This window comes from Medicago sativa, chromosome 4 (genome assembly GCF_051527215.1).
Source record: "Medicago sativa cultivar Bolivia chromosome 4, Bolivia_mono, whole genome shotgun sequence".
Lineage (NCBI taxonomy): Eukaryota > Viridiplantae > Streptophyta > Magnoliopsida > Fabales > Fabaceae > Medicago > Medicago sativa.
This window is the reverse complement of record NC_140752.1, coordinates 14745148-14884274: the sequence shown is the minus strand read 5'-3', so window position 1 is coordinate 14884274 and position 139127 is coordinate 14745148. Positions and strand designations below refer to the sequence as shown.

At 35.0% G+C, this 139127-nt stretch overlaps 9 protein-coding genes, 3 long non-coding RNA genes and 6 pseudogenes across 13 annotated transcripts; 6 read left to right on the top strand and 12 right to left on the bottom strand.

Moving 5' to 3' along the window:
- Positions 1–19316: 19316 nt before the first annotated feature.
- LOC146926605 (uncharacterized) lies at positions 19317–20656 on the bottom strand. Its single transcript, XM_085706938.1, has 5 exons — positions 20318–20656; positions 20138–20221; positions 19947–20038; positions 19642–19832; positions 19317–19429 (listed from the first exon to the last, which is right to left on the bottom strand). The coding sequence occupies exons 1-5, from the start codon at positions 20654–20656 to the stop codon at positions 19317–19319; spliced, it is 819 nt and encodes a 272-aa protein (XP_085563064.1).
- Positions 20657–36139: 15483 nt separating this feature from the next.
- Positions 36140–38764, top strand: LOC146926604 (uncharacterized). The gene is made up of 2 exons (XR_015034170.1): positions 36140–36622; positions 38472–38764. It is a non-coding gene; the product is annotated as an uncharacterized LOC146926604 (long non-coding RNA).
- A 30-nt stretch (positions 38765–38794) lies between these two features.
- Positions 38795–39394, bottom strand: LOC146926603 (cytochrome b561 and DOMON domain-containing protein At5g48750-like; the record flags this gene model as incomplete). The annotated part of the gene is made up of 1 exon (XM_085708095.1): positions 38795–39394. A coding segment is annotated over exon 1 (600 nt), but the record flags the coding sequence as incomplete, so codon positions are not given.
- A 3340-nt stretch (positions 39395–42734) lies between these two features.
- On the top strand, positions 42735–45897 carry LOC146926602 (receptor-like protein 6; annotated as a pseudogene).
- A 743-nt stretch (positions 45898–46640) lies between these two features.
- LOC146926601 (receptor-like protein 6) lies at positions 46641–50002 on the bottom strand. Of its 2 annotated transcripts, XM_085758871.1 has the most exons (2): positions 49592–50001; positions 46641–49372 (listed from the first exon to the last, which is right to left on the bottom strand). In XM_085758871.1, exons 1-2 carry the CDS (start codon positions 49897–49899, stop codon positions 46792–46794), a joined length of 2889 nt encoding a protein of 962 aa, XP_085614997.1. In that variant the 5' UTR covers positions 49900–50001; the 3' UTR covers positions 46641–46791. The 2 variants fall into 2 exon arrangements, with proteins under 2 accessions (XP_085614997.1, XP_085614996.1); XM_085758870.1 differs by having other exon boundaries at positions 46641–50002.
- A 3261-nt stretch (positions 50003–53263) lies between these two features.
- Positions 53264–54999, top strand: LOC146926600 (uncharacterized). Its single transcript, XM_085706936.1, has 2 exons — positions 53264–53274; positions 54146–54999. Exons 1-2 carry the CDS (start codon positions 53264–53266, stop codon positions 54909–54911), a joined length of 777 nt encoding a protein of 258 aa, XP_085563062.1. The 3' UTR covers positions 54912–54999.
- Positions 55000–57498: 2499 nt separating this feature from the next.
- On the top strand, positions 57499–60681 carry LOC146926599 (receptor-like protein 6; annotated as a pseudogene).
- An 812-nt stretch (positions 60682–61493) lies between these two features.
- On the bottom strand, positions 61494–64694 carry LOC146926598 (receptor-like protein 7; annotated as a pseudogene).
- A 2677-nt stretch (positions 64695–67371) lies between these two features.
- On the bottom strand, positions 67372–69984 carry LOC146926597 (receptor like protein 27-like). The gene has a single exon (XM_085758872.1). The coding sequence runs from the start codon at positions 69968–69970 to the stop codon at positions 67532–67534; it is 2439 nt and encodes an 812-aa protein (XP_085614998.1). The 5' UTR covers positions 69971–69984; the 3' UTR covers positions 67372–67531.
- A 5855-nt stretch (positions 69985–75839) lies between these two features.
- On the bottom strand, positions 75840–78667 carry LOC146926596 (uncharacterized). The gene is made up of 3 exons (XR_015034169.1): positions 78257–78667; positions 77046–77132; positions 75840–76067 (listed from the first exon to the last, which is right to left on the bottom strand). It is a non-coding gene; the product is annotated as an uncharacterized LOC146926596 (long non-coding RNA).
- A 1017-nt stretch (positions 78668–79684) lies between these two features.
- On the bottom strand, positions 79685–88330 carry LOC146926595 (receptor like protein 27-like). The gene is made up of 3 exons (XM_085706935.1): positions 88118–88330; positions 81479–82109; positions 79685–81444 (listed from the first exon to the last, which is right to left on the bottom strand). The coding sequence occupies exons 1-3, from the start codon at positions 88314–88316 to the stop codon at positions 79848–79850; spliced, it is 2427 nt and encodes an 808-aa protein (XP_085563061.1). The 5' UTR covers positions 88317–88330; the 3' UTR covers positions 79685–79847.
- A 1199-nt stretch (positions 88331–89529) lies between these two features.
- LOC146926594 (receptor-like protein 6) lies at positions 89530–92910 on the bottom strand (annotated as a pseudogene).
- A 3287-nt stretch (positions 92911–96197) lies between these two features.
- Positions 96198–97899, top strand: LOC146926593 (uncharacterized). Its single transcript, XM_085706934.1, has 2 exons — positions 96198–96208; positions 97080–97899. Exons 1-2 carry the CDS (start codon positions 96198–96200, stop codon positions 97843–97845), a joined length of 777 nt encoding a protein of 258 aa, XP_085563060.1. The 3' UTR covers positions 97846–97899.
- Positions 97900–104429: 6530 nt separating this feature from the next.
- Positions 104430–107630, bottom strand: LOC146926592 (receptor-like protein 7; annotated as a pseudogene).
- A 2677-nt stretch (positions 107631–110307) lies between these two features.
- LOC146926591 (receptor-like protein 7) lies at positions 110308–112923 on the bottom strand. The gene has a single exon (XM_085758867.1). The coding sequence runs from the start codon at positions 112904–112906 to the stop codon at positions 110468–110470; it is 2439 nt and encodes an 812-aa protein (XP_085614993.1). The 5' UTR covers positions 112907–112923; the 3' UTR covers positions 110308–110467.
- A 5855-nt stretch (positions 112924–118778) lies between these two features.
- Positions 118779–121623, bottom strand: LOC146926590 (uncharacterized). The gene is made up of 2 exons (XR_015034163.1): positions 121196–121623; positions 118779–120071 (listed from the first exon to the last, which is right to left on the bottom strand). It is a non-coding gene; the product is annotated as an uncharacterized LOC146926590 (long non-coding RNA).
- Positions 121624–122622: 999 nt separating this feature from the next.
- Positions 122623–135263, bottom strand: LOC146926588 (receptor-like protein 7; annotated as a pseudogene).
- Positions 132732–134111, top strand: LOC146926589 (uncharacterized; the record flags this gene model as incomplete). Its single annotated transcript, XM_085700469.1, has 3 exons — positions 132732–133398; positions 133482–133541; positions 134025–134111. Coding segments are annotated over 3 exons (768 nt in total), but the record flags the coding sequence as incomplete, so codon positions are not given.
- Positions 135264–139127: the final 3864 nt, after the last annotated feature.

Genomic DNA, 139127 nt, shown 5'->3' with positions numbered 1-139127 from the left:
TCTGTTACACTTATAACAAGATAATAAAATATTTTTCACAAATAAAAATTAAAGTAAGATTTTTTGTAGTGTACAATATATTGTTTCTATTGTAATTGATTTTTTCTCATAAACATACACAATGAAATCAGATTTGCACAAAGAAAAACTAGAGATGTGCACATAAACATAACACTCACACTAAATCAGCAGGGAATATGCACAAAGAAAAAAACTGATAAACCCTAACAACTATATGCCAGAAAGTAACATAAAAACTCACAAGATATAGGACGTTCGATCAATTTGAGTAGCTCCACTATCAATCCGAAAATTCGGAATTGAATAACCCTTTGATTTGCTGATTTTGAGAAACCCTTGATATATATGGTTGATACGCTTAGACTTTCACACTATATTTTCTCTTTTATAAACTCTATTATAAATAAAAGAGACCCATTTTTTTTTTTACAGGAAAAAGACCCGATTGTTTTATATGATCCGTTAGTCATACCCCATTTTTGTTTAAACATCCCCTTATTATTATTTTTTGACAGAACCCCTTACTATTTGTATCTAAAGTCATACCCCACTTTTGTTTATAAGCATCCCCTTATTATTTTTTACTGAACCCCCTTATTATTTGTACTTAAATCTATTTTATAGTAAATATAACGTAAAATCCTAAAATAACTATCAAATTATGTCCACTTTTTTTATCAATGGTTAAGAGGTTGGTTGATGTCGAAGGGCGTGATAGGGTGGTTAGTGTTCCAAGGGAGGTGGCAAAGGTTAACCAATGATAGTGTCCTCTTTTAATAATAGAGGATTGGGGAGTATGGCGAAGAGAAGAAGGATCAAGGAGTTGGTGGCTCGTCAAAAAATTAATTTTTTTGCAATTTATGAAATAAAGAGGTAGGTTATTTCAGATGTGTTGTGTTATAGTCTTTGGGGTAATGATGATTGTGATTGGGGGTTTTTTCCATCAGTGGGGAATCATGGTGGTATTATTTCGTTGTGGCGAAAGTCTACTTCAAATCTTATTTTTACGGTGGTAGGTGAAGGTTTTGTAGGAGTTTGTTTGGAATGATGTAGCCTTAAAAAAGTTATTTTATTGATAATATATATTTGAAATGTAATATTTCGGATAAGAGGAGGTTGTGGGAGAGCTTATTGGTGCTTAAGGCTACGTTTGGCGAGGAAGCTTGGTGCTTTTTAGGATATTTTAATGTGGTTAGTGGTGTGGAGGAGAGAAGGGGGGTTAATGAGGAAAGCCCTCGGCTCATATTTTGGAAATGAATCTTTTTACTATTTTATTGAGACAATTGGAGCTTGAGGATGTTAGTCCGATTGGGAGGAGGTTCACTTGGTATCATTCAAATGGTCGTGAAATGAGTTGGATTGATAGAATTCTTTATTCAGAAGAATGAATTAATTATTAGGGGAATTAAGTGTTGTGGGTGCTTCCGCGAGATATATCGGATCTCCCTTTGGTGTTAAAGGTAAATAGTTGCTAAAGATGGAGACATGAACTCAAGGTATTTTCATAGATGTATTTGAATATCAGGAGGGCCTGAATCATATACAACAAAATTATCCAAAAACAAGACTTTGAAAAGGTTGTCCAGTCAAATCTCTAGCTAAAAGGGGTAACGTAACACTAGGTAGGGAATCCCACCACTATGAGGCAAAATGAGATGGGCTTTGTTCATGAGTAGCAAGAGCATTGGCAACTTGGTTGCCCTCCCGATAGTGAGGGAAAACTGAAATTCTCTAAAGGCGCTTAAGGTGGGGGGCGTTTGGGTGGAGTCTCCAACCGAGGTTAGGCGGGCGGTGATGGATTATTTTTCTAATCAAGTGGCGGACACACCGTGGTTGTGGCCCACTTTGGATAGGGTAACCTTTTCTACTTTTTCCGAGGATGAAAAGTTAGCCTTGGTGGATAATTTTGCTATGTTGGAAATTGAATTGGTGGTGAAAATAGTGATGGTAACTAGAGTCCGGTGCCAGATGGATTTAATTTTGCTTTCTTCAAAGAGTGTTGGTATCTTGTGAAACATGAATTTCGGATTATGTTTGATCAATTTCATGTAAATGAGAGACTTCCACAAAGTTTTCTATCCTACTTTGTCACCTTGATCCCAAAAATGCTAAAAAGAAAAAGACCAAAAAATAAAGATTTCATTGTGCATAAAATTCATTAACTTGATTCGATTTTGATACATCAAACTCATGTTGGATTTTAAAGAGATAGTGTCCTTCATCAATATGAGTATTTCATTAAGATGAATTAACCATACATTGTTAGATGTTCCACTAGTCCTTCATTTTTCAAAGGTTAAATCATCAATTACAAATAAGACCAAAAAAAAAAAATCATCAATTAAAGAAAAAGAAAATTGTAATATCCCGCCTGTCAGTATCGGAATATTACCAGTCGATCGTGCCAGAGGATTAAGTTTGAGGAAAGTAAGTTTATGGAAATAATTATTATGTGACGTCAGCTCATTACAGAATAAGTATCAGAGTCGGATTTGACACGACTGAGGTAAGGGCAATTTGGTAACTGCACGTTCAAAGGATATTTATTTTGGAAAGGGACCAAAATATCTCATTTTCTCTTCTTCTTTCTCTCTCTAGGTTGGAGAAAGGATTTTGCTCTCCCTTCTCTCTACTTCCATCGGCCTCTCTCTTCTCTCCCTACCTCATCATATCATCAAATCTTCTTCCCCATGGATCATACATCATGGTTTCCTTCTCCTCCTCCCTCAAAGAATAACTAGAAGCTTTGGATTGATTTCACTACTTTCCCTCCTCAAGAGAAAAATCATGAGATTAAGGTTTTATTGAAGAAAGCTTGGGGTGGAATAAAGATGGTCAAGCAAGGATCATGGTGTTTTAGATTGCAAGGAAACAACAAGTTTGAGATGGTATGAGCTAAGAATGCAAGAGGATCAAGCTAGGGTTTTGGTTGCTTGGAACTTGAAGATGGCTCAAGAAACATTCTATGTGAGTTCCATAGATAGATTATCCCACCTTTGGGTTGTGCAATTCTTGTGAGAGAATATGAATTTTTGCTAAGTTATGTTAGATTATAGAAATTAGGGTTTTAGTACCCCTTTGTACCATTTATGATCAAAACATGTTAATGATGCCATGTACTTCATTTATAACTGTTTTTATGTGTTCTGGTAGTGCCAGGTACCTTATGATGCTTGGATTTGAGGTTTTGAAGTAAAAATACGTTTTCTGCAGAATTCTGGACTGCTACAGTTCGCCAGGCGAAATAGAGCTCGCCATGGCGAGCTGGGGATCAGTGCTCTCTGGAGTAGCTCGCCATTTAGCTCGCCATGGCGGAAAATTTCGCCTGGCGAGGAATATTTGGCTAGGCGAAATTGACTGCACAGCATGTGTTGTCAATTCGTTTCGTGGCCAGCAAGGGCTATCCGAGGCACGATCTTGCAGTATCTTTTAAACTATGAAACCCCTCAATTCCAAGTGCCTAAAGTACAATTTCAAACAAGGTTTTAAACAAGAATAAGGCATGACAAAACACTAACAATGTTTGATAATAAATGATACACAAGAGATTTTAATCACAATTACTCGGTAGCAAGTTAATCACTAAAGAAGGGGAAGAAAGCAGAGCCTCGGCATAGTTGTCGAGAACTAGATAGTTATGCATAGAATGTATTTATGCTAAGATGTGAAAGGTTAGATATCTATTCACAAGTAAGATAGCAAGTATTAAGTTACCTCTAGTGGGATCGTTTAAGGATTCGAGGTAAAAGAGTTAGTATGAATAGGTTTAACCTTCATACATGCATAAGACTAAGTTTTTAATAAGAGTGCCATGTCTCTTGTAATCCTTCCAAGGTTGGATTCAAGGGGTTCCCCAAGGGGAATGGTTAAGCCGAAAGGGAGCCGCATTTCACTAAGTTAAGGTGCCGTGTCTTTTGTATTCCTTCCAAGGTTGGATATAAAAGGTTCTCCAATGGGAACGGGGTAAGCCGTAAGGGACCCGCACGTCACTAAGGGAGTCCGGTGCGCTCTTGCTAAGCATTTCACCGGTAGTAAGGGATTAACTTCCGGGGTTACTCCACCCAGGACTAATCCGTAAAATTGAACTTAGATAATTGTTTGTTCAACGCTAACTTAATCAATGAATCTGACTATGCATTGCATTAGACATGTTTATATGTTATGCTATAGAGCCTTGGTGTAGACCGTCAAGAACTAGAAAGAATATTGACGTAGAACGTCAAAGAACTAGCAAGCTAGAAAGAGTCACTTTTGTGGCAAGATGTGATAGGTTGTTAGATACAACGTATTAATTTAAGTAAGCAAGTAAAGAAAGATTTACCGATGATGATCTTAGGTTCCCCTAATCGTCCGGTTTAGAATCGTGTCATGACTTTAGTATGTGAAGTCCTTGATGCATAGAGCGTATCTTGGCATTGCGGTTTAGATTTCCCTTTGACCGCCATGACACGTATAAGAAGAGAAGCCTATAACAAGTAAGAGAAGAACCTATGACGGGTCTAGTATGCACGACCGTCTAGGAAAACATGTCCCCACACACGTATAATCAACCGGCAGGTTGTAATATAGACACGTGGTGACCGTAGGTTTCCCCCGAGGTTACCTATAGCCTAGGGTTTGTAATGTATCCAGTACTAAACTAACGCACATTCTAGACTTTCTTGATACGTCTAGTATGGGTGTTACATTTGGTATCAGAGCAGGTCGATTCAGATCGTGCCTTGGGTCATTAAATTACAACTAAGGTAGTGGGACCATTGGGTTCCGGGTAAATGTTTTAATTGTCATTGTTAGTTGAGCCTGATCAACTCAATTTAGCATTCGACGATTATAATAGATGCCTGAGAGCTGAATAGGACCCAGGAGGACTGAAGTATTTGATGAAGATGCACTGGGAAGTGTGAACTCAGAAGTAAGAGGTTGATCGTGCCAGTAGTTGGCCGGTGAACTAAGTAAGTAGAAGTGTGAATCCTCCGGGAATGTAAGGCAATGTGTAGAAAGGAATTGAATCCTAAGACGTAAGCGCAAGGCTTTAAGATAAGGAGAAGTTGACGTATGTAGACAGGATCAGGAGACTCTCAGGAATAGCATTATGTGTTCGAAGTTAAGGACTTGTATGTTCAAAGTGGACAAGATTTTAGTGTTCGGAGTTGTGTTAAGCGACAACGTATGAGGTAAGCTACTCGTAGTGGAAGAAGTTAAGAATTTAAGTGAAAGTTTTATGTCATCAGGGCTAAGGCATTAATTTCTGACGTGCTAAGAATTGTATCGAATTAGGTTGATGCTTGCCATGCGTAGATGATAGAATACTTTATGATGTTAAGAGTGACTGATGTGTATTTGATTACTTGAGAAATAATATTGTATGCAAAGTATTTTTCTGGAGAATTGAACTGAAGAAATTCGCCAATAGCAAACCTGGAATGAGATTTTCCATTTTCCAAAAACCGTCAGTTTATCTCTCGGGTTTCATTGACTATATTGGGGGGTTGTTTTCATAATCTTTTATGCAACAAAAATCTTTTTATGGCATCAAGTAACGAATGCATATCACATCCTAAGATTTCCAAAAGAAAAGGCATGAGCAACCATTAACAAAATCAATACGGTTTAAGGTAACTTTGGGAGTTAATGTGTCAAGAATTGAGAATCAGCTTAGACCAAGAGTATAAAGCTTCCGGAATTAGATTGGACGTCACGAATGTGAAGACATGAAGTAAAAAGTTATAGTGGTGAAGAGTTACGTGAAATCACAAGGTTCTCGATTTTGTGGAACTAAGAGTCTCCTCCGAATCTATGTTTTGTTTAATTAACTTGCTAAAGCTCGTTAGGATGTTGAATTATAAAGCTTACATGATTTTAGAAAGATACATGCTTATGGGTGATTGAAGATGACATTCTCGAAATTAAAATAAAATTTTATAGGTACCGACTTGTTACGACTCGCGTTGAGTGGGCTAAACTCACTAGGACCAAGGTTTGGTGACACATAAGTGTTATCAACTAGTTCTGTGATTTTAGAGTAACAACCGGGGCCTAGGTTCAGTATATGTTTATATAGTGAGGAATCGTCAACGTCCATGACCCATGAGCTAGTTTATAAAGTTTTCTTTAAAGGAAGGACTAACGAGCAAGCATAAGAATGATTAAACAAAATGTCGAATACGAAGATACAAGGTTAGATGGTTAAGGAAGATATGCCCGAGAGCAAGAGGAGTCTACCAGGGGAAGTCGTGAGAACAACTCATGGGAATAGCAAGTATGTAGTAAAAAGGATGTGCACCATGGATCAAGATGTGCTCTTTGAGTCAAGATTGCTCGGAACCAAGTTTCAGAATGATAAGTATATGTCAAAGGATACGATAAGTTTATCGTGAGTTCTGATCTTACCAAGGCAGTGGTAGAGTTAGAGAAAGGGTGTGATGTTGGTTTCAACATGGAAGATCTTGAGAATAGTTTAAGAATATAGAAATTATGTGGAAACAGGAATGTGAAGCTTCACTTGTCTCAACGGAATAGAGTATTGGTTTAAGCCAGCCGGTGGGAATCAGAGTAGCGCAACGGAAGTTAATCAATCGATAAAGTTGTTAATAGTAACCATGGAGCATGGATTTTGGTAATAAGAATCTTCGTGAAAAAAATGTTCGAGATAGTAATGTAGTTCTAGTGAGAAGCATTTAGAGACGAGCGAGGAGTTCTCGAGATGTTAAGTGAGTATGGATGCTTATACAGATAGTGGTTGTTAAGATAAAAGTATGAGGATGTATCTTCACCCAGGTAAGATGAGAAAGACTAAAGTCACCACAAATGAAGTAAACGGATTGCCTTTGTGGTGATGTCGAATGTGTTCAGGAGTTGTTGGTTGTATGTACTACGTTAAGAGAAATATGTTTGTTGAGGATTCAGTTCCCGTGTATTTGGAGCAAGGAAATAAGTTATGGTCATGTAGGTTAAAGATCCTATATAATTTATGTATACAAGAAGTGTATCTGAGATATACATATAAGATAAGAGGGGATTTGAAAGCATTTGCTTCTTAGGTTCAAGAGTTCTATCCCGAAAGGGAATACGGTTTATGAATTAAGTATGATGAAGTACATACCCTCTTATACCATACTTATTAAGTGATAACGATACTTACTAGAATAATGGCAAGCCATGATTTTATATCTTTTAAAGATAAAATAGGTATAAAGGAACTTGGGAACGACATTCATTCTAAAAACATGACATTTTATATTGTTGAACTGATGAAATACGTCGTAAGTGAGTAAGTTCACTTAAGACGTACATACTTCAGGACCAACTTGCTATAGGTAAGTTAAGGGCGAGATGTAAAACCTTTTTCAAAATATAGAGACTCATCCTATGGTTCTGCAGTACTATTTTAGAATCGGTTTTAAAATGATTTCGTTTTAGTCATGTAACTATTCGTTCTAAGAACCTATGTACCAATGTTTAGAATTTCTAGAAGCAAAGTATTAGAACAAGTATCGTTATTAACTAACAAGGAGTGGTACTAGGAAGTGTGCAAATACTAAGGAGATAAGGTTTTAAGAGGATACAACAGTGTTCGTGTGTTACCAATAGTGTACAGAATGCACAGATTTTTGCTAAGAGTGTTCAAGTGCAAGTGCAAATGGACTTAGTAGAAAGTTTTAAGAGCAAGTGAACCACCAAGTTGGTTATTAGATTTTCAGATGTATCGGCGTAATTAATTTTGCTTCTCCAAGACAAGTTATTTGAGTTACCCATGAATTCGAGTGCAGGGAGATTGTGAAGATATAGAAAAGTTCTTTAAGACTCTCAAGAAAGATAAGAGATTTTTGGAATCATCAAGATAAGTAACACAAGTAAGAAGCATGTGTTTCAAGGTATGATAAGTAAGATGATGCATGAACTATGTGTACACGATAAGATGGTTATGACGTAAGTGAGCACTGCAGGTCAAACCTGGACTTTAGTGAAACTCCAGTTGAAAGGCAAATCCTGTGTGTTATGGTTATGAAAGGTTACTTGTATGAATGGTTAATGTTGAGCGGATAGGTTATTAATCCCAGACAACCAATCCACATGTAGTAAGGATGTGTTTCAAGCACGATGTTCTAAGACAGTTCTAGGATTCTAAGAAAGAAAAAGGAATTACGTGTGTTGATAAGAAGTATGTTTCGAACTCTTTGGAGTGAGCATGATAAGATATTATACAACTGAACCAAGGAGGCAGATATTAATTATGATGATTTCTAAATTTCGAGGACGAAATTTCTTTAAGGGGGTAGAATGTAATATCCCGCCTGTCAGTATCGGAATATTACCAGTCGATCGTGCCAGAGGATTAAGTTTGAGGAAAGTAAGTTTATGGAAATAATTATTATGTGACGTCAGCTCATTACAGAATAAGTATCAGAGTCGGATTTAACACGACTGAGGTAAGGGCAATTTGGTAACTGCACGTTCAAAGGATATTTATTTTGGAAAAGGACCAAAATATCTCATTTTCTCTTCTTCTTTCTCTCTCTAGGTTGGAGAAAGGATTTTGCTCTCCCTTCTCTCTACTTCCATCGGCCTCTCTCTTCTCTCCCTACCTCATCATATCATCAAATCTTCTTCCCCATGGATCATACATCATGGTTTCCTTCTCCTCCTCCCTCAAAGAATAACTAAAAGCTTTGGATTGATTTCACTACTTTCCCTCCTCAAGAGAAAAATCATGAGATTAAGGTTTTATTGAAGAAAGCTTGGGGTGGAATAAAGATGGTCAAGCAAGGATCATGGTGTTTTAGATTGCAAGGAAACAACAAGTTTGAGATGGTATGAGCTAAGAATGCAAGAGGATCAAGCTAGGGTTTTGGTTGCTTGGAACTTGAAGATGGCTCAAGAAACTTGCTATGTGAGTTCCATAGATAGATTATCCCACCTTTGGGTTGTGCAATTCTTGTGAGAGAATATGAATTTTTGCTAAGTTATGTTAGATTATAGAAATTAGGGTTTTAGTACCCCTTTGTACCATTTATGATCAAAACATGTTAATGATGCCATGTACTTCATTTATAACTGTTTTTATGTGTTCTGGTAGTGCCAGGTACCTTATGATGCTTGGATTTGAGGTTTTGAAGTAAAAATACGTTTTCTGCAGAATTCTAGACTGCTACAGTTCGCCAGGCGAAATAGAGCTCGCCATGGCGAGCTGGGGATCAGTGCTCTCTGGAGTAGCTCGCCATGGCGGAAAATTTCGTCTGGCGAGGAAATATTTGGCCAGACGAAATTGACTGCACAGCATGTGTTGTCAATTCGTTTCGTGGCCAGCAAGGGCTATCCGAGGCACGATCTTGCAGTATCTTTTAAACTATGAAACCCCTCAATTCCAAGTGCCTAAAGTACAATTTCAAACAAGGTTTTAAACAAGAATAAGGCATGACAAAACACTAACAATGTTTGATAATAAATGATACACAAGAGAGTTTAATCACAATTACTCGGTATCAAGTTAATCACTAAGGAAGGGGAAGAAAGCAGAGCCTCGACATAGTTGTCGAGAACTAGATAGTTATGCATAGAATGTATTTATGCTAAGATGTGAAAGGTTAGATATCTATTCACAAGTAAGATAGCAAGTATTAAGTTACCTCTAGTGGGATCGTTTAAGGATCCGAGGTAAAAGAGTTAGTATGAATAGGTTTAACCTTCATACATGCATAAGACTAAGTTTTTAATAAGAGTGCCATGTCTCTTGTAATCCTTCCAAGGTTGGATTCAAGGGGTTCCCCAAGGGGAATGGTTAAGCCGAAAGGGAGCCGCGTTTCACTAAGTTAAGGTGCCGTGTCTTTTGTATTCCTTCCAAGGTTGGATATAAAAGGTTCTCCAAGGGGAACGGGGTAAGCCGTAAGGGACCCGCACGTCACTAAGGGAGTCCGGTGCGCTCTTGCTAAGCATTTCACCGGTAGTAAGGGATTAACTTCCGGGGTTACTCCACCCGGGACTAATCCGTAAAATTGAACTTAGATAATTGTTTGTTCAACGCTAACTTAATCAATGAATCTGACTATGCATTGCATTAGACATGTTTATACGTTATGCTATAGAGCCTTGGTGTAGACCGTCAAGAACTAGAAAGAATATTGACGTAGAACGTCAAAGAACTAGCAAGCTAGAAAGAGTCACTTTTGTGGCAAGATGTGATAGGTTGTTAGATACAACGTATTAATTTAAGTAAGCAGGTAAAGAAAGATTTACCGATGATGATCTTAGGTTCCCCTAATCGTCCGGTTTAGAATCGTGTCATGACTTTAGTATTGTCATACCCCAATTTTTGACCTAAGGATCCTGCATTCATCCATTAACACGTGTCCTTTGGCCCCGATCAGTCTTTGACTTTTCAGTGGAAAATTCGGCAGAGAGGTATTTTAAAATACCTCATTTTTAGTTCCGAGTCGGGTCCTCTTCTCTTTTATTTTCATTTTTCATTTTTAATTAAAATTTCCATCTTTTATTCTTTCTTTTTTTTTTAAAAAAAAAAAACATTTAATTATAATTTTTGTTTAGTCTTTATTTGTTTAATTATTTCATTTTTAGGTAAGTCTTTTTTTTTTATTATTCTATTTTAGTCTTATTTGTTTAATTATTGCATATCATTTTTAGATAAGTGTTTGCATAACTTTAGCGTTATTTTTTTTTTCTTTCCTCTTTTATTTTTTTTAGTATTATTTGATTAGTCCAAAAAAAGAGTTCCAATCCACAAAAATTCTTTCACACGCCTGCCTCATGGAATTCTAGTCCAAATCCATACAGCCTGTTCGCACCTCCAACGCGCTCTTCCTCTATCCGATCCCGAAACCCAGGAACAAATTCACTTTCCTTCTGCACAAGCCAGGGATTCGGTTTCATCTAAACCCAGCACTATAAAAGGACCAATCTGCAGCACAGTTAGGGGGCCGAAATTCACCAATTTTCCACGCACAATTTTCATTGAAAACCTGCAAAATCACAACAGCAATTCAAACGCAGCAAACAACCTTAAATCCAACACCTAAATTCAAACCCAGTCACGTTACAAACATCAACCCAGCAGCACTCAAACCAAGCATCATGTTCGACCTAAACTCACGCCACTCCAAACCACAAAAAGCCATCGCACCAATCAACAACAGACCAACAATTTTCAAGCGGCGACATTCACAATCCCCACAACCAGTCACGAACCCATAACTAAAACAATAACATCTACACCCGACATTAACCTAACCGGCGAATCAGAACCACCTCAATTCGTCACCGACGAGCAGCAAAGCGAAGAAGGAACCAAACAGACCGTTTCACGACGTAACGGAACCGCAAAAGCCAAAAATCAAACCGTGTCACAGCAGCCGATCAAACCCATCACCGAACGAACGAACCGACGCCGTCGTTGACAGCGTACAACAACTAGACACGACACAACAGCAAGCTGTTGCAAGCCACAGTACACCTCTTTCACAAGTCGACGAAAACGAATCGCGGCAAAAAGGTAGTTGCTTGCATACATCTAGTTTTTTTTACATGTGTATTTGTGTTTTGTTTCCAGATCGAAGAAGAAAGGAATTGAGGGAGGAAAAGAATGTCTGAGAAAATGGAGAGAGAAAGACGAATTGAAAAAATGTGGGAAGAGAGAAAGAAAAACGTTTTATAACCCTGGATCATATGCGCGCAGGCACACACACTAACAGTACACCCTCGTATTTATGGCCATTTGATCTCAATCTAATGATCCTGATTGAATCCCCATAGGCCCACGCCCTTAACCTAAGCCCATTAACTCTTTTACTTACTGCATGCCTCTGAATATTGCCGCACCCCCCTACATGCATTTTCATATTTATTTCGTTTCTAGTTTGTGAATTGTTCATGCATTTTATTTTCATTGTATATATTCCACTTGCATCTCATTTTAATTCATGGTACATTCCCTTTTTTAGCATCTTTAATTATCATCATTTATCTTATTAGTTGTTTAGAATGTAATTAGGCTTCAATGTAATTTATTTATTTTTATCGTAGACCTTAGAATGTATTAATATGTTTTTTTGTAATAGTTTAGATGCATGTGTGCGTGTGTGGGTGTATGATTTACTTGTTATACTTTGTAGTTTAGGACAATGGTCTTTGTGGTGATCCAACGTCACCACAAAGTGCCCACGCTTTTATTTTCTTGCTCCGTTAGTGGTAGTTCTAGTTTAATCATTATTCAAAAAACAACAAAAACATGCAAATAGTTCAAAAACACAAAAAATATTTTTTTTTTAAATAAACCTTGATCTTAAATCGAGTGACGTCTTTTTATTTTCTTTTCTTAATCAAATATCAATCAATCTAATTTATTTTGAGTCCATTTTCTTCAATATTAAAAAACACTTTCCATTTTAAAACCATTTTCAAACTAATAAAAAACACACAACCAATCAAACGTCAGTTTTTTAACCCCCGAACTACGAGGTTTTGATCCCTCACGGGTACGTAGGCAGAGGACACTCGTCCTTCCAAATCAATAAAATGTAGATAATTAGGTCTTTCTATTTAATCATTTAAATTCCATTTTTTTTCAAAAAAGTAAGCAAGTTATAGCACACTAATTAAATAAAACCAAGAGGTTCCCGTAGAGTACTACGGACATAAATGGTGCTAATACCTTCCCTTTATGTAACTAACCCCCGAACCCTAAATCTTTTCAAATGTGGGGTGTTTGAACTTTTTTCCCCTTTTCTTTAAAAATTAAATGTTCAGTCGTGAAATAAATTAGTGAGTCAAAAAGCTAATCAAATAGCCTTGATCTCCGAAAAATGACGCGAAAGAAATGGCGACTTCACTGGGGATGCTACGCGGGTTAAGCCCACCTTTCTTTCTTTATTTCTTATGCTTTATCATTTGTATATACTTTGTAAATATTTTTTCGTGAGTGGTGAGATAAGCTCTGTACCCGGGCTTGAGTGAACTTAAGATAGGATCAGGTATAATCATAGTATCCATGCCAAGAGTACTCTTCGGTATGGGTACATGTGATAACCCACTCAATGGAGGGATCTTGGAGGTATACGTTTGTCGACGTGAGTACTCGCGTATGGCATGTTACTTTCAAGTGACCGTCGAAGTTGAGAACCTTTAGTCACCTTTAACCCATCTTGGCCTTTTTAGGACGTAGTGCGGTGGCTAGTCGAGAGTACTCTCGTATTGGTCGTCACGCGATACTACACCCAAACGAGACTAACCTACGAATATTGTTGGAACGAGAGTACTCTCGTTGTAACGCCCTAAACCCCGAAAGCAATAATCATGCGTTTTTAAATAATAAATATCCAAAAAGGTCTAGACGTCACGTCGTCATTCGTTTCAAGACATACAAATATTCAGTTTCAAAAAAAATAAAAAAACTACGCAGCGGAAAATTTTAACAATCAACATAAAAATCTCAGAGACATACAGTCATCCTCAAATACATCTAGTAACCGTCTCAAAGGCCATAACAAGGCTCAAAACACAAGAATATCTCAACAGTCATATAAAAATCTCAACATAAAGCAACGACAAAAGTAAGACTCGATATCCTAATCAGAGCCCGACACTACTAAACTCCAAAGCAGATAAAGGAGGAAGCTTCCGCTATCCTCAAGCAACTCACCAAGCAAGCTAAGCAACTAATCCTGCACACCGTCTACCCATTCAGAAGAATAGGGCAGGCGGTCAACCAAACGACCACTGGGGGTTAGACATCATTCAAATCAATTAAAGCATAATCAAATGTAAATAAACGACATAACCAGTTTCAGATGATCAACGACGTCTAATTACATTGTTCACATCATTTATTTAACATTAATCATACAAGTGTGCTATCATAACAAGTGTACTTTCACATCTTCATATATCACCAAATTTCACTAAGTATGCAATCACCAAAATTTCATGAATGTACACAATTCACCAAGGTTCACCAAACACATATCAAACATAACACATTTAAACATTAATGAATGTATGTAATGCGCCTAGACACGACTTTATATGCATGTGGTACCGAATCATCGTCAAGGTCGTCACCTCAAAACATCGCCTCTTGATACGAAATTGTATCATAAACATCGCCTCTAAACATCACCTCTGGACACTTATGAATGCATGAATATATGACACCACAATGCATACGTTCATACAATGGTTCACCAACATGAACACCGACACCTTTCATACATGCAACCACCATCAATATCATCACCAAATTGCATGTAAGAATTCACATTTTATTACAAATCACCAACACCAAAATCGTCATCAATAACATTCATCTCAAAGAAGCAACAAGGTTCCAAATTCACATTTCATATAACGGACATCACGGTACATCATGATATTCATCGCATTAAACACCCAAACAAAATTAATTCATTCTTATTCTATCACATCATCATGAATACAAAGCCATTTACAATTATGGGATCATAAACTCAATTTTAGCAAAATTCGCCTATTTTTCGAAAATTGTCCATTTTCACATAACCATTTCAATTCATCGTCCAAAACTTATTATTTCAAACATATTTAAACTAGTAGAATAATTTTCAACATAATACTATCTTGCCTATAAAAATCACATTGAAGCTAGAAGGCATTATTTAACTAAAATAGTACCTTCACATAATAGCATGCATGTACAGAGTAGACAAGTAGTAATTAGATGGGTACTTAGAACAAGTAGCATCACGTCACCATGATTCATTTACATGATTAATGGGCTATAATTAAAATCATTTAATAACTATTTGCATCTAGAAATAAGGATTTGACATTATAAAGCCATAGGTGTATATATAAATATATGCGAAAGTCTCAGTACCGAAACAGTGTTGACAGTGATGTTCATATAACTAGGCATACCCTTATCATAAAATAGCTCCATTAGTTATTATAATCTGAAAAGGGCATAGACAACTAGTTGCATCAACAAAAGCTTTCTACAGGCGTAAACAAATTGACCAAAATCTCTTCCACATTACGCGAGAATGCAAGTAATTTAACACCATGAAAAATCAAAACAGAGGACTGATTATACCAATGAAACCAATGTGTATGCAATTCATTTCTAATGAGTACCACCGAACTACAGGGAAAACAAGATAGACGTAACAGTTTCTTAAAACAACAATTCCATGGTGCCCATCTATATCATAAAAGGAATTGGCATGAAGTTTCAAAACACTAATGAATTAGAATGTATCTTTATGTGACCAGTGGGTATAAAACGTGTACAAATAAACTTTCTTTTAAGAAAAAAATGTATGCCTACAGAGTGTCAATAAATTTCTAGCTTGTAACAATGGCTCACAAACAATTCATATGTAGCCTCACTTTTGCTTATTTAATCAAAATCCATTTTTCTCAAAAATCATCAACAACAACTTCATTTTGAACATTTTAAGCTAAAATCACAAAAACAACTTATCATAAACCAAAAGCATGGGTATGAACATGTTAATTCACCAATTCAACAAAAATTAGTATACACATAATTACCCACTAATTAGGAGTACGAATTTCACAAAACAAAATCATCAATTCATCAATTCAACAATTAATCATAAGCTAAGAAAAGTGATTATGAGAATAAGTATCTAACCCCCTTACCTCAAAGCTTTACCAACACTAGCTATGGCTTCACTCTCCCCTTAGCTCTTGAATTTCACCTCTCCTAAGCTCTTGGTCTTCTTTCCTCTAAGCTCTTCTCTTGCTCCCACTTTCTCTCTCTACCTCTCTCTATGTTTGTGACAATTTGTGATAATGAGAAATGACCTAATTTTTCTCTTAAGGGATATCCTTATATACACCACATGTTGGGCTAAATTAGGTTAGAGATTAATGGGCCTCTAAAACTCATGTCACTAAATTCTCAAAAAGTTACTACACTTACTTAAACCGTTAAAACACCGGATAATTAATATCCCTAAATTATTACAACTAGTTATTTCTATCTTAGTAAAAATAACTATTCTCACACAAAAAAAAATAGCCTTCTTAAAAAAAAAAAAAAAAAACTAATTTACCCTCGCTCACCAAATGACCAAAATACCCCTAAGTCTAAAATGACTAAAATACCCTTCTTAAGCTAGAATCCAATAATCCCGAATAAAATACACACAAATACAAGTAATCACACACAAACACACATAAAAACAAATAAAATAAATCTGACGAAAATCGGGCTGTTACAACTCTCCCCCTCTAAAAAGAATTTTCGCCCTCGAAAATTACCTGAAGGAAACAACTCCGGATACGAAACCTTCATCCTACTCTCCGATTCCCATGTAGCACTCTCACCAGTTGGTCCAACCCAAACCACCTTCACCAAAACAATCTCTTTTCCTCTTAAGCGCTTCACTTCCCGATCTTCAATTCTAACTGGCCAAGTCTCAACAGTCAAATTCTCTTTTACTTCCAAATCATCCACTTGAATCACATGAGACGCATCATACACATACTTCCTCAACTGTGACACATGAAACACATCATGAAGATTCGACAACGATGGCGGTAACGCAATCCGATACGCTACAACTCCAATCTTCTCTATAATCTCAAACGGTCCAACAAAACGAGGTGTCAACTTCCGACACTTCAAAGCACGTCCAACACCGGTTACAGGATTCACCCTTAGAAACACATGATCACCAACCTGAAACTCAATATCCTTTCTCCTCTTGTCATGATAGCTCTTCTGCCTACTCTGAGACGCTTTCATCTTCTCTTGGATCATCTTCACCTTCTCTGTAGTCTCTTGCACCACTTCCGGTCCTAACAAAACACTTTCTCCTGACTCATACCAACACAACGGCGTCCTACATCTCCGTCCATACAAAGCCTCAAAAGGTGCCATCCCGATACTAGAGTGAAAACTGTTGTTGTAAGTAAACTCAATCAACGGTAAACATTCAACCCAACTGACACCTTGCTCCAAAACACAAGCTCTCAACAAATCCTCTAAACTCTGAATCGTCCTCTCCGTCTGCCCATCAGTCTGGGGATGATAAGCAGAACTCAACCTCAACTTGGTTCCCAAAGCTGCTTGCAAACTCTCCCAAAACTTAGAAGTAAACCTCGGATCTCTATCTGACACGATGCTAGAAGGAATACCATGCAACCTGACAATCTGCTCAATGTAGACCTCAGCCAACTTCGCCAGGGACATACCGGTCTTGATAGGAACGAAATGTGCCGACTTCGTCAAACGATCAACAATCACCCAAATCGAATCAAAACCCTTCACAGTCTTCGGCAACGCTCCGACAAAGTCCATAGAGATACTATCCCATTTCCATTCTGGCACAAACAACGGTTGCATCAAACCCGACGGCTTCCGATGTTCAATCTTTGACTTCTGACAAATCAAACAAGCATAAACAAACTCTGCAATTTCCTTTTTCATTCCAGGCCACCAAAACAACTTCTTCAAATCCTGATACATCTTCGTCGCTCCTGGATGAATACTCAGACTACTCCTGTGACCTTCTTCCAAAATCCGTTTCTTAAGCTCAAGTATATCTGGCACACAAACTCGGTCACAAAACATCAAAACACCGTTCTCATTCAACCTAAAGTCCCCACCTTTACCTTGATTAATCAACACCACTCGATCCACAAGTTCCAAATCTTCCTTCTGACCATTCTTGATCTCTTCCAAAATATTACTCGTCAGCTTCAACATTCCCAATCTCACACCATTCGGCGTCAACTCACTAACCAAACTCAAATCTCGAAACTGTTCAATCAACTCCAACTCTTTAACCATCAAAGAAGACATATGTAAAGACTTCCTACTCAAGGCATCTGCCACAACATTCGCCTTCCCGGGATGATAACTCAACTGAAAATCAAAATCCTTAAGATATTCCAACCATCTTCTCTGCCTCATATTCAACTCTTTCTGATCAAACAAGTATTTCAAACTCTTGTGGTCACTGAACACTTCAAACTTAGAACCATACAAATAGTGCCTCCAAATCTTCAACACAAACACAACTGCCGCCAATTCCAAATCATGAGTCGGATAATTCTTCTCATGCACTTTCAACTGCCTTGATGCATAAGCCACAACCTGACGATTCTGCATTAACACACCACCAAGACCCATCTTAGAAGCATCACAATACACAATAAATGATTCCTTTGGATTTGGCAAAATCAGCACTGGCGCTGAAGTCAACCTCTTCTTCAACTCCTGGAAACTCTTCTCACACTTAGCATCCCAAACATACGCTTGCCCCTTCCGAGTCAACTGTGTCAATGGCAACGCCAACTTAGAGAATCCTTCAATAAACCTCCGATAGTAACCTGCCAATCCAAGAAAGCTTCTAATCTCAAAAACTGACTTTGGAGTTTCCCACTGCAATACTGCATCAACCTTTGATGGATCCACCGCTATACCACCCTTCGAAATCACATGACCAAGAAAACTCACTTCCCGCAGCCAAAACTCACACTTTGACAACTTAGCAAACAACTTATTCTCCTTCAAGACACTCAACACGATCCTTAGATGCTCAGCATGTTCTTCTTCTGACTTCGAATACACCAAAATATCGTCTATAAACACCACCACAAATTTGTCCAAATAAGGATGGAAGATCCTATTCATATATTCCATAAAGACACCCGGTGCATTGCTCACACCAAATGGCATCACAGAATACTCATAGTGTCCATACCTTGTTCGGAACGCAGTTTTGGATATATCTTCCGCCTTCACTCTAATCTGATGATATCCAGACCTCAAATCAATCTTGCTAAACACTTCCGCACCAACCAGCTGATCCATCAAATCATCAATCCTCGGAAGCGGATACCGATTCTTGATTGTTACTTTGTTCAACTGCCGATAATCCACACACAACCTCATGCTCCCATCCTTCTTCTTAACCAATAACACTGGAGCACCCCACGGAGAGACACTCGGCCTGATAAACTGCTTCTCGAGCAACTCTTCCAACTGCTTCTTCAATTCACCCAACTCTGATGCAGACATCCGATACGGCGCAATCGAAATAGGACTCGTTCCTGGTACCAAATCAATTGCAAACTCCACTTCCCTCTCTGGTGGCAAATCAATAATGTCGTCCGGGAAAACGTCTGGAAACTCTTGCACTACCGGTAAATCGCTAACTCCTTTCTCACTACTTTCCTTCAAAGAAGCAAACATCATGAACACACTAGCTTCATCGTCCAAAGACTTGTTCACTTGCTCCGCGGTTAAAAACTTCCCACCTACCTCAGCTACTGGCTTAGAGAATGTTATACTCTTGGTTAAACAGTTGATGTTCACACCAAAAGATAACATCCAGTCCATACCGAAAATTACATCCATGTGCTTCAACGGAAGACACACAAGATCCAACTCAAAATCAACATTACCAAAATTAACAGGACATTTAGCACACATCAAGGAAGTAGACACCGAGCCACTAGCCGGGGTGTCGATGACCATCCCTCGCAACAACGAAGTTACAACCAAATTCAAACGCTCAACACAACTAACCGCGATAAAAGAATGAGTGGCACCAGTATCAATAATTGCAATCAAAGGAGTACTATTGATAAAACACATACCTCGGATAAGATTATCCGGCTGCTCCACTTCCTCCGCATTCAAAGCAAACACCCTACCCGCCGCCTTCTTCGGCTTGGTACACTTAGTACTGATATGACCTGCATCTCCACAGTTGTAACAAGTAATATCCTGCTTGCACTCAAACGACTTGTGACCAGCTTTCCCACACTTGAAGCAACTATCACCCCTCCTACAATCATTAGCAAAATGGCCCAAAGTTCCACACTTGTAGCACCTCACCTCAGCAACATTCGGCTTAGAGCCTCCACCCACCTCTTTCTTCTTCCCTTTGTCCTTGTTGTACGGCTTCCCAAATCCATGACCCTTTCCTTTCTTATCATGCAATGCTTTGTAATGGTTCACCTTGACCTTTCCGGCATCATCAAACATACGACACTTGTGCACCAAAGTATCAAAATCTCTAATCTCCTGAATACACATGTACTGATAGATATCCGGCCTGAGTCCACTTTCAAACTTCACACACTTAGAAACCATCGCATCCTCGACATTGATATACGGGCAAAACCTCGAAAGCTCTTCAAACTTTGCAGCATACTCTGCCACTGACCGATTCTCCTGCTTCAAGTTCAAGAATTCCACTTCCTTCCTGGTCCTCAAATCCTCAGGAAAGTACTTCCTCAAAAACTCAGTCTTGAACCTAGCCCAAGTCACAGCCTCTCCACTAGCCTCAAGTCTCCCTTTAGCATTCGTCCACCAGTACTCAGCCTCCTCAGCAAGCATGTGTGTAGCCAACCTGACCTTCTGGTCTTCACTGGTCACCATCGCACGAAAGATCCTCTCCATGCCTTGCACCCATGTCTGAGCTCCCTCTGGGTCAAACCTTCCCTTGAACGTTGGCGGCTTGTTTCGCAAGAAACGATCGAGCCTCCGCTCCTCCGCTTCTCCATGATCCTGATGACCATTCACAACCTGCTGGTTGGTTTGAGCCAACACCTGCGCTAATGCAGCCAAGGCCGCTGCAATAGCCGCATCATCTCTACCACCAGCCATCTCTCACTACACACAAACCACAACCAACATATAAGAACAACAGAACAATTATCGAAGATATTCCTATACCATTCACATACAAACATAAATAATCACCCAATTCTGGTCCGGACAAGACCAACCAGGCTCTGATACCAACTTGTAACGCCCTAAACCCCGAAAGCAATAATCATGCGTTTTTAAATAATAAATATCCAAAAAGGTCTAGACGTCACGTCGTCATTCGTTTCAAGACATACAAATATTCAGTTTCAAAAAAAATAAAAAAACTACGCAGCGGAAAATTTTAACAATCAACATAAAAATCTCAGAGACATACAGTCATCCTCAAATACATCTAGTAACCGTCTCAAAGGCCATAACAAGGCTCAAAACACAAGAATATCTCAACAGTCATATAAAAATCTCAACATAAAGCAACGACAAAAGTAAGACTCGATATCCTAATCAGAGCCCGACACTACTAAACTCCAAAGCAGATAAAGGAGGAAGCTTCCGCTATCCTCAAGCAACTCACCAAGCAAGCTAAGCAACTAATCCTGCACACCGTCTACCCATTCAGAAGAATAGGGCAGGCGGTCAACCTAACGACCACTGGGGGTTAGACATCATTCAAATCAATTAAAGCATAATCAAATGTAAATAAACGACATAACCAGTTTCAGATGATCAACGACGTCTAATTACATTGTTCACATCATTTATTTAACATTAATCATACAAGTGTGCTATCATAACAAGTGTACTTTCACATCTTCATATATCACCAAATTTCACTAAGTATGCAATCACCAAAATTTCATGAATGTACACAATTCACCAAGGTTCACCAAACACATATCAAACATAACACATTTAAACATTAATGAATGTATGTAATGCGCCTAGACACGACTTTATATGCATGTGGTACCGAATCATCGTCAAGGTCGTCACCTCAAAACATCGCCTCTTGATACGAAATTGTATCATAAACATCGCCTCTAAACATCACCTCTGGACACTTATGAATGCATGAATATATGACACCACAATGCATACGTTCATACAATGGTTCACCAACATGAACACCGACACCTTTCATACATGCAACCACCATCAATATCATCACCAAATTGCATGTAAGAATTCACATTTTATTACAAATCACCAACACCAAAATCGTCATCAATAACATTCATCTCAAAGAAGCAACAAGGTTCCAAATTCACATTTCATATAACGGACATCACGGTACATCATGATATTCATCGCATTAAACACCCAAACAAAATTAATTCATTCTTATTCTATCACATCATCATGAATACAAAGCCATTTACAATTATGGGATCATAAACTCAATTTTAGCAAAATTCGCCTATTTTTCGAAAATTGTCCATTTTCACATAACCATTTCAATTCATCGTCCAAAACTTATTATTTCAAACATATTTAAACTAGTAGAATAATTTTCAACATAATACTATCTTGCCTATAAAAATCACATTGAAGCTAGAAGGCATTATTTAACTAAAATAGTACCTTCACATAATAGCATGCATGTACAGAGTAGACAAGTAGTAATTAGATGGGTACTTAGAACAAGTAGCATCACGTCACCATGATTCATTTACATGATTAATGGGCTATAATTAAAATCATTTAATAACTATTTGCATCTAGAAATAAGGATTTGACATTATAAAGCCATAGGTGTATATATAAATATATGCGAAAGTCTCAGTACCGAAACAGTGTTGACAGTGATGTTCATATAACTAGGCATACACTTATCATAAAATAGCTCCATTAGTTATTATAATCTGAAAAGGGCATAGACAACTAGTTGCATCAACAAAAGCTTTCTACAGGCGTAAACAAATTGACCAAAATCTCTTCCACATTACGCGAGAATGCAAGTAATTTAACACCATGAAAAATCAAAACAGAGGACTGATTATACCAATGAAACCAATGTGTATGCAATTCATTTCTAATGAGTACCACCGAACTACAGGGAAAACAAGATAGACGTAACAGTTTCTTAAAACAACAATTCCATGGTGCCCATCTATATCATAAAAGGAATTGGCATGAAGTTTCAAAACACTAATGAATTAGAATGTATCTTTATGTGACCAGTGGGTATAAAACGTGTACAAATAAACTTTCTTTTAAGAAAAAAATGTATGCCTACAGAGTGTCAATAAATTTCTAGCTTGTAACAATGGCTCACAAACAATTCATATGTAGCCTCACTTTTGCTTATTTAATCAAAATCCATTTTTCTCAAAAATCATCAACAACAACTTCATTTTGAACATTTTAAGCTAAAATCACAAAAACAACTTATCATAAACCAAAAGCATGGGTATGAACATGTTAATTCACCAATTCAACAAAAATTAGTATACACATAATTACCCACTAATTAGGAGTACGAATTTCACAAAACAAAATCATCAATTCATCAATTCAACAATTAATCATAAGCTAAGAAAAGTGATTATGAGAATAAGTATCTAACCCCCTTACCTCAAAGCTTTACCAACACTAGCTATGGCTTCACTCTCCCCTTAGCTCTTGAATTTCACCTCTCCTAAGCTCTTGGTCTTCTTTCCTCTAAGCTCTTCTCTTGCTCCCACTTTCTCTCTCTACCTCTCTCTATGTTTGTGACAATTTGTGATAATGAGAAATGACCTAATTTTTCTCTTAAGGGATATCCTTATATACACCACATGTTGGGCTAAATTAGGTTAGAGATTAATGGGCCTCTAAAACTCATGTCACTAAATTCTCAAAAAGTTACTACACTTACTTAAACCGTTAAAACACCGGATAATTAATATCCCTAAATTATTACAACTAGTTATTTCTATCTTAGTAAAAATAACTATTCTCACACAAAAAAAAATAGCCTTCTTAAAAAAAAAAAAAAAAACTAATTTACCCTCGCTCACCAAATGACCAAAATACCCCTAAGTCTAAAATGACTAAAATACCCTTCTTAAGCTAGAATCCAATAATCCCGAATAAAATACACACAAATACAAGTAATCACACACAAACACACATAAAAACAAATAAAATAAATCTGACGAAAATCGGGCTGTTACAACTCTCCCCCTCTAAAAAGAATTTTCGCCCTCGAAAATTACCTGAAGGAAACAACTCCGGATACGAAACCTTCATCCTACTCTCCGATTCCCATGTAGCACTCTCACCAGTTGGTCCAACCCAAACCACCTTCACCAAAACAATCTCTTTTCCTCTTAAGCGCTTCACTTCCCGATCTTCAATTCTAACTGGCCAAGTCTCAACAGTCAAATTCTCTTTTACTTCCAAATCATCCACTTGAATCACATGAGACGCATCATACACATACTTCCTCAACTGTGACACATGAAACACATCATGAAGATTCGACAACGATGGCGGTAACGCAATCCGATACGCTACAACTCCAATCTTCTCTATAATCTCAAACGGTCCAACAAAACGAGGTGTCAACTTCCGACACTTCAAAGCACGTCCAACACCGGTTACAGGATTCACCCTTAGAAACACATGATCACCAACCTGAAACTCAATATCCTTTCTCCTCTTGTCATGATAGCTCTTCTGCCTACTCTGAGACGCTTTCATCTTCTCTTGGATCATCTTCACCTTCTCTGTAGTCTCTTGCACCACTTCCGGTCCTAACAAAACACTTTCTCCTGACTCATACCAACACAACGGCGTCCTACATCTCCGTCCATACAAAGCCTCAAAAGGTGCCATCCCGATACTAGAGTGAAAACTGTTGTTGTAAGTAAACTCAATCAACGGTAAACATTCAACCCAACTGACACCTTGCTCCAAAACACAAGCTCTCAACAAATCCTCTAAACTCTGAATCGTCCTCTCCGTCTGCCCATCAGTCTGGGGATGATAAGCAGAACTCAACCTCAACTTGGTTCCCAAAGCTGCTTGCAAACTCTCCCAAAACTTAGAAGTAAACCTCGGATCTCTATCTGACACGATGCTAGAAGGAATACCATGCAACCTGACAATCTGCTCAATGTAGACCTCAGCCAACTTCGCCAGGGACATACCGGTCTTGATAGGAACGAAATGTGCCGACTTCGTCAAACGATCAACAATCACCCAAATCGAATCAAAACCCTTCACAGTCTTCGGCAACGCTCCGACAAAGTCCATAGAGATACTATCCCATTTCCATTCTGGCACAAACAACGGTTGCATCAAACCCGACGGCTTCCGATGTTCAATCTTTGACTTCTGACAAATCAAACAAGCATAAACAAACTCTGCAATTTCCTTTTTCATTCCAGGCCACCAAAACAACTTCTTCAAATCCTGATACATCTTCGTCGCTCCTGGATGAATACTCAGACTACTCCTGTGACCTTCTTCCAAAATCCGTTTCTTAAGCTCAAGTATATCTGGCACACAAACTCGGTCACAAAACATCAAAACACCGTTCTCATTCAACCTAAAGTCCCCACCTTTACCTTGATTAATCAACACCACTCGATCCACAAGTTCCAAATCTTCCTTCTGACCATTCTTGATCTCTTCCAAAATATTACTCGTCAGCTTCAACATTCCCAATCTCACACCATTCGGCGTCAACTCACTAACCAAACTCAAATCTCGAAACTGTTCAATCAACTCCAACTCTTTAACCATCAAAGAAGACATATGTAAAGACTTCCTACTCAAGGCATCTGCCACAACATTCGCCTTCCCGGGATGATAACTCAACTGAAAATCAAAATCCTTAAGATATTCCAACCATCTTCTCTGCCTCATATTCAACTCTTTCTGATCAAACAAGTATTTCAAACTCTTGTGGTCACTGAACACTTCAAACTTAGAACCATACAAATAGTGCCTCCAAATCTTCAACACAAACACAACTGCCGCCAATTCCAAATCATGAGTCGGATAATTCTTCTCATGCACTTTCAACTGCCTTGATGCATAAGCCACAACCTGACGATTCTGCATTAACACACCACCAAGACCCATCTTAGAAGCATCACAATACACAATAAATGATTCCTTTGGATTTGGCAAAATCAGCACTGGCGCTGAAGTCAACCTCTTCTTCAACTCCTGGAAACTCTTCTCACACTTAGCATCCCAAACATACGCTTGCCCCTTCCGAGTCAACTGTGTCAATGGCAACGCCAACTTAGAGAATCCTTCAATAAACCTCCGATAGTAACCTGCCAATCCAAGAAAGCTTCTAATCTCAAAAACTGACTTTGGAGTTTCCCACTGCAATACTGCATCAACCTTTGATGGATCCACCGCTATACCACCCTTCGAAATCACATGACCAAGAAAACTCACTTCCCGCAGCCAAAACTCACACTTTGACAACTTAGCAAACAACTTATTCTCCTTCAAGACACTCAACACGATCCTTAGATGCTCAGCATGTTCTTCTTCTGACTTCGAATACACCAAAATATCGTCTATAAACACCACCACAAATTTGTCCAAATAAGGATGGAAGATCCTATTCATATATTCCATAAAGACACCCGGTGCATTGCTCACACCAAATGGCATCACAGAATACTCATAGTGTCCATACCTTGTTCGGAACGCAGTTTTGGATATATCTTCCGCCTTCACTCTAATCTGATGATATCCAGACCTCAAATCAATCTTGCTAAACACTTCCGCACCAACCAGCTGATCCATCAAATCATCAATCCTCGGAAGCGGATACCGATTCTTGATTGTTACTTTGTTCAACTGCCGATAATCCACACACAACCTCATGCTCCCATCCTTCTTCTTAACCAATAACACTGGAGCACCCCACGGAGAGACACTCGGCCTGATAAACTGCTTCTCGAGCAACTCTTCCAACTGCTTCTTCAATTCACCCAACTCTGATGCAGACATCCGATACGGCGCAATCGAAATAGGACTCGTTCCTGGTACCAAATCAATTGCAAACTCCACTTCCCTCTCTGGTGGCAAATCAATAATGTCGTCCGGGAAAACGTCTGGAAACTCTTGCACTACCGGTAAATCGCTAACTCCTTTCTCACTACTTTCCTTCAAAGAAGCAAACATCATGAACACACTAGCTTCATCGTCCAAAGACTTCTTCACTTGCTCCGCGGTTAAAAACTTCCCACCTACCTCAGCTACTGGCTTAGAGAATGTTATACTCTTGGTTAAACAGTTGATGTTCACACCAAAAGATAACATCCAGTCCATACCGAAAATTACATCCATGTGCTTCAACGGAAGACACACAAGATCCAACTCAAAATCAACATTACCAAAATTAACAGGACATTTAGCACACATCAAGGAAGTAGACACCGAGCCACTAGCCGGGGTGTCGATGACCATCCCTCGCAACAACGAAGTTACAACCAAATTCAAACGCTCAACACAACTAACCGCGATAAAAGAATGAGTGGCACCAGTATCAATAATTGCAATCAAAGGAGTACTATTGATAAAACACATACCTCGGATAAGATTATCCGGCTGCTCCACTTCCTCCGCATTCAAAGCAAACACCCTACCCGCCGCCTTCTTCGGCTTGGTACACTTAGTACTGATATGACCTGCATCTCCACAGTTGTAACAAGTAATATCCTGCTTGCACTCAAACGACTTGTGACCAGCTTTCCCACACTTGAAGCAACTATCACCCCTCCTACAATCATTAGCAAAATGGCCCAAAGTTCCACACTTGTAGCACCTCACCTCAGCAACATTCGGCTTAGAGCCTCCACCCACCTCTTTCTTCTTCCCTTTGTCCTTGTTGTACGGCTTCCCAAATCCATGACCCTTTCCTTTCTTATCATGCAATGCTTTGTAATGGTTCACCTTGACCTTTCCGGCATCATCAAACATACGACACTTGTGCACCAAAGTATCAAAATCTCTAATCTCCTGAATACACATGTACTGATAGATATCCGGCCTGAGTCCACTTTCAAACTTCACACACTTAGAAACCATCGCATCCTCGGCATTGATATACGGGCAAAACCTCGAAAGCTCTTCAAACTTTGCAGCATACTCTGCCACTGACCGATTCTCCTGCTTCAAGTTCAAGAATTCCACTTCCTTCCTGGTCCTCAAATCCTCAGGAAAGTACTTCCTCAAAAACTCAGTCTTGAACCTAGCCCAAGTCACAGCCTCTCCACTAGCCTCAAGTCTCCCTTTAGCATTCGTCCACCAGTACTCAGCCTCCTCAGCAAGCATGTGTGTAGCCAACCTGACCTTCTGGTCTTCACTGGTCACCATCGCACGAAAGATCCTCTCCATGCCTTGCACCCATGTCTGAGCTCCCTCTGGGTCAAACCTTCCCTTGAACGTTGGCGGCTTGTTTCGCAAGAAACGATCGAGCCTCCGCTCCTCCGCTTCTCCATGATCCTGATGACCATTCACAACCTGCTGGTTGGTTTGAGCCAACACCTGCGCTAATGCAGCCAAGGCCGCTGCAATAGCCGCATCATCTCTACCACCAGCCATCTCTCACTACACACAAACCACAACCAACATATAAGAACAACAGAACAATTATCGAAGATATTCCTATACCATTCACATACAAACATAAATAATCACCCAATTCTGGTCCGGACAAGACCAACCAGGCTCTGATACCAACTTGTAACGCCCTAAACCCCGAAAGCAATAATCATGCGTTTTTAAATAATAAATATCCAAAAAGGTCTAGACGTCACGTCGTCATTCGTTTCAAGACATACAAATATTCAGTTTCAAAAAAAATAAAAAAACTACGCAGCGGAAAATTTTAACAATCAACATAAAAATCTCAGAGACATACAGTCATCCTCAAATACATCTAGTAACCGTCTCAAAGGCCATAACAAGGCTCAAAACACAAGAATATCTCAACAGTCATATAAAAATCTCAACATAAAGCAACGACAAAAGTAAGACTCGATATCCTAATCAGAGCCCGACACTACTAAACTCCAAAGCAGATAAAGGAGGAAGCTTCCGCTATCCTCAAGCAACTCACCAAGCAAGCTAAGCAACTAATCCTGCACACCGTCTACCCATTCAGAAGAATAGGGCAGGCGGTCAACCAAACGACCACTGGGGGTTAGACATCATTCAAATCAATTAAAGCATAATCAAATGTAAATAAACGACATAACCAGTTTCAGATGATCAACGACGTCTAATTACATTGTTCACATCATTTATTTAACATTAATCATACAAGTGTGCTATCATAACAAGTGTACTTTCACATCTTCATATATCACCAAATTTCACTAAGTATGCAATCACCAAAATTTCATGAATGTACACAATTCACCAAGGTTCACCAAACACATATCAAACATAACACATTTAAACATTAATGAATGTATGTAATGCGCCTAGACACGACTTTATATGCATGTGGTACCGAATCATCGTCAAGGTCGTCACCTCAAAACATCGCCTCTTGATACGAAATTGTATCATAAACATCGCCTCTAAACATCACCTCTGGACACTTATGAATGCATGAATATATGACACCACAATGCATACGTTCATACAATGGTTCACCAACATGAACACCGACACCTTTCATACATGCAACCACCATCAATATCATCACCAAATTGCATGTAAGAATTCACATTTTATTACAAATCACCAACACCAAAATCGTCATCAATAACATTCATCTCAAAGAAGCAACAAGGTTCCAAATTCACATTTCATATAACGGACATCACGGTACATCATGATATTCATCGCATTAAACACCCAAACAAAATTAATTCATTCTTATTCTATCACATCATCATGAATACAAAGCCATTTACAATTATGGGATCATAAACTCAATTTTAGCAAAATTCGCCTATTTTTCGAAAATTGTCCATTTTCACATAACCATTTCAATTCATCGTCCAAAACTTATTATTTCAAACATATTTAAACTAGTAGAATAATTTTCAACATAATACTATCTTGCCTATAAAAATCACATTGAAGCTAGAAGGCATTATTTAACTAAAATAGTACCTTCACATAATAGCATGCATGTACAGAGTAGACAAGTAGTAATTAGATGGGTACTTAGAACAAGTAGCATCACGTCACCATGATTCATTTACATGATTAATGGGCTATAATTAAAATCATTTAATAACTATTTGCATCTAGAAATAAGGATTTGACATTATAAAGCCATAGGTGTATATATAAATATATGCGAAAGTCTCAGTACCGAAACAGTGTTGACAGTGATGTTCATATAACTAGGCATACACTTATCATAAAATAGCTCCATTAGTTATTATAATCTGAAAAGGGCATAGACAACTAGTTGCATCAACAAAAGCTTTCTACAGGCGTAAACAAATTGACCAAAATCTCTTCCACATTACGCGAGAATGCAAGTAATTTAACACCATGAAAAATCAAAACAGAGGACTGATTATACCAATGAAACCAATGTGTATGCAATTCATTTCTAATGAGTACCACCGAACTACAGGGAAAACAAGATAGACGTAACAGTTTCTTAAAACAACAATTCCATGGTGCCCATCTATTGGTAGTGGGAATGCATTGAAGTAGTACTTATCCCCAGGTACTAGGTTCGATTCCCACGGGAGGCAAAAACACTACTAGAGAGGGGGGTAGTGATTAAGCTTGTGAGTAATAGTGAGACCGGGTGGGCCCCGGGCTGTTACACTCGTCACCTAACAAATATTCGGAAGTGGTTGAAAACTTTGGGGAACCTGGTAGAACCCGTGATACAGGTACATTTGAAACCACAGTCCTTACCAAATGGCGTTGTTACCCTTAACTCCAACATATGACTTAAACCACATCATGTTTTCACCGTTTGTGTTAGCATAATCATGCATACATGCATTCATTCATAAGAACTTCTTTCTCATTAATATCAAAGGGACTTAGATATGTTCTTGTAAACATCAGAGGGACACCAAGAAATACAATTTCAAAAGTCTTAAACTAGACCTTAGCTTTGTCGGGGACTTTGTCTTTGGCTTTGCTTTTGTTCTCGAGGTAACTGGCTGTAATATTTTCAATCATCAAATGAAATAATGTTCCTTATGACGTTTACAATTACTTTGACAAGTACTTCCATAAAAACAATATGTGTCTATTTTTGCATAAGCATCATGCATCATTTGCATTTCATAGTCCCAAAAGTTTCACAAAATTTTCTTTTCCAATAAAGGTTAACCCATCTCAAAAGAGTCATGGCATCCTCGTCCAACTCGCATTTACAACACTCGAGCAATCATAAAGAGAAGATGGATTTTCTCGAGCAAGAAAATCAAGTGCTCCGTGAAGAAGTGGCAGCCATGCAAACCAAGATGGACGAAATGACTGAATTGATGAGCACACTGACGGCTGCTCAAGCACAAGCACCTCCACCTCCTCCTCCCCCTATCAGGACTCAAGTCGAAACTGTTTTTACTGGCCCCGAATGGACGTTTTGTGCCGATGCTTCGAAGTACTCTGCTCCACGACGTTCCGTGCCCTGGTCCCCGCCTCTTGCTGCTGGCGAAATACTCCGTCCCGTCGCTTGTGAAGCTCAGATGCCTACTTATCAACATGCAGCTCATGTTCCTTCGCCTCCTGTGAGAGCTCCTCCAGTCGCTATGGCCTACTCAGCACCTGTGATGCATACTATCCCACAAGAAGAGGAACCCATCTTCCATTCTGGGAGTGTGGGGGCCTATGATAGAGTGAATGACTTACAGCAAAAATATGATGAAATTCAGGGAGATATGAGAGCCCTCCATGGGAAGAAAGCGTTTGGGAAGACTGCTTACGATCTCTGTTTGGTGCCGAACATCCAGATACCCCACAAGTTCAAGGTCCCAGATTTCGAGAAGTATAAAGGGAACTCCTGTCCTAAGGAACATCTAACAATGTATGTGAGAAGAATGTCTGTCTATGCCAACGATGATCCGGTCCTTATCTATTTCTTTCAAGAGAGTTTGGCTAGTCCAGCTTCAAAGTGGTATATGAATCTAGACAAAACAAGGATTCAAACTTTCCGTGATCTGTGTGATGCATTTGTAGAACAATACAGCTACAATGTGGATATGGCCCCAGACCCCAGACCGAAGCTATCTTCAGGCTATGACTCAGGGAGACAAAGAAACTTTCAAGGAGTATGCTCAGCGGTGGAGAAATATCGCTGCCCAAGTCAGCCCACGTGTAGAAGGGAAAGAGATGACCAAACTTTTCTTAAAGACTCTCAATCAGTTCTATTACGTGAATATGGTCGGAAGTACGCCCAAGGACTTTGCTGAGATGGTTGCTATAGGTGTACAGTTGGAAGAAGGAGTCCGAGAAGGACGTTTGATCAATGAAAGTGTCCCTGCTGGCAGTTCAAAGGAGAAAGACCAGGGAGTGAATATGGTGAAAGGTCAGCAAGTCGATCCACATCGCCAGGCTCAAAAAAAGCCGCAGTATGACCCGATTCCTATAAAATATGCGGTTTTGCTTCCACAGTTGCTCGAAAGGAATCTAGTCCAGACCAAGGCGCCTCCTCCGGTACCAACAAGATTGCCAGCATGGTATAGACCTGACCTTTTCTGTACCTTCCATCAAGGGGCACCTGGCCATGATATTGAACATTGTAATGCAATGAAGAAGGCAGTTCAAAATTTGATCCGGACCAACCGCCTGACCTTCTAAGACCTAACGCATGGAGTGGTTAGCTGTAATTGGGTCACTGTTGACGTTTCTTCCACTGTTCCTTGTTCAATAATGTTTGTTTGTTGCTTTCCGCTTTTCAAAAAATATCCTTTCGTCTTGCCCGAGACGAAAGTGAACTTGTGTAGGGCTTTTGCTTCATATATTTTCCATCATTAATAAAGAGGTCGTTTTGATCCCGACTTTCATTTTATCTTGTGCTTTTTTCTGGAAAAATGGTAATACAAAAAAAACCAAAAAATATAATCATTCTCAAATATCTGCATAATCATAACTTACACTTGTCAAAATCAATAATCAAATCATGCATTAATAAACCCGTTGAACACATTAACCATGTAATCTCTTCCAACTTTGAGTTCCCTGTGTCCGAAGCTGAAGAAGGGAATGAAGAGACTCCCGATGAGATCTCTCACATACTGGGGCATCTTAGCCGTCGAAGCTGCAAACAAAATATCAAGAAGATTGTCCAGAAGATGACATTCATTGACGAAAACTGGCTTGAGGTGCTACCATTCGCTTTGCTCAGATATCGTACTTCAGTGCACATTTCAACAGGGGCAAACCCCCTCCTTCCACAATATACAACATGGAGGTCGTGCTTCCCGTGGAGGCCAAAGTCCCATCAATAGGAGTTCTGCTAAAGTCCAAGCTTGATCAAATTTAAACATATGACGACCTTGTACAAATATATCAAAAGAGGTTTGAAACAAGCTTCTAACAAAAAGGTTCGTCCCCATGAATTTCAAGAATGGAACCTTGTACTACCTTCCAATTAGACTCCAAGGGGCAAGTGGACGACTATGAAGGCTCATGTGCAATGACTCTTGTGACTACAGATGTTGACAAGCTAGCACGTCCTGTGAACGCCGATGCAGTCAAGAAATACTTTGTCAAAAATACAAAAAAGAAAAGCTCGATAGGCCGCAAACCTGAAAAGGCGGCTTAGGCAAAAATGAGCGTCTCGGTAGACTGAAAACCCGAAAGGGCGGTCCAGGCAAAAATTAGAGACACAAAAAAATAAAATACAATTATCCTGATAGGTTGAAACCCGAAAAGGGTGATCTATGCAAAAGTTAAGGATCAAATGACAAAGTAACTGCATCCGGTCAGGCACAATCCGCTTGGGGCAACCAGCTATCAGAGGACCTCTAATTTGAAGCATCTACAAATCAAAGACTCGGAACAGGGGCATTCAAAGTTGTCAGGGAGAATAACGGTTATTGTGTTCAATGTACCTTCCAATATATTTACCATTTTCCAAGTTTTTTAAAGATCTGTGGAGCCATGCCTTTGGTAGGCCACCACTCAATTCATCAAATTCGAGCCTGTGCCCATTTATTTGGAACTCTCATTTATTCTATTTGCAAAATTTCTTCTATTTTTGATGGCAATACTTGAAGCAAAAATTTTATAATACAAAACTTTTTTACATCTTCTGAAAAGTGTGAACAACAGACACAATCTCTTTGAACTCGTGAGTAGTCGAAGCGTACATCAGCATCCGCCTCGAGAACGGCTACATTCCGGAAGAGAAACATGTCTAAACACAATGGAGGGGACCTCTGCTTCAAGCAAGATGCTTTCACAGTCAAAAAATATATACAAAAAAGATGATACAAAAAAAATCAATGCTCGCTAAGTCGAAAAACCTGAAAAGGCGGCTTAGGCAATAGAGAGCGTCCTGGTGGACTGAAAACCCGAAAGGGCGGTCCAGGCAAAAATTAGGGGCACAAAAAAGGAATATACCCCCGGTGGACTGAAAACCCGAAAGGGCGGTCCAGGCAAAAGTTAGGGATTTTCAAAGAAAAATACAAAAATGACTGTCGAAGCATTACAAGCGAAAAGCATTCCGCGCTGATTTACAAATGGCGACTTCTTCCAGACTGTTGGTTAAACAATGGGCTTTCTCCCTAAGATTCATCAGTGGCTATTCATCAATTGCAACCTTGTGCCGGGTTTTACACCGTCAACGGCTTGATTTGTTCACAATAACATCATCTCCAAGGAAGTTTGCCGAGTGTTTGTACTGCGATGTCAGTCCGACTCCCATCTTACCTGTCTTGTCTTGTTTCATCAAGTCATCTGTCATATACAGTTCATACAATCATACAAGTTACATTCATACATCCATACAATCATACATTCATACAATCATACATAAATACTTTCACTTATTCATACATTCATACATATCATATACGCGATATCAATTCATACATGATTGCATTAGTCGCCAAAATCTTGTTTCAGTCATGTCTTTTCAATTTGGTCTCTACCTATCATTGTGTCAAGCCGCAAGTTTCTACACATGAACATCTAGCGTTTACCTTCTTATCATCAAAAGTGTCATCCCCAGTGTGTCTGGTCCAGAGATGTCACTCATTATAAGCCCGATGGATTCCGGCGATCCCTTACAAAAGCCGAGTGGATTCTCGCAAAAGCCGAGTGGATTCTCGCAAAAGCCCAGTGGATTCTGGCAAACTTTTATCAAAAGCCGAGTGGATTCTCGCAAAAGCCGAGTGGATTCTCGCAGAAGCTTAGTGGATTATGGCAAACTTTTATCAAAAGCCGAGTGGATTCTCGCAAAAGCCGAGTGGATTCTCGCAAATGTTTATCTTGTTTCAAGCTGCCAGTCCCAAACAACGGACCGCTTGAGTTTATCTTGTTTCAAGCTGCCAGTCCTAAACAACGGACAACTTGAGTTTACCTTTATCTTGTACAACGGACAACTTGAGTTTACCTTTATCTTGTTTCAAGTGGCAAGTCCTAAACAACGGACAACTTGAGTCTACCTTTCGTCATGTTTCAGTTTGGAATCACGTTTTATTTTCTTCAGTGTCATCCCCAGTTTAACTGTTCAAGTGATACCGCTAAAAAGTTTTGTCTTCATTAAGCTATCGTTCCAAACCGATACGGTATTAGACAATCTTCTCCCCAGTGAAACTACATTCCCCTAGCGGAGTCGGATCCCATTCTTCAACAAATTTGGGTATCCCGTCGTTGTTTCTCGTCTCAGTCGAGTCAACTTTGTCGTCCTGCATTCATACAAGCATTTCACAATCATTCATAGCATCTTAGGTCCAAAATTGGTGTACTTTGTATTTAAGTCTCTTCGGTCCGATCGAATTAAAGATTTCATCTTCAAATCTCCGGACGAAGAAACTTAAATAGGGGCATCTGTCATACCCCAATTTTTGACCTAAGGTCCCACTGACACGCGTCACGTGACCCTGATCAGTCCCAGACATTTCGGTGAAAAATTCGACAGAGAGGTATTTTAAAATACCTCATATTTTGTCCGAGTGGGCCCTCTTCTCTCTTTATTTTTTTTATTTCTAATTTCCATCTTTTATTAAGTTTCTAATTAATTATAAATTCGTCTTAAAAATCTTTTTATCCTTAATTTTAATTTTTAATTTTCTTAATTCCTTTTAGTCTTTATCTTATTTTCCTTTTATTATTATTGTTAATATCCTAAGTCCAAGTCTGCACAGTTGTTTTTTATTCATTTTTATTATTTTTTTATTATTATTATTTTTTGTCCAATGATAATGTCCCAAAAATGGTCCTGATCCAAACATCCAGCCTGTACGTTCACAATCCAGCCAGCCTCATCTGCAGACACATTTACAGGAACAGAAACGCTTTCCTTTGATCCCAATCCATATCGCCAATTTTCTGCTCATCCATAACAAACCCTAAACCTGTACGCACACAAGTGCGGGGGGGGGGGGGGGGGGGGGGGGGGGGGGCAATTTGAACGCACAAAAAACCAATTTCCGAACCTACAAGAAACCAATCAACAACATCACAGTTACGAATCCACAAACCTACAAATCACAAATCATCAATTCATAAACCACCATTTCCGAATTCAATCCAAATCCAAACCCACAATATAGGGTCATAACGCAAGCACACCACACTACTTTAATTCGAAATCCAATCGGCCAGCACACAAACCGACGCAACACGCATCACACCAGCTGCAAATCCATCAACACCATACCATAAACCGAACCCAATTACACGCACAAACAGCCTTAAACCCACGCGACGAAACCAACCGCAAGACACACCGTCACCCACAAATCTCAAACAACAAGGAACTGAGGTGAAACCGTCGCGGAGGCGAACAGTGGTGGTGGAGTTCTCCGTCGGTGAAGAGAAGAAGGCGAAACCGTACGGAGCAATCAAAGGAGGAGAAGACGAAACCAAATCAACAGTCACGTCTCAGAATCTGAATCAAAAGAGGTAAAAAGGTAGTTCTTTTATTGGTTTCTGTTTAAGATTAGTTTGATCCATAAGGGTTTGAGTTTTGTTTGATCAAAAAACAGAAACATAGATAGAAGGGATTTAGGAGAATGGAGGAAGGAAAGAACAGAGAGAAAGACGAGAGGAAATTGAGGGAGAGAGGAGAGAACGGTGATGAAGAGAGAGGAAATGAGTGTGAAAATGATTTTCTCTTACAACAAAACCCTTATATAGCAACTCATGACCCACTAATAGATCCAGAACCCGACCCACAACCCAATTTTCGACCCAGTTGACAGCCCATCAAGCCCCAATTTCGAACCTGCAGCCCAACCACATTGTTTTCTTTGTTGTTTTATTCAGTTTCACGTCTGCACACACCCCCACTACACTGCAGCACCCCCTTGCATTCATTATTTCCTATGTTCTCCATGCATCGTTAATTTTAATTACATATTACTTTTTTTGCATCTTACATTATTTTAATTCATTTTTGCATTTTTATTTTTAAGCATCTTTGAATCATTAGATTGTATATTAGGCCATTGTAAAAATCATTCACGCATTTTTTAGTCAAGGATTATCTTCATGCATATTTACACAGTCATTTTTTTATGTCATTTATTTTTTATTGCGCTACTTAGAATGTAAAATATTAGGCTTAATGTAAATACGCATGTTTATTTTTCCGCATAAATTAGAATGTAAAATAGGCTTAATGTAATTTATTTATTTTTATCGCAGACCTTAGAATGTAATAGGTTTTTTTGTAATAGTTTAGATGCATGTGTGCGTGTGTGGGTGTATGATTTACTTGTTATACTTTGTAGTTTAGGACAATGGTCTTTGTGGTGATCCAACGTCACCACAAAGTGCCCACGCTTTTATTTTCTTGCTCCGTTAGTGGTAGTTCTAGTTTAATCATTATTCAAAAAACAACAAAAACATGCAAATAGTTCAAAAACACAAAAAATATTTTTTTTAAATAAACTTTGATCTTAAATCGAGTGACGTCTTTTTATTTTCTTTTCTTAATCAAATATCAATCAATCTAATTTATTTTGAGTCCATTTTCTTCAATATTAAAAAACACAAACAAATTCATTTTGCCATTTGGCTTTTCCATTTTAAAACCTTTTTCAAACTAATAAAAAACACACAACCAATCAAACGTCAGTTTTTTAACCCCGAACTACGAGGTTTTGATCCCTCACGGGTACGTAGGCAGAGGACACTCGTCCTTCCAAATCAATAAAATGTAGATAATTAGGTCTTTCTATTTAATCATTTAAATTCCATTTTTTTTTCAAAAAAGTAAGCAAGTTATAGCACACTAATTAAATAAAACCAAGAGGTTCCCGTAGAGTACTACGGACATAAAGGGTGCTAATACCTTCCCTTTATGTAACTAACCCCCGAACCCTAAATCTTTTCAAATGTGGGGTGTTTGAACTTTTTTCCCCTTTTCTTTAAAAATTAAATGTTCAGTCGTGAAATAAATTAGTGAGTCAAAAAGCTAATCAAATAGCCTTGATCTCCGAAAAATGACGCGACAAGTATGTGAAGTCCTTGATGCATAGAGCGTATCTTGGCATTGCGGTTTAGATTTCCCTTTGACCGCCATGACACGTATAAGAAGAGAAGCCTATAACAAGTAAGAGAAGAACCTATGACGGGTCTAGTATGCACGACCGTCTAGGAAAGCATGTCCCCACACACGTATAATCAACCGGCAGGTTGTAATATAGACACGTGGTGACCGTAGGTTTCCCCCGAGGTTACCTATAGCCTAGGGTTAGGTGGAACTCACTGAGACATTATGTCTCATCCCAATCCTTATTTGTTTCAGATATCAGGATGGTTTTGCAAGCTAGTAGCCGTTTGGATGTTGCGACAAGTGTTCGTTCGTACCAGCTGCATGATGTTATGGATATTCAAGAATGCATTTATTATACTTTAGAAAAGTTGAGTTGTAATCTCTTTGTACAAACGCCTTTGTTGTATAAGTTTTTCACTTGGAGTTTTAATGTTGTAAATTTGTAATGTATCCAGTACTAAACTAACGCACATTCTAGACTTTCTAGATACGTCTAGTATGGGTGTTACAAAAATCACCTAAATTATAAAGTTAAAAAAATAAAATAAGAATAATGTATATAGCGTGATTCTTGACCTCAATTTTTCACCAACATTTTGAGCAACAATATTCCGTAATTTAAAATCCAAAGTTCCAAAACTTTGAATATTAGGTCCACTCGTAGCATGTTCCAATCTTCCACCATCAGAAACCAACCCTTCTTGCCAAACATGATTAACCAAACTCATGTTTTGAGGAAGTTTCAATATTGCAAAGATCATCATGCTACTATTTACATGCATCCCCGAAATATTGTAAACCGGATAACTAATATTACCCTCACGTAATATAGCATATGCTTCTATTGAAGCAGTATATGCTCTTAAACTTCCATTAAAAGAATCCGGATAACCGATTAGGGCTTGCGTTCCTACCATACCCTTTGAGGTAGGGTTTATGCCCCAAGCAATCCAACTAGAATAATTTACATTATTTTTCTTAAATGCAATATCTAAAATACTAGTTGTTGGATTATAGTTCCAATGCAATGAGGATTCCAAAACATGTAAGTCTCTGCATGACGCATATTTAAGGTTGTTTGGGAAAATGTATGAGTTGCATGGTTGTGGGGTTGTAGGGTTAATAAATGATGTGAAAATTGTGAGAAAAGATAAAATATTTTGAAAGGAATCCATGGTTTAAGAAGTTATCGAATTCTTTTTGAATATTATGTTTGATTACATTTACCATATTTATAGTTTTATGTAGGTTGTTGTGACCTATTTATGTTTTCAAACGTAAGGCTAAAATTAAGTTAAAAACAAATTGTACTGTCATTATTGTTTTTATTATTGATCTAAACACAAGGAATATCCATACATTTTCCATATTCATAGGAATATATATAGGTTGTTGTGACATGTTTATCTTTTAAGAAGTAATGCTAAATATGGAGTTAAAAACAAATTGTTTTGTCATTATTATTATTGTTATTGATGTAAATACGAGCTGTAGCATCCCACAATTTTCTTTTGAATAACTTTATTAGTCTTTTTGTTTTTGTTGTTGCTTTCTATATTAATGACAACTACATATAGTTTTTTCATAGACTTGAGAATTTAGTTGCATTGGAGTGTCATGAGGTGTATGTTGAGAAACAAGAATAATCAGTAATAGAAATTAGGAGTATGACCCAGTTGCTTTATGATCCAATTATAGAATCGAGTAGGACCCAAGAGGAATACCACACTATAGTGGGGGAAATGGAGTAAACAAACAAAAATAATTTCCATTAAAACTAACATTAGTGCATTATCCCTCTATTTGTAAATTCATAAAGAAAGAACTATTAGTGGTGATTTCAATATAGACACATCCAAACCTTGACTAAGTCCCTTTGTATGGGATCAACGCTGCATGCTTTGAAGAAAGAAATAAAATATAGTTGCTTAAACAAAATGGAAAAGAAAAAAGAAATAAAAGGCTTCTAGCCATTCTTCAATAACAAAATAAATAAAAATACTTATGCCAAATGTAAAGTGGATGGTATTTGACATGAATCTCAAAATGCTTGCATTTTGAGGCGTAAATAATTTTAAAGCCATGAAGAAGTCTAATTAATCCAGAACATGAATGCATCTTGGCCTTGACATTAAAAATCAGTAGCAAGTAGCAACCAATTCATTAAACACTGAAGGTGAGAAAAACGCAAGAAGGTGAGAAAATTAGTATACACGTCACATATTTGCTCAGATGTCTTGCATGGACTTGGGAGCAGATAAAGATGAAGACATGTGGAAAACGGCAAGCTATGTGACTTGGCTTATTTGTGACGATAGCGACGCAGGATTTTTGTTTAGGAATATGGTTGAAGATAATATATTATATCTTTGTGTTCGTTTCATCTGAATGTGCGTAATATGTCAATAGAGATTTTATGTAATGATATGTCATGTGTTGTTTAATTTCAAACACTCTTTAATGTGTTGATGAATTTCAAATATTCGTGTAATTTTAATGAAATGTCGGATTGATTTAATTTTGGTTAATTGTAAAAGATCATGTGTTGTTCTTGTTTATGACTGATTATAAATTGTGTATGAGTTGTATCGCCTCTGAAATTGATGTGGTTGAATTACAGGTAATAAATAGCCGGAAAATGGCTTGAAAACCATTATGCAGAACCTGCTGTCTACATAATTGAATGCATCGGCAGTTAACTGCCGATGGATCCTGCAGCATCAAACTGCCGAGGAAACGCGACATCAAATTGCTGAGGAATATAACGCCGACGGCAGTTAACTGTCGAGGGACATTTCAGTCTTTTACTGGTGTTTTTGAGCCATCTTCTAAGTGTGAAGAACAATTTGCCACTATTTTTATATAAGGAGGCCCAATTGTTTTGCTTGTGATATTTTAGTCATAGAGCACAATTTTTTTAAAGACACCCCCACTTATTATTTGTACTATAGATCTATTTTTATTCCTCTAAAAAATGTATTTTTATTTTATGTTTTAGAAATTATAAAGAACTCCTAAAATAATCCTTTGCTCTTAGGAGAAAACTTCATCTGTTTATTTTATGTTTTAGAAAGTATAAAGAGAACTCCTAAAATCCTTCGCTCTTAGGAGAGAACTTCATTTGTGTATCTCATAGGTTTTTCAAAGAATATTAGTCACTATTAAACTGGCCGTGCAAATTTCATACCTATAACATGATATATATATATATATATATATATAGCTACAATATCCTATCAATTTTGATCGTCTATAACGAGAAATATTTTTACAAGAGATATAGAGGGGAACACGATTCCAACAAGAGTCCAACACTGAATGGATTTAATTTTGCATTTTAAAGCTTGTAGGGGAGTGCTTAATCCGGATGTCAAGGTTAAGTTTGAAGAGTTTCTCGCATACTTTAAGCTTCCAAGGTGTTTTTTTGTGTCTTATTTTGTTGCTTTGATCCCAAAGGTCATTAGTCCACATTTTGTCAGAGAATTTCGGCATATAATTTTGGTGGGGAGTCTTTGTAAGTTGTTCGCCAATGTTCTTGCAAAAAGGCTTCAAGAAGTAGTTTATTCAATTGTATCAAATAATAAGTCGGCGTTCATTATGGGAAGATACTTGGTGGAGAGGGTGATAGTGGTAAATGAGGTTGTGGATCTCGCAAAGAGAACAAAACAAAGGAGTGTTTAATATTCATAGTAAACTTTGAAAAGGCTTATAATTCGCTAAGTTGGAATTTCTTTGATTATGTGCTAAGGTGTGTTTTGGTTTTGATGGGAAGTGGAGGGGGTGGATTTGAGCATGTGTTCTTTTAGGATCATTATTAGTTTTGGTAAATGGCTGTCTAACGAAGGAAGCGGTTATACGTAACTGTCCTAAGAAAGGGGGTCGATAGGGGCTTTAATGTCAGAAGGTGGTAGAGCTCAGTTTTTTTAAAGGGTATAAAACTCTTGATTCTCATGTGAATGATACTCTTTTAATAGGAGAGGCTTGTGTGGAGAACTTGTGGTCAATGAACACGGTTCTTGGTGGCTTCATTCTTGAATGGAAATTGGGAAAATTGCCCTTTGTTTATTTGGGTCTTCTGATAGGACTAATCCTAGGAAGGCTTCGACTTGGAAACCATTGATTGAGTTAGTAGAAAAAATGATTTAGATTATATTGAAACTAGTTCCATTTAACCAATTAAATCAATTTAGATTATATTCAGCTCAATTTTCTCTATACTTATGCAGCATAGTTAACCGAAAGGAAGAATTGTTGTCAGAGTTAATATCAAACATTTATTTGATAAGACATTGTAGGGTCATTGTTTTTGACTTTCAGCAATCCAAAATTGAACGAGCACCAAAGTACTTTTAGTTTGAAATAATGCAAGGCATAGTTGACTTTGCAACATCTTCATGGATCATGTTCAACGAAATTTCCCTTAAAACTTTGGACTTGTTCCACTCAGTGAAGGTTGTTTCTACAACTTTATAAGACAACCATTTGTGGTGTGGTTATCAGCAAGAGTAAACAACAATGAGAATTACATTACTATCATTGTTTTCCTTCCTTCTCTTCTGCTACTGCATATATATCACTTTCCAAATCTCTATAGCCTCTGCCAAATGTCTTGCTGATCAAGAATCATTGCTACTCCACCAAACTAATTTTGTGGAATAAAAGCACTGTTTGCTGCAATTGGAGTGGTGTAACTTGTGACAGTGAAGGACATGTTATTGGCCTTGACCTGAGTGCAGAATATATCTATGGTGGACTTGACAATACAAGCAGTCTGTTTGGTCTTCAACATCTCCAAAAACTGAACTTGGCTTTTAACAATTTCAATTCTTCCATTCCATCAGCATTCAACAAGCTGGAGAAGTTGACATATCTGAATCTTACAGATGCTAGATTTCATGGGAAGATTCCAATAGAAATTTCACAGCTTATAAGGTTGGTTACTCTTGATATCACTTCTCCTGACTATTTTTTATTGCAAGGGCTGACAATTAGCCACCATAATCTACAAAAGCTTTTCCAAAATCTGACAAATCTAAGGCAATTGTATCTCGATCGTGTAAGTATATCAGCTAAGGGACATGAATGGATCAATGCTTTGTTGCCGTTGCGAGACCTACAAGAATTGAGCATGTCTTACTGTGGTCTATTAGGTCCCCTTGATTCTTCCCTAACAAAACTAGAGAACCTATCAGTTATTATTCTTGATGGGAACTATTTTTCATCCCCAGTCCTGAAACATTTGCAAATTTTAAGAACTTGACTACCCTCAGTCTTGCATTTTGTGCATTATCCGGTACATTTCCAGATAAGATCTTTCAGATTGGAACATTGTCTGTTATTGACTTATTTTCCAACGAAAATCTCCGTGGTTCATTTCCCAACTACTCACTAAGTGAATCTCTTCATAGAATTAGAGTCAGTGTCACAAACTTCTCTGGAGCATTACCTAGCTCTATTGGCAACTTGAGGCACTTATCTGAATTGGATCTTTCTGTTTGTCAATTTAATGGAACCCTTCCAAATTCATTGTCAAACCTCCCACACCTCAGTCACTTGGATCTGTCATCTAACAAATTCACTGGTCCTATTCCCTTCTTTGACATTAAAAGATTGCGGAATCTTGTCACCATTAACTTAAGTAACAATTCTATCAACGGTATCATCCCTTCCTTCCTATTTAGACTCCCATTATTACAAGAGCTTTGGCTTTCATTCAACCAATTTAGTATATTAGAAGAATTCACAATCATATCTTCCTCATTGAACATTCTTGATTTAAGCAGCAATGATCTATCAGGGCCTTTTCCAATATCCATCATTCAGCTCGGTTCACTTTATTCACTCGACCTTTCCTCTAACAAGTTTAATGAATCCCTGCAACTAGATAAACTTTTTGAGCTCAAAAACTTAACTAGTTTATATCTTTCATACAACAACCTATCAATCAATGGAAAAGGTTCAAATGTTGATCTGTCTTCGATTCCCAACTTTGAAGTTCTAAGATTGGCATCCTGCAACTTGCAAACTTTCCCTAGATTCTTGAGAAATCAATCATCTTTAGCCATTCTAGACCTTTCAGATAACCAGATTCATGGAATAGTACCAAATTGGATGTGGAAACTACCATATCTTCAAGTCCTTAATATTTCTCACAATTCTTTTATCGACTTGGAAGGACCTATGCACAATCTTACTTCCATTTGGATATTAGATCTTCATAAAAACCAACTTCAGGGGTCAATACCAGTTTTTCTAAAGCTTCTGATTATTTGGATTACTCAACAAACCAATTTTCAGTTATCCCACAAGATATTGGTAATTACCTGTCTTCCACAAAGTTTCTATCTCTTTCAAATAATAATTTACAAGGAAACATCCCTCATTCCCTCTGCAAAGCTTCAAATCTTCAAGTGCTTGATATTTCCTTCAACAACATTTCTGGAACAATTCCTCCATGTTTAATGACAATGACTCGTATTCTTGAGGCATTAAATTTAAGAAAGAACAATCTCACCGGCCCCATACCAGATATGTTTCCGCCTTCTTGTACCTTAAGGACTTTGAACTTCCATGAAAATCTCTTACATGGGCCAATTCCCAAGTCTCTCTCCCATTGCTCATCATTAAAGGTATTGGATATTGGATCAAATCAAATTGTTGGTGGCTATCCATGCATCTTGAAGAACATACCAACACTTAGTGTATTGGTTTTGCGGAACAACAAACTTCATGGTTCCTTAGAATGTTCAACTTCACTAGAAAATAAGCCATGGAAAATGATTCAAATTGTGGACATTGCTTTCAACAATTTCAATGGAAAACTACTTGAAAAGTATTTCACATGGGAACGATTTATGCATGATGAGAATAATGTTCGATCAGACTTTATCCACTCTCAGGATAACCAGGAATCATATTATCAGGATAGTGTGACAATTTCCAATAAAGGTCAACAAATGGAGTTGGTTAAAATTCTAACAATCTTCACGGCCATTGATTTATCATCCAATCATTTTGAAGGTCAAATACCAGAAGTGATGATGAACTTCAAAGCACTTCATGTTCTCAACTTTTCAAACAATTATCTCTCAGGTGAAATCCCATCTTCTATAGGAAACCTGAAACAGTTGGAGTCATTAGACCTGTCAAACAACTCTTTGGTTGGTGAAATTCCGGTGCAACTTGCAAGTTTGTCATTCCTTTCTTACTTGAACCTCTCCTTCAATCATTTCGCGGGGAAGATCCCAACAGGCACTCAACTCCAGTCATTTGACGATTCTTCCTTTAAAGCAAACGAAGGACTATATGGACCTCCGTTAACTAGAAAATCTCATGATAAAAAGAAGGAATTGCATTCACATCCAACATGTAGAAGTGGAAAGTTATCTTGTTTAATTGATTGGAATTTTTTAAGTGTGGAACTAGGATTTATTTTTGGGCTTGGAAGTGTTATTGGTCCCATCATGTTTTGGAAACAATGGAGAGTAGGTTATTGGAAACTCATGGACAAAATTCTTTGCTGGATATTCCCTTGGATGCACTTTGAATATGTAAAACAAGGAAGACAAACTTACACTATTTTAAGATGGTAGTGTAGTAGCATTTGTTACTAATGAGTGTATTAGAATAAATTCAGAAGTATCTTGCAATTTATTATACTAATGTTTACTCAGAGCCACATTCAGATCCTTGATACAAGTAAATAGAATAATTCCAATTGCAAGTTATTTATAACCAGAAGGAGGTGGCAACTCCCTCATAGCAGTGACTGGCAGAACATTATAGTTTAATGAAAGTAATGATCAAGCGTAACATTTTGTATGAAAATCAAAACTTTTTTAGAATTAATGTAAAAAAATTTATGCAAACTATATAGCAGAAATGTCATTCCATGGAAATAAGGTTTTCCATAAACAATAAAATGCAGTGTCAAGGTGACATCATATATATGATTCATTGGCTTTCGTATATTCCATTTCATGGTAAATAAAATATTCTTTATCACCATGACCTTGAACAGAATGTATGTCAACTCTCATACACTATTATGCTGGATAAACTTCTACTTCTAAAGCTTGCATTATTAGTGTAATTATGTTCACCACCTTTCAAACATAGGAACCGAGTTAGACCTTTAAAATTTAGAACATAATAATTCGATATCTTAATTTAAAAATATGTGAATAAAACAGTTGAGAACAAGTTAACAAGCTGTTAGGCAGAGAATGGTATCCATGTGTATGTCAAATGATGTCATTATCTAGCTGACAATCAGAAAATCAAATTAAGCAATTGTTTTACCAAAATGAAGTAATTGGGTTGATATATAAAGTTTTAAAGGCTCTATATCTTGATTTTGGAGTTGTATCCTCTTTGTGTTTCCAGTTTGATTATGATGTTATAGTTATAAATTAACATATATTTCTATTTTGAATGAAACACTATCACCACAATTCTCAATGAAAGTTAATACATACCATCACACACAAAGGACTAACACAAAGTACAACTTAAATGTAAATGCAAAACATTATTTTAATAATTATCACAATCCCTCTTAACATTAATGTTATCACCACCTTAAAATTCTGTATGTCTGTCCTCTATCAGTTGCATATTCAAAATACATCCTCCGGAAGATCCAACAGAGAACTTTGTCTACGAGTTTCCAATAACATACTCTCCATTTCTTCCAAAACAAGAGGGGACCGATGATGATTCCGAGCCCAAAAACAAATCCCAACTCCACACTTAAAAAATTCCAGTCAGTTGAACAATCTAACCTTTCGCATGTTGGCTGTGAGTGCAGCTTATCCGACCCTTTACCATATAGTGTTCCATTCAGTGGAGGACCATATAGTCCATCATTACCTTCAAACGAAGATGCTTCAAATGACTGAAGTTGAGTACCTGTTGGGATCTTCCCAACCAAATGATTGAAGGAGAGATTCAAATAAGAAAGGAATGACATGCTTGCAAGTTGCACAGGAATTTCACCAACCAAAGAGTTGTTTGACAGGTCCAAGGATTCTAATTGTGTCAAGTTCCCTATAGAATATGGGATATCACCAGAGAAAGCATTGTTTGAAAAGTTGAGAACATGGATTGCTTTAAATTTCATTAGCACCTCCGGTATTGGTCCTTCAAAATGATTTGATGAGAAATCAATGGCTGTAAAGATTGTTAGAATTTTATCATACTTAATTTCTTGACCTTTATTGGAAACTGTCACACTATCTTGGTAATATGAGTAGATGTCCTTTCCCATGCGGATGAAGTCTGATTTAGAATCATTTTCATCATGCGTCATTTTTTCCCATGCTGTGAAATATTTTTCAGGTATTTTTCCATTGAAATTGTTCAAAGCAATGTCCACAATTTGAATCATTTTCCAAGGCTTATTTTCTAGAGAATCTGAACATTCTATGGAACCATGAAATTTGTTGTTCCGCAAAACCAAGACACCAAGTGTTGGTATGTTTTTCAAAAAGCATGGAAAACCACCAACAATTTGATTTGATCCAATGTCCAATACCTTTAATGATGAGCAGTGGGAGAGAGATTTGGGAATCGGCCCATGTAAGAGATTTCCATGGAAGTTCAAAGAGCTTACAACACAAGAAGTTGGAAACATATCTAGTATAGATCCATTTAGATTGTTATTCCTCAAATTTAATGCCTCAAGGGTACTAGTGAATGTCATTAAACATGGAGAAATTTTTCCAGAAATGTTGTTGAAGGAAATATCAAGAACTTCAAGATTTGAAGCTTTGCAGAGGGAATGAGGGATGCTTCCTTGTAAACTATTATTTGAAAGAGATAGAAACTTTGTGGAAGACAGGTAATTACCAATATCATGTGGGATAATAGAAAATTTGTTTGTTGAGTAATCCAAATAATTAACATATTTAGGAAAAAGAGGTATTGATCCTTGAAGTTGGTTGTTATGAAGGTCAAGCATATCAAGGTTGGAAGTAATATTTTGCAAAGAACCTTCCAACTCTGTGAGAAAATTGTGTGAAATATCAAACCTTTGAAGACTTTGTAGTTTCCAAATCCAATTGGGCGCAACTCCTTGAATTTGGTTAGCTGAAAGGTCTAGAGATGTCAATGTTGATTGATTTCTCAAGAATCTAGGGAAAGTTTGCAAGTTGCACGATGCCAAATATATAGTTTCAAGTTTGGGAAAGGCAGTCTGATTAGCATTTGCATCATTCTCATTGATTGATATGTTGTTGTATGAAAGGTCTAAATCAGTTAAATTTCTAAGCTTCAAAAGCTCATCTAGTTGTAGTGACCCATTCAACCTATTAGAGGAAAGATAGAGGGAAGAAAGTGAACGGAGCTGGAAGATAGATGTTGGAAATGACCCTGATAGATTATTGCTACTTATGTCAAGGTATTGTAATACAGAGGAAGACATATTTATGAATTCGTCAAATTTACTAAACTGGTTGGATGCAAGCCAAATCTCCTCCAATGATGGGAGTGTAAAAAGGTATGAAGGAATTGAACCACTTAAATAATTATCAGAAAGGTCTAGGAAGGTAAGGTGTGTGAGGTTTGATATTGAATTGGGAATTGCACCACTCAAATCATTATCAGAAAGGTATAGGTAGTTAAGGTGTGTGAGGTTTGACATTGAATTGGGAAGTGTTCCATATAGTTGACAGGAAGAAAGATCCAAAAGGAATAAGTTTGTCATGTTACAAATAGCGTGAGGAAATGCTCCAGAGATGCTTGTGTTTCTCAATTTAATCCCATGAAGAGATTTACTATGTGAGTCGTTTGGAAAAAAAACATGGAGATTGGGGTTGTGAGATAGGTTAATAAGTGACAGTGTTCTAATTTGAAAGATCTTTTGTGGAAATGTATCATTCAATCCACAATCATAAAGATCGAGGGTGGTTAGGTTTTTAAAATGGGCAAATGTTTGTGGCACTGGGGATGAAAAATTGTTCTCAGCAAGAATAATGACGGATAAATTCTTTAGTTTTGAAAGGGAAGAATCAAGGGGTCCTGATAGACTACAGTTATACATGCTCAACTCTTGCAATTCACGCAGCGGCAACAAAGCATTGCTCCATTCATGTCCCCAAGATGTTATACTTATACCATCTAGATACATTTGCCTAATATTGGTGAGATTTTGGGTAAGCTTTTGTAGATTTGGGATTTTAGGTTTTGTGTCGGCATCAGAAGAGAGATCAAGAGTAACCAACCTCGTGAGCTGGGAAATCTCTATTGGACTCTGCCCCACAAATTCATTATATGACAAATCAAGATAAGTTAACTTCACCAACTTGTTGAATGATGATGGAATGGAAGAATTTAAATAATTATCAGCCAAGTTCAGTTTCTTGAGATGTAGGAGATTGAAAAGACTACTTGATTCGTCAATTCCACCAGAAATAGATTCTTCACTCAGGTCAAGGCCAATAATATATCCCTCATTGTCACAAGTAACACCACTCCAGTTGCAGCATGCAATGCTTTTATTCCACAATATTAGTTTGGTGGAATTTTCAGGATGAAATGTGAGATTGTTTTTTAATTGAAGCAACAATGATTGTTGATCCTCAAGACATTTGGTAGAGGCAAGAGAGGTTTGGAAACTGAAAAAAATGAAGTAGTAATAGATAAGGAAGGAAAACAATGAAAGTAATGTAATTGATCTCATTGTTGATTAATACTCTGAGTGACAACAACAACACAAATGGTTTGTTTTATAGAGTTTCAGAAATATGCATACACAATCTGTATGTGTTTTGTATTGTGGAACAGGCTAAAAGTCATGAGAGAAATTTCGTGGAACATGACCACATTTTTCTATCAGGTGATATTAATGATGACTTCCAAGTCTTCCATTATAGTTGTCCACTTTCCATATTAAACATTATCTTTTTGGGTCGTCCATTGTGGATGAGAAAAATGTTACCTTAAAAAGGGCAAGATAACATTGAGTGTCTTTGTAGGAGAACACTATTTCTCAATTAGCACTCAAGTGGAAAATGTAACGCCCTCCTTTTTATTTAATTATTTTAATTAGTTTTAGAATATATTTATATGATGTATATGAGGGATATATGATTTGTTGAGATTAAATGTCTTTTTATAATTTAGTTAATATATTTTGTTGAGTGATATTTTGTTATGTTATATGTTGGTATTTACTAGCATAATATATATGTTATTTGGTGTAGAAATATATTTGTTATTTTGTGTAGAAATATATTTGTTATTTGGTGTATTATTATATATTTAGTAGAGAAATATTATTTATTAGAATATGAGGATTATTAGTGTGAGTGGATTTGGGGGTTAGAATAGAAAGAATAATAAGTTGTTGGGCCTAAATAGATTTGGGAAGAATATTTTAGTATTATAAATATAGAAGCTTAGGTTAGAAAGAGTTTACCGGAAACCGCTTTTTGGAAAAGAGGAGAACAAGAAAGAAGAGAAGAGGAGAGAAAAGTCAAGAGAAGAGGAGAAGACCTTAGGAAAGAAGAACGCTGTCGCTGATTCATGAATTAATCTAAGGTGAGGATGAGACTATCTTGCATTAATATTAAGTTGTTAAATCATTAGATTGCATCTAACAAGTTGGGGAGAGTTTGTGAGAATTTGAGAATTAGGGTTTTGAGAGAGTTTTGATGATTAGATGATGAAAACTTGTTGAATTGATGTAGAAATTGTGTACAGACCTTAGATAATCCATAAGATGATTATTGGAAGTAGTTTTGAGGTTAGAACCATGAGATTAGGTGAAACTTGGAGAAAATCTGCATTCTGCTCGAATTTTGATATTAAAACATGTATTGATCGGTGCGGAATTGGTCTTAGGTGTAAACACGAAAGTTGTAGGTATGGATGTTAGATTTCTAATGCCATTGGTCTCACGTCAAAAAGATGTATAGAACTTGAGTTATGGTCAAATTACTGCACATAGGTCATAGTGAATTTTTATGGACTTTCAGCACAACTTTTCCGAATTTAAAATGAAAACTGGTATTGATCGGTACAGAACTGGTCTTAGGCGTAAACATGAAAGTTTTAGATAATTTTGTTAGCTTTCTAGTGGCTTTGGTTTGACATGAAAATGATGTTTGGTCTTTGAGTTGTGATGAAAATACTACAGAAAGATCTTAGCAAAATTGTACGGTGACAACATTCTCTGTTTCATGTTTTTGCGTTTTGTTCATATGTTTCTGTTTTGAATTGATCTTTGTTGTAAACATGAAAGTTGTTGATATTTGTGATACCTTTCCAGTAGCTTTGGTTTGACATGAAAATATGTTGTGGATAATTTATTATGTTTTTACAAAGATACATAGTGAATTATTGTTGATGTTTAAATATGATGTTATATGATGATGTTTATGATTGATGAATATGATGTTTTAAGATGTTGTTTATTATCATTTGATATTGTTATATTATGATATGACATGAATTATTTATGTGATCCATATGTTGTCATGATGCTAAGATGTTAAGATGTTAAGACGTTAAGATGATATGAAGTTGTTAAGTCGTCGAGTCGTTATGAAGTCGTCAAGTTGTTAAGATGTCATAGATGTTCATGAAGTTTCTAAGACGTAAGATGTTGAGTCCATGCATACTCATTTAAAGATGAGGGCTCATGCCCTGGAGCTTTTGCTCAACCACGACGATGGAGCTTATGCTCAACCAGAGACGAGGGCTCATGCCCTAGGAGCTTTTGCTCAAATAGCGACGAGGGCTTATGCCCTAGGAGTATATTTATGCTCAATAGCGACGAGGGCTTATGCCGTAGGAGTATATTTATGCTCACAAGCGACGAGGGCTTATGCCCTAGATTGGTACCACATGCATTTGCATTTTCATGATGACTCAAGATGATTTAAGATGATAAGAGTTGCATAGTCGAGTTGAGTCGCATTGTCAAGTCAAGAGTCGAGTCGATCATGAAGTTGTTTATGACTAACTATGATTATGAAGTTGATTATGAGTTTGATTAAGAATCTGTTATGATGATTATAAGATGCTAAATGATTATTGTTGTTGATGTTCATGATTGTTTTGATGATGATGTTTGTTTATGAGTTGATGATTATGATTTGATGATTATGGTTATGATTAGTACTTGTTATATGATGATGTTTATGTCTATGATTAAGATGCTATGATTAAAAGGATATATGATAATGCTTATGACTAATATTTGTAGATATGTGATGATATTTATATGATGATATAATATGAAGTATATGACTAATGTAGGAAGAATAATGATACTAGTTAAGGAAGTTTAAGTTGCTAGATATGATTAATGAATTATAGGATGTTTAAGTTGTTGAATGTACTTTACATGATTTATATGCTTTATATTATTGTTTGAGAAATCTCACCCCTCTGCTTGGAAATGTTGCTCTTCGTATGGGTAACTTGCAGGTAATCAAGATTAGAGGCGTCGTGAGTGGACTCCTCACATGTGTGTCTAGGTGCTCTGATACGTAACGGGATGAGACTTGACTTTACTTCTATTCCTTACGTATTGTTTTTATGAGAATTATAAAGAAGTTGTCGGATTGAACAAATTATGATGGTTAGACTATTTATGAGACTTTTATGATGAAGCCTTGGTGCCAAAGACTATTTTTATGATGTTGAAATATTTCCGCTGCGAGATTTAAAAGATTATGTTGTTATATTTTTGAAGGATAAATTATTATTTATTCCATTTACGATTTTTAAGAAATGTGACATTCCGTTTTATGATGAAAAACTCTGATTTTATTTAAGAAATTTTTACGTTGGGAAAACGGGGTGTTACAGAAAACTTAAAAATCCTTATTGTGTTACTTTCTGTGTTGTTGCTCTTCCTCTTTTGTAGTGTCGCTGTCAACCTTTAATGCACCCACATCGCAGATAGACAGTTTTCTTGCAAGCCTATAGTTGAGTCCACATCAATGACAGTAATCATAGTCATTTCTATAGATTTTGATTTTTGTTGTTGAATTGAATTGTATAATCATTTTTGTCATAAATAATAGAATTAATATATGGTGACACTGTACTCACTTCTTGTAATTTCTGTTGCAGCATTTAAAATTGGAAGCTGATCATGAATTAAATAATGTAATACAAAGAAATTCTCCAATTCTTTTCCCAAACAATTGTATTCTTTTGCAAAATCCCTGGTTGATAACTTTTACTACTCTTAGATTCATTGAAATTCCTAGTAGATTTCTTACAATGCATTCTCCCTGAAAAAGTAATACCTTTACTCCACAAAGATTCATGGTGCATCAGCCCTCCCTTGTACAATGACATAGCCACCAAGAACTTGCTAATATACATATCAAGATAGTCATGACAATCTATAGGAATAATAGCAGAATGAGTAGTCAAATTACAAATTTAGTCCATGTAATTAACAAAGAAGTGTTTATTTTTATGTGTTTCAAATTTGATTTGATTCTTCAAAGGGAAGGCCAACATTGTTTCTTCCTTTTTTACCTCTACTTTGGTGTGGCTATTGAGTGTGTTTGTTTCGGCTTAAAAAAAATAAATAGATTTTGTGTTAAATGAATCTAGAGATTTTTTTTAGTGATTTTAAAAAAAATCTGAAGTTATTTTTGTTTGCCTACTACCCATAAAAATCCATTTAAAAAAAAGTTTTAACTTGTACACGTGTTACCTCCTTATTTTTGAAAAAAATAGATTTTGAGAATAGCTAATCCTAATGACTTTTCATTTTAGGGTCAAAATAGATTTTTTTGATAAAATGGTTTATAAAAAAAAAAAAAAATCCTAAACAAACAATTGAAAATAAAAAAAGTGATTTTTTTAACAACAAAAATAGATTTTTTTTGAAAAAATTCTTAAACGAACGGGCCTAATTCTTGCAATATTGTAGTTTTTATAGATGCAATCAATTAAAGATACAAAATATTTGTTCTGTCCTCACTCTCAGGTCAAGACACACTGCCAAAATCCAACAAAGCAATCAATCATCAAGTAGTTTATCACCCTTCTTCTGCAACTCAATCATCGGCTGCGAACTGTGTCCCAAGTGGAACACAGGTTCAAGGATCCAGTGTTGTGAAATGCTTATTCAATCCGGCTCGAACTTCTATCCCAACCAATTCAAAAGTTCCAAAGACGCCTCCGAGAACAAATTCCAGTCACAGCAATACAAATATATCACCTCCCGAGCTTTCTCAGGCTGCACCTAGCAACGTAGAGGGTACGTCTACTTGTTACACTGTAATTTCAACCAAGAGAGTTATGGTTAGCCCTGCAAAACAAATGGCTTATATAGAGAGTAGTCATTGCATTTCACCCGTTAAAATGAATTCAGACAAGGCAAGTAAGAGGGATCATGTAAGAAGCAGGTTGAATTTTGATTCTTCTGATATGCCTCAGAGCTTTGATTCAGACAAATCATTGCCTAATGAGATTTCTACATCAGAGTCTAACAGCGAAGTTCACTTATGTGACCTTGATTTCCCTAATTTTGATACGTTTAGCTCAGACTTCTCATTTGCTGAAATGTTAAGTGATCTGGATTTTTCTTGTGAGGGTGTTGATTTTTCAATTGTTTCAAATGATAATCAAGTTATCCCGGAACTACCATCAACTTCAGTAGAAGCTCTATGTGAGAAAAATAAGAACATACAAGGTAACGAAAATAATTGCTTATCTTAATTATCTTTATTTTGACCTTTCCCACAGTTTACTGAATTTTTCACTTTTCCAGGCTCTGATTGTTCAAATGTAGCAAATACCTTCACAAGAAGCATAACAATTTTAAGCCAAGGTAAATTTACTCAATTCTTTTAAGTATAAAATTTGGTATAGTTAGTTCATGACATGATATTACCCCTTTTAAGTATAATATTGTTGATGTGATTTCTACATCAATATGTTTAAATATTTGCTATCTATCAGAAATATTAACTGTTATATTTTGCTTTCAGAGAAGAAGAACCAGAGCTGCTTAGATCAGGAGAATTGTTAATGAGGGAGTTTGAAGAATGACACAGGCCGACTTGCTACAGTTGCTGCAACAGATTCTTATGGTCATAGCTCCAACGAATGTAGCTATCTTTGATCTAGGATGTTAACACCATTAATTTTTTCCTTAACCTTTGAACCTGTTTGGTCAATGGTCATCAAGGAAAAGCTAAAATGATTTTGAGATTGTAGATAACTACCTTTCTTATTCAATAGATTAACTTTTAGCTGGAATTATTAGATGCTAAACATGGTTAATTGTCTATGATTCAAGTCTAAAAATTCTTGGAGCAATATTTTTCTGGTTGAAGTGCTGTGAAACAACTAAACTTTGTAATAGAATGAGGTGAAGGAAAGACTAAACATGCAAGGAATCAACTTATGAATTTAGAATTTGCACTTGGCACTTGTCTTTGAATGTTAAACTTAGATTAGGAGATATACAATCTCATACATTTTATTGAAGATTTGCAATGAAATTAATGTACAATATACCAATTAGAGAATTTTGGACTTGAATTCACAGTAGATATGTCTTTTAAGTAACTTGGCTTTGTCTTTCTTTCTCGAGTCCAATGAGTTTAATTTTTTGTGAAGGATAAATTCATAAGATGAAGAAGATAATTCAGAAGTGAAGAAATGAACCATCAAGTTTTTTTTTTTTTTTTTTCAATTGTTGTTTGGTTTTGGTTTGAGATTTTCTTTCAATCTTGTTAACGAGTGCCCCGGGGCACTCTTTAAGCATACCAAAACAAGTAATTATTCTTTAAAAAAGTAAAATATTTTGATTTCCAATGCATTGATTACACGCATTTTTATAAATACTTGCTACTTATAGCCCTTAAAGAGTGCCCCGGGGGCACTCGTTAACATTTCCCTTCAATATAAACAAGTGTCTATCATATCACCTTCAAGAATATGTCAAAGTATCCAACCATCAAGAATGGTTTTCAAGCTCAGCTGCCCATCAATATTTCCAATAATATGTCAAAGTATTTGGGGCTTCCTACTCAATTTGGTAGATCAAAAGTTCAAGACTTTAACTATATTATGGACAAGATTATCAAGAAGCTTAAAGGCTAGAAAGAGCGCAAGTTATCCTTTGCGGGAAGAAGTGTTCTAATAAAGGCTGTAACGAAAATAATTGCCCATCTTAATCATCTTAATTTTGACCTGTCCCACAATTTACTGAGAAATTTTCACTTTTCCAGGCTCTGATTGTTCGAATGTAACAAATACCTTCACAAGAAGCATAACAATTTTAAGCCCAGGTAAATATACTCAATTCTTTTAAGTATAAAATTGTTGATGTGATTTAACAACTTAAGCTTTTGGTATATTTTGAGTCCATGACATGATATAATCCCGTTTACAATAGGGTAGGGTTGTGTTGTGATATTTTCTGTCGACTGTTTTTCAAAATCTTCAATTGGTTACTCTTTATTTGAAATAAAAAGATCCTACAGATGACAAGTCTGTGCATTATCACATTTCAAGTCCAAATGACACTTTTTTAACACTTGGAATACTTGGCTATCTATCAGAAATATTAACTGTGTTATATTTTACTTTCAGAGAAAAAGAACCAGAGCTGCTTAGATCAGGAGAATTGTTAATGAGGGAGTTTGAAGAATGACTCAGGCCGACTTGCTATAATTCCAACGAATGTAGCTATCCTTGATTTAGGATGTTAACACCATTAATTTTTTCCTTAACCCTTGAACCTGTTTGGTCAATGGTCATCAAGGAAAAGCTAAAAATGATTTATGTGATTGTAGATAAGTACCTTTCTTGTTCTGGTTTAATCAATAGATAACTTTTAGTTGGACTTATGAGATGCTAAACATGGTTAATTGTCTATGATTCAAGTCTAAAAATTCTTGGAGCATTATTTTTTTTGGTTGAAATGCTGTGAAACAGCTAAACTTTGTACTAGAATGAGGTGAAGGAAAGACTAAACATGCAAGGAATCAATTTATGAATTTAGAATTTGCACTTGGCATTTGTCTTTGAAGGTTAAAGTTAGATTAGGGGATGTACAATCTCATACAAGTTTATTGAAGATTTGCAACGAAATTAATGTACAATATACCAATTAGAGAATTTTGGAATTGAACTCAAGCCTTTATCTTTTAAGTCTAAATAATCTTAAAGAAATATATATTTTAAGTAACTTGGCATTTATCTTTCTTTCTTGAGTGCAATGAGTTTAAATTTTTAAATATAAGACTTTATGAAGGATAATTCATAATATGAAGAAGATACAAAGGGGAAGGAAATGAACAATCAAGTTTTTTTTTGTTGTTGTTGCAATTGCTGTTTGGTTTTGGTTTGAGATTTTCAATATAAACAAATTTGATATTTCAGAAGAAATAATAAATATCTCCAATTCCTCAACTTAAAGTAAAAAAAGAAAAGAAAGAAACAACACTTGTGAATGAGAAAATGAAATGTGTTAAGTTCTGCATCAATGACTATAACAACATACTTTCTCAATGGTCTGCATATACTTATTTCATTAGACATTGTAGGTTTATTTCTCCAAAAAACTGAACTTGGCTTATAACAATTTCAATTTTTCCATTCCATCAGCATTCAACAAGCTGGAGAAGTTGACATATCTGAATTTAACAGATGCCATATTTCTCAGGAAGATTCCAATAGAGATTTAATTTCACAGCTTATAAGGTTGGTTACTCTTGACATCTCTTCTCCTGACTATTTTTTATTGCAAGGGCTGACAATTAGCCACCAAAATCTACAAAAGCTTGTCCAAAATCTGACAAATCTAAGGCAATTGTATCTGGATGGTGTAAGTATATCAGCTAAGGGACATGAATGGATCAATGCTTTGTTGCAGTTGCGAGACCTACAAGAATTGAGCATGTCTTACTGTGGTCTATTAGGTCCCCTTGACTCTTCCCTAACAAAACTAGAGAACCTATCAGTCATTATTCTTCATGGGAACTATTTTTCACCCCCAGTTCTTGAAACATTTGCAAATTTTAAAAACTTGACTACCCTCAGTCTTGCATTTTGTGCATTATCCGATACATTTCCACAGAAGATCTTTCAGATTGGAACATTGTCTGTTATTGACTTATTTTCCAATGAAAATCTCCGTGGTTCATTTCCAAACTACTCACTAAGTGAATCTCTTCATAGAATTAGAGTCAGTGACACAAACTTCTCTGGAGCATTACCTAGCTCTGTTGGCAACTTGAGGCACTTATCTGAATTGGATCTTTCTGTTTGTCAATTTAATGGAATCCTTCCAAATTCATTGTCAAACCTCACACACCTCAGTCACTTGGATCTGTCAACTAGCAAATTCACTGGTTCTATTCCGTTCTTTGACATTAAAAGATTACAGAATCTTGTCACCATTGACTTAAGTAACAATTCTATCAATGGTATCATTCCTAACACGAAAGTTGGGGCCTAATTCATCCCTACAAAACCGGCTTGTAAGGTGACGGTGAGGAATGCCTCCTCTTTACAAACTCTTCTCAAGAATCCTATCTAACCATTGTGGGACTAAATCTCACCGAGTGTTGGCCGCTAATAATTCCTTCCTTCCTATTTAGACTCCCATTATTACAAGAGCTTCGACTTTCATTCATCCAATTTAGTATATTAGAAGAATTCACAATTATGTCTTCCTCCTCACTGGACATTCTTGATTTAAGCAGCAATTATCTATCAGGGCCTTTTCCAATGTCCATTGTTCAGCTCGGTTCACTTTATGCACTCGACCTTTCCTCTAACAAGTTTAATGAATCCCTCCAACTAGATAAACTTTTTGAGCTCAAAACCTTAACTAGTTTATACCTTTCATACAACAACTTATCAATCGATGGAAAAGGTCCAAATGTTGATTTGTCTTCTATTCCCAACTTTGACATTCTAAGATTGGCATCCTGCAACTTGAAAACTATCCCTAGTTTCTTGATAAACCAATCCAGATTGACCATTCTAGACCTTTCAGATAACCAGATTCGTGGAATAGTACCAAATTGGATGTGGAAACTACCATATCTTCAAGTCCTTAATATTTCTCACAATTCTTTTATCGACTTGGAAGGACCTATGCAAAATCTTACTTCCATTTGGATATTAGATCTTCATAACAACCAACTTCAAGTGCTTGACATTTCCTTCAACAACATTTCTGGAACAATTCCTCCATGTTTAATGACAATGACTCGTATCCTTGAGGCATTAAATTTAAGAAAGAACAATCTCACCGGCCCCATATCAGATATGTTTCCGCCTTCTTGTGCCTTAAGGACTTTGAACTTCCATGAAAATCTCTTACATGGGCCAATTCCCAAGTCTCTCTCCCATTGCTCATCATTAAAGGTATTGGATATTGGATCAAATCAAATTGTTGGTGGTTATCCATGCATCTTGAAGAACATACCAACACTTAGTGTATTGGTTTTGCGGAACAATAAACTTCATAGTTCCTTAGAATGTTCAACTTCACTAGAAAATAAGCCATGGAAAATGATTCAAATTGTGGACATTGCTTTCAACAATTTCAATGGAAAACTACTTGAAAAGTATTTCACATGGGAACGATTTATGCATGATGAGAATAATGTTCAATCAGACTTTATCCACTCTCAGGATAACCAGGAATCATATTATCAGGATAGTGTGACAATTTCCAATAAAGGTCAACAATTGGAGTTGGTTAAAATTCTAACAATATTCACAGCCATTGATTTATTATCCAATCATTTTGTAGGTCAAATACCAGAAGTGATGATGAACTTCAAAGCACTTCATGTTCTCAACTTTTCAAGCAATTACCTCTCCGGGGAAATCCCATCTTCTATAGGAAACCTGAAACAGTTGGAGTCATTAGACCTCTCAAACAACTCTTTGGTTGGTGAAATTCCGGTGCAACTTGCAAGTTTGTCATTCCTTTCTTACTTGAACCTCTCCTTCAATCATTTCGCAGGAAAGATCCCAACAGGCACTCAACTTCAGTCATTTGACGATTCTTCCTTTAAAGGAAACAACAGATTATATGGACCTCCGTTGACTAGAAAAGCATATGTAAAAAGCAGGAATTGCATCCACAGCCAGCATGCAGAAGTAGAAAGTTATCTTGTTTAATTGATTGGAATTTTTTAAGTGTGGAACTAGGACTTATTTTTGGGCTTGGAAGTGTTATTGGTCCCATCATGTTTTGGAAGCAATGGAGGGTAAGTTATTGGAAACTCATGGACACAATTCTTTGCTGGATATTCCCTTGGATGCATTTTGAATATGTAAAACAAGGAGGACAAACTTACAGAGTTTTAAGGTGGTAGTAGCATTAGTTACTAATGAGTGTACTAGAATAAATTCAGAAGTGTGTATCTTGCAATCTATTATACTAATGTTTACTCAAGAACCACAATCATGCACTATAAATGATTCATACATATGTAATCTACAATTAAATAATCAAGGAAATTCCACCTCTTCTAAGTTCTTCAGCATAATCCATGCCTAGTTAAATATAATCAACACTATAATTTGACAGAGAAATGAAATATGGTTTGAATTTCTTTTTTTAAATGATATAATTAAATGAAACATAGACAATGGTACTAGAGATTAATTTTTTTTTTTCAATGTTTTCAGAATGTTATCTGACCATTTATTATATTCTTTATCACCATGACACTGATGTCAACTGTCATATACTATTATGCTGGATAAACTTCTATTTCTAAAGCTTGCATTATTAGTGTAATTATGTTCACCACCTTTCAAAATTTGCAATTCACAGGAACTGAGTTAGACCTTCAAAATTTAGAACTAAAAAAAAAACACGTTAACAAGATGTTAGGCAGAGAATGGTATCAATGTGTAATGGTGTCAATATCTAGCCAACAATCAGATTCAAATTAAAAATATGTTCCACCAAAAAGGAACAAAATGAAGTAATTGGGTTGATATATAAAGTTTTGAAGGCTCTATATCTAGATTTTGGAGTTGTATGCTCTTGGTTTACTTTTTTCTCTTTTCAGAGTTATAAAGCTTTTCTTTGGGTTTTCGGTTTAATTATGATGTTTATAATTATAAATCAACTTATATATTTCTAATTTGAATGAAACAATATCACTATATAATTCTCAATGACACTGTTTTATTTAAACTTTATAGATTGTTTCTTGAAAGTTATAATACATATCATCACACACAAAGGAGTAAACACAAAGTACAACTTAAATGGAAATAGAAATCATTATTTTAATATTATCACAGTCCCTCTAACATTAATGTTATCACCACCTTAAAATTCTGCATGTCTGTCCTCTATCAGTTGCATATTCAAAATACATCCTCCGGAAGATCCAGCACATAATTTTGTCTACGAGTTTCCAATAACTTACTCTCCATCGCTTCCAAAACAAGATGGGACCAATGATGATTCCGAGCCCAAAAACAAATCCCAACACCACACTTAAAAAATTCCAGTCAATTGAACAAGCTAACCTTTCACAAGCTGGTTGTTGGGGGCAGCTCATCCTGATTTTTACCATTTGGGTTTTCAGGCAGTGGAGGTCCACATAGCCCATTGTTTCCTTCAAACGAAGTCGCTTGAAATGACTGAAGTGAGTACCTGTCGGGATCTTTCTAACCAAATGATTGAAGGAAAGGTTCAAATAAGAGAGGAACGACGAGCTTGCAAGTTGCATAGGTATTACACCAACCAAGGAGTTATTTGAGAGGTCTAATGACTCTAACTGTTTCAGGTTCCCAATAGTTGATGGGATTTCACCGGAGATACCGTTGTTTGAAAAGTTGAGAACATGAACTGCTTTGAATTTCATCTGACCCTCTGGTATTGGTCCTTCAAAATGATTGGATGAGAAATCAATGGCTGTGAAGATTGTTAGAATTTTAACCAACTTCATCTCCTGACCTTTATTGGAAACTGTCACCGTATCCTGATAATATGTGTAGTCTTTCTTTAGCGTGTGGATGAAGTCTGATATAACATCATCTTCATCTTGCATCATTCTATCCCATGTTGTGAAGTATTTTTCTTGTAGTTTTCTATTGAAATTGTTGAAAGCAATGTCCACAATCTGAATCATTTTCCAATGCTTATCTGCTTGTGAATGTGAACATTCTATGGATCCATGAAACTTGTTATTCCGCAAAACCAAGACACAAGAGTTGGTATGTTTTTTAAAAAGCATGGAAAGCCACCAAAAATTTGATTTGATCCAATGTCAAACACCTTTAATGATGAGCAGTGGGAAAGAGACTTCGGAAGCGGCCCATGTAAGTGATTCCCATTGATGTTCAAAGTCCTTACAACACAAGAAGCAGGAAACATATCTGGTATTGAGCCAGTGAGATTGTTTTTACTCAAATTTATGACCTCAATGGTACCAGCCATTGTCAATAAACACGCGGGTATTGTTCCAAAAAATTTATTAATGGAAAGATCAAGAACTTGAAGATTTGAAGCATTGCAGAGGGAATGAAGGAAACTTCCCTGTAAGTTATTATTTGAGAGAGATAGAAACAATGTGGAAGACAGGTAATGACCAATATCTTGTGGGATAACAGAAAAATTGTTGGATGAGTAATCCAAATAAATAGCAGATTGATGAAACATGCGTATTGGTCCTTGCAGCTGGTTGTTATGAAGGTCAAGAAGTATAAGGTTGGGAATATGATTCGGCATTGGTCTTTGAAAGTTAGTGAGAAAATTGTGAGAAATCTTTAGCGTATTAAGATACGGTAGTTTCCAAATCCAGTTTGGTACTATTCCATGAATCTGGTTATCTGAAAGGTCTAGATAGCCCAATTCGGATTGGTTAATCAAGAAACTAGGAAATATTTTAAAGTTGCAGGATGCCAAACCTAGAACATTAATGTTGGGAATAGAAAGTAAATCATAATTTGAAGCATTCCAACTGATTGATAAGTTGTTGAATGAAAGATGTAGTTCACTTAAACTTGTAAGGCCAAAAAGCTCATCTAATTGGACGGATCCAGTGAACTTGTTAGAGGAAAGATCAATGAGATAAAGTGATTCAAGCTGCAATATAGATACTGGAAAAGGCCCTGATAGATCATTGCTGCTTAAATCAAGGGATTCTAATATGGAGGAAGATATGATTGTGAATTCTTCTAGATTGCTAAAGTGGTTGGATGAAAGTCGGAGACTTTCCAGATATGGGAGTGTAAAAAGGAATGATGAAATGCTACCATTGATAGAATTAAAACTCAAGTCAAGGTTAACAAGATTCAACAGTTCTTCAATGTGAAAAGAGGATGAAACCTCACCACTTAAACTATTATAAGAAAGGTCTATGTGGTTAAGGTTTTTGGCCATACTAAATGATGGTATTGGACCAGTGAAACTGTTATATGACAAATCCAAGTAACTTAGTTCTGTTAGGTTTGAAAATGAATTGGGAAGTGTTCCATTAAATTGAGAATTAGAAAGATCCAATTCATATAAGTGCCTCATGTTTCCAATGATGTGTGGAATTGCTCCAGAGAAGTTTGTGAAACTTACCCTTAAGGTGTGGAGAGATCCACTCAGCTGAATTTCTGGAAATGAACCATGGAGATTGTTGTTGTATGTTATGTCAATAACAGACAGTGTTCCAATCTGAAATATCTTTTGTGGAAATGTACCAGTCAATCCACAATCTGAAAGACTAAGGGTGGTCAGGTTTTGAAAATTGGCAAATGTTTCTGGAACGGGGGAAGAAAAATTATTCCTATAAAAAATAATAACTGATAGGTTCCTTAGTTTTGATAGGGAAGAATCAAGTTGCCCTGCTAGATCACATTTATACAAGCTCAACACTTGTAGTTCACGCAGCGGCAACAAAGCATTGCTCCATTCATGAACGTCAGATGTTATATCTTCCATATATAATTGCCTAATCTTGGTCAGATTTTGGACAAACTTTTGTAGATTTTGGTTGTTGATTGTCAACGCATTCTTTATCGCATGTTTAGGTCCAGAGATATCAAGAGTAATCAAATTTGTAAGATTTGAAATCTCTATAGGAATACTCCCTGAAAACTTGCGTGTGAAAAATTCAGATAATTCAACATTGCCAACTTGTTGAATCCTGATGGAATGACAATTTCAAACAAGTTATAAGCCAAATTCAGTTTATGGAGATGTTTGAGACTGAAAAGACTACTTGAATTATCAAAACCATCAGAGATATATTCTTCACTCAAGTCAAGGCCAATCACTTGTCCTTCACTGTCACAAGTTACACCACTCCAATCGCAGCATGCAATGCTTTTATTCCAGAATTTTAGTTTGGTGGAAATTTCAGGGTCGAATGTGAGATTATTTTTTAGTTGGAGTAGCAATAGTTGTTGATCTTCAAGACATTTGGCTGAGGCAACGGTGATTTGGAAACTCACATAATTGCAGTAGTAGCAGAGAATGAAGGAAAACAATGGAAGTAATGTAATTCTCATTGTTGTTTAATTAATTACTTAGTGTGAATTACACAACACAAGACAAAACTAAGAAAACATAGGTGATAGATGATGGTCTTATAAAGTTGTAGGCACAAGAGAAGTTTTGTTGAACAAGACCTGTAAAGTTGCAAGTCATGCAATGGCAACTAAACATTCCATCGTTTCAAAGTAAACCATATCATGGGCCAAAGTTGCTTGACCCATAAACTTAATCTCTCTAGGCCAAATTTTCTTTGGAATACTTTGATCACTAAAAGTGAAAACAAAGACCATACAATGTGTTATGGAATACATTTTTGAAGTTCCATTAGGTTATATGAATGTTGACTTCCAAGTCTTCCATTAATTATGCATAAGAGTGTGTCAACCATTGAGAAAATATTCATTGGTGTATAGAATTGAACACATTTTGTTTTCACATTCTCGTTGGGGTAGTTAAATATTCACTTGGTTTCTGACAATCACTAAGAATCCATTAAATATTCCAGTATCTTGACCAATAAAGAATGAATGCAGCACATCATGTTTATAGTGGTTTATGAATTTCTATCCAACTATCTTTCATTGATATGCATTCTTCTCTGTAGGCTTGTTTTGGTACATGACTTGGTCCTTTTCCATAATTGATAATTTAAATTCCATTTCTCATAGTAAGCATAATCTTTTTTGGTACATGACGTAGTCCATTCCTCTATTGTGGCAGAGAAAAATGTCTCCTTGTAAGAGCTACACACCTTTGAATATTTTTTGTAGCCAAGCTGTAAGAAGATAAACGTAGGAAAGCTCAAATTCTTATAGAAAATTTTGCAACAAGTGTAGTCATACTCATTTAATGGCTCTTAATCCTTCTTCTTGTTTGAAAAAATAATAATAGTAAAACACTAGAATTTTATCAAGTTATTTAAAACCAGAAGGAGGTACAAACCACAAACAAACTGATACCATAAATTAAATTTTTTCTAATCCAACCAATTTTCCATATGAATATTAAACAATAAGCAAGAAAATAAATTGATTAACCAATCACAATCATCCATTCTCTTTGCAAAAAGGAGATGGCTACTCCCTCATAACAGTCATTGGCAGAACAGCATTTATTTGTCCTCATCAATTTATAGCCCTAAAATATGCAGCCGTAGTTCATAGAGATAACTTGCACAGCAAGACTTTCCAAAACACTACAAGGTTTAAACAGTTTTTGACAAGGTGACATTATACTCGCTTTGTAACACCCAAGGAAGCTAGTTAGTGTCATTCATAGAGATAACTTGCACAGCAAGTTATCTTGTTTGTTCCGATGTTTAGTATCTATAATTTGGAGCAGTGGGCCATATAAATGACCATTGTGTCTTTTTTTTTTTTTCATCAACAAAATTGGCATTTGAATAAAACCTACTATGATCGTTAATATATAATAACATATACTCCAAATTATGGAAAAGCTTTTCCCTCTATAATTGAGCCACATAAAGAAATGTAAGGTAGTTCTATAAGTTGCAATGGTGACATATGGCTGTCTCTCGCGCCATACAACACTTCTCTAGATATTAAAGCATGTGGATATGCGTGGAGTATGTTTGGGGGAGTGTGTGTCACGAATATTGGCTTGATACCTTTTTCCTTGTTATTTCTTGTGTATATATAGAGGTTATTAGGCTATATAGGTAATTACACTAAGTAATTATAATTAACGAGAACAAATAAGTTTCTGATTTGTGTCCTTATTTCTAGAAACAAACTAATAAATATAATAAAGAGGACAAGTAAACTTCTTATTCACATCCCCCCTCAAATTGATGCGGCTGGTCAATGAGTATCAATTTGCTAACAAGAAATTGATGATGTGGGCGCGGAAGAGCCTTGGTAAGAATACCTGTAATTAGTCGGTCATGATAGGCGTCACGGATTGAATGACAATCAACTTCGATATGCTTGGTGCGTTCATGAAAACAAGATTTGCAACGATTTAGATGGCACTTGTATTGTCAGCATAAAGTGAGATTGGCTCTGTTCGAAGAAATCCAAGTTCAGCCAAAAGCCCACGAAGCTAAATTATTTCTGAACAAGCAGCATACATGGCACAATACTCAGATTCAGTAGAAGATTTAGAGACTCTCGCTTGCTCCTTACTTTTTCACGAGATCAATGAAGAGCCAAGAAACATCCACCAACCAGTGACGGAGCGTCAAGTATCAGGGCATCCTGCTCAATCAGCATCACTATAAGAACTCAACTTATGAGAATTTTCAATGGGAAAGAATAGGCCACGAAGAGAGCTTCCCTTCTCGTAGAGAATTATACTTAGTGTTGGATAAACTCTCAAATACTATTATGTTGGATAAACTTCTACTTCTAAAGCTTGCATTATTAGTGTAATTATGTTCACCGTCTTTCAAAATTTGGAAATCACAGGAACTGAGTTAGACCTTCAAAATTTAGAACATAATAATTGGATATCTAAATTTTAAAATATGTGCATAAAACAGTTGACAACATGTTAACATGATCAACTAAAAAAAATCACGTTAACAGGCAGAGAATGATATCAATTGTGTATGTCAAATGGTATCAACATCTACCTGACAATCAGAATCAAATTAAACAAATGTTTTAAAGTTTTAAAGGCTTTATATCAAGATTTTGGATTTGTATTTTGAATGAAACACTATTACCATAATTCTCAATGACACTGTTTTATTTAAACTTTATAGAATTATCATTCAAAGTTATAATACATATCATCACACACAAAGGAGTAAACACAAAGTACAACTTAAATGGAAATAGAAAACATTATTTTAATAGTTATCACAATCCCACTAACATTAATGTTATCACCACCTTAAAATTCTGTATGTCTGTCCTCTATCAGTTCCATATTCAAAATGCATCCTCCGGAAAATCAAACAGAGAATCTTGTCTACGAATTTCCAATAACTTACTCTCCATTTCTTCCAAAACAACAGGGGACCAATGATGATTCCAAGCCCAAAAACAAATCCCAGCTCCACACTTAAAAAATTCCAGTCAATTGAACAAGCAAACCTCTCACCTGCTGGTTGTGGGTGCGGCCCATCATTTGGTGTTTCAGTTAATGGAGGTCCATATAGCCCATCATTTCCTTCAAACGAAGATGCTTCAAATGACTGAAGTTGGGTACCTGTTGGGATCTTCCCCACCAAATGATTGAAGGATAGGTTCAAATAAGAAAGGAAGAACAAGCTTGCAAGCTGTACAGGAATTTCACCAACCAAAGAGTTATTTGAGAAGTCTAATGACTCTAGCTGTTTCAGGTTTGCAATAGTTGATGGGATTTCACCAGAAAAAGCATTGTTTGAAAAGTTGAGAACATGGATTGCTTTAAATTTCATTAGCACCTCTGGTATTGGTCCTTCAAAATGATTGGATGAGAAATCAATGGCTGTAAAGATTGATAGAATTTTTTCATACTTAATTTCTTGACCTTTATTGGAAACTGTCACACTAACTTGGTAATATGTGAATAAGTCCTCTCCCGTGCGGATGAAGTCTGATATAGAATCATTTTCATCGTGCATCATTCTTTCCCATGTCGTGAAATATTTTTCTGGTATTTTTCCATTGAAATTGTTCAAAGCAATGTCCACAATTTGAATCATTTTCCAAGGATTATTTTCTAGTGAATTTGAACATTCTATGGAACCATGCAATCTATTGTTCCGCAAAACCAAGATAATAAGTGTTGGTATGTGTTTCAAAAAGCATGGAAAACCACCAAGAATTTGATTTGATCCAATGTCCAATACCTTTAATGACGAGCAGTGGGAGAGAGACTTGGGAATTGGGCCATGTAAGAGATTTCCATGGAAGTTCAGAGTGTTTACAACACAAGAAGTTGGAAACATATCTGGTACAGTGCCATTTAGATTGTTATTCAACAAATTTAGTACCTCAAGGGTACTAGTCATTGTGATTAAACATTGAGGAATTGTTCCAGAAATGTTGTTGAAGGAAATATCAAGCACTTGAAGATTTGAAGCTTTGCAGAGGGAATGAGGGATGCTTCCTTGCAAACTATTATTTGAAAGAGATAGAAAATTTGTGGAAGATAGGTAATTACCGATATCATGTGGGATAACAGAGAATTTGTTTGTTGAGTAATCCAAATATCTAATAGAATCAGGAAAAACAGGTATTGTTCCTTGAATTTGGTTGTTATGAAAGTCAATGAAAGTAAGGTTGGGAGTAATATTTTGCAAAGAACCTTCCAATTCTGTGAGAAAATTGAGTGAAATATTAAGCCGTTCAAGACTTTGTAGTTTCCAAATCCAATTGGGCATTACTCCTTGAATTTGGTTATGTGAAAAGTCTAGATCATACAATGTTGGTTGATTTCTCAAGAATCTAGGGAAAGTTTGCAAGTTGCTGGATGCCAAATTTAGAATTGCAAGTTTGGGAAAGGTAGTCTGATCAACATTTGCATCATTCTCATTGATTGATATGTTGTTGTATGAAAGGTATAGTTGAGTTAAACTTCTAAGCTTCAAAAGGTCATCTAGTTGTAGTGACCCATTCAACCTATTAGAGTCAAGATAAAGGACAGAAAGTGAACGGAGCTGGAAGATAGATGTTGGAAAAGGCCCTGATATATTATTGCTACTTAAATCAAGTAAGTTCAGTTTACTATCTAATAGAGAGGAAGACACATTTATGAATTCGTCAAATTTACTAAACTTGTTAGATGTAAGCCAAATTTCCTCCAATGATGGAAGTGTAAAAAGGGATGAAGGAATTGCACCACTTAAATTATTATAAGAAAGGTCAAGAACTTCCAACCTCGTGAGCTGAGAAATCTCTTTTGGAATCTGCCCCACAAATTCATTATCTGACAAATCCAGAGAAGTCAACTTCTCCAACTTGTTGAATCCTGATGGAATGAGAGAATTGAAATTGTTATTAGCCAAGTTCAGTTCTTGGAGATATTGGAGACTGAAAAGACTACTTGAATCGTTAAATCCACCTTGGATATCTTTGTCACTAAGGTCAAGGCCAATAACATATCCCTCATTGTCGCAAGTAACACCACTCCAATTGCAGCAAGCAGTGGTTTTATTCCACAATATTAGTTTGGTGGAATATTCAGGATGAAATGTGAGATTGTTTTTTAATTGAAGCAACAAAGATTTTTGATCCTCAAGACATTTGGCAGATGCAAGAGAGGTTTGGAAAGTGAAAAAAATGCAGTAGTAGAAGAAAAGGACGGAAAACAATGAAAGTAATGTAATTGATCTCATTGTTGATTAATATTCTGAGTGACAACAACAGCACAGATGGTTTGTTTTATAAAGTTTCAGAAATATGCATATAATTGTGGAATAGGCTAAAAGTCATGAGAGAAATTTCGTGGAACATGGCCACATTTTTCTATGAGGTGATATTAATGATGACTTCCAAGTCTTCCATTATGATGATTAAAGTAGTCCACTTTCCATATTAAACATTATTATCTTTTTAGGTCGTCCATTGTGGATGAGAAAAATGTTACCTTAAAAAAGGGCATTGAGTGTCTTTGTACAGCCATGCTATGTTGTTGTCCCCAGTCAAATGATAGGAAAGTTCATTGTATCTGTATCAAAGAATTTAAGCATTTTCTTAAGATTGGAATCAAGAAAGTTAATTAGGCACATCAATGTAGGGTCACTTAGCTTGTAGGAGCCGCTTCTAATGCACTCAAAGAAGATGGTTCTTCTATAAACACAATTTCTCAATTAGCACTCAAGTGGAGAAATCATAGTCATTTTAAAGCAGATGATAATCATTTTCTATAGATTTTGATTTTTGTTGTTGAATTGAATTGTATAATCATTTTTGTCATAAATAATAGATTTAATATATGGTCACACTGCTTCTTCAAAAAAAAAAATATGGTGACACTGTACTCACTTCTTGTAATTTCTGTTGCAGCATTTAAAAATTGGAAGCTGATCATGAATTAAAGAATGAAATACATAGAAATTCTCCATTTCTTTTCCCAAACAATTGTATTCTTTTGCAAACTCCCTGGTTGATAACTTTTACTACTCTTAGATTCATTGAAATTCTTGGTAGATTTCTTAGTATGCATCTCCCTGAAAAAGTAATACCTTTACTCCACAAAGATTCATGGTGCATCAGCCCTCCCTTGTACAATGACATAGCCACCAAGAACTTGCTAATATACATATCAAGATAGTCATGACAATCTATAGGAATAATAGCAGAATGAGTAGTCAAATTACAAATTTAGTCCATGTAATTAACAAAGAAGTGGTTGTTTGAAAATCAAATCCTAAGTGTTTATCTTTATGTATTTCAAATTTGATTTGATTCTTGAAAGGGAAGGCCAACATTGTTTCTTCCTTTTTTACCTCCACTTTGATGTGGCTATATTTTTGTTTTCCCACTTTCACTTGTGTCTGATTACATCTCTAAGCCATTTATTAGTTTTAGGGTTAATTATGTTTTTATCTAAATATGTTAACTTTTCATTTTAGTCTCCCTAATTTTTTTTTCAACTTTTATCCAATTTTTTTTAATCCTCACTTTTGATCCCTCTTTTAAAGTAAACTCATATGCAGAATTCATATTTTTGAATAAAATATGAATTTTTTATTCATATTCCGGCTGATCGTCAGTTGCATATGGATTTCTTCGTGATAGAGTTGGTTTGTTTAACTACAGATTTTCTTAGTCTGTAGTATTTTTTTTCTTCTTTTCCATCTTCTTTTGTTTGTTTTTCTTCTGCGGGTTTCGGCCAAGTCCCCCCTCTTCTTGTATATTTTTTTTTTCCTTTTTTTAATAAAATTTTAGAGTTTGGCGGCATAGGACGAAGGTTTCCCAGATGCCAACCTAGTTGGTATGTCGGTGTTTCCTCCCGATGTCTGCCATTACTCCTTGCTTAGCAAAAAAAAAAAAAAATTTGCAGAAAAATTTATAATATTATAAGAATCTTTCCCAAGAAATTAGAATTTTTTAACAAAACATGAATTAAATATGAATTTTTATATTTTTGGTGGTTAAAAATTCATATTTAATTTATGTGTAGTCAAAAAATTCTAATTTTTCTGGAAGTGATTTTTACAATATTCTACACATTTCAGCTCAATTTCATTAAAAAATACAAACATTTACTTAAAAATAAGGACCAAAAATAGTGATTGAAAATTTTATAGGGACTAAAAGTTGAAGGAAAATTTTAGAGGGGCTAAAAGGATAAATTGGTATATTTACAGAGACCAAAAACATATTTAACCCTTAGTTTTATTAGTGAGATGCCCATGAACTCAATGTCTTAAGCATTGTTGTTAAAATCACGACTTAAATCCCAAAATCTAAGATTTTGCGACTTTACCCACCTTATCGATCCAAATCCATTGCAGAATAAAAAAAACAGGACAAGTTCTAGTAAAATCGCATATAGTCATGAAATTCCTGCAAAATCGTAGGGTTTTACAAGACTTTAAATGATTCTAGGATTTTTTTATTTGTTGATACAATTCAATTTTGACCCGGTTCGCATAAAATCGTAGGTTTCCCTAACATCTAGGCTTTGAGTTATAAGTGTTTTCTGGACTTGGAACTTTGAGTCATTTATGACAATATGCAATTTATAACATTTTTTTTTTGTTGATAAAGCTAGAAAAATGCAATAAAAATAAAGGGAAAAACACAATATTGGGGGGACTAGGCCAAAACCCAATTAACAAAAAGGACAGTAAAGCAAAGTCACTTCCTAAGTAGCCATAATTTATAACATATATTTATCATTATTTTTGTTTTGTTAGAATCCATCTATTATGATTGTGATTTTATGATTTTCGATTTTGCTATCCTATATTGATTCTACAAAAATAGTTGAGTAAAATCCTTCAATTTATGTACCAAAAAAAATCCTTCGATTTCAATTTTACGATTTTTCGATTTTGCTATTCCCTTTCGATCTAAAGCAAAATCTTAATGTTTTTGGTAAATGTATAATAACTAATTCACTTGTGTGATTGCTCTTAGTTTAATGTGGATGATCCCCGAACTCACGCTATGACCCAACAAGCACAACATCCAAAATCTTGGTTCAACCAATTTAATTAATAAATTCTTTTCATGGTTAATAAAGTCTTTAACTTCATTTAAACCAAAAAAAAAAAAAAGAGTCTTTAACTCAAACAAGTCCTTAGTTTATATACACATTCCGCTGCTACTTTTACAAAGCACTGATCATGTGTTTGATATGCAGCACCATGTGATCCTGAATAGAATGCTGGTCAAAGTTCATATACTAATATATATGTTGGGTGCACTATTATGATCCTGAATAGAATGCCAGTAAAATATGATAATCAAGTTATCCTGGAACTACCATCAACTTCAGTAGAAGCTCTATGTGAGAAAAATATGAACATACAAGGTAACAAAAATAATTGCTTATCTTCTTAATTATCTTAATTTTGACCTGTCCCACAATTTACTGAGAAATTTTCACTTTTCAAGGCTCTGATTCTTCGAATGTAGCAAATACCTTCACAAGAAGCATAACAATTTAAAGCCAAGGTAAATTTACTCAATTCTTTTAAGTATAAAATTGTTGATGTGATTTAACAACTTTAGCTTTTGGTATAGTTAGCTCATGACATGATATAACCCCTTCTAAAATATTGCCTATAGTTCAACCAAGATTTAAAATTGTGGTAGTGTTGTGTTGTGATATTTTATGTTGTGGAAAGTTTCGATCAAATACAGATGCTGTTGCTACATTTGTGTTTGTGATGCACATGCAGTGACATCAAAGACTTTGATGTTACATCCACATTTGTTGTTGTAGACTGTTTTTCAAAATCTTCAATTGGTTACACTTTTAAACACTTCGAATAAAAAGATCCTACAAATGACACTTTTAAACACTTCGAATATTCATGAGATATTATATGTATATGTTTGAATACTTTGCTATCTATCATAAATATTAACTGTGTTATATTTTGCTTTCAGAGAAAAAGAACCAGAGCTGCTTAGATCAGGAGAATTGTCAATGAGGGAGATTGAAGAATGACTCAGGCCAACTTGCTACAGTTGCTGCAACAGACTCTTATGGTTATAGCCCCAACCAATGTAGCTATCATTGATTTAGGATGTTAACACCATTAATTTTTTCCTTAACCTTTGAACTTGTTTGGTCAATGGTCATCAAGGAAAAGCTAAAAATGATTTTTGTGATTGTAGATAAGTACCTTTCTTGTTCTGGTTTAATCAATAGATTAACTTTTAGTTGGACTTATTAGATGCTAAACATGGTTAATTGTCTATGATTCAAGTCTAAAAATTCTTGGAGCAATATTTTCCTGGTTGAAATGTTGTGAAACAACTAAACTTTGTACTGGAATGAGGTAAAGGAAAGACTAAACATGCAAGGAATCAACGTATGAGTTCAGAATTTGCACTTGGCATTTGTCTTTGAAGGTTAAAGTTAGGGTTAATTATGTTTCTAGTCCCTATAAAATAGCGACCTTGTAAGTTTAGTCCCTACTTAATTTTAATAGCATTTTTAGTCCCTATAAAAAAAAATTTACTTATAATTTTAGTCCCTGCTAAAACAAAGTTTGATTAATTATCCTTAAACTCTTAAATTTTTGAACGATTTTTTTGAGACAAGATTAGAACACTATGAAAGGTTCGTTTACTAAAATTTAGAATTTTCTGACATGAAATGAATTAAATATGAATTTTTTAAAACGACAAAAGTTAAAGATAAAAAGTAATAAAATCTGGATGTAGAAATCAAATTTTGCAATAATTTTTTGTGGATGAACTTTTAGTAATGTTCTAAACATGTCTGCAAAAAATTGTTCAAAAATTTAAGAGTTTAAGCATAAATTAAACAAATTTGAATTGAGTAGGGACTAATACTCAGTGCAGAAAAACAAAATTAGGGACTAAAAATGCTATTAAAATTAAGTAGGGACTAAACTTACAAGGTCGCTATTTTATAGGGACTAGAAACATAATTAACCCTTAAAGTTATTGAAGATTTGCAATGAAATTAATGTACAATATACCAATTAGAGAATTTTGGAATTGAATTCAAGTCACAGTAGATACGTCTATGTCAGTGCTGATGTGATAAGTCTAGATAAACTTATTTAAATAATTATATCTTTTATATAACTTTTTGATGAAGAAAAACTCAAATTTAAATTAATTAGATTCTTTAAACTCATTCAAATTTTAGTGGTACCAATGAATAAAATGATTTTGAGATTTAAATTTTAGAAAATAAGCCATGAAAAATGATTCAAATTGTGGACATTGCTTTAAACAATTTCAATGGAAAAATACCAGAAAAATATTTCACAGCATGGGAAAAAATGACGCATGATGAAAATGATTCTAAATCAGACTTCATCCGCATGGGAAAGGACGTCTACTCATATTACCATGATAGTGTGACAGTTTCCAATAAAGGTCAAGAAATTAAGTATGAAAAAATTCTAACAATCTTCACAGCCATTGATTTATCATCCAATCATTTTGAAGGTCAAATTCCAGAAGTGATGATGAACTTCAAAGCACTTCATGTGAAATCCCACCTTCTATAGGAAACTTGAAACAGTTGGAGTCATTAGACCTCTCAAATAACTCTTTGGTTAGTGAAATTCCCATGCAACTTGCAAGTCTGTCATTCCTTTCTAACTTGAGCCTCTCATTCAATCATTTCGCGGGGAAGATTCCAACAGGCACTCAACTTCAGTCATTTGACGATTCTTCCTTTAAAGGAAAGGACGGACTATATGGACCTCCGTTGACTAGAAAAGCATATGATAAAAAGCAGGAATTGCATCCACAACCAACATGTAGAAGTAGAAAGTTATCTTGTTTAATTGATTGTAATTTTTTAAGTGTGGAACTGGGATTTTGTAACAGCCCGATTTTCAAAACAAGAGTGCATTTTTTTTTCTTTTTAAAATAACTCAATGCCAGGCACTAAAGGATTCAGGATCGTCTTTAATTTAAAATCAGAGTAAGTAAAACATTTTGAAAGCATTACCAACAATACAATCTGAATCAAATGTCACATTTTATAAAACAATATTAGGCAATGAGCTTTTAATATCAAATCATGCACTGCGAAAGTATAAATTAGTGTTCGAGTATTCATTTCCCATGGTAGTATCATTTACAGCGGTGCCCAAACAAAAGAAGTAAAAATACATAAACATAAGACACCATAAGTAAAACATCTAAGCTGATCCTTAACTCTGAACTGGGATGACATGGTACAAGATCCCACCAATGGCATCAAGCCTGACTGCCAAACTGCTACACCTCCAAAGCCTTTGCTATTCCCGCAAAGCACACTCCCTATTTGGATATGGGGCAAAGCCCGATCCACGGATTAATGTAAAGGGTCACGATCTAATAACAACATAATTACAAAAATACTGCAGGCATGTATACTAGCATGGTAAATGGCATCAGCATAAACATTCCTCACACAAAATATAATGATGCACAATTAGCCTAGCAAATGCAGACTCTACATGTGTGATACAACCTCCACTGGCCTATCACATGCAAATGATTCCGGAATAATCCACTCCGTAGAGGGTAAGAAAATCATGATTCTCATAGATTTAAGGTGGGTTCCTTCACGGCAGTCCACACCTCGCGCGTCCGTGCGTCTCCACAGACTACCGCGTACTATAAGACCAGATTTAAGGTGGGTTCCTTCACAGCAGTCCACACCCCGCGCGTTCGTGCGTCTCCACGAACTACCGCGTATTATAAGACCCAATCTCATAGATTTAAGGTGGGTTCCTTCACGGCAGTCCACACCCCGCGCGTTCGTGCGTCTCCACGAACTACCGCGTACTATAAGACCCAATCTCATAGATTTAAGGTGGGTTCCTTCACGGCAGTCCACACCCCGCACGTTCGTGCGTCTCCACAAACTACCGCGTACTATAAGACCCGTGCGTCCAACGGACTAACACGTACCATGAAATGCATGAGCATATATTGTCCACTCAATATGTGCAAATGCAACTCTTATACATCATTCAACATATGTAGTATAAAAACATGCCTCAACTGGCAGTTCACATATTATCTTTCAATTCATATCAAACAACATTTCATAAATCAACATGCATTTCATATATTTATTCACAAGTCATATGAAAGCAACACACATCAACATATCATAATCAAGTTGATTGCAAACAAATCCCACACTGGGCAAACACATTCACTTAACATATCATATTCACAATACACACAATAGCACATACACCATCTAGGCATTTAAGTAACTATGATGTTGAAGAAAGTGCCCCTTACCTGAGCAACGCATTCCTTATAACGTACAGCTCTACAACTCGTAAGCATCTACATCAGGAACGTCTCTAAACCCTCAAGCTAAGTGTCCTAACATATACAATAACTTAGGTAAATATCGACTCTAAAGCTTCCTACCCATTCTAGGTGAAACCTTAGCAACTCTCGAAAATACGATCAACTTCGCTATTTTCTAAAACATAAATAAAATATTTTCCAACACGACATTCGTCTCAAAATCCTTTAAATTATTTTTAAGCCATCTCATGACATAAGGTTAACAAAAGTATATCAAAGGAAACTCTTTTCGAAAAGACTTTTCTTTCCAAATTTCAACTGCTTAAAACATTTTGTTCTAAAGACAAATCTCAAAATAACAGTGTTTCTAAAACACTTCCAAATACTTCGATGAAACTAATTTAAATAGTATTTTTCCGTGAAATCACCCAAGAAAATATTTTCTCAAATACTCTAAGTCTTCTGAGAGACCTTAAAGATTTCCAAACAATTTGACAAATACTTTTCATGTTCAGGTGAATCCCAAAATATTATCCGTTTTGAAACCTCTTTTCAAAAGCACTCAAAAATAAGATATAATGAATCTGACGAATTTTCGACAGAATCTCCTTTGTGTTTACATTGTATACCAGAGCATATGGCTAAGTCAACCTAACACAAATTCACAGACAAAATATTTTCACAACTTAATAGTTCAAACATTTAAAATTTGAATTATGAATGTGTCAGCGGTCACTTCCAGCGCTAGCTCAAACACAAACTCTTTTCAGAAAATCACAATAAATTCATCCGTAGTCGAAACGTCGCGAACCATAGGTCCATTTCGATTGTCTCAACGACGCGAATCCATTGGTCAACTCATTCTCACATTTCAACAGTTTTAAAATGACGAAAATGCCCTTGTACGGTTCAGCCCTTTCATCCGGACAACATTTTTCAAAAACTAATCGATTGAATCAACTCATTTACTCGTCTAAAGCATAAATATCAAATAAAATTCACTTTTCGACACTTTTCCAAAAACATTAAAACTTTAAGATGATCCGATCTTAAATTTTCTTGCGGATCTATACTCATACAAATTCATCCAACAATATTAATAAAGGCATATTGATTAAATAAGCAAGAAATTTGCACCTCCCCCACAAATGGGTTTGGGCCGTGGTGAATAACAAGAGAAAAGGGGAGGAAACTACCTCCTTTGCTTGCTCTAGCTAATCCATAATGGATTGGATGATGAACATAGAGTTTTGATGCAAGAGATTTGAAACAAAAGGGTCACCATTTGAGGAAGGGAGTCGGTCAAGGCTTATATTTTCAAAATAGGAGATAGAATTTTTAAGTAAAGGATGGGAGAGAGAAGAGAACCGAGCGGATAAGAGTAGATAGGGAAAAATATGAGAAGTGAATTAATCCTCCTATTTATAGTCACGATGGATGACTAATGACCACAAACAAAATGGTAAGTCTACAAGTTTAATCCTTAGCCAAGAATAATTCTCTACTCACAACCTATTATAAAACTAATATAATTATAAAATATCTCGATATTTTGGTGACTTAACTAGTCCCAAATTTCTACTCAAATGCATCTTATTATTTGTTGCTAGCGGTTCCGAAACAATACTCCCACGATAATGTCTTCACCCAAAATAATACATAATATAGAATCTTCAATAAAATAAATTTTGCTAAATCCCCAAAATCATCTCATTGACAAATAAATTCCTTGAATGAATATAATGACTTTCAAGGTCCATTAATAGTTCATTTGCAGGGGAATTCATAATTGATTCTACTTGAATCTCCAAACTCACAAAAATGATCAACAAGATTAAGAAAGCAAAGCCTCGGAACAAAATATAAGCCATATATTTAGTTGTAGCTAAATTACGGGTCTTACAGATTTATTTTTGGGCTTGGAAGTGTTATTGGTCCCATCATGTTTTGGAAGCAATGGAGGGTAGGTTATTGGAAACTCATGGACAAAATTCTTTGCTGGATATTCCCTTGGATGCATTTTGAATATGTAAAACAAGGAAGACAAACTTAAACAGTTTTAAATTACTAATGAGTGTACTAGAATAAATTCAGAAGTGTGTATCTTGCAATCTATTATACTAATGTTTACTCAGAGCCACAGTCATGCACTATAAATCCTTCATACATATGTAATCTACAATTAAATAATCAAGGAAATTCCACCACTTCTGAGTTCTACAGCAAAATCCATGCATAATTAAATATAATCAGCACTATAATTTGACAGAGAAATGAAATATGGTTTGAATTTCTTTTTAAAATGATATAATTAAAACAAACACAGACAGTGGTATTAGAGATTCAAATTCACCTACTAAGTACTGTGTCCCTGAGGATACTCACGTCTCCCTACCTGAGGCAATTAAGGCAATGTTATTATTATATACTATTATGCTGGACAAACTTCTACTTCTAAAGCTTGCATTATTAGTGCAATTATGTTAATCACCTTTCAAAATTAGGAAATCACAGGAACTAAGTTAGACCTCTTGGTTTCCTTTTTTTTTTTTGGAGTAATAAAGCTTTCCTTTGTGTTTTCGGTTTGATTATGATGTTTATATATTTTGAATGAAACACTATCATTATAATTCTCAATGACAATGTTTTATTTAAACTTTATAGAATGTTTCTTCAAAGTTATAATACATATCATCACACACAAATGAGTAAACACAAAGTACAACTTAAATGGAAATAGAAAACATTATTTTAATAGTTATCACAATCCCACTAACATTAATGTTATCACCACCTTAAAATTCTGTATGTCTGTCCTCTATCAGTTGCATATTCAAAATGCATCCTCCGGAAAATCAAACAGAGAATCTTGTCTACGAATTTCCAATAACTTACTCTCCATTTCTTCCAAAACAACAGGGGACCAATGATGATTCCAAGCCCAAAAACAAATCCCAGCTCCACACTTAAAAAATTCCAGTCAATTGAACAAGCAAACCTCTCACCTGCTGGTTGTGGGTGCGGCCCATCATTTGGTGTTTCAGTTAATGGAGGTCCATATAGCCCATCATTTCCTTCAAACGAAGATGCTTCAAATGACTGAAGTTGGGTACCTGTTGGGATCTTCCCCACCAAATGATTGAAGGAAAGGTTTAAGAAAGAAAGGAATGACAAGCTTGCAAGCTTTACAGGAATTTCACCAACCAAAAAGTTATTTGAGAGGTCCAAGGACTCTAACTGTTTCAGGTTTGCAATAGTTGATGGGATTTCACCAGAAAAAGCATTGTTTGAAAAGTTGAGAACAAGGAGTGCTTTAAATTTCATCAGCACGTCTGGTATTGGTCCTTCAAAATGATTCGATGAGAAATCAATGGTTGTAAAGATTGTTAGAATTTTTGCATACTTCATTTCTTGACCTTTATTGGAAACTGTCACACTATCTTGGTAATATGAGAAGTAGTTAAGTCTCATATGGATGAAGTCTGATTTCGAATCATTTTCATCTTGCATCATTCTTTCCCATGCTGTGAAATATTTTTCTAGTATTTTTCCATTGAAATTGTTGAAAGCAATGTCCACAATTTGAATCATTTTCCAAAGCTTATTTTCTAGAGAATCTGAACATTCTATGGAACCATGAAATTTGTTGTTCCGCAAAACCAAGACACTAAGTGTTGGTATGTTTTTCAAAAAGCATGGAAAACCACCAACAATTTGATTCGATCCAATGTCCAATACCTGTAATGATGAACAGTGGGAGAGAGACTTGGGAATTGTCCCATGTAAGAGATTTCCATGGAAGTTCAAAGAGCTTACAACACAAGAAGTTGGAAACATATCTGGTATAGAGCCATTTAGATTGTTATTCCTCAAATTTAATGCTTCAAGGGTACTGGCCATTGTCATTAAACATGGAGAAATTGTTCCAGAAATGTTGTTGAATGAGATATCAAGCACTTGAAGGTTTGAAGCTTTGCAGAGGGAATGAGGGATGCTTCCTTGCAAACTATTATTTGAAAGAGATAGAAAATTTGTGGAAGATAGGTAATTACCAATATCATGTGGGATAACAGAGAATTTGTTTGTTGAGTAATCCAAATATCTAATAGATTCAGGAAAAACAGGTATTGTTCCTTGAATTTGGTTGTTATGAAGGTCAATGAAAGTAAGGTTGGAAGTAATATTTTGCAAAGAACCTTCCAATTCTGAGAGAAAATTGTGTGGAATATAAAGCCGTTGAAGACTTTGTAGTTTCCAAATCCAATTAGGCACCACTCGAATTTGGTTATGTGAAAGGTCTAGATGTTCCAATGTTGATTTATTTCTCAAGAATCTAGGGAAAGTTTGAAAGTTGCAGAATGCCAAATATAGACCTCTAATAAGCATTTGCATTTGCATTTGCATCATGGAGAAAATTGGGAAAGGCAGTCTGATCAGCATTTGCATCATTCTCATTGATTGATATGTTGTTGTATGAAAGGTCTAAATAAGTTAAATTTCTAAGCTTCAAAAGGTCATCTAGTTGTAGTGACCCATTCATCCTATTAGAGTCAAGATAAAGGATAGAAAGTGAACGGAGCTGGAAGATAGATGTTGGAAAAGGCCCTGATATATTATTTCTACTTAACCAAAGTGATTTCAATACAGAGGAAGACACATTTATGAATTCGTCAAATTTATTAAAATGGTTGGATGCAAGAAAAATCCACTTCAATGATGGGAGTGTAAAGAGGGATGAAGGAATTGCACCACTTAAATCATTATAAGTAAGGTCAAGAACTTCCAACCTCGTGAGCTGGGAAATCTCTATTGGAATTTGCCCTACAAATTCATTATTTGACAAATCAAGATAAGTCAACTTCTCCAACTTGTTGAATCCTGATGGAATGGAAGAATTGAAATGATTAACACCCAAGTTCAGTTTTTGGAGATGTTGGAAATTGAAAAGACTACTCAAGTTGTCAAATCCACCAGTGATATATTCTCCACTCAGGTCAAGGACAATAACATGTCCTTCAATGTCACAAGTGTTGTTTTTGGATTTCCAAACTGTTGTATTTGGATTTCCAAATTCTATTATCTACCGAAGTTGTTACTAGGTTGAGTCACGACCAGGTCGCTCTCTTTAAGACGTTTCGTGGCACTACCCAAAATTGTGCAAGGTAGACTATCAACCACGCCGCCTCCAGGATAAAACAAGCCCAGCTACAACTGTTCGATTAACTACTGCACTGTAGAAAATCGTTCGAGAATTACACCTTCAAATATGGTACTAAGACCACTCTTTAATACTGAAACCACTTTAATATGGTATTATTACCATTCTATTATGGTGCTAAGACCACTCAAATATGGTGTTTCCACCATTCTAACCCTTAAGCTCTCCAAACTATCAATATGGTACTATGACCACTCAAATATGGTGTTACCACCATTTCTCCTCAAATAGAAAAATATTGTTATAATATTTATATACCGTTAAGATCATTCTTTATTCCGACGGGACATTATTATTCCAAATAGGGACTATGATCTTAAAAGTACTCTTTATTCCGAAGGGACATATATTACCGAAGGGACTATGAACTTAAGACCATTCTTAATTCCGAAGGGACATTAAACCGAAAAGGGACTATGGTCTTAAGAACACTCTTAATTCCGAAGGGACAGAAAGGAGTAGAAAAAGGAGAAGGACTTGTTAAACAAGTCGAAGGAGGGAGAAGAGATGAAAGACTCGTCAACACAAGTCAAAAAAAGGGAGAAGAGAGAAAGAGTTCCCGACAACTCAATGAAACTCTTTGGTGTGTGGAATGCACTGTGTGAGCTCTCTATTTATAGAGAAAATTCACAACTAATAAGTGAGAAACTTTGGGAACAAGTAATATGAGAAACTTTGGGAACAAGTAACATATTACTTTGCGATTAAGTAATTCACATATTAGATCTAGTACAAAAATATCTTAATTGAGTACTAAAATATATTAAATTTAGTACAAAAATATATTATATTATGTACCAAAATATTTTAGCAAAACTTGGGGAGTAAGAAAGCACTTTCTAATAATGATTAAATTAATTATTTAATTTATCATTTCCAAATAATAAAATATATATCAATATATATATTTTCTCTAGTGCTTATGTACCCCCATTAATTAGAGGTACACCCCCACTATATAAACACTACTAATGTGTGTGTTCCATCCGATGTGGGACTTCCACTTTTTTTAATTCACACAGCACTAGTTCTACCCAACATGGGAATTTGTGTTTAGTCTTTTTACTCAATTTCCACACATGTTCCAACAATCCCCCACTTGAATTTAAAAAATGGTTTCATAAGTAACGTCAAAAAAACGTCTCCATAAGATTTGCTAGTAAACAAAGGTGTCGCCTACAACTTGAACCTCTGCATAGCGAGTAAAATTCTGATTAACAAGAGTTGCTTACAACATTGAACTCTATCTCAGACATAGAACCCACACACAAACCTTTTCATAAGGTGTATTCTAAAAGCCCGTGCGTTTATGGCCTTGCACGTGTATCCCGGTTTAACGAACGCTCTAGGTATTCTGCCCCGAATCCCATAGGAACCGGCCCTTAGTTCCACATTCATATAGGTGAGTCTATCAAGAGTACTCCTGTAGCTATGTACTCCACTCCAAATAGAGTATAAATCTCATTAAGAGTTTCTATTATCTCATCCTTCTATCGCTGCAGGAATCATGCTTTCTTACTTTTATCATAGCATGTTCTATCACTTGTGACTTGTTATTACCCATTGAACCTATTTCTTGGGATCTCCAGTCATGTAGGTCGGGTTACCATCACTTGTCACCTTTGGGCATTAGTCCCATCCTATTGGATGTGTTTAGGACTTTCTTTTTAGTAATTCCTTTCGTCAAAGGATTGACTAATTCTTTATCAGTACGTACATGATCTACTTTAACCGTTCCTTTTGAGAGTAGCTAGCTCTCTATTTCTCTATGTGTTCGTGCCTTAATAATCGCCTCTTACCATTGTGGTAACGATTCTCAATTTTGTAATAGCTGCAGACTATCACAATGAATTAACACTTCTGGAAACGGTTTTACCCACTAAGGGTTCTCAACTAGCAAGCATCTTGTCAACTTGCTTCTCCACTAGTTTTCTCTAGTGTTCTCATCTCAGATTCATTCCATAGTGGACTGAGTCAATATCATTTGTTTTAACAAACAACTCCTCTAGTGATGCTCAATATGCAAACACTAGTCGCTAAATATTCATCTGAAAGATGTTCTATTTTATATCTTGTACCATTTAAGTACAATAGGTTACTCCTAGTGAAGTAATCTTAGAGTCATAATCTTCTTAAGGCACCTCATGACTCTTTCTATAGCATGGCAATGCTTTTCTTTTGTCTACTAGTAAACTTGCGCAAGAGTTTCACGACATCAGCAATGTCGGGTCTAATACATTCAATGACATACCTAAGTACTGTCAATAATGCTCACATATTCTGTTTTTCTAACTCCATCTCAAGTGTTCTAACACTTGGATCATAATATATGATTGCAAGTTTACGGTGAAATAATAATATTTCCTTAAGAACTTCTCAACTTTGTGAGATTTATCAAAAAAATTCTTTTTTCTGATCTAGTAATCCTGAAACCAAGAATTACTTCAATTTTGTCTAGGTCTTTCTTATCAATGTTGTTGATAAACAATGATTTCACATAATTCATAACATGAATCTCTAAATCAAATATGAGCAAGTCGTCTTTATAGAGACTTATGATCGTGCAAATATTATTTGTCACTTTCATTCACTTTATACTCATTCGATAGCATTAGAATGTCAAATTTTTCATGCCATTCCTCAGGAGTTTATTTTAGACCATACAAATAATTATCTAACTTACAGACCTTGTTTTCTTGTCCATGAATCGCAAAACTTTCAGGTTGTTTCATATAGATTTCTTCTTCTAGTTCACCATAAAAAGAGGCAACTTTCACATCCATTTGGAGTACTATCGAGTTATGAACGGCGGCTAAAGGGACTAGTACTCTTATGGATATGATTTTCGTGACTGGTGAATGAATGTCGTAGAAGTCTATATTTTTTTCTCTCTCTAAAACCTTTGACTACAAGGAGAGCCTTGTATTCATCAACCGTACCTTCAGGTTTTAGTTTCTTTTTTCCAAATTCCAAATACAACCGATTGGTTTTGCAACTATGAGACAAGTCAACCAAGTGTCATGTTTTGTTAGACTCTAGAAAATTCATTTCATCGTTTATTGCCATAATCCAATGAGGATATAACTTCTTTAAGGCTTAATGAATCTTCTTCCAATGTATAAACCAAGTTCATACTCTTTAGCACTTTTAGCTTTCTTACCTCCTTGAGGTTCTATAACATCTCGTATGATGTTTTCATAACTATTTCTAATTACATGAATGTGATTAGATATAGTGCCCCCACTAGTTCTTAATTTTTAGAAGGGAATTTAGTTTACCCCCACTAGTGCCCCCACTATTCTTTAATTTACAGGGGTACTTACCTCATAGAAATCAGCATCTTTTAATTCTATGATCACTTTAACATTTAGGTCCTAAAACCTATATGCTTCGTTATTTATAACATATCTAATGAATACACATTCATAGGCTCTACTAGTGAGTTTAACTCTCTTGGGGTCCTGAAGCCAAATATAGTCCGGACAATCCCAAGCTCAAAAATAAGACAAGTTGGATTGTCTTTTCTTCAAAAATTTCTTAATTAGAATTTTTGTCCTTAGACTTGGGTACTCTATAACTTTCAATTTTCGTTATAAAAATTGAACATTCAAGCATGTCAATTTTATTTTCCAAAATTCACAGTCATCAATAAATATGATAAAAACATCATTTTATCATTTCTAATTTATGTGTCATCAAATTCACACATATCATAATTTATTATGTTTAGAGATTCATATTCTCTAAATTCTAATTTATATGAACTTTTGGTTCATATATCTTGACTGCAATAAATAAAATTGTCTAATTATAACATTGAAATTAAATCCAAGTTACTCAAATTTAAAATTAAAAGCTTGTTCGTGATCAATTTTGACATGTCAAATATTAAAATCACACAACTTATAAAATAGAAGGAGAATTTTAATTTTGAACATGCCATCTTTTTCCAACACACAAGTCTCTCTTTAAGTCTAAGTCAACTCAGTCTTATTCAATAGAAATCTGAAATTCAGATTCTTTCTTATTCTTGGAGCATACATCAAGTGCTAGAGAATGATTCAACTATGTCAAAACATACGCGATGACATTTATAGCAGTCATAAGTGAAGAGGCTTTCCTTTTGTTTTTGGGTAACATCCGCTAGTCATGATTTAATCAACCTGGTATGTTTGATCATCTCTTAGTCTTAGATACCTTTTTGTCTATTAATTTTCAAACAAAAAGGCTGCAAGCAAAGCTCACGTTGATTGCTCCAATAAGAAACGTACGTGTGAACGTGCTAAGCTATGCCTGCTCCCGAAGTCAATGCAAGCTTCAATCTAATATTGATGTATGTTCCAACAAATAACTAATATTACTAATCTTTAGCATATTAGTGATGCTTTGTGTTATTGTTATAAAAACAACCACTTCATTGTTTCAGTCGAAAGATGTAATTCTATATAGCCAGATTTATCCTTAATGTATTTAGGGACAATTGAACCTCAATAAGTAACTTATTCGGTAGACATAGCAGTCGAAACGTCTTAAAATTGTTGTTTTTGGATTTCCAAACTGTTGTATTTGGATTTCCAAATTCTATTATCTACCGAAGTTGTTACTAGGTTGAGTCACGACCAGGTCGCTCTCTTTAAGACGTTTCGTGGCACTACCCAAAATTGTGCAAGGTAGACTATCAACCACGCCGCCTCCAGGATAAAACAAGCCCAGCTACAACTGTTCGATTAACTACTGCACTGTAGAAAATCGTTCGAGAATTACACCTTCAAATATGGTACTAAGACCACTCTTTAATACTGAAACCACTTTAATATGGTATTATTATCATTCTATTATGGTGCTAAGACCACTCAAATATGGTGTTTCCACCATTCTAACCCTTAAGCTCTCCAAACTATCAATATGGTACTATGACCACTCAAATATGGTGTTACCACCATTTCTCCTCAAATAGAAAAATATTGTTATAATATTTATATACCGTTAAGATCATTCTTTATTCCGACGGGACATTATTATTCCAAATAGGGACTATGATCTTAAAAGTACTCTTTATTCCGAAGGGACATATATTACCGAAGGGACTATGAACTTAAGACCATTCTTAATTCCGAAGGGACATTAAACCGAAAAGGGACTATGGTCTTAAGAACACTCTTAATTCCGAAGGGACAGAAAGGAGTAGAAAAAGGAGAAGGACTTGTTAAACAAGTCGAAGGAGGGAGAAGAGATGAAAGACTCGTCAACACAAGTCAAAAAAAGGGAGAAGAGAGAAAGAGTTCCCGACAACTCAATGAAACTCTTTGGTGTGTGGAATGCACTGTGTGAGCTCTCTATTTATAGAGAAAATTCACAACTAATAAGTGAGAAACTTTGGGAACAAGTAATATGAGAAACTTTGGGAACAAGTAACATATTACTTTGCGATTAAGTAATTCACATATTAGATCTAGTACAAAAATATCTTAATTGAGTACTAAAATATATTAAATTTAGTACAAAAATATATTATATTATGTACCAAAATATTTTAGCAAAACTTGGGGACTAAGAAAGCACTTTCTAATAATGATTAAATTAATTATTTAATTTATCATTTCCAAATAATAAAATATATATCAATATATATTTTTTCTCTAGTGCTTATGTACCCCCATTAATTAGAGGTACACCCCCACTATATAAACACTACTAATGTGTGTGTTCCATCCGATGTGGGACTTCCACTTTTTTTAATTCACACAGCACTAGTTCTACCCAACATGGGAATTTGTGTTTAGTCTTTTTACTCAATTTCCACACATGTTCCAACAACAAGTAACACCCCTCCAATTGCAGCAAGCAGTGGTTGTATTCCACAATATTAGTTTGGTGGAATTTTCATGATGAAATGTGAGATTGTTTTTGAATTGGAGCAACAATGATTGTTGATCCTCAAGACATTTGGCAGAGGCAAGAGATGTTTGGAAAGTGAAAAAAATGCAGTAGTAGCAGAAAAGGAAGGAAAACAATGAAAGTAATGTAATTGATCTCATTGTTGATTAATACTCTGTGTGACAACAACAGCACAAATGGTTTGTTTTATAATGTTTCAGAAATATGCATATAATTGTGGAACAGGCTAAAAGTCTTGAGAGAAATTTCGTGGACATGACCACATATTTCTATCAAGAGAAATTTCGTGGACTTCCAAGTCTTCCATTATAGTTGTCCACTTTCCATATTAAACATTATCTTTTTGGGTCGTCCATTGTGGATGAGAAAAATGTTACCTTAAAAAGGGCAAGACAACATTGAGTGTCTTTGTAGGAGATTGGAATCAAGAAAGTCAATTAGGCACATCAATGTAGGGTCACTTGTAGGAGCCGCTTCTAATGCACTCAATGAAGATGGTTCTTCTACAAACACTATTTCTCAATTAGCACTCAAGTTGAGAAATCATAGTCATTTTAAAGCAGATGATAATCATTTTCTATAGATTTTGATTTTTGTTGTTGAATTGAATTGTATAATCATTTTTGTAATAAATAATAGAATTAATATATGGTGACACTGTACTCACTTGTAATTTCTGTTGCAGCATTTAAAAATTGGAATACACATAAATTCTCCACTTCTTTTCCATATTTTCTTTACTCATCCAATTGTATTACTACTCTTAAGATTCATTGAAATTCTTAGTAAATTTCTTAGTATGCATTCTCCCTGAAAGAGTAATACCTTTACTCCACCAAGATTCATGGTGCATCAGCCCTCCCTTGTACAATGATATAGCCACCAAGAACTTGCTAATATACATATCAAGATAGTCATGACAATCTATAGGAATAATAATTAATAACAGAATGAGTAGTCAAATTACAAATTTAGTCCATGTAATTAACAAGTTAGAAGTGGTTGTTTGAAAATCAAATCCTAAGTGTTTATCTTTTATGTGTTTCAAATTTGATTTGATTCTTCAAAGGGAAGGCAACACTGTTTCTTCCTTTTTTACCTCTACTTTGACGTGGCTATTGGGCGCGTTTGTTTAAGCTTTAAAAAAAATAGATTTTGTGTTAAAAGAGTCTAGAGATTTTAAAAAAAATTATTTTAAAATGATGTCATTATCTAGCTGACAATCAGAAAATCAAATTAAGCAATTGTTTTACCAAAATGAAGTAATTGGGTTGATATATAAAGTTTTAAAGGCTCTATATCTTGATTTTGGAGTTGTATCCTCTTTGTGTTTCCAGTTTGATTATGATGTTATAGTTATAAATTAACATATATTTCTATTTTGAATGAAACACTATCACCACAATTCTCAATGAAAGTTAATACATACCATCACACACAAAGGACTAACACAAAGTACAACTTAAATGTAAATGCAAAACATTATTTTAATAATTATCACAATCCCTCTTAACATTAATGTTATCACCACCTTAAAATTCTGTATGTCTGTCCTCTATCAGTTGCATATTCAAAATACATCCTCCGGAAGATCCAACAGAGAACTTTGTCTACGAGTTTCCAATAACATACTCTCCATTTCTTCCAAAACAAGAGGGGACCGATGATGATTCCGAGCCCAAAAACAAATCCCAACTCCACACTTAAAAAATTCCAGTCAATTGAACAATCTAACCTTTCGCATGTTGGCTGTGAGTGCAGCTTATCCGACCCTTTACCATATAGTGTTCCATTCAGTGGAGGACCATATAGTCCATCATTACCTTCAAACGAAGATGCTTCAAATGACTGAAGTTGAGTACCTGTTGGGATCTTCCCAACCAAATGATTGAAGGAGAGATTCAAATAAGAAAGGAATGACATGCTTGCAAGTTGCACAGGAATTTCACCAACCAAAGAGTTGTTTGACAGGTCCAAGGATTCTAATTGTGTCAAGTTCCCTATAGAATATGGGATTTCACCAGAGAAAGCATTGTTTGAAAAGTTGAGAACATGGATTGCTTTAAATTTCATTAGCACCTCCGGTATTGGTCCTTCAAAATGATTTGATGAGAAATCAATGGCTGTAAAGATTGTTAGAATTTTATCATACTTAATTTCTTGACCTTTATTGGAAACTGTCACACTATCTTGGTAATATGAGTAGATGTCCTTTCCCATGCGGATGAAGTCTGATTTAGAATCATTTTCATCATGCGTCATTTTTTCCCATGCTGTGAAATATTTTTCAGGTATTTTTCCATTGAAATTGTTCAAAGCAATGTCCACAATTTGAATCATTTTCCAAGGCTTATTTTCTAGAGAATCTGAACATTCTATGGAACCATGAAATTTGTTGTTCCGCAAAACCAAGACACCAAGTGTTGGTATGTTTTTCAAAAAGCATGGAAAACCACCAACAATTTGATTTGATCCAATGTCCAATACCTTTAATGATGAGCAGTGGGAGAGAGATTTGGGATCGGCCCATGTAAGAGATTTCCATGGAAGTTCAAAGAGCTTACAACACAAGAAGTTGGAAACATATCTGGTATAGATCCATTTAGATTGTTATTCCTCAAATTTAATGCCTCAAGGGTACTAGTCAATGTCATTAAACATGGAGAAATTTTTCCAGAAATGTTGTTGAAGGAAATATCAAGAACTTCAAGATTTGAAGCTTTGCAGAGGGAATGAGGGATGCTTCCTTGTAAACTATTATTTGAAAGAGATAGAAACTTTGTGGAAGACAGGTAATTACCAATATCATGTGGGATAATAGAAAATTTGTTTGTTGAGTAATCCAAATAATTAACATATTTAGGAAAAAGAGGTATTGATCCTTGAAGTTGGTTGTTATGAAGGTCAAGCATATCAAGGTTGGAAGTAATATTTTGCAAAGAACCTTCCAACTCTGTGAGAAAATTGTGTGAAATATCAAACCTTTGAAGACTTTGTAGTTTCCAAATCCAATTGGGCGCAACTCCTTGAATTTGGTTAGCTGAAAGGTCTAGAGATGTCAATGTTGATTGATTTCTCAAGAATCTAGGGAATGTTTGCAAGTTGCACGATGCCAAATATATAGTTTCAAGTTTGGGAAAGGCAGTCTGATTAGCATTTGCATCATTCTCATTGATTGATATGTTGTTGTATGAAAGGTCTAAATCAGTTAAATTTCTAAGCTTCAAAAGCTCATCTAGTTGTAGTGACCCATTCAACCTATTAGAGGAAAGATAGAGGGAAGAAAGTGAACGGAGCTGGAAGATAGATGTTGGAAATGACCCTGATAGATTATTGCTACTTATGTCAAGGTATTGTAATACAGAGGAAGACATATTTATGAATTCGTCAAATTTACTAAACTGGTTGGATGCAAGCCAAATCTCCTCCAATGATGGGAGTGTAAAAAGGTATGAAGGAATTGAACCACTTAAATAATTATCAGAAAGGTCTAGGAAGGTAAGGTGTGTGAGGTTTGATATTGAATTGGGAATTGCACCACTCAAATCATTATCAGAAAGGTATAGGTAGTTAAGGTGTGTGAGGTTTGACATTGAATTGGGAAGTGTTCCATATAGTTGACAGGAAGAAAGATCCAAAAGGAATAAGTTTGTCATGTTACAAATAGCGTGAGGAAATGCTCCAGAGATGCTTGTGTTTCTCAATTTAATCCCATGAAGAGATTTACTATGTGAGTCGTTTGGAAAAAAAACATGGAGATTGGGGTTGTGAGATAGGTTAATAAGTGACAGTGTTCTAATTTGAAAGATCTTTTGTGGAAATGTATCATTCAATCCACAATCATAAAGATCGAGGGTGGTTAGGTTTTTAAAATGGGCAAATGTTTGTGGCACTGGGGATGAAAAATTGTTCTCAGCAAGAATAATGACGGATAAATTCTTTAGTTTTGAAAGGGAAGAATCAAGGGGTCCTGATAGACTACAGTTATACATGCTCAACTCTTGCAATTCACGCAGCGGCAACAAAGCATTGCTCCATTCATGTCCCCAAGATGTTATACTTATACCATCTAGATACATTTGCCTAATATTGGTGAGATTTTGGGTAAGCTTTTGTAGATTTGGGATTTTAGGTTTTGTGTCGGCATCAGAAGAGAGATCAAGAGTAACCAACCTCGTGAGCTGGGAAATCTCTATTGGAATCTGCCCCACAAATTCATTATATGACAAATCAAGATAAGTTAACTTCACCAACTTGTTGAATGATGATGGAATGGAAGAATTTAAATAATTATCAGCCAAGTTCAGTTTCTTGAGATGTAGGAGATTGAAAAGACTACTTGATTCGTCAATTCCACCAGAAATAGATTCTTCACTCAGGTCAAGGCCAATAATATATCCCTCATTGTCACAAGTAACACCACTCCAGTTGCAGCATGCAATGCTTTTATTCCACAATATTAGTTTGGTGGAATTTTCAGGATGAAATGTGAGATTGTTTTTTAATTGAAGCAACAATGATTGTTGATCCTCAAGACATTTGGTAGAGGCAAGAGAGGTTTGGAAACTGAAAAAAATGAAGTAGTAATAGATAAGGAAGGAAAACAATGAAAGTAATGTAATTGATCTCATTGTTGATTAATACTCTGAGTGACAACAACAACACAAATGGTTTGTTTTATAGAGTTTCAGAAATATGCATACACAATCTGTATGTGTTTTGTATTGTGGAACAGGCTAAAAGTCATGAGAGAAATTTCGTGGAACATGACCACATTTTTCTATCAGGTGATATTAATGATGACTTCCAAGTCTTCCATTATAGTTGTCCACTTTCCATATTAAACATTATCTTTTTGGGTCGTCCATTGTGGATGAGAAAAATGTTACCTTAAAAAGGGCAAGATAACATTGAGTGTCTTTGTAGGAGAACACTATTTCTCAATTAGCACTCAAGTGGAAAATGTAACGCCCTCCTTTTTATTTAATTATTTTAATTAGTTTTAGAATATATTTTTATGATGTATATGAGGGATATATGATTTGTTGAGATTAAATGTCTTTTTATAATTTAGTTAATATATTTTGTTGAGTGATATTTTGTTATGTTATATGTTGGTATTTACTAGCATAATATATATGTTATTTGGTGTAGAAATATATTTGTTATTTTGTGTAGAAATATATTTGTTATTTGGTGTATTATTATATATTTAGTAGAGAAATATTATTTATTAGAATATGAGGATTATTAGTGTGAGTGGATTTGGGGGTTAGAATAGAAAGAATAATAAGTTGTTGGGCCTAAATAGATTTGGGAAGAATATTTTAGTATTATAAATATAGAAGCTTAGGTTAGAAAGAGTTTACCGGAAACCGCTTTTTGGAAAAGAGGAGAACAAGAAAGAAGAGAAGAGGAGAGAAAAGTCAAGAGAAGAGGAGAAGACCTTAGGAAAGAAGAACGCTGTCGCTGATTCATGAATTAATCTAAGGTGAGGATGAGACTATCTTGCATTAATATTAAGTTGTTAAATCATTAGATTGCATCTAACAAGTTGGGGAGAGTTTGTGAGAATTTGAGAATTAGGGTTTTGAGAGAGTTTTGATGATTAGATGATGAAAACTTGTTGAATTGATGTAGAAATTGTGTACAGACCTTAGATAATCCATAAGATGATTATTGGAAGTAGTTTTGAGGTTAGAACCATGAGATTAGGTGAAACTTGGAGAAAATCTGCATTCTGCTCGAATTTTGATATTAAAACATGTATTGATCGGTGCGGAATTGGTCTTAGGTGTAAACACGAAAGTTGTAGGTATGGATGTTAGCTTTCTAATGCCATTGGTCTCACGTCAAAAAGATATATAGAACTTGAGTTATGGTCAAATTACTGCACATAGGTCATAGTGAATTTTTATGGACTTTCAGCACAACTTTTCCGAATTTAAAATGAAAACTGGTATTGATCGGTACAGAACTGGTCTTAGGCGTAAACATGAAAGTTTTAGATAATTTTGTTAGCTTTCTAGTGGCTTTGGTTTGACGTGAAAATGATGTTTGGTCTTTGAGTTGTGATGAAAATACTACAGAGAGGTCTTAGCAAAATTGTACGGTGACAACATTCTCTGTTTCATGTTTTTGCGTTTTGTTCATATGTTTCTGTTTTGAATTGATCTTTGTTGTAAACATGAAAGTTGTTGATATTTGTGATACCTTTCCAGTAGCTTTGGTTTGACATGAAAATATGTTGTGGATAATTTATTATGTTTTTACAAAGATACATAGTGAATTATTGTTGATGTTTAAATATGATGTTATATGATGATGTTTATGATTGATGAATATGATGTTTTAAGATGTTGTTTATTATCATTTGATATTGTTATATTATGATATGACATGAATTATTTATGTGATCCATATGTTGTCATGATGCTAAGATGTTAAGATGTTAAGACGTTAAGATGATATGAAGTTGTTAAGTCGTCGAGTCGTTATGAAGTCGTCAAGTTGTTAAGATGTCATAGATGTTCATGAAGTTTCTAAGACGTAAGATGTTGAGTCCATGCATACTCATTTAAAGATGAGGGCTCATGCCCTGGAGCTTTTGCTCAACCACGACGATGGAGCTTATACTCAACCAGAGACGAGGGCTCATGCCCTAGGAGCTTTTGCTCAAATAGCGACGAGGGCTTATGCCCTAGGAGTATATTTATGCTCAATAGCGACGAGGGCTTATGCCGTAGGAGTATATTTATGCTCACAAGCGACGAGGGCTTATGCCCTAGATTGGTACCACATGCATTTGCATTTTCATGATGACTCAAGATGATTTAAGATGATAAGAGTTGCATAGTCGAGTTGAGTCGCATTGTCAAGTCAAGAGTCGAGTCGATCATGAAGTTGTTTATGACTAACTATGATTATGAAGTTGATTATGAGTTTGATTAAGAATCTGTTATGATGATTATAAGATGCTAAATGATTATTGTTGTTGATGTTCATGATTGTTTTGATGATGATGTTTGTTTATGAGTTGATGATTATGATTTGATGATTATGGTTATGATTAGTACTTGATGTTATATGATGATGTTTATGTCTATGATTAAGATGCTATGATTAAAAGGATATATGATAATGCTTATGACTAATATTTGTAGATATGTGATGATATTTATATGATGATATAATATGAAGTATATGACTAATGTAGGAAGAATAATGATACTAGTTAAGGAAGTTTAAGTTGCTAGATATGATTAATGAATTATAGGATGTTTAAGTTGTTGAATGTACTTTACATGATTTATATGCTTTATATTATTGTTTGAGAAATCTCACCCCTCTGCTTGGAAATGTTGCTCTTCGTATGGGTAACTTGCAGGTAATCAAGATTAGAGGCGTCGTGAGTGGACTCCTCACATGTGTGTCTAGGTGCTCTGATACGTAACGGGATGAGACTTGACTTTACTTCTATTCCTTACGTATTGTTTTTATGAGAATTATAAAGAAGTTGTCGGATTGAACAAATTATGATGGTTAGACTATTTATGAGACTTTTATGATGAAGCCTTGGTGCCAAAGACTATTTTTATGATGTTGAAATATTTCCGCTGCGAGATTTAAAAGTTTATGTTGTTATATTTTTGAAGGATAAATTATTATTTATTCCATTTACGATTTTTAAGAAATGTGACATTCCGTTTTATGATGAAAAACTCTGATTTTATTTAAGAAATTTTTACGTTGGGAAAACGGGGTGTTACAGAAAACTTAAAAATCCTTATTGTGTTACTTTCTGTGTTGTTGCTCTTCCTCTTTTGTAGTGTCGCTGTCAACCTTTAATGCACCCACATCGCAGATAGACAGTTTTCTTGCAAGCCTAATTATCTGCAAAGATTTTGCTAATAGTTGAGTCCACATCAATGACAGTAATCATAGTCATTTCTATAGATTTTGATTTTTGTTGTTGAATTGAATTGTATAATCATTTTTGTCATAAATAATAGAATTAATATATGGTGACACTGTACTCACTTCTTGTAATTTCTGTTGCAGCATTTAAAATTGGAAGCTGATCATGAATTAAATAATGTAATACAAAGAAATTCTCCAATTCTTTTCCCAAACAATTGTATTCTTTTGCAAAATCCCTGGTTGATAACTTTTACTACTCTTAGATTCATTGAAATTCCTAGTAGATTTCTTACTATGCATTCTCCCTGAAAAAGTAATACCTTTACTCCACAAAGATTCATGGTGCATCAGCCCTCCCTTGTACAATGACATAGCCACCAAGAACTTGCTAATATACATATCAAGATAGTCATGACAATCTATAGGAATAATAGCAGAATGAGTAGTCAAATTACAAATTTAGTCCATGTAATTAACAAAGAAGTGTTTATTTTTATGTGTTTCAAATTTGATTTGATTCTTCAAAGGGAAGGCCAACATTGTTTCTTCCTTTTTTACCTCTACTTTGGTGTGGCTATTGAGTGTGTTTGTTTCGGCTTAAAAAAAATAAATAGATTTTGTGTTAAATGAATCTAGAGATTTTTTTTAGTGATTTTAAAAAAAATCTGAAGTTATTTTTGTTTGCCTACTACCCATAAAAATCCATTTAAAAAAAAGTTTTAACTTGTACACGTGTTACCTCCTTATTTTTGAAAAAAATAGATTTTGAGAATAGCTAATCCTAATGACTTTTCATTTTAGGGTCAAAATAGATTTTTTTGATAAAATGGTTTATAAAAAAAAAAAAAAATCCTAAACAAACAATTGAAAATAAAAAAAGTGATTTTTTTAACAACAAAAATAGATTTTTTTTGAAAAAATTCTTAAACGAACGGGCCTAATTCTTGCAATATTGTAGTTTTTATAGATGCAATCAATTAAAGATACAAAATATTTGTTCTGTCCTCACTCTCAGGTCAAGACACACTGCCAAAATCCAACAAAGCAATCAATCATCAAGTAGTTTATCACCCTTCTTCTGCAACTCAATCATCGGCTGCGAACTGTGTCCCAAGTGGAACACAGGTTCAAGGATCCAGTGTTGTGAAATGCTTATTCAATCCGGCTCGAACTTCTATCCCAACCAATTCAAAAGTTCCAAAGACGCCTCCGAGAACAAATTCCAGTCACAGCAATACAAATATATCACCTCCCGAGCTTTCTCAGGCTGCACCTAGCAACGTAGAGGGTACGTCTACTTGTTACACTGTAATTTCAACCAAGAGAGTTATGGTTAGCCCTGCAAAACAAATGGCTTATATAGAGAGTAGTCATTGCATTTCACCCGTTAAAATGAATTCAGACAAGGCAAGTAAGAGGGATCATGTAAGAAGCAGGTTGAATTTTGATTCTTCTGATATGCCTCAGAGCTTTGATTCAGACAAATCATTGCCTAATGAGATTTCTACATCAGAGTCTAACAGCGAAGTTCACTTATGTGACCTTGATTTCCCTAATTTTGATACGTTTAGCTCAGACTTCTCATTTGCTGAAATGTTAAGTGATCTGGATTTTTCTTGTGAGGGTGTTGATTTTTCAATTGTTTCAAATGATAATCAAGTTATCCCGGAACTACCATCAACTTCAGTAGAAGCTCTATGTGAGAAAAATAAGAACATACAAGGTAACGAAAATAATTGCTTATCTTAATTATCTTTATTTTGACCTTTCCCACAGTTTACTGAATTTTTCACTTTTCCAGGCTCTGATTGTTCAAATGTAGCAAATACCTTCACAAGAAGCATAACAATTTTAAGCAAAGGTAAATTTACTCAATTCTTTTAAGTATAAAATTTGGTATAGTTAGTTCATGACATGATATTACCCCTTTTAAGTATAATATTGTTGATGTGATTTCTACATCAATATGTTTAAATACTTTGCTATCTATCAGAAATATTAACTGTTATATTTTGCTTTCAGAGAAGAAGAACCAGAGCTGCTTAGATCAGGAGAATTGTTAATGAGGGAGTTTGAAGAATGACACAGGCCGACTTGCTACAGTTGCTGCAACAGATTCTTATGGTCATAGCTCCAACGAATGTAGCTATCTTTGATCTAGGATGTTAACACCATTAATTTTTTCCTTAACCTTTGAACCTGTTTGGTCAATGGTCATCAAGGAAAAGCTAAAATGATTTTGAGATTGTAGATAACTACCTTTCTTATTCAATAGATTAACTTTTAGCTGGAATTATTAGATGCTAAACATGGTTAATTGTCTATGATTCAAGTCTAAAAATTCTTGGAGCAATATTTTTCTGGTTGAAGTGCTGTGAAACAACTAAACTTTGTAATAGAATGAGGTGAAGGAAAGACTAAACATGCAAGGAATCAACTTATGAATTTAGAATTTGCACTTGGCACTTGTCTTTGAATGTTAAACTTAGATTAGGAGATATACAATCTCATACATTTTATTGAAGATTTGCAATGAAATTAATGTACAATATACCAATTAGAGAATTTTGGACTTGAATTCACAGTAGATATGTCTTTTAAGTAACTTGGCTTTGTCTTTCTTTCTCGAGTCCAATGAGTTTAATTTTTTGTGAAGGATAAATTCATAAGATGAAGAAGATAATTCAGAAGGGAAGAAATGAACCATCAAGTTTTTTTTTTTTTTTTCAATTGTTGTTTGGTTTTGGTTTGAGATTTTCTTTCAATCTTGTTAACGAGTGCCCCGGGGCACTCTTTAAGCATACCAAAACAAGTAATTATTCTTTAAAAAAGTAAAATATTTTGATTTCCAATGCATTGATTACACGCATTTTTATAAATACTTGCTACTTATAGCCCTTAAAGAGTGCCCCGGGGGCACTCGTTAACATTTCCCTTCAATATAAACAAGTGTCTATCATATCACCTTCAAGAATATGTCAAAGTATCCAACCATCAAGAATGGTTTTCAAGCTCAGCTGCCCATCAATATTTCCAATAATATGTCAAAGTATTTGGGGCTTCCTACTCAATTTGGTAGATCAAAAGTTCAAGACTTTAACTATATTATGGACAAGATTATCAAGAAGCTTAAAGGCTAGAAAGAGCGCAAGTTATCCTTTGCGGGAAGAAGTGTTCTAATAAAGGCTGTAACGAAAATAATTGCCCATCTTAATCATCTTAATTTTGACCTGTCCCACAATTTACTGAGAAATTTTCACTTTTCCAGGCTCTGATTGTTCGAATGTAACAAATACCTTCACAAGAAGCATAACAATTTTAAGCCCAGGTAAATATACTCAATTCTTTTAAGTATAAAATTGTTGATGTGATTTAACAACTTAAGCTTTTGGTATATTTTGAGTCCATGACATGATATAATCCCGTTTACAATAGGGTAGGGTTGTGTTGTGATATTTTCTGTCGACTGTTTTTCAAAATCTTCAATTGGTTACTCTTTATTTGAAATAAAAAGATCCTACAGATGACAAGTCTGTGCATTATCACATTTCAAGTCCAAATGACACTTTTTTAACACTTGGAATACTTGGCTATCTATCAGAAATATTAACTGTGTTATATTTTACTTTCAGAGAAAAAGAACCAGAGCTGCTTAGATCAGGAGAATTGTTAATGAGAGAGTTTGAAGAATGACTCAGGCCGACTTGCTATAATTCCAACGAATGTAGCTATCCTTGATTTAGGATGTTAACACCATTAATTTTTTCCTTAACCCTTGAACCTGTTTGGTCAATGGTCATCAAGGAAAAGCTAAAAATGATTTATGTGATTGTAGATAAGTACCTTTCTTGTTCTGGTTTAATCAATAGATAACTTTTAGTTGGACTTATGAGATGCTAAACATGGTTAATTGTCTATGATTCAAGTCTAAAAATTCTTGGAGCATTATTTTTTTTGGTTGAAATGCTGTGAAACAGCTAAACTTTGTACTAGAATGAGGTGAAGGAAAGACTAAACATGCAAGGAATCAATTTATGAATTTAGAATTTGCACTTGGCATTTGTCTTTGAAGGTTAAAGTTAGATTAGGGGATGTACAATCTCATACAAGTTTATTGAAGATTTGCAACGAAATTAATGTACAATATACCAATTAGAGAATTTTGGAATTGAACTCAAGCCTTTATCTTTTAAGTCTAAATAATCTTAAAGAAATATATATTTTAAGTAACTTGGCATTTATCTTTCTTTCTTGAGTGCAATGAGTTTAAATTTTTAAATATAAGACTTTATGAAGGATAATTCATAATATGAAGAAGATACAAAGGGGAAGGAAATGAACAATCAAGTTTTTTTTTGTTGTTGTTGCAATTGCTGTTTGGTTTTGGTTTGAGATTTTCAATATAAACAAATTTGATATTTCAGAAGAAATAATAAATATCTCCAATTCCTCAACTTAAAGTAAAAAAAGAAAAGAAAGAAACAACACTTGTGAATGAGAAAATGAAATGTGTTAAGTTCTGCATCAATGACTATAACAACATACTTTCTCAATGGTCTGCATATACTTATTTCATTAGACATTGTAGGTTTATTTCTCCAAAAAACTGAACTTGGCTTATAACAATTTCAATTTTTCCATTCCATCAGCATTCAACAAGCTGGAGAAGTTGACATATCTGAATTTAACAGATGCCATATTTCTCAGGAAGATTCCAATAGAGATTTAATTTCACAGCTTATAAGGTTGGTTACTCTTGACATCTCTTCTCCTGACTATTTTTTATTGCAAGGGCTGACAATTAGCCACCAAAATCTACAAAAGCTTGTCCAAAATCTGACAAATCTAAGGCAATTGTATCTGGATGGTGTAAGTATATCAGCTAAGGGACATGAATGGATCAATGCTTTGTTGCAGTTGCGAGACCTACAAGAATTGAGCATGTCTTACTGTGGTCTATTAGGTCCCCTTGACTCTTCCCTAACAAAACTAGAGAACCTATCAGTCATTATTCTTCATGGGAACTATTTTTCACCCCCAGTTCTTGAAACATTTGCAAATTTTAAAAACTTGACTACCCTCAGTCTTGCATTTTGTGCATTATCCGATACATTTCCACAGAAGATCTTTCAGATTGGAACATTGTCTGTTATTGACTTATTTTCCAATGAAAATCTCCGTGGTTCATTTCCAAACTACTCACTAAGTGAATCTCTTCATAGAATTAGAGTCAGTGACACAAACTTCTCTGGAGCATTACCTAGCTCTGTTGGCAACTTGAGGCACTTATCTGAATTGGATCTTTCTGTTTGTCAATTTAATGGAATCCTTCCAAATTCATTGTCAAACCTCACACACCTCAGTCACTTGGATCTGTCAACTAGCAAATTCACTGGTTCTATTCCGTTCTTTGACATTAAAAGATTACAGAATCTTGTCACCATTGACTTAAGTAACAATTCTATCAATGGTATCATTCCTAACACGAAAGTTGGGGCCTAATTCATCCCTACAAAACCGGCTTGTAAGGTGACGGTGAGGAATGCCTCCTCTTTACAAACTCTTCTCAAGAATCCTATCTAACCATTGTGGGACTAAATCTCACCGAGTGTTGGCCGCTAATAATTCCTTCCTTCCTATTTAGACTCCCATTATTACAAGAGCTTCGACTTTCATTCATCCAATTTAGTATATTAGAAGAATTCACAATTATGTCTTCCTCCTCACTGGACATTCTTGATTTAAGCAGCAATTATCTATCAGGGCCTTTTCCAATGTCCATTGTTCAGCTCGGTTCACTTTATGCACTCGACCTTTCCTCTAACAAGTTTAATGAATCCCTCCAACTAGATAAACTTTTTGAGCTCAAAACCTTAACTAGTTTATACCTTTCATACAACAACTTATCAATCGATGGAAAAGGTCCAAATGTTGATTTGTCTTCTATTCCCAACTTTGACATTCTAAGATTGGCATCCTGCAACTTGAAAACTATCCCTAGTTTCTTGATAAACCAATCCAGATTGACCATTCTAGACCTTTCAGATAACCAGATTCGTGGAATAGTACCAAATTGGATGTGGAAACTACCATATCTTCAAGTCCTTAATATTTCTCACAATTCTTTTATCGACTTGGAAGGACCTATGCAAAATCTTACTTCCATTTGGATATTAGATCTTCATAACAACCAACTTCAAGTGCTTGACATTTCCTTCAACAACATTTCTGGAACAATTCCTCCATGTTTAATGACAATGACTCGTATCCTTGAGGCATTAAATTTAAGAAAGAACAATCTCACCGGCCCCATATCAGATATGTTTCCGCCTTCTTGTGCCTTAAGGACTTTGAACTTCCATGAAAATCTCTTACATGGGCCAATTCCCAAGTCTCTCTCCCATTGCTCATCATTAAAGGTATTGGATATTGGATCAAATCAAATTGTTGGTGGTTATCCATGCATCTTGAAGAACATACCAACACTTAGTGTATTGGTTTTGCGGAACAATAAACTTCATAGTTCCTTAGAATGTTCAACTTCACTAGAAAATAAGCCATGGAAAATGATTCAAATTGTGGACATTGCTTTCAACAATTTCAATGGAAAACTACTTGAAAAGTATTTCACATGGGAATGATTTATGCATGATGAGAATAATGTTCAATCAGACTTTATCCACTCTCAGGATAACCAGGAATCATATTATCAGGATAGTGTGACAATTTCCAATAAAGGTCAACAATTGGAGTTGGTTAAAATTCTAACAATATTCACAGCCATTGATTTATTATCCAATCATTTTGTAGGTCAAATACCAGAAGTGATGATGAACTTCAAAGCACTTCATGTTCTCAACTTTTCAAGCAATTACCTCTCCGGGGAAATCCCATCTTCTATAGGAAACCTGAAACAGTTGGAGTCATTAGACCTCTCAAACAACTCTTTGGTTGGTGAAATTCCGGTGCAACTTGCAAGTTTGTCATTCCTTTCTTACTTGAACCTCTCCTTCAATCATTTCGCAGGAAAGATCCCAACAGGCACTCAACTTCAGTCATTTGACGATTCTTCCTTTAAAGGAAACAACAGATTATATGGACCTCCGTTGACTAGAAAAGCATATGTAAAAAGCAGGAATTGCATCCACAGCCAGCATGCAGAAGTAGAAAGTTATCTTGTTTAATTGATTGGAATTTTTTAAGTGTGGAACTAGGACTTATTTTTGGGCTTGGAAGTGTTATTGGTCCCATCATGTTTTGGAAGCAATGGAGGGTAAGTTATTGGAAACTCATGGACACAATTCTTTGCTGGATATTCCCTTGGATGCATTTTGAATATGTAAAACAAGGAGGACAAACTTACAGAGTTTTAAGGTGGTAGTAGCATTAGTTACTAATGAGTGTACTAGAATAAATTCAGAAGTGTGTATCTTGCAATCTATTATACTAATGTTTACTCAAGAACCACAATCATGCACTATAAATGATTCATACATATGTAATCTACAATTAAATAATCAAGGAAATTCCACCTCTTCTAAGTTCTTCAGCATAATCCATGCCTAGTTAAATATAATCAACACTATAATTTGACAGAGAAATGAAATATGGTTTGAATTTCTTTTTTTAAATGATATAATTAAATGAAACATAGACAATGGTACTAGAGATTAATTTTTTTTTTTTTTCAATGTTTTCAGAATGTTATCTGACCATTTATTATATTCTTTATCACCATGACACTGATGTCAACTGTCATATACTATTATGCTGGATAAACTTCTATTTCTAAAGCTTGCATTATTAGTGTAATTATGTTCACCACCTTTCAAAATTTGCAATTCACAGGAACTGAGTTAGACCTTCAAAATTTAGAACTAAAAAAAAAACACGTTAACAAGATGTTAGGCAGAGAATGGTATCAATGTGTAATGGTGTCAATATCTAGCCAACAATCAGATTCAAATTAAAAATATGTTCTACCAAAAAGGAACAAAATGAAGTAATTGGGTTGATATATAAAGTTTTGAAGGCTCTATATCTAGATTTTGGAGTTGTATGCTCTTGGTTTACTTTTTTCTCTTTTCAGAGTTATAAAGCTTTTCTTTGGGTTTTCGGTTTAATTATGATGTTTATAATTATAAATCAACTTATATATTTCTAATTTGAATGAAACAATATCACTATATAATTCTCAATGACACTGTTTTATTTAAACTTTATAGATTGTTTCTTGAAAGTTATAATACATATCATCACACACAAAGGAGTAAACACAAAGTACAACTTAAATGGAAATAGAAATCATTATTTTAATATTATCACAGTCCCTCTAACATTAATGTTATCACCACCTTAAAATTCTGCATGTCTGTCCTCTATCAGTTGCATATTCAAAATACATCCTCCGGAAGATCCAGCACATAATTTTGTCTACGAGTTTCCAATAACTTACTCTCCATCGCTTCCAAAACAAGATGGGACCAATGATGATTCCGAGCCCAAAAACAAATCCCAACACCACACTTAAAAAATTCCAGTCAATTGAACAAGCTAACCTTTCACAGGCTGGTTGTTGGGGGCAGCTCATCCTGATTTTTACCATTTGGGTTTTCAGGCAGTGGAGGTCCACATAGCCCATTGTTTCCTTCAAACGAAGTCGCTTGAAATGACTGAAGTGAGTACCTGTCGGGATCTTTCTAACCAAATGATTGAAGGAAAGGTTCAAATAAGAGAGGAACGACGAGCTTGCAAGTTGCATAGGTATTACACCAACCAAGGAGTTATTTGAGAGGTCTAATGACTCTAACTGTTTCAGGTTCCCAATAGTTGATGGGATTTCACCGGAGATACCGTTGTTTGAAAAGTTGAGAACATGAACTGCTTTGAATTTCATCTGACCCTCTGGTATTGGTCCTTCAAAATGATTGGATGAGAAATCAATGGCTGTGAAGATTGTTAGAATTTTAACCAACTTCATCTCCTGACCTTTATTGGAAACTGTCACAGTATCCTGATAATATGTGTAGTCTTTCTTTAGCGTGTGGATGAAGTCTGATATAACATCATCTTCATCTTGCATCATTCTATCCCATGTTGTGAAGTATTTTTCTTGTAGTTTTCTATTGAAATTGTTGAAAGCAATGTCCACAATCTGAATCATTTTCCAATGCTTATCTGCTTGTGAATGTGAACATTCTATGGATCCATGAAACTTGTTATTCCGCAAAACCAAGACACAAGAGTTGGTATGTTTTTTAAAAAGCATGGAAAGCCACCAAAAATTTGATTTGATCCAATGTCAAACACCTTTAATGATGAGCAGTGGGAAAGAGACTTCGGAAGCGGCCCATGTAAGTGATTCCCATTGATGTTCAAAGTCCTTACAACACAAGAAGCAGGAAACATATCTGGTATTGAGCCAGTGAGATTGTTTTTACTCAAATTTATGACCTCAATGGTACCAGCCATTGTCAATAAACACGCGGGTATTGTTCCAAAAAATTTATTAATGGAAAGATCAAGAACTTGAAGATTTGAAGCATTGCAGAGGGAATGAAGGAAACTTCCCTGTAAGTTATTATTTGAGAGAGATAGAAACAATGTGGAAGACAGGTAATGACCAATATCTTGTGGGATAACAGAAAAATTGTTGGATGAGTAATCCAAATAAATAGCAGATTGATGAAACATGCGTATTGGTCCTTGCAGCTGGTTGTTATGAAGGTCAAGAAGTATAAGGTTGGGAATATGATTCGGCATTGGTCTTTGAAAGTTAGTGAGAAAATTGTGAGAAATCTTTAGCGTATTAAGATACGGTAGTTTCCAAATCCAGTTTGGTACTATTCCATGAATCTGGTTATCTGAAAGGTCTAGATAGCCCAATTCGGATTGGTTAATCAAGAAACTAGGAAATATTTTAAAGTTGCAGGATGCCAAACCTAGAACATTAATGTTGGGAATAGAAAGTAAATCATAATTTGAAGCATTCCAACTGATTGATAAGTTGTTGAATGAAAGATGTAGTTCACTTAAACTTGTAAGGCCAAAAAGCTCATCTAATTGGACGGATCCAGTGAACTTGTTAGAGGAAAGATCAATGAGATAAAGTGATTCAAGCTGCAATATAGATACTGGAAAAGGCCCTGATAGATCATTGCTGCTTAAATCAAGGGATTCTAATATGGAGGAAGATATGATTGTGAATTCTTCTAGATTGCTAAAGTGGTTGGATGAAAGTCGGAGACTTTCCAGATATGGGAGTGTAAAAAGGAATGATGAAATGCTACCATTGATAGAATTAAAACTCAAGTCAAGGTTAACAAGATTCAACAGTTCTTCAATGTGAAAAGAGGATGAAACCTCACCACTTAAACTATTATAAGAAAGGTCTATGTGGTTAAGGTTTTTGGCCATACTAAATGATGGTATTGGACCAGTGAAACTGTTATATGACAAATCCAAGTAACTTAGTTCTGTTAGGTTTGAAAATGAATTGGGAAGTGTTCCATTAAATTGAGAATTAGAAAGATCCAATTCATATAAGCGCCTCATGTTACCAATGATGTGTGGAATTGCTCCAGAGAAGTTTGTGAAACTTACCCTTAAGGTGTGGAGAGATCCACTCAGCTGAATTTCTGGAAATGAACCATGGAGATTGTTGTTGTATGTTATGTCAATAACAGACAGTGTTCCAATCTGAAATATCTTTTGTGGAAATGTACCAGTCAATCCACAATCTGAAAGACTAAGGGTGGTCAGGTTTTGAAAATTGGCAAATGTTTCTGGAACGGGGGAAGAAAAATTATTCCTATAAAAAATAATAACTGATAGGTTCCTTAGTTTTGATAGGGAAGAATCAAGTTGCCCTGCTAGATCACATTTATACAAGCTCAACACTTGTAGTTCACGCAGCGGCAACAAAGCATTGCTCCATTCATGAACGTCAGATGTTATATCTTCCATATATAATTGCCTAATCTTGGTCAGATTTTGGACAAACTTTTGTAGATTTTGGTTGTTGATTGTCAACGCATTCTTTATCGCATGTTTAGGTCCAGAGATATCAAGAGTAATCAAATTTGTAAGATTTGAAATCTCTATAGGAATACTCCCTGAAAACTTGCGTGTGAAAAATTCAGATAATTCAACATTGCCAACTTGTTGAATCCTGATGGAATGACAATTTCAAACAAGTTATAAGCCAAATTCAGTTTATGGAGATGTTTGAGACTGAAAAGACTACTTGAATTATCAAAACCATCAGAGATATATTCTTCACTCAAGTCAAGGCCAATCACTTGTCCTTCACTGTCACAAGTTACACCACGCCAATCGCAGCATGCAATGCTTTTATTCCAGAATTTTAGTTTGGTGGAAATTTCAGGGTCGAATGTGAGATTATTTTTTAGTTGGAGTAGCAATAGTTGTTGATCTTCAAGACATTTGGCTGAGGCAACGGTGATTTGGAAACTCACATAATTGCAGTAGTAGCAGAGAATGAAGGAAAACAATGGAAGTAATGTAATTCTCATTGTTGTTTAATTAATTACTTAGTGTGAATTACACAACACAAGACAAAACTAAGAAAACATAGGTGATAGATGATGGTCTTATAAAGTTGTAGGCACAAGAGAAGTTTTGTTGAACAAGACCTGTAAAGTTGCAAGTCATGCAATGGCAACTAAACATTCCATCGTTTCAAAGTAAACCATATCATGGGCCAAAGTTGCTTGACCCATAAACTTAATCTCTCTAGGCCAAATTTTCTTTGGAATACTTTGATCACTAAAAGTGAAAACAAAGACCATACAATGTGTTATGGAATACATTTTTGAAGTTCCATTAGGTTATATGAATGTTGACTTCCAAGTCTTCCATTAATTATGCATAAGAGTGTGTCAACCATTGAGAAAATATTCATTGGTGTATAGAATTGAACACATTTTGTTTTCACATTCTCGTTGGGGTAGTTAAATATTCACTTGGTTTCTGACAATCACTAAGAATCCATTAAATATTCCAGTATCTTGACCAATAAAGAATGAATGCAGCACATCATGTTTATAGTGGTTTATGAATTTCTATCCAACTATCTTTCATTGATATGCATTCTTCTCTGTAGGCTTGTTTTGGTACATGACTTGGTCCTTTTCCATAATTGATAATTTAAATTCCATTTCTCATAGTAAGCATAATCTTTTTTGGTACATGACGTAGTCCATTCCTCTATTGTGGCAGAGAAAAATGTCTCCTTGTAAGAGCTACACACCTTTGAATATTTTTTGTAGCCAAGCTGTAAGAAGATAAACGTAGGAAAGCTCAAATTCTTATAGAAAATTTTGCAACAAGTGTAGTCATACTCATTTAATGGCTCTTAATCCTTCTTCTTGTTTGAAAAAATAATAATAGTAAAACACTAGAATTTTATCAAGTTATTTAAAACCAGAAGGAGGTACAAACCACAAACAAACTGATACCATAAATTAAATTTTTTCTAATCCAACCAATTTTCCATATGAATATTAAACAATAAGCAAGAAAATAAATTGATTAACCAATCACAATCATCCATTCTCTTTGCAAAAAGGAGATGGCTACTCCCTCATAACAGTCATTGGCAGAACAGCATTTATTTGTCCTCATCAATTTATAGCCCTAAAATATGCAGCCGTAGTTCATAGAGATAACTTGCACAGCAAGACTTTCCAAAACACTACAAGGTTTAAACAGTTTTTGACAAGGTGACATTATACTCGCTTTGTAACACCCAAGGAAGCTAGTTAGTGTCATTCATAGAGATAACTTGCACAGCAAGTTATCTTGTTTGTTCCGATGTTTAGTATCTATAATTTGGAGCAGTGGGCCATATAAATGACCATTGTGTCTTTTTTTTTTTTTCATCAACAAAATTGGCATTTGAATAAAACCTACTATGATCGTTAATATATAATAACATATACTCCAAATTATGGAAAAGCTTTTCCCTCTATAATTGAGCCACATAAAGAAATGTAAGGTAGTTCTATAAGTTGCAATGGTGACATATGGCTGTCTCTCGCGCCATACAACACTTCTCTAGATATTAAAGCATGTGGATATGCGTGGAGTATGTTTGGGGGAGTGTGTGTCACGAATATTGGCTTGATACCTTTTTCCTTGTTATTTCTTGTGTATATATAGAGGTTATTAGGCTATATAGGTAATTACACTAAGTAATTATAATTAACGAGAACAAATAAGTTTCTGATTTGTGTCCTTATTTCTAGAAACAAACTAATAAATATAATAAAGAGGACAAGTAAACTTCTTATTCACATCCCCCCTCAAATTGATGCGGCTGGTCAATGAGTATCAATTTGCTAACAAGAAATTGATGATGTGGGCGCGGAAGAGCCTTGGTAAGAATACCTGTAATTAGTCGGTCATGATAGGCGTCACGGATTGAATGACAATCAACTTCGATATGCTTGGTGCGTTCATGAAAACAAGATTTGCAACGATTTAGATGGCACTTGTATTGTCAGCATAAAGTGAGATTGGCTCTGTTCGAAGAAATCCAAGTTCAGCCAAAAGCCCACGAAGCTAAATTATTTCTGAACAAGCAGCATACATGGCACAATACTCAGATTCAGTAGAAGATTTAGAGACTCTCGCTTGCTCCTTACTTTTTCACGAGATCAATGAAGAGCCAAGAAACATCCACCAACCAGTGACGGAGCGTCAAGTATCAGGGCATCCTGCTCAATCAGCATCACTATAAGAACTCAACTTATGAGAATTTTCAATGGGAAAGAATAGGCCACGAAGAGAGCTTCCCTTCTCGTAGAGAATTATACTTAGTGTTGGATAAACTCTCAAATACTATTATGTTGGATAAACTTCTACTTCTAAAGCTTGCATTATTAGTGTAATTATGTTCACCGTCTTTCAAAATTTGGAAATCACAGGAACTGAGTTAGACCTTCAAAATTTAGAACATAATAATTGGATATCTAAATTTTAAAATATGTGCATAAAACAGTTGACAACATGTTAACATGATCAACTAAAAAAAATCACGTTAACAGGCAGAGAATGATATCAATTGTGTATGTCAAATGGTATCAACATCTACCTGACAATCAGAATCAAATTAAACAAATGTTTTAAAGTTTTAAAGGCTTTATATCAAGATTTTGGATTTGTATTTTGAATGAAACACTATTACCATAATTCTCAATGACACTGTTTTATTTAAACTTTATAGAATTATCATTCAAAGTTATAATACATATCATCACACACAAAGGAGTAAACACAAAGTACAACTTAAATGGAAATAGAAAACATTATTTTAATAGTTATCACAATCCCACTAACATTAATGTTATCACCACCTTAAAATTCTGTATGTCTGTCCTCTATCAGTTCCATATTCAAAATGCATCCTCCGGAAAATCAAACAGAGAATCTTGTCTACGAATTTCCAATAACTTACTCTCCATTTCTTCCAAAACAACAGGGGACCAATGATGATTCCAAGCCCAAAAACAAATCCCAGCTCCACACTTAAAAAATTCCAGTCAATTGAACAAGCAAACCTCTCACCTGCTGTTTGTGGGTGCGGCCCATCATTTGGTGTTTCAGTTAATGGAGGTCCATATAGCCCATCATTTCCTTCAAACGAAGATGCTTCAAATGACTGAAGTTGGGTACCTGTTGGGATCTTCCCCACCAAATGATTGAAGGATAGGTTCAAATAAGAAAGGAAGAACAAGCTTGCAAGCTGTACAGGAATTTCACCAACCAAAGAGTTATTTGAGAAGTCTAATGACTCTAGCTGTTTCAGGTTTGCAATAGTTGATGGGATTTCACCAGAAAAAGCATTGTTTGAAAAGTTGAGAACATGGATTGCTTTAAATTTCATTTGCACCTCTGGTATTGGTCCTTCAAAATGATTGGATGAGAAATCAATGGCTGTAAAGATTGATAGAATTTTTTCATACTTAATTTCTTGACCTTTATTGGAAACTGTCACACTAACTTGGTAATATGTGAATAAGTCCTCTCCCGTGCGGATGAAGTCTGATATAGAATCATTTTCATCGTGCATCATTCTTTCCCATGTCGTGAAATATTTTTCTGGTATTTTTCCATTGAAATTGTTCAAAGCAATGTCCACAATTTGAATCATTTTCCAAGGATTATTTTCTAGTGAATTTGAACATTCTATGGAACCATGCAATCTATTGTTCCGCAAAACCAAGACAATAAGTGTTGGTATGTGTTTCAAAAAGCATGGAAAACCACCAAGAATTTGATTTGATCCAATGTCCAATACCTTTAATGACGAGCAGTGGGAGAGAGACTTGGGAATTGGGCCATGTAAGAGATTTCCATGGAAGTTCAGAGTGTTTACAACACAAGAAGTTGGAAACATATCTGGTACAGTGCCATTTAGATTGTTATTCAACAAATTTAGTACCTCAAGGGTACTAGTCATTGTGATTAAACATTGAGGAATTGTTCCAGAAATGTTGTTGAAGGAAATATCAAGCACTTGAAGATTTGAAGCTTTGCAGAGGGAATGAGGGATGCTTCCTTGCAAACTATTATTTGAAAGAGATAGAAAATTTGTGGAAGATAGGTAATTACCGATATCATGTGGGATAACAGAGAATTTGTTTGTTGAGTAATCCAAATATCTAATAGAATCAGGAAAAACAGGTATTGTTCCTTGAATTTGGTTGTTATGAAAATCAATGAAAGTAAGGTTGGGAGTAATATTTTGCAAAGAACCTTCCAATTCTGTGAGAAAATTGAGTGAAATATTAAGCCGTTCAAGACTTTGTAGTTTCCAAATCCAATTGGGCATTACTCCTTGAATTTGGTTATGTGAAAGGTCTAGATCATACAATGTTGGTTGATTTCTCAAGAATCTAGGGAAAGTTTGCAAGTTGCTGGATGCCAAATTTAGAATTGCAAGTTTGGGAAAGGTAGTCTGATCAACATTTGCATCATTCTCATTGATTGATATGTTGTTGTATGAAAGGTATAGTTGAGTTAAACTTCTAAGCTTCAAAAGGTCATCTAGTTGTAGTGACCCATTCAACCTATTAGAGTCAAGATAAAGGACAGAAAGTGAACGGAGCTGGAAGATAGATGTTGGAAAAGGCCCTGATATATTATTGCTACTTAAATCAAGTAAGTTCAGTTTACTATCTAATAGAGAGGAAGACACATTTATGAATTCGTCAAATTTACTAAACTTGTTAGATGTAAGCCAAATTTCCTCCAATGATGGAAGTGTAAAAAGGGATGAAGGAATTGCACCACTTAAATTATTATAAGAAAGGTCAAGAACTTCCAACCTCGTGAGCTGAGAAATCTCTTTTGGAATCTGCCCCACAAATTCATTATCTGACAAATCCAGAGAAGTCAACTTCTCCAACTTGTTGAATCCTGATGGAATGAGAGAATTGAAATTGTTATTAGCCAAGTTCAGTTCTTGGAGATATTGGAGACTGAAAACACTACTTGAATCGTTAAATCCACCTTGGATATCTTTGTCACTAAGGTCAAGGCCAATAACATATCCCTCATTGTCGCAAGTAACACCACTCCAATTGCAGCAAGCAGTGGTTTTATTCCACAATATTAGTTTGGTGGAATATTCAGGATGAAATGTGAGATTGTTTTTTAATTGAAGCAACAAAGATTTTTGATCCTCAAGACATTTGGCAGATGCAAGAGAGGTTTGGAAAGTGAAAAAAATGCAGTAGTAGAAGAAAAGGACGGAAAACAATGAAAGTAATGTAATTGATCTCATTGTTGATTAATATTCTGAGTGACAACAACAGCACAGATGGTTTGTTTTATAAAGTTTCAGAAATATGCATATAATTGTGGAATAGGCTAAAAGTCATGAGAGAAATTTCGTGGAACATGGCCACATTTTTCTATGAGGTGATATTAATGATGACTTCCAAGTCTTCCATTATGATGATTAAAGTAGTCCACTTTCCATATTAAACATTATTATCTTTTTAGGTCGTCCATTGTGGATGAGAAAAATGTTACCTTAAAAAAGGGCATTGAGTGTCTTTGTACAGCCATGCTATGTTGTTGTCCCCAGTCAAATGATAGGAAAGTTCATTGTATCTGTATCAAAGAATTTAAGCATTTTCTTAAGATTGGAATCAAGAAAGTTAATTAGGCACATCAATGTAGGGTCACTTAGCTTGTAGGAGCCGCTTCTAATGCACTCAAAGAAGATGGTTCTTCTATAAACACAATTTCTCAATTAGCACTCAAGTGGAGAAATCATAGTCATTTTAAAGCAGATGATAATCATTTTCTATAGATTTTGATTTTTGTTGTTGAATTGAATTGTATAATCATTTTTGTCATAAATAATAGATTTAATATATGGTCACACTGCTTCTTCAAAAAAAAAAATATGGTGACACTGTACTCACTTCTTGTAATTTCTGTTGCAGCATTTAAAAATTGGAAGCTGATCATGAATTAAAGAATGAAATACATAGAAATTCTCCATTTCTTTTCCCAAACAATTGTATTCTTTTGCAAACTCCCTGGTTGATAACTTTTACTACTCTTAGATTCATTGAAATTCTTGGTAGATTTCTTAGTATGCATCTCCCTGAAAAAGTAATACCTTTACTCCACAAAGATTCATGGTGCATCAGCCCTCCCTTGTACAATGACATAGCCACCAAGAACTTGCTAATATACATATCAAGATAGTCATGACAATCTATAGGAATAATAGCAGAATGAGTAGTCAAATTACAAATTTAGTCCATGTAATTAACAAAGAAGTGGTTGTTTGAAAATCAAATCCTAAGTGTTTATCTTTATGTATTTCAAATTTGATTTGATTCTTGAAAGGGAAGGCCAACATTGTTTCTTCCTTTTTTACCTCCACTTTGATGTGGCTATATTTTTGTTTTCCCACTTTCACTTGTGTCTGATTACATCTCTAAGCCATTTATTAGTTTTAGGGTTAATTATGTTTTTATCTAAATATGTTAACTTTTCATTTTAGTCTCCCTAATTTTTTTTTCAACTTTTATCCAATTTTTTTTAATCCTCACTTTTGATCCCTCTTTTAAAGTAAACTCATATGCAGAATTCATATTTTTGAATAAAATATGAATTTTTTATTCATATTCCGGCTGATCGTCAGTTGCATATGGATTTCTTCGTGATAGAGTTGGTTTGTTTAACTACAGATTTTCTTAGTCTGTAGTATTTTTTTTCTTCTTTTCCATCTTCTTTTGTTTGTTTTTCTTCTGCGGGTTTCGGCCAAGTCCCCCCTCTTCTTGTATATTTTTTTTTTCCTTTTTTTAATAAAATTTTAGAGTTTGGCGGCATAGGACGAAGGTTTCCCAGATGCCAACCTAGTTGGTATGTCGGTGTTTCCTCCCGATGTCTGCCATTACTCCTTGCTTAGCAAAAAAAAAAAAAAAATTTGCAGAAAAATTTATAATATTATAAGAATCTTTCCCAAGAAATTAGAATTTTTTAACAAAACATGAATTAAATATGAATTTTTATATTTTTGGTGGTTAAAAATTCATATTTAATTTATGTGTAGTCAAAAAATTCTAATTTTTCTGGAAGTGATTTTTACAATATTCTACACATTTCAGCTCAATTTCATTAAAAAATACAAACATTTACTTAAAAATAAGGACCAAAAATAGTGATTGAAAATTTTATAGGGACTAAAAGTTGAAGGAAAATTTTAGAGGGGCTAAAAGGATAAATTGGTATATTTACAGAGACCAAAAACATATTTAACCCTTAGTTTTATTAGTGAGATGCCCATGAACTCAATGTCTTAAGCATTGTTGTTAAAATCACGACTTAAATCCCAAAATCTAAGATTTTGCGACTTTACCCACCTTATCGATCCAAATCCATTGCAGAATAAAAAAAACAGGACAAGTTCTAGTAAAATCACATATAGTCATGAAATTCCTGCAAAATCGTAGGGTTTTACAAGACTTTAAATGATTCTAGGATTTTTTTATTTGTTGATACAATTCAATTTTGACCCGGTTCGCATAAAATCGTAGGTTTCCCTAACATCTAGGCTTTGAGTTATAAGTGTTTTCTGGACTTGGAACTTTGAGTCATTTATGACAATATGCAATTTATAACATTTTTTTTTTTGTTGATAAAGCTAGAAAAATGCAATAAAAATAAAGGGAAAAACACAATATTGGGGGGACTAGGCCAAAACCCAATTAACAAAAAGGACAGTAAAGCAAAGTCACTTCCTAAGTAGCCATAATTTATAACATATATTTATCATTATTTTTGTTTTGTTAGAATCCATCTATTATGATTGTGATTTTATGATTTTCGATTTTGCTATCCTATATTGATTCTACAAAAATAGTTGAGTAAAATCCTTCAATTTATGTACCAAAAAAAATCCTTCGATTTCAATTTTACGATTTTTCGATTTCGCTATTCCCTTTCGATCTAAAGCAAAATCTTAATGTTTTTGGTAAATGTATAATAACTAATTCACTTGTGTGATTGCTCTTAGTTTAATGTGGATGATCCCCGAACTCACGCTATGACCCAACAAGCACAACATCCAAAATCTTGGTTCAACCAATTTAATTAATAAATTCTTTTCATGGTTAATAAAGTCTTTAACTTCATTTAAACCAAAAAAAAAAAAAAAGAGTCTTTAACTCAAACAAGTCCTTAGTTTATATACACATTCCGCTGCTACTTTTACAAAGCACTGATCATGTGTTTGATATGCAGCACCATGTGATCCTGAATAGAATGCTGGTCAAAGTTCATATACTAATATATATGTTGGGTGCACTATTATGATCCTGAATAGAATGCCAGTAAAATATGATAATCAAGTTATCCTGGAACTACCATCAACTTCAGTAGAAGCTCTATGTGAGAAAAATATGAACATACAAGGTAACAAAAATAATTGCTTATCTTCTTAATTATCTTAATTTTGACCTGTCCCACAATTTACTGAGAAATTTTCACTTTTCAAGGCTCTGATTCTTCGAATGTAGCAAATACCTTCACAAGAAGCATAACAATTTAAAGCCAAGGTAAATTTACTCAATTCTTTTAAGTATAAAATTGTTGATGTGATTTAACAACTTTAGCTTTTGGTATAGTTAGCTCATGACATGATATAACCCCTTCTAAAATATTGCCTATAGTTCAACCAAGATTTAAAATTGTGGTAGTGTTGTGTTGTGATATTTTATGTTGTGGAAAGTTTCGATCAAATACAGATGCTGTTGCTACATTTGTGTTTGTGATGCACATGCAGTGACATCAAAGACTTTGATGTTACATCCACATTTGTTGTTGTAGACTGTTTTTCAAAATCTTCAATTGGTTACACTTTTAAACACTTCGAATAAAAAGATCCTACAAATGACACTTTTAAACACTTCGAATATTCATGAGATATTATATGTATATGTTTGAATACTTTGCTATCTATCATAAATATTAACTGTGTTATATTTTGCTTTCAGAGAAAAAGAACCAGAGCTGCTTAGATCAGGAGAATTGTCAATGAGGGAGATTGAAGAATGACTCAGGCCAACTTGCTACAGTTGCTGCAACAGACTCTTATGGTTATAGCCCCAACCAATGTAGCTATCATTGATTTAGGATGTTAACACCATTAATTTTTTCCTTAACCTTTGAACTTGTTTGGTCAATGGTCATCAAGGAAAAGCTAAAAATGATTTTTGTGATTGTAGATAAGTACCTTTCTTGTTCTGGTTTAATCAATAGATTAACTTTTAGTTGGACTTATTAGATGCTAAACATGGTTAATTGTCTATGATTCAAGTCTAAAAATTCTTGGAGCAATATTTTCCTGGTTGAAATGTTGTGAAACAACTAAACTTTGTACTGGAATGAGGTAAAGGAAAGACTAAACATGCAAGGAATCAACGTATGAGTTCAGAATTTGCACTTGGCATTTGTCTTTGAAGGTTAAAGTTAGGGTTAATTATGTTTCTAGTCCCTATAAAATAGCGACCTTGTAAGTTTAGTCCCTACTTAATTTTAATAGCATTTTTAGTCCCTATAAAAAAAAATTTACTTATAATTTTAGTCCCTGCTAAAACAAAGTTTGATTAATTATCCTTAAACTCTTAAATTTTTGAACGATTTTTTTGAGACAAGATTAGAACACTATGAAAGGTTCGTTTACTAAAATTTAGAATTTTCTGACATGAAATGAATTAAATATGAATTTTTTAAAACGACAAAAGTTAAAGATAAAAAGTAATAAAATCTGGATGTAGAAATCAAATTTTGCAATAATTTTTTGTGGATGAACTTTTAGTAATGTTCTAAACATGTCTGCAAAAAATTGTTCAAAAATTTAAGAGTTTAAGCATAAATTAAACAAATTTGAATTGACTAGGGACTAATACTCAGTGCAGAAAAACAAAATTAGGGACTAAAAATGCTATTAAAATTAAGTAGGGACTAAACTTACAAGGTCGCTATTTTATAGGGACTAGAAACATAATTAACCCTTAAAGTTATTGAAGATTTGCAATGAAATTAATGTACAATATACCAATTAGAGAATTTTGGAATTGAATTCAAGTCACAGTAGATACGTCTATGTCAGTGCTGATGTGATAAGTCTAGATAAACTTATTTAAATAATTATATCTTTTATATAACTTTTTGATGAAGAAAAACTCAAATTTAAATTAATTAGATTCTTTAAACTCATTCAAATTTTAGTGGTACCAATGAATAAAATGATTTTGAGATTTAAATTTTAGAAAATAAGCCATGAAAAATGATTCAAATTGTGGACATTGCTTTAAACAATTTCAATGGAAAAATACCAGAAAAATATTTCACAGCATGGGAAAAAATGACGCATGATGAAAATGATTCTAAATCAGACTTCATCCGCATGGGAAAGGACGTCTACTCATATTACCATGATAGTGTGACAGTTTCCAATAAAGGTCAAGAAATTAAGTATGAAAAAATTCTAACAATCTTCACAGCCATTGATTTATCATCCAATCATTTTGAAGGTCAAATTCCAGAAGTGATGATGAACTTCAAAGCACTTCATGTGAAATCCCACCTTCTATAGGAAACTTGAAACAGTTGGAGTCATTAGACCTCTCAAATAACTCTTTGGTTAGTGAAATTCCCATGCAACTTGCAAGTCTGTCATTCCTTTCTAACTTGAGCCTCTCATTCAATCATTTCGCGGGGAAGATTCCAACAGGCACTCAACTTCAGTCATTTGACGATTCTTCCTTTAAAGGAAAGGACGGACTATATGGACCTCCGTTGACTAGAAAAGCATATGATAAAAAGCAGGAATTGCATCCACAACCAACATGTAGAAGTAGAAAGTTATCTTGTTTAATTGATTGTAATTTTTTAAGTGTGGAACTGGGATTTTGTAACAGCCCGATTTTCAAAACAAGAGTGCATTTTTTTTTCTTTTTAAAATAACTCAATGCCAGGCACTAAAGGATTCAGGATCGTCTTTAATTTAAAATCAGAGTAAGTAAAACATTTTGAAAGCATCACCAACAATACAATCTGAATCAAATGTCACATTTTATAAAACAATATTAGGCAATGAGCTTTTAATATCAAATCATGCACTGCGAAAGTATAAATTAGTGTTCGAGTATTCATTTCCCATGGTAGTATCATTTACAGCGGTGCCCAAACAAAAGAAGTAAAAATACATAAACATAAGACACCATAAGTAAAACATCTAAGCTGATCCTTAACTCTGAACTGGGATGACATGGTACAAGATCCCACCAATGGCATCAAGCCTGACTGCCAAACTGCTACACCTCCAAAGCCTTTGCTATTCCCTCAAAGCACACTCCCTATTTGGATATGGGGCAAAGCCCGATCCACGGATTAATGTAAAGGGTCACGATCTAATAACAACATAATTACAAAAATACTGCAGGCATGTATACTAGCATGGTAAATGGCATCAGCATAAACATTCCTCACACAAAATATAATGATGCACAATTAGCCTAGCAAATGCAGACTCTACATGTGTGATACAACCTCCACTGGCCTATCACATGCAAATGATTCCGGAATAATCCACTCCGTAGAGGGTAAGAAAATCATGATTCTCATAGATTTAAGGTGGGTTCCTTCACGGCAGTCCACACCTCGCGCGTTCGTGCGTCTCCACAGACTACCGCGTACTATAAGACCAGATTTAAGGTGGGTTCCTTCACAGCAGTCCACACCCCGCGCGTTCGTGCGTCTCCACGAACTACCGCGTATTATAAGACCCAATCTCATAGATTTAAGGTGGGTTCCTTCACGGCAGTCCACACCCCGCGCGTTCGTGCGTCTCCACGAACTACCGCGTACTATAAGACCCAATCTCATAGATTTAAGGTGGGTTCCTTCACGGCAGTCCACACCCCGCACGTTCGTGCGTCTCCACAAACTACCGCGTACTATAAGACCCGTGCGTCCAACGGACTAACACGTACCATGAAATGCATGAGCATATATTGTCCACTCAATATGTGCAAATGCAACTCTTATACATCATTCAACATATGTAGTATAAAAACATGCCTCAACTGGCAGTTCACATATTATCTTTCAATTCATATCAAACAACATTTCATAAATCAACATGCATTTCATATATTTATTCACAAGTCATATGAAAGCAACACACATCAACATATCATAATCAAGTTGATTGCAAACAAATCCCACACTGGGCAAACACATTCACTTAACATATCATATTCACAATACACACAATAGCACATACACCATCCAGGCATTTAAGTAACTATGATGTTGAAGAAAGTGCCCCTTACCTGAGCAACGCATTCCTTATAACGTACAGCTCTACAACTCGTAAGCATCTACATCAGGAACGTCTCTAAACCCTCAAGCTAAGTATCCTAACATATACAATAACTTAGGTAAATATCGACTCTAAAGCTTCCTACCCATTCTAGGTGAAACCTTAGCAACTCTCGAAAATACGATCAACTTCGCTATTTTCTAAAACATAAATAAAATATTTTCCAACACGACATTCGTCTCAAAATCCTTTAAATTATTTTTAAGCCATCTCATGACATAAGGTTAACAAAAGTATATCAAAGGAAACTCTTTTCGAAAAGACTTTTCTTTCCAAATTTCAACTGCTTAAAACATTTTGTTCTAAAGACAAATCTCAAAATAACAGTGTTTCTAAAACACTTCCAAATACTTCGATGAAACTAATTTAAATAGTATTTTTCCGTGAAATCACCCAAGAAAATATTTTCTCAAATACTCTAAGTCTTCTGAGAGACCTTAAAGATTTCCAAACAATTTGACAAATACTTTTCATGTTCAGGTGAATCCCAAAATATTATCCGTTTTGAAACCTCTTTTCAAAAGCACTCAAAAATAAGATATAATGAATCTGACGAATTTTCGACAGAATCTCCTTTGTGTTTACATTGTATACCAGAGCATATGGCTAAGTCAACCTAACACAAATTCACAGACAAAATATTTTCACAACTTAATAGTTCAAACATTTAAAATTTGAATTATGAATGTGTCAGCGGTCACTTCCAGCGCTAGCTCAAACACAAACTCTTTTCAGAAAATCACAATAAATTCATCCGTAGTCGAAACGTCGCGAACCATAGGTCCATTTCGATTGTCTCAACGACGCGAATCCATTGGTCAACTCATTCTCACATTTCAACAGTTTTAAAATGACGAAAATGCCCTTGTACGGTTCAGCCCTTTCATCCGGACAACATTTTTCAAAAACTAATCGATTGAATCAACTCATTTACTCGTCTAAAGCATAAATATCAAATAAAATTCACTTTTCGACACTTTTCCAAAAACATTAAAACTTTAAGATGATCCGATCTTAAATTTTCTTGCGGATCTATACTCATACAAATTCATCCAACAATATTAATAAAGGCATATTGATTAAATAAGCAAGAAATTTGCACCTCCCCCACAAATGGGTTTGGGCCGTGGTGAATAACAAGAGAAAAGGGGAGGAAACTACCTCCTTTGCTTGCTCTAGCTAATCCATAATGGATTGGATGATGAACATAGAGTTTTGATGCAAGAGATTTGAAACAAAAGGGTCACCATTTGAGGAAGGGAGTCGGTCAAGGCTTATATTTTCAAAATAGGAGATAGAATTTTTAAGTAAAGGATGGGAGAGAGAAGAGAACCGAGCGGATAAGAGTAGATAGGGAAAAATATGAGAAGTGAATTAATCCTCCTATTTATAGTCACGATGGATGACTAATGACCACAAACAAAATGGTAAGTCTACAAGTTTAATCCTTAGCCAAGAATAATTCTCTACTCACAACCTATTATAAAACTAATATAATTATAAAATATCTCGATATTTTGGTGACTTAACTAGTCCCAAATTTCTACTCAAATGCATCTTATTATTTGTTGCTAGCGGTTCCGAAACAATACTCCCACGATAATGTCTTCACCCAAAATAATACATAATATAGAATCTTCAATAAAATAAATTTTGCTAAATCCCCAAAATCATCTCATTGACAAATAAATTCCTTGAATGAATATAATGACTTTCAAGGTCCATTAATAGTTCATTTGCAGGGGAATTCATAATTGATTCTACTTGAATCTCCAAACTCACAAAAATGATCAACAAGATTAAGAAAGCAAAGCCTCGGAACAAAATATAAGCCATATATTTAGTTGCAGCTAAATTACGGGTCTTACAGATTTATTTTTGTGCTTGGAAGTGTTATTGGTCCCATCATGTTTTGGAAGCAATGGAGGGTAGGTTATTGGAAACTCATGGACAAAATTCTTTGCTGGATATTCCCTTGGATGCATTTTGAATATGTAAAACAAGGAAGACAAACTTAAACAGTTTTAAATTACTAATGAGTGTACTAGAATAAATTCAGAAGTGTGTATCTTGCAATCTATTATACTAATGTTTACTCAGAGCCACAGTCATGCACTATAAATCCTTCATACATATGTAATCTACAATTAAATAATCAAGGAAATTCCACCACTTCTAAGTTCTACAGCAAAATCCATGCATAATTAAATATAATCAGCACTATAATTTGACAGAGAAATGAAATATGGTTTGAATTTCTTTTTAAAATGATATAATTAAAACAAACACAGACAGTGGTATTAGAGATTCAAATTCACCTACTAAGTACTGTGTCCCTGAGGATACTCACGTCTCCCTACCTGAGGCAATTAAGGCAATGTTATTATTATATACTATTATGCTGGACAAACTTCTACTTCTAAAGCTTGCATTATTAGTGCAATTATGTTAATCACCTTTCAAAATTAGGAAATCACAGGAACTAAGTTAGACCTCTTGGTTTCCTTTTTTTTTTTGGAGTAATAAAGCTTTCCTTTGTGTTTTCGGTTTGATTATGATGTTTATATATTTTGAATGAAACACTATCATTATAATTCTCAATGACAATGTTTTATTTAAACTTTATAGAATGTTTCTTCAAAGTTATAATACATATCATCACACACAAATGAGTAAACACAAAGTACAACTTAAATGGAAATAGAAAACATTATTTTAATAGTTATCACAATCCCACTAACATTAATGTTATCACCACCTTAAAATTCTGTATGTCTGTCCTCTATCAGTTGCATATTCAAAATGCATCCTCCGGAAAATCAAACAGAGAATCTTGTCTACGAATTTCCAATAACTTACTCTCCATTTCTTCCAAAACAACAGGGGACCAATGATGATTCCAAGCCCAAAAACAAATCCCAGCTCCACACTTAAAAAATTCCAGTCAATTGAACAAGCAAACCTCTCACCTGCTGGTTGTGGGTGCGGCCCATCATTTGGTGTTTCAGTTAATGGAGGTCCATATAGCCCATCATTTCCTTCAAACGAAGATGCTTCAAATGACTGAAGTTGGGTACCTGTTGGGATCTTCCCCACCAAATGATTGAAGGAAAGGTTTAAGAAAGAAAGGAATGACAAGCTTGCAAGCTTTACAGGAATTTCACCAACCAAAAAGTTATTTGAGAGGTCCAAGGACTCTAACTGTTTCAGGTTTGCAATAGTTGATGGGATTTCACCAGAAAAAGCATTGTTTGAAAAGTTGAGAACAAGGAGTGCTTTAAATTTCATCAGCACGTCTGGTATTGGTCCTTCAAAATGATTCGATGAGAAATCAATGGTTGTAAAGATTGTTAGAATTTTTGCATACTTCATTTCTTGACCTTTATTGGAAACTGTCACACTATCTTAGTAATATGAGAAGTAGTTAAGTCTCATATGGATGAAGTCTGATTTCGAATCATTTTCATCTTGCATCATTCTTTCCCATGCTGTGAAATATTTTTCTAGTATTTTTCCATTGAAATTGTTGAAAGCAATGTCCACAATTTGAATCATTTTCCAAAGCTTATTTTCTAGAGAATCTGAACATTCTATGGAACCATGAAATTTGTTGTTCCGCAAAACCAAGACACTAAGTGTTGGTATGTTTTTCAAAAAGCATGGAAAACCACCAACAATTTGATTTGATCCAATGTCCAATACCTGTAATGATGAACAGTGGGAGAGAGACTTGGGAATTGTCCCATGTAAGAGATTTCCATGGAAGTTCAAAGAGCTTACAACACAAGAAGTTGGAAACATATCTGGTATAGAGCCATTTAGATTGTTATTCCTCAAATTTAATGCTTCAAGGGTACTGGCCATTGTCATTAAACATGGAGAAATTGTTCCAGAAATGTTGTTGAATGAGATATCAAGCACTTGAAGGTTTGAAGCTTTGCAGAGGGAATGAGGGATGCTTCCTTGCAAACTATTATTTGAAAGAGATAGAAAATTTGTGGAAGATAGGTAATTACCAATATCATGTGGGATAACAGAGAATTTGTTTGTTGAGTAATCCAAATATCTAATAGATTCAGGAAAAACAGGTATTGTTCCTTGAATTTGGTTGTTATGAAGGTCAATGAAAGTAAGGTTGGAAGTAATATTTTGCAAAGAACCTTCCAATTCTGAGAGAAAATTGTGTGGAATATAAAGCCGTTGAAGACTTTGTAGTTTCCAAATCCAATTAGGCACCACTCGAATTTGGTTATGTGAAAGGTCTAGATGTTCCAATGTTGATTTATTTCTCAAGAATCTAGGGAAAGTTTGAAAGTTGCAGAATGCCAAATATAGACCTCTAATAAGCATTTGCATTTGCATTTGCATCATGGAGAAAATTGGGAAAGGCAGTCTGATCAGCATTTGCATCATTCTCATTGATTGATATGTTGTTGTATGAAAGGTCTAAATAAGTTAAATTTCTAAGCTTCAAAAGGTCATCTAGTTGTAGTGACCCATTCAACCTATTAGAGTCAAGATAAAGGATAGAAAGTGAACGGAGCTGGAAGATAGATGTTGGAAAAGGCCCTGATATATTATTTCTACTTAACCAAAGTGATTTCAATACAGAGGAAGACACATTTATGAATTCGTCAAATTTATTAAAATGGTTGGATGCAAGAAAAATCCACTTCAATGATGGGAGTGTAAAGAGGGATGAAGGAATTGCACCACTTAAATCATTATAAGTAAGGTCAAGAACTTCCAACCTCGTGAGCTGGGAAATCTCTATTGGAATTTGCCCTACAAATTCATTATTTGACAAATCAAGATAAGTCAACTTCTCCAACTTGTTGAATCCTGATGGAATGGAAGAATTGAAATGATTAACACCCAAGTTCAGTTTTTGGAGATGTTGGAAATTGAAAAGACTACTCAAGTTGTCAAATCCACCAGTGATATATTCTCCACTCAGGTCAAGGACAATAACATGTCCTTCAATGTCACAAGTGTTGTTTTTGGATTTCCAAACTGTTGTATTTGGATTTCCAAATTCTATTATCTACCGAAGTTGTTACTAGGTTGAGTCACGACCAGGTCGCTCTCTTTAAGACGTTTCGTGGCACTACCCAAAATTGTGCAAGGTAGACTATCAACCACGCCGCCTCCAGGATAAAACAAGCCCAGCTACAACTGTTCGATTAACTACTGCACTGTAGAAAATCGTTCGAGAATTACACCTTCAAATATGGTACTAAGACCACTCTTTAATACTGAAACCACTTTAATATGGTATTATTACCATTCTATTATGGTGCTAAGACCACTCAAATATGGTGTTTCCACCATTCTAACCCTTAAGCTCTCCAAACTATCAATATGGTACTATGACCACTCAAATATGGTGTTACCACCATTTCTCCTCAAATAGAAAAATATTGTTATAATATTTATATACCGTTAAGATCATTCTTTATTCCGACGGGACATTATTATTCCAAATAGGGACTATGATCTTAAAAGTACTCTTTATTCCGGAGGGACATATATTACCGAAGGGACTATGAACTTAAGACCATTCTTAATTCCGAAGGGACATTAAACCGAAAAGGGACTATGGTCTTAAGAACACTCTTAATTCCGAAGGGACAGAAAGGAGTAGAAAAAGGAGAAGGACTTGTTAAACAAGTCGAAGGAGGGAGAAGAGATGAAAGACTCGTCAACACAAGTCAAAAAAAGGGAGAAGAGAGAAAGAGTTCCCGACAACTCAATGAAACTCTTTGGTGTGTGGAATGCACTGTGTGAGCTCTCTATTTATAGAGAAAATTCACAACTAATAAGTGAGAAACTTTGGGAACAAGTAATATGAGAAACTTTGGGAACAAGTAACATATTACTTTGCGATTAAGTAATTCACATATTAGATCTAGTACAAAAATATCTTAATTGAGTACTAAAATATATTAAATTTAGTACAAAAATATATTATATTATGTACCAAAATATTTTAGCAAAACTTGGGGAGTAAGAAAGCACTTTCTAATAATGATTAAATTAATTATTTAATTTATCATTTCCAAATAATAAAATATATATCAATATATATTTTTTCTCTAGTGCTTATGTACCCCCATTAATTAGAGGTACACCCCCACTATATAAACACTACTAATGTGTGTGTTCCATCCGATGTGGGACTTCCACTTTTTTTAATTCACACAGCACTAGTTCTACCCAACATGGGAATTTGTGTTTAGTCTTTTTACTCAATTTCCACACATGTTCCAACAATCTCCCACTTGAATTTAAAAAATGGTTTCATAAGTAACGTCAAAAAAACGTCTCCATAAGATTTGCTAGTAAACAAAGGTGTCGCCTACAACTTGAACCTCTGCATAGCGAGTAAAATTCTGATTAACAAGAGTTGCTTACAGCATTGAACTCTATCTCAGACATAGAACCCACACACAAACCTTTTCATAAGGTGTATTCTAAAAGCCCGTGCGTTTATGGCCTTGCACGTGTATCCCGGTTTAACGAACGCTCTAGGTATTCTGCCCCGAATCCGATAGGAACCGGCCCTTAGTTCCACATTCATATAGGTGAGTCTATCAAGAGTACTCCTGTAGCTATGTACTCCACTCCAAATAGAGTATAAATCTCATTAAGAGTTTCTATTATCTCATCCTTCTATCGCTGCAGGAATCATGCTTTCTTACTTTTATCATAGCATGTTCTATCACTTGTGACTTGTTATTACCCATTGAACCTATTTCTTGGGATCTCCAGTCATGTAGGTCGGGTTACCATCACTTGTCACCTTTGGGCATTAGTCCCATCCTATTGGATGTGTTTAGGACTTTCTTTTTAGTAATTCCTTTCGTCAAAGGATTGACTAATTCTTTATCAGTACGTACATGATCTACTTTAACCGTTCCTTTTGAGAGTAGCTAGCTCTCTATTTCTCTATGTGTTCGTGCCTTAATAATCGCCTCTTACCATTGTGGTAACGATTCTCAATTTTGTAATAGCTGCAGACTATCACAATGAATTAACACTTCTGGAAACGGTTTTACCCACTAAGGGTTCTCAACTAGCAAGCATCTTGTCAACTTGCTTCTCCACTAGTTTTCTCTAGTGTTCTCATCTCAGATTCATTCCATAGTGGACTGAGTCAATATCATTTGTTTTAACAAACAACTCCTCTAGTGATGCTCAATATGCAAACACTAGTCGCTAAATATTCATCTGAAAGATGTTCTATTTTATATCTTGTACCATTTAAGTACAATAGGTTACTCCTAGTGAAGTAATCTTAGAGTCATAATCTTCTTAAGGCACCTCATGACTCTTTCTATAGCATGGCAATGCTTTTCTTTTGTCTACTAGTAAACTTGCGCAAGAGTTTCACGACATCAGCAATGTCGGGTCTAATACATTCAATGACATACCTAAGTACTGTCAATAATGCTCACATATTCTGTTTTTCTAACTCCATCTCAAGTGTTCTAACACTTGGATCATAATATATGATTGCAAGTTTACGGTGAAATAATAATATTTCCTTAAGAACTTCTCAACTTTGTGAGATTTATCAAAAAAATTCTTTTTTCTGATCTAGTAATCCTGAAACCAAGAATTACTTCAATTTTGTCTAGGTCTTTCTTATCAATGTTGTTGATAAACAAAGATTTCACATAATTCATAACATGAATCTCTAAATCAAATATGAGCAAGTCGTCTTTATAGAGACTTATGATCGTGCAAATATTATTTGTCACTTTCATTCACTTTATACTCATTCGATAGCATTAGAATGTCAAATTTTTCATGCCATTCCTCAGGAGTTTATTTTAGACCATACAAATAATTATCTAACTTACAGACCTTGTTTTCTTGTCCATGAATCGCAAAACTTTCAGGTTGTTTCATATAGATTTCTTCTTCTAGTTCACCATAAAAAGAGGCAACTTTCACATCCATTTGGAGTACTATCGAGTTATGAACGGCGGCTAAAGGGACTAGTACTCTTATGGATATGATTTTCGTGACTGGTGAATGAATGTCGTAGAAGTCTATATTTTTTTCTCTGTCTAAAACCTTTGACTACAAGGAGAGCCTTGTATTCATCAACCGTACCTTCAGGTTTTAGTTTCTTTTTTCCAAATTCCAAATACAACCGATTGGTTTTGCAACTATGAGACAAGTCAACCAAGTGTCATGTTTTGTTAGACTCTAGAAAATTCATTTCATCGTTTATTGCCATAATCCAATGAGGATATAACTTCTTTAAGGCTTAATGAATCTTCTTCCAATGTATAAACCAAGTTCATACTCTTTAGCACTTTTAGCTTTCTTACCTCCTTGAGGTTCTATAACATCTCGTATGATGTTTTCATAACTATTTCTAATTACATGAATGTGATTAGATATAGTGCCCCCACTAGTTCTTAATTTTTAGAAGGGAATTTAGTTTACCCCCACTAGTGCCCCCACTATTCTTTAATTTACAGGGGTACTTACCTCATAGAAATCAGCATCTTTTAATTCTATGATCACTTTAACATTTAGGTCCTAAAACCTATATGCTTCGTTATTTATAACATACCTAATGAATACACATTCATAGGCTCTACTAGTGAGTTTAACTCTCTTGGGGTCCTGAAGCCAAATATAGTCCGGACAATCCCAAGTTCAAAAATAAGACAAGTTGGATTGTCTTTTCTTCAAAAATTTCTTAATTAGAATTTTTGTCCTTAGACTTGGGTACTCTATAACTTTCAATTTTCGTTATAAAAATTGAACATTCAAGCATGTCAATTTTATTTTCCAAAATTCACAGTCATCAATAAATATGATAAAAACATCATTTTATCATTTCTAATTTATGTGTCATCAAATTCACACATATCATAATTTATTATGTTTAGAGATTCATATTCTCTAAATTCTAATTTATATGAACTTTTGGTTCATATATCTTGACTGCAATAAATAAAATTGTCTAATTATAACATTGAAATTAAATCCAAGTTACTCAAATTTAAAATTAAAAGCTTGTTCGTGATCAATTTTGACATGTCAAATATTAAAATCACACAACTTATAAAATAGAAGGAGAATTTTAATTTTGAACATGCCATCTTTTTCCAACACACAAGTCTCTCTTTAAGTCTAAGTCAACTCAGTCTTATTCAATAGAAATCTGAAATTCAGATTCTTTCTTATTCTTGGAGCATACATCAAGTGCTAGAGAATGATTCAACTATGTCAAAACATACGCGATGACATTTATAGCAGTCATAAGTGAAGAGGCTTTCCTTTTGTTTTTGGGTAACATCCGCTAGTCATGATTTAATCAACCTGGTATGTTTGATCATCTCTTAGTCTTAGATACCTTTTTGTCTATTAATTTTCAAACAAAAAGGCTGCAAGCAAAGCTCACGTTGATTGCTCCAATAAGAAACGTACGTGTGAACGTGCTAAGCTATGCCTGCTCCCGAAGTCAATGCAAGCTTCAATCTAATATTGATGTATGTTCCAACAAATAACTAATATTACTAATCTTTAGCATATTAGTGATGCTTTGTGTTATTGTTATAAAAACAACCACTTCATTGTTTCAGTCGAAAGATGTAATTCTATATAGCCAGATTTATCCTTAATGTATTTAGGGACAATTGAACCTCAATAAGTAACTTCTTCGGTAGACATAGCAGTCGAAACGTCTTAAAATTGTTGTTTTTGGATTTCCAAACTGTTGTATTTGGATTTCCAAATTCTATTATCTACCGAAGTTGTTACTAGGTTGAGTCACGACCAGGTCGCTCTCTTTAAGACGTTTCGTGGCACTACCCAAAATTGTGCAAGGTAGACTATCAACCACGCCGCCTCCAGGATAAAACAAGCCCAGCTACAACTGTTCGATTAACTACTGCACTGTAGAAAATCGTTCGAGAATTACACCTTCAAATATGGTACTAAGACCACTCTTTAATACTGAAACCACTTTAATTTGGTATTATTATCATTCTATTATGGTGCTAAGACCACTCAAATATGGTGTTTCCACCATTCTAACCCTTAAGCTCTCCAAACTATCAATATGGTACTATGACCACTCAAATATGGTGTTACCACCATTTCTCCTCAAATAGAAAAATATTGTTATAATATTTATATACCGTTAAGATCATTCTTTATTCCGACGGGACATTATTATTCCAAATAGGGACTATGATCTTAAAAGTACTCTTTATTCCGAAGGGACATATATTACCGAAGGGACTATGAACTTAAGACCATTCTTAATTCCGAAGGGACATTAAACCGAAAAGGGACTATGGTCTTAAGAACACTCTTAATTCCGAAGGGACAGAAAGGAGTAGAAAAAGGAGAAGGACTTGTTAAACAAGTCGAAGGAGGGAGAAGAGATGAAAGACTCGTCAACACAAGTCAAGAAAAGGGAGAAGAGAGAAAGAGTTCCCGACAACTCAATGAAACTCTTTGGTGTGTGGAATGCACTGTGTGAGCTCTCTATTTATAGAGAAAATTCACAACTAATAAGTGAGAAACTTTGGGAACAAGTAATATGAGAAACTTTGGGAACAAGTAACATATTACTTTGCGATTAAGTAATTCACATATTAGATCTAGTACAAAAATATCTTAATTGAGTACTAAAATATATTAAATTTAGTACAAAAATATATTATATTATGTACCAAAATATTTTAGCAAAACTTGGGGACTAAGAAAGCACTTTCTAATAATGATTAAATTAATTATTTAATTTATCATTTCCAAATAATAAAATATATATCAATATATATTTTTTCTCTAGTGCTTATGTACCCCCATTAATTAGAGGTACACCCCCACTATATAAACACTACTAATGTGTGTGTTCCATCCGATGTGGGACTTCCACTTTTTTTAATTCACACAGCACTAGTTCTACCCAACATGGGAATTTGTGTTTAGTCTTTTTACTCAATTTCCACACATGTTCCAACAACAAGTAACACCCTCCAATTGCAGCAAGCAGTGGTTGTATTCCACAATATTAGTTTGGTGGAATTTTCATGATGAAATGTGAGATTGTTTTTGAATTGGAGCAACAATGATTGTTGATCCTCAAGACATTTGGCAGAGGCAAGAGATGTTTGGAAAGTGAAAAAAATGCAGTAGTAGCAGAAAAGGAAGGAAAACAATGAAAGTAATGTAATTGATCTCATTGTTGATTAATACTCTGTGTGACAACAACAGCACAAATGGTTTGTTTTATAATGTTTCAGAAATATGCATATAATTGTGGAACAGGCTAAAAGTCTTGAGAGAAATTTCGTGGACATGACCACATATTTCTATCAAGAGAAATTTCGTGGACTTCCAAGTCTTCCATTATAGTTGTCCACTTTCCATATTAAACATTATCTTTTTGGGTCGTCCATTGTCTTTGTAGGAGATTGGAATCAAGAAAGTCAATTAGGCACATCAATGTAGGGTCACTTGTAGGAGCCGCTTCTAATGCACTCAATGAAGATGGTTCTTCTACAAACACTATTTCTCAATTAGCACTCAAGTTGAGAAATCATAGTCATTTTAAAGCAGATGATAATCATTTTCTATAGATTTTGATTTTTGTTGTTGAATTGAATTGTATAATCATTTTTGTAATAAATAATAGAATTAATATATGGTGACACTGTACTCACTTGTAATTTCTGTTGCAGCATTTAAAAATTGGAATACAGATAAATTCTCCACTTCTTTTCCATATTTTCTTTACTCATCCAATTGTATTACTACTCTTAAGATTCATTGAAATTCTTAGTAAATTTCTTAGTATGCATTCTCCCTGAAAGAGTAATACCTTTACTCCACCAAGATTCATGGTGCATCAGCCCTCCCTTGTACAATGATATAGCCACCAAGAACTTGCTAATATACATATCAAGATAGTCATGACAATCTATAGGAATAATAATTAATAACAGAATGAGTAGTCAAATTACAAATTTAGTCCATGTAATTAACAAGTTAGAAGTGGTTGTTTGAAAATCAAATCCTAAGTGTTTATCTTTTATGTGTTTCAAATTTGATTTGATTCTTCAAAGGGAAGGCAACACTGTTTCTTCCTTTTTTACCTCTACTTTGACGTGGCTATTGGGCGCGTTTGTTTAAGCTTTAAAAAAAATAGATTTTGTGTTAAAAGAGTCTAGAGATTTTAAAAAAAAATTGAATTTATTTTTGTTTGCCTACTGCCCATAAAAATCCATTTAAAAAACAAGAGTTTTAACTTGTACAAGTGTTACCTCTTTGTTTATGAAAAAAAAATAGATTTTGAGAAAAGCTAATCCTAATAGCTTTTCATTTTAGGGTCAAAACAGATTTTCTCGATAAAATGATTTTTCAAAAAATCGTAAACAAACACTTAAAAATAAAAAAAGTGATTTTTTTAAGAACAAAAATAGATTTTTTTGAATTTTTTTTTAAACAACCGGGGCCTAATTATTGCAATATTGTAGTTTTTATAGATACAATCAATTAAAGATACAAGATATTTAAATAACACTGAAAAAGAACAAAATCATGTGTGAATAGGTTCTTATTATTTTGATAATATGATGACTGTGTCTATAAGCATTGTACTCGTGTAAAAATTACTTCATGATTACAGAAAATGCTGACAACTGCTAAAAATTATGGCTGAATTGTTGTTTATCACCCTTCTTCAGCAACGCAATCATCGACTGCGAACTCTGTACCAAGTGGAACACAGGTTCAAGGATCCAGTGTTGTGAAATGCTTATTCAATCCGGCTCGAACTTCTATCCCAACCAATTCAAAAGTTCCAAAGACGCTTCCGAGAACAAATTCCAGTCACAGCAATACAAATATTTCCCCTCCCGAGATTTCTCAGGCTGCACCTAGCAACGTAGAGGATACATCTACTTGTTACACTGTAATTTCAACCAAGAGAGTTATGGTCAGCCCTGCAAAACAAATGGCTTATATAGAGAGTAGTCATTGCATTTCACCCGTTAAAATGAATTCAGATAAGGCAAGTAAGAGGGATCATGTAAGAAGCAGGTTGAATTTTGATTCTTCTGATATGCCTCAGAGCTTTGATTCAGACAAATCATTGCCTAATGAGATTTCTACATCAGAGTCTAACAGCGAAGTTCACTTATGTGACCTTGATTTCCCCAATTTTGATACCTTTAGCTCAGACTTCTCATTTGCTGAAATGTTAAGTGATCTGGATTTTTCCTGTGAGGATGTTGATTTTTCAATTGTTTCAAATGATAATCAAGTTATCCCGGAACTACCATCAACTTCAGTAGAAGCTCTATGTGAGAAAAATATGAACATACAAGGTAACGAAAATACTTGCCTATCTTCTTAATTATCTTAATTTTGACCTGTCCCACAATTTACTGAGAAATTTTCACTTTTCCAGGCTCTGATTGTTCGAATGTAACAAATACCTTCACAAGAAGCATAACAATTTTAAGCCCAGGTAAATATACGCAATTCTTTTAAGTATAAAATTGTTGATGTGATTTAACAACTTAAGCTTTTGGTATTGTTAGTCCATGACATGATAGTTCAACCAATATTTAAAATTGTGGTAGGGTTGTGTTGCGATATGATAGTTCAACCAAAGATTTTAAATTGTGGTAGGGTTATGTTGCAATATTTTATGTTGTGGAAAGTTTCAATCAAATATGGTTGCTGTTGCCACATTTGCGGTTGCGATGCACATTTGTTGTTACAACCACATTTGTTGTTGTAGACTGTTTTTCAAAATCTTCAATTGGTTACTCTTTATTTGAACTAAAAAGATCTTACAGATGACAAGTCTGTGCATTATCACATTTCAAGTCCAAATGACATTTTTTTAAGAGCTAAACACTTCGAATATTCATGAGATATTATATGTATATGTTTGAATACTTTGCTATCTATCAGAAATATTAACTTCGTTATATTTTGTTTCCAGAGAAAAAGAACCAGAGCTGCTTAGATCAGGAGAATTGTTAACGAGGGAGTTTGAAGAATGATGCAGGCCGACTTGCTATAGTTGCTGCGGCAGATTCTTATGGTCATAGCTCCAACGAATGTAGCTATCCTTGATTAGGATGTTAACACCATTAATTTTTTCCTTAACCTTTGAACCTGTTTGGTCAATGGTCATCAAGGAAAAGCTAAAAATGATTTTTGTGATTGTAGATAAGTACCTTTCTTGTTCTGGTTTAATCAATAGATAACTTTTAGTTGGACTTATTAGATGCTAAACATTGTTAATTGTCTATGATTCAAGTCTCAAAATTCTTGGAGCTATATTTTTCTGGTTGAAATGCTGTGAAACAACTAAACTTTGTACTAGAATGAGATGAAGGAAAGACTTAAGACATGCAAGGAATCAATTTATGAATTCAGAATTTTCACTTGGCATTTGTCTTTGAAGGTTAAAATTAGATTAGGGGATGTACAATCTCATACAATTTTATTGAAGATATGCAATGAAATTAATGTACAATATACTAATTAGAGAATTTTTGGCCCTGGTAGATCACATTTATACAAGCTCAACACTTGTAGTTCACGCAGCGGCAACAAAGCATTTGCTCCATTCATGCCCCTCAGATGTTAAAGTTATATCTTCCATATATAATTGCCTAATCTTGGTCAGATTTTGGACAAACTTTTGTAGATTTTGGTTGTTGATTGTCAACGCATTCTTTATCGCATGTTTAGGTCCAGAGATATCAAGAGTAATCAAATTTGTAAGATTTGAAATCTCTATAGGAATCTCTCCCTTAAAGCTTGCGTGTGAAAAATTCAGATAATTCAACATTGCCAACTTGTTGAATCCTGATGGAATGAAAATTTCAAACAAGTTATAAGCCAAATTCAGTTTATGGAGATGTTTGAGACTGAAAAGACTACTTGAATTATCAAAACCATCAGAGATATCTTCTTCACTCAAGTCAAGGCCAATCACTTGTCCTTCACTGTCACAAGTTACACCACTCCAATCGCAGCATGCAATGCTTTTATTCCAGAATTTTAGTTTGGTGGAAGTTTCAGGGTCGAATGTGAGATTATTTTTTAGTTGGAGTAGCAATAGTTGTTGATCGTCAAGACATTTGGCTGAGGCAATGGTGATTTGGAAACTGATATAATTGCAGTAGTAGCAGAGAAAGAAGGAAACCAATGGAAGTAATGTAATTCTCATTGTTGTTTAATTACTTGAAGTGTCTGTCAATTACACAACACAAAGCAAAACTGAGTAAACGTAGGTGACAAATGATGGTCTTATAAAGTTGTAGACACGAGAAGTTTTGTTGAACAAGACCCGCAAAGTTGCAATTCATGCAATGGCCAAAGTTGCTTGACCCATAAAATTAATCTCTCTAGGCCAATTTTTCTCTGGAAAACTTTGATCACTAAAAGTGAAAAATGCGTTATGGAATACATTTTTGAAGTTCCATTAGGTTAATCTTGACTTCCAAGTCTTCCATTAATTTTGCATAAGAGTGTGTCAACCATTGAGAATTCATTGGTGTATAGAATTGAACACATTTTGTTTTCACATTCTCGTTGGGGTAGTTAGTTATTCACTTGGTTTCTGACAATGACTAAGAATCCATTAAGTATTCCAGTATCTTGACCAATAAAGAATGAATGCAGCACACCATGTTTATAGTGGTTTATGAATTTCTATCCAACTATCTTTCATCGATATGCATTCTTCTACATATGCTTTTTTTGGTACATGACTTGGTCCTTTTCCATAACTGATAGTTTAAATTCCATTTTTCATAGTAAGCATAATCTTTTTTGGTACATGACTTGTAGTGCATGACTTACTGTAATGATGTTGGTACATGATGAACACTATTTTGTGAAAACTGTTCATATTTGACTTTTGATTATGAATTGATAAAAATTGCTTGCTGAAAGATTAATTATAGGCACAAAACACAAGAAATAGAATGAAAATATTGTTAATGAAATGATGTGCCAAAAGGAAACGAAAATTATGTATTGGGATTGATTTTGACAGTGATTTGTGTAATGTCCCGCATAATTTTAAATAAATTGTCGTATCAGTTACATGTCAGAACGGAAATAATTTTCAAAGGATTAATTATTTATTGAGAAATTAAATGGTACGAATTAACGGAGGATAATTATGTCTTTTTCACTTGAAGGGTATTTTGGTAATCTTGCCACTCAAGATTTTTTAAAATATAGGCTAAAGGTCAAATTTTCTACCACTTTTCCTCATGTTTCTACACCACTTTTCCTCATGTTTCTACACCACTCTAGAACATTTTTCTCTTCTCCTTCCCTCTCAAGTTCGGTCTCCACATTCACCACCATAACCCTCACAATTTTTCACCCAAATCATCATGGAGTCATACAAGAAAGCATGTATATGAGCTTCTAGTGGTGGAGTAAGCAAGAACTAAGTTCAAAAATCATTCTTTTCCCCATTACTCTCAAAACCACCCCCTCCTCATGATTTTCATAACCTTCATTTTCATTCAAGCCTCATGGGAATTAGCTTATGAGTTTGTATTAGAGCACCAAAGAATGGATTAATCACAAGGTAAATAGCATAATCACTTTTCATGAAAATTTATTCAATTCAAGCTTGGTGTGTGTTGTATGTGTTTTTGAAGATGATTATGTGTAGTAATGGTGTTTAGAAATATGATATGAAGAATGATAGAAAGCTAGAAGCAATGGTGTGTGAATTTAGGACTTGAGTTTGTAAATTGTTCATGAGTAGGATTATAGATGAAATGCATGTTTGAAATTGTAGGGATTATGGCTGAATTTCATGAAAATTAAGAAGTGCAGGTCTGGTTTTGATTCGTGTCTCTTGCTGTGTAACTTGGAGTTAAGTGATTGTTGAATTTTTAGATTCTTCATTCACTTCCCTTCAAATCGGATATAAATTTCATGTGATTCCGTTTAGCAATGAACTCGGAAAGTGCATCTGAAGTTGATAAAATTCTGCAGAAAATATACTTACGGGTTCTGGGGCAGGGCTCCACTAAAACATTAATAATTTTCTCTCTGTAATCTGGAATCATGTGATTTTTAATGCTATAGTTAGCTAGCGAAATTACAGACGTTTTAGTACCAGTTTTATTAATTTCGGTTCAGTATTGAGGTCTAGAGAAAATTTTAAAGTATGGGGTCTGATATAGAATTTGTGCAGAATATGGGTTCAATTGTGTTAGTTCACCGAGCGAGCATGAAGCCTCGCATAGCGGAAAGGTGCAGAAGTGAATGTTTAATGATTTTTGGGCTTAGTAGGTCTTACATGCACTCTAGGTGTTTGATAATTTAATTCTATGAATTTCATGTTGCTTGGATGATTTTTAATCAAAGAGAATGTATATGCTTTAGTGTGAATTAGCATGATTATGTTGAGTTTCCATGTCTTGCCTTTCAATTGCATGTTTTGGACAATGATGATTGTGAAATTAAGACTTTTGTGTTAGTGATAGAAAGTAGGATTATAGCAAAATGATAATGTTAATTGATGGATTGATTTAGGTTATACCATTTATGTATTGTACTTGAACCTGTTGGTGTTGTAAAGTTGTTGAGTTGGGTGAGATAGTAGAATGATTATTTTTGAATTAGGTATCCTTATTAGTGTATCATAAAATCTCTTTTATGTTAATAAGTATGTTTATGCTAGTATAAATGTTGGAGGGAAATTATATCAAGACAATTGATGTTATCATAGTGAAGATTTGAAAGAAAATTTGAAATGCAACCTATGAGTAACATGCTCATAGAAAAAGAAAAAAAAAAAAAAAAAGAAAGAAATGAGAATATTGATAAAAACTCCGTTTGCTACAACGAGAGATAATGTAGCCTATGACGTACGGGTCATAGTAAACCGTTTGCTACAACGAGAGATAATGTAGCCTATGACGTACGGGTCATAGTAAACCGTTTGCTACAACGAGAGATAATGTAGCCTATGACGTACGGGTCATAGTAATCCGTTTGCTACAACGAGAGATAATGTAGCCTATGACGTACGGGTCATAGTAATCCGTTTGCTACAACGAGAGATAATGTAGCCTATGACGTACGGGTCATAGTAATCCGTTTGCTACAACGAGAGATAATGTAGCCTATGAGGTACGGCTCATAGTAACGAATAAAATGTATAATTAATGATATAAAATTTTAAGTCAAGAATTATTCGTATAATATTTGAAAGAGAACAAAAATAAAATTATGGAACCAAGAAAAAAAAAATTCTAAGGACCCTCCAACATAAATACTAACATAGCATACACATATTAATATGAAAGTTATGTGCAGAATGAATTAGCTTTGAAGAAATATTTCATGGAAATTTTACCAATAGTTGGAAATGAGGAATTTTAGTTATGGCACTCCGGTTTAGTTAACCGAAACTAGTTGTTATCGGAAAAGAATCAGAGACATACTCAAATAAGTATGTCAAAGTATAAGTTATACCAGAATACGGTAGATCGGATATATGTTTATGATTATTATTATGTTTATGATTTGTTCAGAGAATATTTATTTATTTTAAAATTTCAATGTATCCGACGCCAAGTTTAACACACATGCTAGATATCCTAGTTGATTTCTAGTAGGGGTGTTTCGTCCTTGATGTCCGACTCTTTTATTTATGTATATTCTAGTGTCAATTGATGTATCTGCAGCTATTTGGATGTCTAGGATGTTTTATTTTGAGTTTTACAAGTAGTGTGAAAATAAAGATGTTATTTGGAGATTCTGGCTGATAGAACAGGTTTTTTAAAACAAGATTTACATCTTGGAAATGTTGAAAATACAGAGGAAACTCTGTCGAAATTTCAGTGAATATTTTTTTTGAAATGAAATTCAAATTGAAATTTTTTTATTTACTTATTACAGTTGTCAAGTTTGATTAATAGGCTTGCCGGGCTAGAATGATCTAGTTCGTGCGCCGGTTACGATGATTGTTTTTGGGTCGTGACAATTTGAGTTGAAAACGAGAATTTGGCTTTGAATTGGTGTTTAGGCTGAATTGTGGTTTCAAACAAGAAAT

Bases quoted from the DNA above. Each gene is read 5' to 3' on its own strand.
- LOC146926605 (XM_085706938.1), bottom strand. From the start codon at position 20,656: ATGGCTGGTGGTAGAGATGATGCGGCTATTGCAGCGGCCTTGGCTGCA. The intron at 20,222-20,317 runs GTGACTTGGGCT...AACTTGAAGCAG, and splicing joins TTGAGGCTAGTGGAGAGGCT to GAGAATCGGTCAGTGGCAGA. The intron at 19,430-19,641 runs GTATGTGTTTTA...GTTGATTTTGAG, and splicing joins GCCGGATAATCTTATCCGAG to TTGGATCTTGTGTGTCTTCC.
- LOC146926601 (XM_085758870.1), bottom strand. From the start codon at position 49,899: ATGAGATCAATTACATTACTTTCATTGTTTTCCTTCCTTATCTATTAC.
- LOC146926597 (XM_085758872.1), bottom strand. From the start codon at position 69,970: ATGAGATCAATTACATTACTTTCATTGTTTTCCGTCCTTTTCTTCTAC.
- LOC146926595 (XM_085706935.1), bottom strand. From the start codon at position 88,316: ATGAGATCAATTACATTACTTTCATTGTTTTCCTTCCTTTTCTGCTAC. The intron at 82,110-88,117 runs GCAATTGGAGGG...CAAATACAACAG, and splicing joins GAATACAACCACTGCTTGCT to TTTGGAAATCCAAAAACAAC. The intron at 81,445-81,478 runs CAATTTTCTCCA...GCAAATGCAAAT, and splicing joins GCTGATCAGACTGCCTTTCC to GCTTATTAGAGGTCTATATT.
- LOC146926591 (XM_085758867.1), bottom strand. From the start codon at position 112,906: ATGAGATCAATTACATTACTTTCATTGTTTTCCGTCCTTTTCTTCTAC.